We start from the raw sequence: 135728 nt of genomic DNA, 5'->3' as shown, positions 1-135728 counted from the left end.
GAGTGCTAGCAATCACCCAATAGGCTCGGCCACAGTAATACTTATCGTCAAAGGCTGGCAACCACTCTGACTGGTCAGTGCCCATGCCAAACAATTGCAAAAACTTTTCCTACTGAAACTACTATTTAGTCCCATCCTTTGCAACCCAGCTTCTCCCACTCTCTGCCCTTCAGTCTCCCTTCTCTGCAGGTCACGGCTTTGTAGATTTGAGGCTCTTCAACACCTCCCCCAACTCTTCTCATAACCTCTCCAGTGCCTCTTCTGCAGCAGGAAGTCTAGCAATCACACCACAATGAGGACGAAAACTCCTAAAAACTCTATTCCTTAATGGAATCCAGGATTTTGGCTAATGTCTGGCCACAGCTCTGGACTTAGGAAAATTCCTATATAGAATTAGAAAGGAGTAATGAGACTCAGGCTCCCTCAAACTCCTCCTTCAGTCAGTGAGTATGTAGGATGAAGAGTCTTCAGTGTCATGACCAGAGTGGTGGATATACAACTCTGGGCATTTTTCAAAACTCATAGAACTGTACAGAACAAAGAGTAGATTTTACTCTTTAAATTAACGCTTTTAATTTAATACGTAAATTTTTTAAATCCACCAGGATGTGGGGGAACTCAGAACGGAATACAAACTGCAACAATTAAACATACTGTATTACCAATTAATAACAAAAGCACACTAAAAAGGGTGGGATAAAAAAGAACTAATTGAAGTAACTTTTGAAAAGAGGAACCTGATTGTATATTGTATACCTAAAGACAAAAATAACTATGCACAAATACTGTACTCTGACATAATTTATTTCTCACGGGGTATGGGTTAGCAATTCTGAAACTATTTTATGTATATGTGAGGGTTGAACAAATAAGTGCTATAAGAACCATTATTGGGATAAATGGCAAAATTTAAATATTACCTGAGTATTAATGAATGATACTATGTCAATATTAAATTTTCTGATTTTGATAATAGTACTGTAATTATGTTAAAAAGTGTCCTTGCATGGCACCACTCATCAGGTCACGTTGAGGCTGCATCCCACATGCCAGAACTAGAAGGACCCACAACTAAAATATACAACTATGTACTTGGGGGGATTTGGGGAGAAAAAGCAGAAAGAAAAAAAAACTGTCCTTTTTCTTAGGAAATGCACACTGAGCAATTTAGAGGTAAAGGAGCATCAGGTCTACAACTTATCTCCAAGAGTTCATAGAGAAATAGAGGGAGAGAACTTGATAAATAAAGTGTGGCAAAATGTTAAAAATTGACGAGTCAGAGGAAATGGTACATAAAAGTTCCTTGTATTATTCTTGCAACTTTTCATTAATTTTGAAATTATATTGAAGTAAAAAGCCCACTAAAGATTCCCAAATAACTGCATCACAAAATAAAACTCGAGAATATTTATAGGAACACAAAAATATCCAGAGCACGACAAGGAAAAATTCACAATGTCTGACACCCAATCAAAAATTACCAGACATATGAGTAGAGAAGATCTGTCATTAAATGTCAACCATGTGCCAGGAACATTTGTGATATTATTCATTTGTTTTTTAACAAATTTTGAGTACTCACACTGGGCCAATCACTAAATTATGAGCTCAGACGTAAAGTCTTATTTCCACTTTACCTCTGAAGAAATTGAGGTATAGGGACATTCAGCAACTCAGTCAATGTCACACAGCTTTTAAGTGATAGAACCAAGATTTGAACCCATATCTACTGACTCCAAAGGCCACGCTCTTTCCATATGTCATACTGTAGGGGAAAGCAAAAGAATATAATTGGGAAACAAGTATAAAATAATCTAGCTTCATAAGATCCTAATTTTTTCCAAACAAAATTTTTCGTAATCATACTGCTACCTGCCATTTTTAAATATTGCTTTTTTATAAATTGACATTTTACAGATGATGTGGGTTAAATTCACATTAACAATTGGGTTTTGTTTCTTCCCAAAGCCCCAATACATAGCTGCACATCCAAGTTTTAAGTCATTCTAGTTCTTTTACGTATGATGCTGCCACAGCATGGCTTGATGAGCAGTGTGTAGGTCCACACTCAGGATCCGAACTGGTGAACTCCAGACTGCCAAAGTGGAGTGCACGAACTTAACCACTTGGCCACAGGGCCAGCCCCCACCAATCATTTTTTGACACAAATGATTAATTTTGTAAATGGGATATTCTCAATATTAGTGATCCCATACTAAGAAAGATTGTATGTGAAAATGGTACCAAAAAACATGGTTTTTTTGGTAAAAGAAAAAAAAAGGTTGGGGCCGGCCCAGTTGCACAGTGGTTAAGTTTGCACGTTCTGCTTCTCAACGGCCCAGGATTCACCAGTTCAGATCCTGGGTGCGGACATGGCACTGCTTGGCAAAAGCCATGCTGTGACAGGTGTCCCACATATAAAGTAGAGGAAGATGGGCATGGATGTTAGCTGAGAGCCAGTCTTCCTCAGCAAAAAGAGGAGGATTGGCAGTAGTTAGCTCAGGGTTAATCTTCCTCAAAAAACAAAAAGAGAGAGAGAAAAGGTTGAAAAAGCAATTATTTGACGAGTTCTCACTTGGAATATAACTGTATATCAACACATATTCATGGAGGTCATATTTTATGAAATATTACCCTATTTGAAAGCAGGGATTATGCCCCACTCTTCTTTTTCTGGTTCCAACCCCAAGTTCTTCATGCAGTGCTTTGTAAAAATTAGATATTTAACAGGGCTGGCCCCGTGGCCGAGTGGTTAAGTTCGCGCGCTCCGCTGCAGGCGGCCCAGTGTTTCGTTAGTTCGAATCCTGGGCGCGGACATGGCACTGCTCATCAGACCACGCTGAGGCAGCGTCCCACATGCCACAACTAGAAGAACCCACAACGAAGAATACACAACTATGTACCGGGGGGCTTTGGGGAGAAAAAGGAAAAAATAAAATCTTTAAAAAAAAAAATTAGATATTTAATAGACAATAGTGAATTGAATGAAAATCTTTTTCCTATCTACCAATGTCATGTAAATGTTTTTAACAACTCTCTTCTGTGAATTCATTTAATAATATTGGACTCCTAAAAAAAAATTACTACTGCCAGACATGAAAAGAAGCAGGAAAATACGATTCATAATGATTAGAAGAAAATCAGCCAATTGAAACAGACCCAGGACTGACACAGATACTAGAATTAACAGATAAGGACATTAAAATAGTTATCATGACTGTATTCTACATGCTTAAAGAGTTAAGTAGAGACATGAGAGATATAAAAAAGACTCAAAGCAAACTTCTTGAGATGAAACTACAACAGGTGAAATGGAAAAAACACTGCATTCATGGCATATTAGACATTTCAGAAGAAAAGATTAGTGAGCTTGAACCCATAGCTATAGAAACTATCCAAAATGAAAAAAGAATGAAATAAAGAAATACAAAATATGGAAGAAAGGAAAGATCAGTGAGCTGTAAGGCAATTTTAAACTTTACGTGTCTCCAAAGTTGAGAAGAAGAATAAAGATTATTTGAAGACACAATAGCCAAACTTTTTCTAAATTTGATGAAAACTATAAACATACAGATGCAAGAAACTGAATAAACCCCAAGCACAAGAAACATGAAGAAAACTACACCAAGGTGCATTACAGTAAAATTCCTCAAAACCATCAATAAAGAAAATCTTAAAAACAGCCAGAGGAAAAAAGATATATTACAACAAAGATAACAGAGACAAGGTTAACAGCAGCTTTCTCATCAGAAACAACATAAATGAGAAGCAGTGGTGCAAAAAGAAAACACTGTCACCCTAGAACTCCTTACTGAGTGAAAATATCTTTCATAATGAAGGTAAAATATTTTTTACAAATATGTGAAAATTGAAAGAATTAATCCCATGCAACAAGAAATATAAAGTGAAATCATTCAGAAAGAAAGAAAATTATATCAGATGAAAATATGGATCCAACACAAAGGAATGAAGAGAACTAGAAAAGGTAAATGCATGGATAAATATGTGTTTTTCTTATTATACATGTATACTTGTATAATTGATTATTTAGACAAAAATAATAAAAAATATTGTGTGTGTCTGTTGTCGCTTTTATTTTCTGAGTAAGATCATACGGTATTTGACTTTCTCCCTCTGACTTATTTCGCTTAATGTAATACCCTCAAGGTCCATCCATGTCGCAAACTTTCAATCCATTTTGAGTTTATGTTTGTAAACAGTGTAAGAAAGTGGCTTAGTTTCATTCTCTCGCGTGTAACTGTCCACTTTTCCCAACACCACTTATTGAAGAGACTGTCTTTTCCCCATTGTATATTCTTTCCTCTTTTGTTGTAGATTAATTGACCACGTAACTGTGGGTTTATTTCTGGGCTCTCTATTCTGTTCCATTGATCTGTGTGTCTGTTTTTGTGCCAGAACCAAACAGTTTTGATTATCATAGGCGATGACAGGTCCATGTGTATTATTGCCCTGAAGACCTTCCAGTGGGACGAGAGATGGAGGTGGAGGACAGTGATATTGATGATCCTGACCCTGTGTAGGCCTAGGCCAATGCATGTGTTTGTGTCTTAGTTTTTAACCAAAAAAAAAAAATTTTAAATAGAAAAAATCTTACAGACCAAAGAGATAAAGAGAGAAAATATTTTTGTACAGCCGTACAATGTGTTTGTGTTTTAAGCTGTTATTAGAAAAGAGTCTAAAAGTTTCTAAAAAAAAAACTTATAGTAAGTTAAAGTTATTTTATTATTGAAGAAAGAAAAATATTTTTTATAAATTTAGTGTATAGGGCCAGCCCGGTGGCACAGTGGTTAAGTGCACACATTCCACTTCAGCGGCCGGGGTTCGCCAGTTCGGATCCCAGGTCCGGACATGGCACCACTTGGCAAGCCATGCTGTGGTGGGGTCCCACATATAAAGTAGAGGACGATGGGCACGGATGTTAGCTCAGGGCCAGTCTTCCTCAGCAAAAAGAGGAGGATTGGCAGCGGATGTTAGCTCAGGGCTGATCTTCCTCAAAAGAAAATTGTAGTGTAGCCCAAGTGTCCAGTCTTTATAAAGTCTACAGGAGTGTACAATAACCTCCTAGGCCCTCACATTCACTCACCACTCACTCACTGACTCACCCAGAGCAACTTCCAGTCCTGCAGACTCCATTCATTGTAAGTGTCCTAAACAGATGTACCATTTTTTATCTTCTATACTGTATTTTCACTGTACCTTGTCTATGTTTAGATATGTTTAGATACCCAGATATTTATCATTGTGTTACAGTTGCCTAGAGTATTCAGCACAGTAACACACTGTTAAGGTTTATAGCCTAGAAACAATGGGTTATACCACAGAGCCTAGGTGTGCAGCAGGCTGTACCATCTAGCTTTGCATAAGTACACTCTATGATGTTCGCACAGCAACAAAAATCACCTGACGATGCATTTCTCAGAGTGTATCGCTGTCGTTAAGCAACGCATTACCATATCTTGGATATTAACCCCTTATCAGATATATCATTTGCAAATATTGTCTCTCACTCAGTAGGTTGCCTTTCTTTTTTGTCATTGATTTCTTTTGCTGTGCAAAAGCTTTTTAGTTTGATGTGGTCCCATTTATTTATTTTTGCTTCTGTTGCCTTTGCCTGAGGAGATAGATCCATAAAAATGCTGCAGAGACAGATGTCACAGAGTTGACTGCCTGTGTTTTCTTCTAGGAGTTTTATGGTTTTAGGTCTTATGTTTCAGTCATCCATGACTTCTTACTGCTCCTGTGGACACTGGCAGCGTGTGCTTACTGATCTGCTTGAAGGCCCTGGGGTTCTCACTGTGCCAGATCACAAAGGGTTTCCATTTGTAGCCTGCAACATTGCCCCCATGCAAACTGTTATCCTGTCCTTAAAAGCCTTGAAACCTGGCATTGACTTGGCCTCCTTCTGGTTGAAAGTCCTTTCAGGCATCATTTCTAGAATAGGGAGATTTCATCCATATTGAATATTTTCTCTGGTGAGTAATTTCCCTCCACAATCAGCTTATCCAGAGTTTCCAAAAATTCTTCAGCTGCCTTCACACACTCCTACTTACTTTCACACTATGTAATGAAGAATGATTCTGACGTCATTTAAACCATCCAGAGGTAGCAATAAATTCAACATCATTGTCAGGCTGAGCCTTTTCCTTCAACAAACTTTTTTGTTCAACAAGCCTTTTCTTTTTGCTTTGGCTGTAATCGTCATGGTGCTGATAGGGATACACTTCTGTGTCTGGTCTTCAAACCACATCATTAGAAGTCTCTCCACGTCTGATAGAGGGCCTTCTCAAACTTTTCTTAGTCTCACTGCCTTCAATGAAGCAGATCCCTTAGCAGATTCCATCACTTTGTTCTTGTTCTTCAAGATCATAGCTATGGTGAGATGGGACATGCCTGACAGGAGCAATAGTCATCACTGATTATGTAACTTCATAGCCCTTAATCACTTTTAATTTTGCTTCCAGATGTGTCACTAGGTGTGGCCTCTTACTGGCAACATTAGCTCTGGATTTTATAAGCTTAGGGGCCATGATGAGCAAAACAACACAAGATTAAATCAAGCACAAGAGAAAATAATGCAATCGAGAGATGTGGTAAACACGAGATGTATGAGGCTGCTGGTGGCGTAACAAAGCATACCGTTTTACAGTAAACATTTTTATATCAGTAGAAAGAGTACACTCTAAAGTAATGACAAAATGTACGGTATAGTAAATACATACACCAGTAATGTCATTTATTATCATTATCAAATATGTACTGTACCTAATTGTATGTGCTATACTTTAATATGACTAGTAGTGTAGTAGGCTTGTTTACACCAGCATCACCACAAACATGTGAGTAATGCACTGTGCTATGACATTACAATGGCTACCACATCAATAGGCCATAGGAATTTTTCTGCTCCATTATAGTCTTGGAACCAGCATCATATATGCAGTCCTCATTGACCAAAAGGTCATTATGTGGTACGTGACTGTATATAAAGAACTCATACAACTCAATATCAGAAAAAATATGTAATTTGATGAAAAAGTGAGCAGAGGACCTAGGATAAACATTTCTCCAAAGACATACAGATGGCCAACAGACATGTGAAAAGATGCTCAACATCACCAATCATCAGGGAAATGCAAATCAAAACCACAATGAGATATCAACTCACATCTATCAGAATAGCTATTATCAAAAAGACAACAAATAACAAGGATTGGCGAGGATGCAGAGAAAAGGGAACCCTCATACACTGTTGGTGGGAATGTAAATTGGTGCAGCCACTAAAGAAAACAACAGGGAGGTTCCTTCAAAAATTAAAAATGGAACTACCATACAATCCTGCAATTCCACTTCTGGGTATTTATCTGAAAAAAACAAAAACACTGATAAGAAAAGACATATGCTCCCCTGTGTTCATTGCAGCATTATTTACAATAGCCAAGATATAGAAGCAACCTAAGTGTCCATTGATACATGAATGGATAAAGAAAGTGTAGTACATATATACAAAGGAATATTACTCAGCCATAAAAAAGAATGAAATCTTGCCATTTGCGACAAGATGCATGGACCTAGAGGGTATTATGCTAAGTGAAATAAGTCAGACAGAGAAAGACAAACCCCTTATGATTTCACTCACGTGTGGAATCTAAAAAACAAAACAAATGAACAAACAAAACAAAACAGAAACAAATTCATAGGTACAAAGAACAAACTGGTTGTCACCAGAGAGGAGAGTGGTGGGGAATGGGCAAAAAAAGTTAAGGGGATTAAAAGGTACAAACTTCCGGTCAAAAAATAAATAAGACATGGGTATGTAATGTACAGCATAGGGAATATAATCAATAATATTGTGATAATTTTGTATGGTGACAGATGGTTACTAGTCTTGCTGTAGTAATCATTTCATAATGCATATAAATGTCGAATAACTATGTTGTACAGCTGAAACTAATATAATATTGTATGTCAACTACACTTCAACAAAGAAAAATAATAAGGGGACTGGGGGAGGGCAAAAGGAGTAAAGCAGCACTTTGCAGGGTGACAGATCACAACTAGAATTTGGTGGTGAACAGGATGTTGTCTATACAGAGGTCAAAATAGAATGATGTACACCTGAATTTATATAATGTTCTAAAATGATGTTACCTCAACAAAAAATAATACTACCCCAAATAAAGAAGAACAGGGACAATCTTTGGGAGGATATTGACTGGGAGACAGGACGATGTTCTACACCTTCGTCTTTGTAGTAATTACATGGGTGTGTGCACGTGTAAAACTCCATCAAAGTGTAGACATAAGTTGGTGCACTTTACCTTATGTAAGGTACCTATTGGTTTAAAAAAGAGAGGGGGTCTTTTAAAATTTTTTTAATGTGGTAAAATATACAGAACATAAAATTTACCATTTTTAAGTAGACAATCCAATGGCATCAAGTACATTCAGAATGTTGTGTAACCGTCATCACTATTCATTTTTAGAACTTTCTCGTCATCCCAAAGAGAATTGCTGTACTCACTAAACAATAACTCTGTATCTCCCCCTCCCCCAGCCTCTGGTAATCTCTATTCTACTTTCAATTTCTATGAATTTGCCTATTCTAGGCACCTCATGTAAGTGGAATCATACAATATTTGTCCTTTTGTGTCTAGCTTATTTCACTTAGCATCATGTCTTCAGTGTACATCCATATTGTAGATTGTATCAGATTTCCTTCCTTTATAAGGTTGACTAATATTCCGTTGTACATATATGCTACATTTAGTTTATCTGTTCATCTACTGATGGGCATTTGGGCTGTTGTAAATACAATAGCCTTTTGGCTATTGTAAATAATGCTGTTAAGAACATTGGTGTACAAGTATCCGTTTTAGTCTCTCCTGTCCATTTTGGGGGGTATATACCTAGGAGTGGAATTGCTGGGTCATATGATAATTCCATATTTCACTTTTAAGTAACTGGCATACTGTTTTCCATAGCATGTGCACCATTTTACATTGCCAGCAGCAATGCACAAGGGTTCCAATTTCTTTACATCTTCACCAAAACTGATTTTCCTTTTTTTGTAATAGGCATCCTATTAATGCACGTGAAGTAGTATTTCATTGTGGTTTTGACTTGCCATTCCCTCATGAATAGTGATGTTGAGTATCTTTTCATGAAAGGGTCTTTTCAAGATAGGAAAAATAAAGCATATTGTATGCTAATGAGAAAGATACAATAGAGGGAGGAAAACAGATGATACAAGAAGTGAAAAATGGCACCCACTTTGGAAACAGTTTGGCAATTTCTTGCCAACATATGCTTCTCATATGACTGAGCAATCACACTCTTAGCGATATATTCAGATAAACAAAACATATATCCCCACAAAGACAGAAACATACACACAAAGAATAATACATATTGCTGTTCAGAATAGCCAGACACTGGAAACGATCCACATGTCTGTCAACTGGCGAAGAGACCAGCAAATAGAATTAAGAAGTTCCCCTCCCTGCATTGAACATCACAATAACTCCACACCACCAGGTGAAAGTCTGTCAAAAAACGTAGGTTAGACACCTAAAGCACTGTGTAATCAAACAATTGTTATTACTGCTGATATGTGGCTGGGAAAACAAAACACCATAAGAGGAGCCTATGCCTCTCCGTGGGGGTGGTTGTGGGCTTGTAGTGCTACTGGCTGGCTTTATGTTCCTTGTAACTGGACGGGCGGATGTACAAGGGGACGTCCCTACATCCATGCATGTATCCTGTCTTCCCTTCAATAGCTTCCTTCTAACTGGGAGCCAGTCTGCACATACCATGGTGTGTGATGCACTGCAGGATGGTTTCACCCCCTCGCCATCTTTTCTCCACCAGTAGCAACAACTGCCGTAAAATGGCAAGCATCTGCCTTAGCCCAACACATGGCAGCAGCCCTCAATAATATCAGACCTGCCATCACACTGCTAAGTGAGGAAACATCCCAAGCGAGAAAAGCAATTTGACAAAACAGAATGGCCCTTGACATGCTCACTCCTGCTCAAGGGGGAACTTGTGCTGTGATACAGGTAGAATGTTGTGTCCACATCCTGGACAATGCCCATGACATTTCTTCCACAACGGCATCCTTATGCACCCACCTACAAGCCACTCAGGCATTGTCTACCAACCCGGTCTCTGCTTGCATTCAATCCCTTCCTTCACTGTGATGGAAAGTGTTCTTTGGTGTTATTGCCTTTTTGCTACTCCTACTGTGTTCTCTATTGCTGTTGTGGTATATGGTTACAGCGCTCCCCTATGTGTCTGGCCCAAGGGACTCCGAGAAGAATGGCTCGATAAGACTGTGAGGGCCACGCAGATACATGGGGGTTGGAGCATAGGGGTATCTAGTGGGTAGAGACCAGAAATACTGCTACACAGCCTACTACATACAGGACAGCCCCTTACACAAAGAATTATCCAGCCCAAAATGTCAACAATGCCGCGGTTGAGAAACCCTACAATACATCCCTCCCACCCCATGTTCCTCTGTAGCAGGAGGGCAAGTCAGACCACAAGAAGAACTCAAAGCCCCTTAAAACTCCCCTTCTTAAGAACCCCGAGTTCTCCAGTGAGGCAGTCCGATCAGGCCCCTCTCAATCCAGTTCCAGGGTCAGGGGAAAGTAACTTTTAGAGTGGATCCAGTACTGGGTGCCTGGGGTGGGGGCACTGGTAGATGCCAAGGGAAACCAGAGGTGTGTAATCCCATAATCAAGCCTTCACCCCTCTTCCAGAACCTGCCCTAACCAGTCTTTCTGGGACTTAAACAATGGCATGAGCCCCACTCCCCAAACCGCCATGTGCCTGGGACCTGGGGTATCAAATTCCCTAGGACCTCCAATCACTTCCTCCCCTACCCCCATGGGAATGGCAAACACGGTGTGCACCCACGGACCTGTGGGGGTACCTGCCTCCACCTGGCCTCCCAGACCCTTGGCCTCAGGGGACCTCTTTTCCATACAACACCCAGCCACTGGAGTCCTGGCCCAGCTCCAGGTTTTTGCAAGCTGCCCTTCTGATCTGGCCAGGATTTGAGTAACCGAGGTCAGTTCCTGGAGCAGGAGCCAAGAGCTGACAATGCCGGGGCTTAGGAAGGCAGAGAGAGGATTGTGTATGGCACTGGGTGGGGAGAACCTCATTCAAGCCTGAGGTCCTTTTCCCTGGGGTTTCCACCTGCCTCACCCATCTCCCAAGCTCTCCTTCAAATTCTGCCTGCCTTCAGTCCTGCCCACCACAGTCTAACTCATGGAGGCATGAGACACAGAAAGAAAAAGAGAGACACCCAGACGGGAGGAGGCGGTGATGGAGAAAGACTTACATAGAGAGAGAGACAGAAAGAAAGGGCACAGGGAGAATTAGAAAATGCAAGAGAGTGAGACGCAAAGACTCAGAGACACCGAGGGAGAGAGAGACTGAGAGAGAGAGAAGAAAATTCAGGGGCAGAAGCAAAGGGAGACACACAGAATTTCAGAGACAAACTGCGAGAGACAGACAGAAGGACGAGAAGAACTGTGAAAAGCAGTTTCCCAGAGAAGGAGAAAACGCCAGCCCAGGGTGGGAAAGGGACTTGCCCAAGGTCACACAGGGCCAGTCAGTGGCAGAAGCGGACTTAAACCCAGAGAAATAGAACCAAGTGCCCAAAACACCAAAGAAACTCAGCCCCCCTCCCTGGGCCATCATTTTGCGACAGCTCCACAACGCCAAACCAGCCTCAAAACCAGACCCAGGGACCCAAATGGCAAAAATGGAGAAGCCTTTGCCCCACCCCAGGGCAAAGGACCACCACTGACCACAGTGAGAGAGCTGAGGTCAGCCTGCAGGACATGCCAGTCCAGGAGGGTAAAAGTGGTTCCCAAGGCATGGCACCCAGCCAAGACATCAGTCTAGCTGGCTGGAGCACACAGCAGACCCATGTTAAGGCGGGGAAGTGGGAGGAGATTCAAGTTCAGTGGGGGAACAGGAAATGCGGGCCAAGGGGCATGGATAGAAATGATTTAAGAGCAGCCTTCAAACCCCAGGCATACCCAGAGCTGCATGACACACAGCTGAAGTGGCCACAGCCAACACACTGCAAAACACACCTGAGTTGCCTTTGTGGCTTGGCAGGTAAAGGGCGGAACGCAAGTCACAGAGGAGGAAGCGATGCTCTCAAGACAGGAGGTAGCTAGCTCCATCTCCCTGTCTCTAGGACTGGCTGGGGTCTCTCTTGTCATCTCCTCCGAGGCTTCTCACAGTCTCTGGCTCTGTCTTTATGGGGCTTTCTCTGGGACCTTGTTCATTCATTTGGCAAGTATTTTCAGAGCTCCCAGCCAGGGCTGGGCACTGGGTTCTCTGCACAGGTGCTTCATCCAGTGGCTGGCATCTATCTCTGGAATGTGAGCCCTGTGTTTAAAACATTTGATTCTTTCCTCTGTTTCTGGTTCTGCCCTTCTTCTCTGTCCCATCTGTCTTGGTCTCTGTCTCTGCATGACTCTGCCTAACATTCTCTGTTTCTCTCTCCCTCTCTCTCTGACTACATGTCTCTCTGTCTCCAGGTATCTCTCTTTCCTGTCTGTCGCACTCTCTTTCTTCCCTCAGTCTCTGTCTCTTTCTCACTCTCTCTCTCTCTTTCAGTGTCCATCTCTGTGTCTCTCAATAAGTGCATATCACTGTCTCGTCATCTCTCTCTCCTGGCTTTCTCTAGCTCTGTCTCTCTATTTGTCTCTTTCTTATTTGTGTCTCTCTCTGTAAGCCACTTTCTGTGATTTTTCTCTCTGTCTGGTTCTCTATCTCTGGCTCTCGATTTGTCTTTCTCTGTCCCGACATGTCTCCCTCTTTATTGCCACCTCTGCATGAGAGTCAGTCTCCTGATAGACAATGGATGAATGGAGGGATGAATAGACGGATAGATGGCAGACATCTACAGATATTTAGACATCTCACTATTTTTCTCTGTCCTTCATTATCTCCATGTGTACCTCTCTGTCTCTGTCTCTCTTACTGTCTGTCTCTCTTCTTCTGTTTCCTGATTGTCTCCTTGCCCTTTCTCTCTCTTTCTCTCCCCTGTCCTCTCTATTCCTTCTCCCCTCCCACCCCGGGGCCTTTCCCTGTCTCTGCCTCTATCTCCTTTCTTCTCTCCATCTGCCTCCACTTCTAGGGTCTGGGGAAGGCAAGTTCCAGAAGGAAATGAGGAGTGAAAGGATTCCACTTCCTCCCCAGCCCCGGCCTCTCTCACTTTTCTCCCCAGACACCTGCAGCTGCCTTCACCATGGACAGTATAAACACACCCGTCTTGCTCCTCCTCCTGGCTCTTGTCTGCCTGTTCCTGACCCTCAGCTCAAGGAGCAAGGGCCGGCTGCCTCCAGGCCCCAGGCCCCTCCCACTCCTCGGAAACCTGCTGCAGCTTCGCTCCCAAAACATGCTGACCTCCCTTACCAAGGTGCAAAGACCTAGGCTTGCGTGAGGAGGGAGGGACACAGGGGAGGGGTCCTCTGGCCCAAGACTCACCCCTCCCCCCATGACCTCTGTCTTGCTACCCCTAGCTGAGCAAGAAGTACGGCTCAGTGTTCACAGTACACTTGGGCCCCAGACGAGTGGTTGTCCTCAGCGGGTACCAAACCGTGAAGGAGGCCCTTGTGGACCAGGCGGAGGAGTTCAGCGGCCGCGGTGACTACCCCGTCTTTCTCAACTTCACTAAGGGCAATGGTAAGCCTGCTCCCCATCTCCTCCACCTCCAATCCTTTCCACACTGAGGGAGGGGATAAGGATAGGAGACTGCCCTCCCTCTTTTGGTGACATTCAGAGCCACTGATCTCGCTGATGACATCAGATGGGATGGAGCCAGGTAGTGCTAGTCTAGAGAGAAGTCTGTCCCAGCTTCCCCACCCCCAAACCCCACCACCATCTTGAATTTCACTTCCATACTAGTCCCCATCTCCATCCAACTCCAACACCATTCTCATCCCAATCCCTAACTCTAGCCCAACCACATCATCGGAATTCCATCTCAATCAAGTGGCCAAATTATCTGGCCCCAGCCCCCATTGTCCACCTCAACCCAATCCTCATCAACCCTACCTCTATATTCCGCATTTCAACCTCAACTCCATAGAGACCACTCACCTCTGTCTGCAACACTGACTACATGACACTCCAACCTTCATTCCCATTATGAATCTGCTTCCAATCTCCATTTTAAAAATCTATTATCAACCCCATCCTAATCCTTTTAGTCAAATTGAATTCCACTGTCATTTTTCTCCCCAGCCCCAGCCCTGTCTTCTATCCTAATCACCTATCGAAGTTGTCAGTCCCCAGTTTCCATTTTCAACCTTAATCCCATTCCCATCACCAAAACTAACCCCATCACATATCGACCCAACCCCAAGCTCAATCTCACCCCCAGTCTGCCAATCCTTCCCACTCTACCCAACTCCACCTCCATCACCAACCTCAAACCAATTTATCAACTCCCTAATTCCCCCTCATGTTCCATGGCCATCCCCAGCCCATCTCAAACCCAGCTCCACTCCCACCCATCTAGGAACTCACGTCACTCACTCCAAACCCATCCTCTCTCAATATCCTCTCCTCCTTTAGCTTGGAAATCACCTAGCCTTATGGTTTTCAATTATTTTTAAACATAAATCTCTTATTCACAGGCAGCCATATGACAAGCCCAATAAATGACAAAAGAAATAAAGCTGCTCTAATTGAAAAAGAGGCCCCAGAGATCTGCATCCTGGACTATTCTTCTCCCCCTAGAGAATCCTGAGGTCTCCTGCTGGCCCCTTCACTAGATGGGTCCCAGCTGCCCCAAGATTTGTAAGTGGAGAGCTGTGGTAAAAAACTTACCTATTGTGTATTGAGTACACCTTCTCTACCTTCATGTCCCCTTCCCTGGACTTGATCTTATGACCTCACCTGTCCAGGTGCACCAGATGCAAGGAAGTGGAGACAGGGCAGTTGAGAAAGTCACCTTGCTACTTTTGCAAAGAAAATGTCTGGATATTACATCCTCTGTTACTAAAAATAGCTTCCATCTAATTAGCTATTTTTAGTACACAGCAGAGAGGGTAAGGCAGGGTTCTGCCACTTACTAGCTATGTACCTCTGGGCAAGTGGCCTCTCCTCTCTGACCCTCTGTCTGCTATCATGAAAAGGTTCTTATGAGAAGTCAATGAGATAATGCACACAATGCAAGACAATACACTATAGCTTTTTCTTCTTTAGCATCTAGCTCTCTGCTAGTTCCAGAGGAATCAGAGATAAACACATCCTTATCTATCGCAGTTCTCAGTTCAGTGAGAGACACAGCCCCATCCCCAGACTTTGACCACCCAGGGCTGGGATGGGGAAAGCCGGGGAGCTGTGGGAGCCTAGAGGAAGCCTCTGGGCCAGCCAGGGAGGGCGGGCCAGGGAAGGCTTCCTGGAGGAAGGGACCTCTAAGTTGAGATCTAAAAGATGGAGATGACCAGTCAGGAGCAAACAGGAGGTGAAGACAAAGACCCTGAGTCCGGGGAGAGAAGAGAACAGGGTCTATCTTGTTCCTGGATGAGTTCCCAATGTCCCAGTGCCCATTGTTCTTGCTTCTCTCCCTTGTCTGTGCATTCACTAATCAATAATCAATCACCAGCACCTCCTGTGTGATGAGCCCTGCACTGGACAATGGAAGACAGGCCTCAGCTCTGCCCTCACAGTTTAGTGAAGGAGATAGCCCCATCACCACACAAGGATAGCCCAGAGTGATCAAGTCTGTGCTGGGGGAAACAGAGGCAGAGTGATCAGGACTGTGGTAAGGGAAGCCTAGGGCCCTTTGAAAGCTCAAAGGAGGCACCTGACCCAGCCTGGAGGGCTTACTGGAGGGGGGTGAGGGGAGATCCCAAACTCACAGTCTCTCCCAGCAAACATCAGGAAAGGGGACTCGGAGGGCAGTGCTCTCGGGGACAAGTCATCAGTTGAGCTGGTCCCCCTCTTTATCCCCAGGCATCGCCTTCTCCAATGGGGACCGGTGGAAGGTCCTGAGGAGATTCTCCATCCAGATTCTACGGAACTTCGGAATGGGGAAGAGGAGCATTGAGGAGCGGATCCTGGAGGAAGGCAGCTTCCTGCTGGCAGAGCTCCGGAACACTGATGGTTTGGGATCATTGCGAGTTAGGTGTTGTGTTGCTGTGTGTTATTGCTGGGTGAGGCTGTAGTGTTGCCAGGCACTGCACGTGGTATCGTATTGTGTTGTGTGCTGTCACGCCAATGTTGTTGTATTGCTGTACACTGCGTGTCAGTCTGTTCCGCTGCCTTGATCGTACGTGTTGTGACATCACATGTAGTGTGTTCTGTGCTCTCTGCTGGGTTGCTGTGCATTATTATTGTGTGTTGTGGTGCAGGGTGATATAGTTATATGCTGGTATTATCTGTCAGCGTCATTATGTTCCCGTGTCCAGGGACGTTGCTGGGCCCACTATTACGTCACTCTGTGTTGTTGTGTGTGTTGGCATGTACTGGGGTCATATATGCTGGGTATTTCATTGCCACACGTTATGTGTTCTGTGATGTCTGGTGATTGCCACGTGTTGCTGTGTTGTGTGCTGTGGCCAAGAACAGCCTGTTCCATTGTTGGGCATTATCGATGTTAACCTGCTGCAGGATGTTATGGTTCTGTGCTGCCTGTTGCATTGCCAAATACAATACAAACAGGGTGTTGTTATGATGCATGCTGGGCAGCCAGAGCCGTGCATTCAGCGCTGCAAGTCACGTTGAGTTGGATGTTGTACAAACTTGTGCTATCGCTGCCTGGGTTCTGGTGTGTTGCACATTGTGTCTACAGGACTGCGCTTCTTGACCCACTCCGCCCCTCACCCTCAGGCGAGCCCTTCGACCCCACGTTTTTCCTGAGCCGCTCCGTGTCCAACATCATCTGCTCCGTGCTCTTCGGCAGTCGCTTCGACTACGAGGACAAACGTCTGCTCACCATTATAAGCCTCATCAATGAAAACTTCCAAATCATGAGCAGCCCCTGGGGCGAGGTCAGGAGGCCTGGATCTGCGGAGGACAGGGAGAGGGGTCTGCACAGTCCAGGGACAAAGCGGAAACAGTGGGCAGGAAAGGGACTGCGATTGGCCCTTCCTGACCCCGCCCCTTCCCATCTGACCCCGCCCCCGAGTTACACGGCCACGACTAAAACACGCCCACACCCCCTCCACCGCACCTCCAAAACCCAGCCGCCCTTCAAGACCCCGTCCCTGCCTGCCCGATCTCCTCTGACCCCACTGGCATTCCCTTCACACACACACACACTCATACACAAACACACACGCACACACACACCCTGCCTGCCGCTCCAAATCCCTCCTACTCTCCTCTATCCCCAGTTGTACAACCTCTTTCCAAGCCTCCTGGATTGGGTGCCCGGGCCGCACAGACGCCTTTTCCAGAACTTCGGGTGCGTGAAGGACCTCATCGCCCACAGCGTGCGCGATCACCAGGCCTCCCTTGACCCCAACTCTCCTCGGGACTTCATTGATTGCTTCCTCACCAAGATGGCACAGGTAAGCCCCGCCTGGAAGTCCCACCTCTGCTCTGACCTGCTGCCCCTGCCTCAAACCAAAAAGGATCCCCGGCTGAGCAGGATTGCGTATGATCTCCCCACAACCAGCAAGTGAAGCTGGAACACTTGGCTCTGCTGGACTGGAGCCCGGAGCCACTCGGGGCCATCGCCAATTAACAGCTCATTAAGAAGTCCTTAAGGATCTGTTCACTGTGGCCCCTTCGGCTGAGATTTTCCCAACCCCGCCCTTGCGCGCTCCCCAGGTCCCCTAAGGAAATGTATTTAAACACAGGAGGGACTGAACTGGCACCCAGTAGCAATTGTTCAGGTCTGTAGGGAGCGGGTCGCACAGGCTTCGAGCCTACGGTCAGGGTCCGGGCAGGATGTCCCGGCCCTGGCTCATATTCCCACCCCCAACCCTCGCAGGAGAAGCAGGACCCCCTGAGCCACTTCAACATGGATACCCTGCTGATGACCACACATAACCTGCTGTTTGGCGGCACCGAGACCGTGGGCACCACGCTGCGCTTCACTTTCCTCGTGCTTATGAAGTACCAAGAAGTGCAAGGTGCGCACGCCCCAAGCCTGGCCGGGAGACCAGCCCCACAGCGCCATGGGGCACCCGGCTCCGCACCCGCTTGAGCCTCTCCCCGCCCCCTCTAGGCCCCGCCCACAATGAACCACGGCCCCGCCTCCGGCCCCCCGCTCAGCCTCCCTAATAAGCCCCGCCTCCTGTTTACACCTCCGTGGCACAGCCAAACCCACAAAGCCACACGGAGGCCGAGCCCACCCACGTGGCTCCCATAGCCCGCACGAGGTGCCTGGACCCGGACCCCGCCCTCGTGGTCTTGCTTTGTGGCCCATCTCTGACCCTGCCCACACAGCAGGTGTCCTGTCTCCGAGCTCAGCTCGCACCGCCCGCCCAAAGACTGGCCCCACAGCAGGGCCGGCCCAGGAACCCAATCCCTCCCAAGCAGTCTGACCCGCCCACACAGCACTGTCTGCTACCCCTCCTCCCCGAACCCCGCCTCCGGGTCTATCCCGGAACCCCTGCCTCCCGCACGGAGTCCAGCGGGGTCCATGCCACCTGCCCTGCCCCAGATCTCTCAGCCCTCGTGCACAGACCCTCTACTCGATCCACCCTCCGCGGGCCTGGTCCTCGAAGCTTGGCCCACACGACCCCACCCCTAGGAGCCCTTGCACAAATCCAACTTTCACCCTAACCTTTATCTCTGAACCCAACCTCCGAGCCTCTGGCTAACCCTGCAGCAGCGCCCCGACAGGGAAGTATTAACTGGACCCCTCCCACACACACGCACACGCCTCTTCCTAGCCCTGGGGAACCCGCTGATACCCTCCACAACGCTCCCCCCTCCACCTCCAGCCCGCATACAGGAGGAGATCGACAGAGTGGTGGGACGCGCGCGGCTGCCAGCGCTGGAGGACCGAACGGCCATGCCTTATACAGATGCAGTGATCCACGAGGTGCAGCGCTTCGCAGACATCATCCCCATGAACTTGCCGCACCGCGTCACTCAGGACACGGTCTTTCGCGGCTTCCTGCTGCCCAAGGTGCGCTAAGCACCTCGCAGACGTCATCTGGCACCCCAGGAAGAGGCATCCCAGACTCTTGCAAATAGCACCTGCAGCTCTAGCAAGGAGGATCCCAAGCCCTAGCAATCAGCACTCCGGGCCTTAGCAACTGGCATCTCAAGCCCTAGCAACAGACATCTGGGGCCCTTGAATCCAGAACCTCAGCCCTTTCCCAGGACCCCATCCTGTACCACAGTGGACTGGACCCTGTCCTGAACCCCAGGCCCCTTCCCCATGATAGATCCCCTTCCTAGGACCCCTTTCCAGAATCCCCAGGGTCTGGGACTTCATCTTGGTGATCCCCTGTACCTACACACTGTTCTAAGAGACCTCTCCCCGCCCCCCAAGACTCGAAATCTGCTCTCACAGAGGAGGTATATCCTAATCGCTGTCTCAGACCCCAACAACACAGCTTCCAACACCTGTCTCTCAAACCCCAGACAGCACAACACATTTCCCGGACCCCTGATGGAGTCCTATGGTCCGCCCCAAATCGCTAGGACCTCCAGCCCTGTAGAGTGGAAATCCTAGTTTGGGAGCCTCCCAGCCCTTCTACACCACTGATTCTGCCTCCCCACCCCCACAGGGCACGGATGTCATCACCCTCCTTAACACCGTCCATCACGACCCCACCCAGTTCCTGACGCCCCGGGAATTCAACCCTGAACACTTTCTGGATGCCAATCGGTGCTTCACGAAGAGCCCTGCCTTCATGCCCTTCTCTGCTGGTGAGAGCCGGGGCGGGGGGCGGGGGTCAAGAGTCAGAATCTTCCCGGCTCCATATTCCTACTTGCGTTCCCCGGCCCTAAGTCCACGCTCCAAACCCTCTCACTTCTTCATTCCACCCCATCCTCAGCTTTGGATGTGCAGAGACGTTCATTCTCATTCCCACCTCTGCTCCTAGAGGCAGATAATGCCTAAAATCCTTGCGGAGGGAGGTGGCGGGGCAGGCTGATAATTAACTTGGAAGTCGGCCCTGTCAGTCTCTCCACTGGGTGGCGCAGGTGAGGTGGTTCTAGGTTTTCCTGGCTTTGGCCTTTACCGGGCTAAAAAGATCTTTCCCGTTTAACTCAGTCTTGGGCGGGGAAAAAAAGGGGGGGGGGTGTTAGGGGGGACGGATAATAATAGGTAGCTTAGCATACTGCCCGCTGTGCGCCAGGTGCCGCCTCTGGAAGAGCTATAAGAGTGGTGGCTAAGAGCTGAGCTGTGCAGCCAGACCCCAGCTCTGTCATCTCCTAGCTGTATGGCCTTGGATCTGTTACTTCACCTCTCTTTGCCTCAATTCCCACATCTACAAAATGGAGATAACAATAAGGCCCACCTCTTGGGGTCGTTATGAAGATTAAACTAACTAATAGCAGTATAATGCTTAGAGTAATGCATGGCACATAGTAAGACCTACATAAGCACTATATTCTCATTGCTTTACCTGCATTTACCACTCACGGCAACCTAATAAGGCAGTATTATTATCCCCACTTTAAGTACCCAGAAATCGTGCTTTCCCAGACCTTTACATAGGTGGATCTGTGCCGTCCTCAACCGTTACCCTCATATGTTTTCCTCCGGAAATTTGGGGGTGGAGCCCCTCGCCCCATCTTATCTCCTGGCTTCTTCTCACCCTCCCACCCGCACAGGACGCCGACAGTGCCTGGGCGAGTCTCTGGCGCGCATGGAGCTCTTCCTCTTTCTCACCGCCATCCTGCAGAGCTTCTCGCTGCAGCCGCTGGGGGCGCCCGAGGACATCGACCTGACGCCGCTCAGCTCTGGTCTCGGCAATTTGCCGCGGCCGTTCCAGCTGCGCCTGCGCGCGCGCTGACGCCCCCGGCCTTCCAGATTCGCCTGCGAGCGAGCAGCCTGTCGTCGAGGGGTTGCTCCCCGCGCCCTGTCTTCTCGTTCCACTGAGCCCTCATCTCTCTCGCTGCCATACTCGCTTCCCCTCCTCTTGTGGCTGCCACGTGCCTATCCTCTATCTCCATCTTTACCGACTCCGCGTCCCCAGAGGCGAGACAGACCTGGGGATGGCGCAGTGCATGCCTTGCTTTACTTAGCCACCAAACTCGTCTGTTGCGCGTCCTTTTTGGGGCCTTTTGTATCATTTCCTAGTAAATTATCTTTACAATAGAGTCAAATCTGCCTTGGCTGAATTAAGGGGAGGAGGACAGTCCCCTAGGATGGGGAGAAGGGAGGTCTGGCTGCAGAGAAAGGAGACATCTCACAGTGACTAGTTCCACCCTCACCCTTAGGGCAGCTAGAAATTGGGAGAAATGGTTTCCTGGAGATAGGCTGGAAGTAAAGGCTGTGAGGCCCTGAAGACAGAGACGCAGAGAAAAAGACAGCAGCCCAGAGAGATACCAAACAGGTCTGTAAAAGATACAGGGCCACGTCCAAAGATGGAGATGTAAGCAGGAAAGTGAGAGACCACCAGATATAAACAGACACAGAGACTGAGAAATAGCAATTACACTTACATACTGCTTCCTGTTCACACGCTGTTCTCAATGCCACATTCAAATCTCCCCATGAGGCCCAACAATATTATTATACATTTTTGCAGATGAGCAAACTGAAGCTCAGAGAGGTGAAGTGACTTGACCAAGTTCACACAGCCAGAAACAGGCAGAGCTGAGATCAGAATGCAGAGCATCTGGCTCCAACCCTGCTCCTCTCAGGCTCACAAGTAAGAGACACAAAGGAAAGCAGAGAGATACGGAGACCACAAATGGGGAGACAGAAGAGAAGAGAGACAAGGAAAGAAACAGAAATAGCCAGAGAAAGACAGAGAGGAAGGGCAATGAATGGGAGCAGGGAGGCCCTGGAAGACTGAAACTCTCCTCTTTCTCACCCCTCTCCCAGGACCATTCCTCTGTGGTGCAAGTCCTCCATTCAGTAGGAATAGCAGCCCCAGGCATGGGGCCTCCCAACCTCGAAGTGGACTTGACTCCCTGACATCCTGCTGACAGCAGCTTTTCTCAATGAGCAGGCATCTCAAGCTTCCTTGAGCCAGAGTCAGGCAGGGTGGGTCTGGCCCCCCAGCCATGGGCAGAAGTGGCCTGGGAAGCCCTACCCGGAATGGGGGTTGCCCAGGGGCATCCAGAAGCTGGGACGTGCTGTGCTGAGCATAACCACTGTGGTGAGGCTCACAGGCGTTCCCCACATGGGGCGTTGGCTCCTTAATCCCCATGCTTGCTCGCTCGCTGTTCCCACCTCAGGCCAACTACAGAGTCAGCCCCAGAGCCCAGCCAGGGACGCAGAGGTGGAGGGAGAGAGGGAAAGACTCGGAGGTCCTGAGAAAGAAAGATAGACAGCAAAGAGAAACACATGGAAATACTGAAAAAGAGACAGAAAGATACATAGAGACAGCAGAGAGAGATTCTCAAAGCCAAAGATTGAGCAAGACAGAGGAGGAGAAAGAGGAGTATTGAGAAAAAGGGAGAGACAGAGATGACCAGAGAGAAGGAAAACAAGGAGATTCTAAAACAGAGATAGAAAGGAAGAGAGGAACAGAGATGAAGAGACAGAGATCTGGGAGAAAAAGAAAAAGAGAGCTAGAGAGACAGAAGCTTCAAGAGATGAGACAGAGACAGACAGGAAGAGAGGCTGTCAGAAGGATTGGCAAAAGAGAGAGTGAGAGAAATCAAGTCTGACTTAGAGAGAGACAGAGAAACAGAGAAATCGGGATGAAGAGAGTCATGCAGTCATTCAACAAACATTACTGAGTGCCCACCCTGTGCTGAGTACTATTTTAGGTGCTGGGGATACTGAAGTGAACAAGATAAAATGCCTACTCTTGAAGAGACCCTAATAAAGAGCATCCATCAGAGAGCCTGGCACAGGGGGATGGGGTGGGCCCGAGGAGCGCACGCTTGTTTGTGCCCTGCCGCACCCCTGCTGACTGTGGAGTCAGTGCCTCTGATGAGGGACGCGGCCCCACAGCCCTGCCAGTCACAGGTTCCTGGAAAGAGAAGGGCTGACAGGTAGGGGGAACTGCGACAGAGACACAGACAGAGGCAGCGAGAGGGGGAAGCACAGAGAAAGGAGATTAAGGTAAAGACAAAATGGAGGGAGAGAGAGAGAGAAAACAGACGAACAGAGGCAGACACTGAGAGTGAAACAGAGAGAGAAATGGGACTAGAGAGAGCGACAGAAAGAGAAACACGGTGTTTCCTAATGTCTGAGAGGGAGACGCTGAGAGATGAAACAAAGATAGAGAGAGAGACACTCCCAGAGACAAGCCCAGTGTCAGATTCTGCACAGGTCCTGGCCATCTCCCCAGGTCTGAGCCCTGTGCCAGGCACCCGGTAGAAGGCTGGATCCAGCAAGGCAGGGGCCTGCGGGAGAGTGGGCCCCTGAGCAGTCTGCTCCAGGTGCTGACTCAGCCACATCCCCTACCCCTGGCCCATCCAGGCCTGGGGCTGTCCCCTCCAGCCCACACCCCCAGGGTCAGCAGGAGTGAGGCATAAGTTTGTCCGCCATAATGGCCTGGCTTCAGATGGGCATGCCCACTGAGGGGTTTAGGGGACTGGAGCCCAGGGTGTGCAGCAGCATGGGCATAGGACATTTTGGGGCATCTAGGAGGCAGAGCATTGGGAATAGAGATGGCAAGAGTTCAGGGCAGGGCACAAGTATGGAGATACAAGGGGGTCAACACGTGGGAAGGCATCCAGGAGTCATAAGGATAGGCACTGAAATGCCAGGCTGATGGGCACCAGGAGGCTGGGGGACTCTAGTGAGCCTCTGGGACACAGGTACAGCACACAGGGCTCCAAGAGCAGTGGGCATGGAAGTGACAAGGAAGGGTTCAGGTGCGCGTCCCTAGGGATCACAGGCACAGGGCACAGGAGTACAGGCTAATGGGCACATCACCAGGGGTGTTTTAGAAGTGAGTTTAGGAGTCAGAAGTGTATTTAGGAGTCACAGGGACAGCGTTCAGGGGTCATGGGCCCGGAGGTGGCCAGGAGACTCAGGAATGCACACCTCCAGGCCAGGTAAGGTGGACCCAAAGGTGCCAGGGGCTCAGGACGGTACACCTGTTGGCTAGGTGTATTGACACAGAAATGCTGGTGCGTGAAAGGTGCCAAATAGGACAAGCTGAGGCAGGCACAAAAAAAGCCATGCGGAGCCAGGCCCAGGAGGATTAGGGCTGGGGACAGGGTGGAGGCGTTGGGTTGGGGAATCCAGGGAAGGAGCAGTCGAGGACGCCCACCCCTCCCACTTCCCATGTCCGCCCCTGCTCCACCCAAGACCCCAAGGGAATCAAATAGAGGCAAAGGGGCGCAGGTGTAGAGGATCGAAGGCATGTTGATCGCCGGCATCGCAACGCTGCTGTTGCTGTTCCTGCTCCTGGCGCTAGCCAGGCCGAGTTGGGGTGGGCGCGCCACTCCGATGCAGGGGGCCCTACCGCCCGGGCCCACGCCGCTCCCGCTGCTGGGAAACTTACTGCAGCTGGGGTCCGGCCGCCTGGACCACGCACTCATGGAGGTAGCCCCAACAGTGGGTGGGGGGACAGAATTCTGGATTCGTGGGAGGTGGGGCTGGAGGCTGGAACTCCTGGTTCTCTGAAAGGAGACAGAGCTGAGGGCTCGGACCCCGTGAGTCCTGAGGAAGGTTGAGGAGCCTACAGTCCTGCGTTCCGGGAAAGGAGATTTGCTGGACATCTGGTTGGGAGGGAAGAGAAGGCTGGGGTGGGAAGTCAGATCTCAAAGGAAGAGGGGCCGGAGCTGCTGGTTCACGGTGGAGTCGGTGGAGTCGCGCTGCCCCCCAACCCCCGCCCCCGGGTCCTGAGGGAGGAGGAGCCTGCAACCGGCAGTCAGGTCCAGGGGGAAGGACAGCGGAGGGGTCTGTTCTCCTGGTTCCACGCGGGAGTGGAGAGTACTGAGGGCCCAGACCCCTAGTTCTGAGACTGCTGGGGGCTGGGGACCTGGATTTCCAGATCCTGAGGGAAGAGGGAGCTGGAGGCCCGGACTCCTGGGTCTGAGGGAGGCAGGAGCTGGGGATCTGAACTCCTAGGCATGGAATGAGGGGCTGAGACGGGGACTCCTGGGTCTGTATGAAGGAGGAGGGATCTCTGGGGCGGGGCTCTGGGGTCTCGGCGGAGAAGGGGGTCAGCAGCCCCGACCGGGACCCGCTGAGCACCGGCTCCGTGTAGCTCTCTGGCCGCTGGGGCCCGGTGTTCACGGTGCGGCTGGGCCCGCGCCCTGCGGTGATACTGTGCGGCTACGCAGCGCTGCGGGACGCTTTGGTGCTGCAGGCGGATACCTTCTCCGGCCGCGGGGCCATGACAGTCTTCGAACGCTTCACACGCGGGAACGGTGAGGCTCCAGGACCCGCCACTTTGGGCGACTAAAGGGCGGGGCCCGGTAGAGAATCCCGGCTAATGAGCGCAAACTGCGAGGAGAGGGCGAGGCGGAGCTAAAGCGCAGGGCTCGAATCGGGGGGGCTGGTTCCTCGTGCAGCCAATAGAAAAGAGCCTGAGAGTGAAAGCCAAAGAGAGCAAGCGCTGGTCAGGGATGCGGACCAGCGGAGGTGGGGCCAATGTATGGGCAGGGCCGAGAAGGCTGGGGTGGCAACCAAGAGGTCTGGAAAAGAAGCAGAGCGAAGGGTTGCGAGGAAGTGGGCTCCCGGACGGAACGCTTCCGGGATGGGCGTGGCCAACTCCCCGGGCCGCCCCCTTCTCTGCCCCATCCCCAGGCATCTTGTTTTCTAATGGACAGCGCTGGCGGACGCTGCGCAATTTTGCAGTTGGAGCGCTTAAGGAGTTCGGGTTGGGTACGCGGACTGTCGAGGAGCGCGTCCTGGAGGAAACGGCTTGTCTGCTTGGCGAATTTCAAGCCCTCGCTGATGCGGCCTGGCGGGAAAGGAGAGGGGCCTGGTGTGGGTGTGATCAACGGATGAGAAGGGGACGTGGGAAGTCGCTTGGGTGGAAGGAAGCCAGTAAGCTCAAGAGCTAGCGAGGGGCTGGGCCAAGCGTTATGACCTCATCTATTCTAACTCCCAGGAGCCCCGTTCGACCCCCGGCGGCTACTAGATAATGCTGTATCTAATGTTATCTGTTTCGTGGTCTTCGGGAGCCGCTATGGCTATCAGGACCCGGAGTTCCTGAAGCTCCTGGACCTCTTCAGTGAGAACTTCCGTATCATGAGTTCCAGATGGGGCGAGGTGAGAGGACCGCCCGACCCCTCCGTCGTGTGCCCATCCTATGCCAAACCCCGAGTACACAGACCCACCTACACTGGATCATTAGAATGGGGCGATCTTAGAATCTTGGAATGTTAGAGCTCTGGAACTGATAACATCGCAGTCCTGGTCCAGTCTCACCGTATGGAAACTAGTGGTCTTGTTCAAGGTCCTATTGAGATCCCGTCCCCCGAGATGTACAACATTTTCCCCTCCATCCTGCACTGGCTCCCGGGCCCGCACCACCGAATCTTCCGAAACTTCGCGGAGCTTCGGGTCTTCATCTCCGAGCAAATCCAGCGGCACCGGCAGACGCGGCAGCCGGGGGAGCCCCGCGATTTCATTGATTGCTTTCTGGATCAGATGGATCAGGTGCACGCCCCCGCTGCCCTAAACTCCATCTATGCCTCCCACCAGCAGGCGCCTGGCACGCGGCAGCGCCCGTCTCCTCTGCCCACAGGAACAGAAGGACTCAGAGAGACATTTCCAGGAGGAGACGTTGGTGATGACGACGCACAACCTTTTCTTCGGTGGCACCGAGACCACGAGCAACACCCTGCGCTATGGGCTCCTCATTCTGCTCAAGTACCCAGAGGTGGCAGGTCTGCGAGCTGGAGGGCCAGGGATGAGGGGGCTAGGGTTGGGGCTGGCTGGGGTCCACGGCGGATGCAGCTCACAGCCTGAGCCGGCCCCAGCCAAGGTACAGGCTGAGCTAGACGCCGTGGTGGGTCGGATGCGCGCCCCAAGCCTGGAAGACCGTGGGCGCCTGCCCTACACCAACGCTGTGCTGCACGAGATCCAGCGCTTCATCAGTGTGGTGCCGCTGGGGCTGCCGCGTGCCCTCACCCCCGACACCCACCTGCATGGCCACTTCCTGCCCAAGGTACCCACCAAGCCTGGGGATTCTGTGTGTTGGCGCCGGGAGGGAGCGGCCTACCTATTAGCCGACATCTGCAGGCTTGGGCGTGCACACAGCGCTGACTGACTAGCCCTGGGAGCAAGAAGGGCGGCACTGGCTTTTAAATGGGGTCTTGGATGGATGAAGGATAGTGGCCTGCCAAGTCCCTGAGGAACTCTTGTGTATCCCTCCAGGGCACCTTCGTGATTCCTCTGCTGGTGTCCGCGCACCGGGACCCCACCCAATTCAAGGACCCAGACTCCTTCAACCCCAGGAACTTCTTGAACAATGAGGGCGAGTTCCAGAGCAATGATGCCTTCACGCCCTTTGCCCTAGGTCCGGGCCAGGCAGGGAGGGGAGCAGCCTGGACAGGCCCTGGGGCACATGGGGTTCTCACTCCACATCCCTGTGTCCCCAGGAAAGCGGATGTGCCTGGGCGCAGGCCTGGCCCGATCAGAGATCTTCCTCTTCTTCACTGCCATCCTGCAGCGGTTCTGCCTGCTCCCTGTGGGGAGCCCCACCAACCTCGACCTCACCCCACAGTGCACCAGCCTGGGCAACATGCCCCCAGCCTTCCAGCTCCGCCTGGTGACCCTCTGAGGTCAAGCCTGGCCACCCTCTGCACACTGGCTCTCAGACCTCCTTACCCGCCATGGTCAATAAAGGCCCCGAATGGCAGGCGAAGGGGTCTCCTCACCGAGAGTGGGAGTGGGAGGCAGGGGTGTGCAGCTCTGAGGTAAACTTTTATTTATTTCTTGGCTGACAGGACTTTCACACCCATGCTCCTCCCGGCACCTCTTATCCTGCCCAAGCAGCAGCAGCCTAGTCCAAATGGTGCCATGGCCAAAGGGGTTGGGGAGTCACTTCACATTCCAGGCTGGAGGAGTGGGGGGCTTCGGGATACTCCCCCCACAAACCTTGGCCAGCAAGAGGCCATGACTCAACCCAACCCCAAATCCTACACCTGGTGGGAGGTGGCAATGCCTCCTTCTAGCTCCCCACCCCTGGGACACAGGCCCCAGCTCCAGGAGTGGGAGCCCCCAACACTGGCCCCTGCCCAGGTCAACCCCAGGCCCCATCATGGGGCAGCAGGGGTCTCTCCTCCTCCTTGGTCCTCAGTGACAGACGGAACCCTCCACACCAGGCAGGACAGAGGCAAAGTCGGAAGCAGCAGCGGAGGCGGGGAAGGAGCAGGCACCGAGACTGGCGGGCTGCTGGCCCGGCAGCACAGGGCCTGCGCTCTCCCGAAGTCAGGGCAAGCTGTCTGTCCATGCAGCTCTGGAGCTGGCCACTAGGTGGGTGTAGTCGGCTGTGACACAGGGACTTGGACACCTTTCTGTCCTGATGCTGGGGAAGAGAGGGGGACCAGAGAGAGTGAGTCATCAGGGAAGGGACAAAGAGGCCAAGGAAAACCTGGGAAGATGGGGGAGAGGACCAGAAGAGAGGGCGCTCCTGCTGGAGGTGCAGGAGAGTGGGCTGTCTGGGGAAGGTGGGCAGAGATGAGGAAAAACAAGTGGACGATTTAATAAGAGACTGACGAGGTGGATGAGGTGGCTTGAGGCCTAGTGAGGTACATGGACTAGGAAGGACGTGAGGGAGCAGGACGCTGTTTGGGAAGCACGTACCTAGCAGATACTTGTCTTTGGCTGCTGCTCTCTCCTTGGCATCAAAATACCAGACAGTGATGGCGTACCTGGGGACCAGAGCATCCGCAGGGCGGTTACAGACCACTCTTCTTCATTCCAGGCACTGTATCCACAGTGACGCTAGAGTCCATCAACCCTTCTGAGCCTGGTTCTGTTCCTACCTAGGCTCCCTCTCAGCACTTCGTCACTCCCTAGTCACTCCCGGGGTCTAACAAGACTTTCTTGGCACGGGGGGAAGGGAGGGCACCTGGGCACAACCCCAGAAGTATAGATCGTACCTGGTGGCATAGGCTGGTTTCACCTCATGGGGGTTCCGCCGGTCAGACCAGAAAATGAGCAGGCGGTCAAAGAGGGGCTCGATGTTGGCTACCACGGGCCGGCCCTCAGGGAAGATCTGTAGCAAGCCGCCATGCACCTGAGGGCAGGCCAGAGGGTGAGACTCCTAGGAGGCTGGCTGGGCTCTCTGGAGCCTCCACCCTGCATCGCCTACCCCCAGGGAGCCCAGCAGGAGACACAGGACCCGCACACATCACACCCTCCCACCACTCAGGCTCTTAGGATGAATGACAGCCCAGAGTCCACATCACCATGGAGACAGGCAGGAAGCTACTCAAGAAGACAGAAAATGGAGGGGGGCAGGGAGGAGGGGGAAGGGGGAGCACTGGGTAGACAGCACCATTCCCTGAAGCTGTCACCACAGTCTGCTGGAGAGGAGGTGCCATTTCTCAGAAAGAGAATGCCGTGGACGGCACCGCCCCGCTGTGGGTTGAGAGGAGGAAGGGGAGAACCCTAAATGCTGAGCTGGGAGTGGAAAATGAAGTGGATACAAGCCTCCCCACGCCCACCCCCACCCCCTACCTTGATGTCCCAGTTCTGATTCAGGTAATAGATACAGGTGATGCAGCGCCCATCGCCGTGGGGATTGTCAACGTGCCTCACGTACCCCAGCCCATTGCCTGGGTAACACGCCACCATGGCCTGGCAGAGAGGGATGGAGGTGGGTCGACTGGGGTAGCCAAGGACGTTACCTGCTTTCTCACCCACCCCTGCCCCTCATCTCTCCTGACTCAAGTGCCCTGGGCTCCAAGGGCTCCAACCCCAGACCTTCTCCTTTTTCAGCCAAGCCCCCATCCACCAGAAACCTCAGCTCCTGGACCTCAATAGCCCACTCCCCCACCAACACACATGCCCAGGGCCTGGCACCCAGATGGACCTCAGTTTTTGAGGGTTTGCTTTTCTAAAGACAACCTGACCCCACCTCAGACATTTCAGTAGAATGAAGCCAATTTAAACGTCTTCTGGGGCGCAGGGATGTGCCCTCACAGCCTGCACTGCGGGTTCCGCCCTTGGCTGCAGAGTGGAATGCCCTGGGACACTGATGCCCAGGACCACCTTGGCGGTTGGTCTAGGGTGGAGCCTGAAATTTTTCCAGGTTCCCCAGGTCATTCTAACATGCAGCAGTGCTGAGAACCACTGCCCTTAACTACCAAGAATCCCCACTAAATAAATTCTGCCTCCTAAGCAAGTGAACAGGTACCAAAACCTAGAGTGTGGTTAATCTGAGATCTAATCCCAACTCTAGCCCTGGACAGTCCCATCAGCGGCACGGACCTCAACTGCCTCCTCTGTAAAATGGGGCTAAAAACACCTGCTCTGTGGACAGCTGTAGCATTAGCCCCTCTGACAACATAACCCACAGGTCTCACAGTACTCATTCCAGGTCCTGGCTCCTGTGGTTACAGATATGGTCACGGGGTTCTCGCCTCCTCTCCCTGATGGCGGCCCTGGCCCTGGCCCTGCCAGCCCTGCCCACACTGAGGCCTGGGCCCAGTGACTCCAGGTCCGTTTCGCATCAGGGAGCCGAGGGAAAGGTGGATGTGGTGTGAGGGAAAGGGCCCAGGCGTTCCTACAGACCTAACTCCCGGGGTCAAGTCTCAGTCCTGCCACATGAGCTGTGATGTCAGGCAGGCGACTTCACTCCCCTGTCTCAGTTCCTCACCCATGAAATGGAGCCGACAGGTACTTCACAGTTGTGGGAACTGAGCAAGATAAAAATTTCTGGAAAGGCACCCAGCATGGTGCCTGCCACATGATGGAGAGCCAAGCACAGGCTGAAATAACATTTTAAAAAAAAGGCCCTGTCCTACCCTGGGCCCAAAGCCACTGGGAGGACTGGATGAGACAAAGAGGGAAGCACCCGCATGAAGACCCTCCCGCTCCTCCCCAGCTGGGGACCATCTGTCTTGACCCCTTGACCCACACTGATGCCAGTCCAGGCTCTGCTGGCTGCTGCTCCCCTCTAATGCTCAGCTACACCTGTGGCCCGCAGCCTGGCAAGACAGCCCTGAGATAAATATTCCCAATCAAAATGATCAGCATCTGCTCCCAAATAGGCTTGCCTGGCACTCTGCGGAGGCCAGCTGACTCGGCCCCTCGGCCTCCTCCCAACACGGTATTCCCAGGGCTCACCCCAGCGTGGACAGCACACCACTCTGCATTAAACATGTGCACTCGACCCTCCACGGAACCTACCCTGGGAAAGGAGGCCAGGAGGGCTGCCACCAGGTAACGCCACCCAGCAGTGGAGAGCCACACTCCTCTCTGGCAGCACCAGGGCAAGACCCTGGCCCCCACCCTCCCAGTCCCGAAGAACCTTCTCTGCACTGCTCACTCCCTAAGGATGGGTCAGCCTCTGAGTAAGCACCTCAACAGGAGGAAAGACCGTGGCTGTGGGCCAGGGTGGGGGTCTGGAATCAGTGAGGCCTTGGTTAGGGACGGGCAAGCCCTCCCCAGTTGGAATCCAAGCAGAGATTCTGCTAGTTCTGCACAAGGACGGGGTGGGGAAAGGGTCCAGCGCTGCAACCTCTTCCCCCAAAATCTATCCCCACACAGCAGCCAGAGACCCTTTGCCCCAGCTCTCCATTGCTCCAATTCCTCAAGTTCCCCACTGCATCCCAAGAAAATACAAATTCCCAACCACAGCCTCCAAAGCCACCAACCTCATCTACTATCCCCATCACTCTGCTCCAGCCTTGAGGGCCTCCTGACTGCTCTCTGACCAGGCCAAGGCCATCCCCAAGCTTCTGCACCTGCCTGGAACTCTTCCCCTGGTCCTCCTGGTTATTCAGGTCTCAGGTCAAGGGGCACCTTGAGTACTCTGGCTGAAGGCACTTGGACTGATTTTCTACTCCACCTCCTCAATGTGAAATGAGCACAGGGACTTGTTTACCTAGTATTGGCCCTACAGGCGGTCCCATGCAATCCCCTGGGGCCAGGCCTGTCACCTTGGTGCCCAGGTGGCAGCTGCTGACTGCAAGCACTCCTCTGGGTCTCAGGGCCTCTGTTCCATCCTGCCCTGTGCACCCTCACACAGGGTCTCCCACCACACAGGGAGGGACACCCATGGAATGGGACTCATGCATGAAAGCTGGGCACAGAAACAAGCCCTTTAAGGCCCCATCCTTCCTCCTACATACACACACCCTGAGGCGGGGAGCATCCTCTGGCCCCAGAGAGGCATCTACTTCCTGCCCCAACATGGGAAAGGGACAACAAGCAGAGTGACATGGAAACTTGCTCTTCATCCCGCCATCTCAGGGAAGGGGCAGCTGGGATCAGACCCAGGAGACTAAAGAGTTAAAGGCTATTCGGTGACAAGGTGCCAAGAGCCCCATCACACACACAGCCCCAAGTCAGGAGACTGAGCCAATGACAGCAAGCTCCACCTCCACACTCCTCTTAAAAGGGCAAACCAAGCCAGCGAGACCCTCCCTGGGGTCCCCTATGGTAGTCCTTGACACCAGTGGGAGTCAACTCTTTCCCAGCTGCACGTCAACTGAGCAGAGGGACTAGGGAAAGGAGGGAAGACAGGACAACACAGGAGCTCCATTCAGGCTGGGGCCGACCCTAGCCACACTGGGGATCTGTGCCCCACCACCACTGTGGCCACCCACCTCAACGGCCCCCAGTCTTACTTCAGAGCCTGGGGAGGGAGCCCAGACGGCACTCTGTGAAGGTGGGGAAGCCTGGAGCTGCTGTCTCAGCAGGGCAGTGGAGGGTCTGTGAGGAACTCCAGGGACTGGGTTGGCTCCTCCCCGCCCTTCTCAGTCCAGCCTGGCTTGTTCTCACCTCGCAGGGCAATAAGAGTCACCCAGGGCTAAAAAGGTCCCAATACTCCCCCTATCCTAGCCAGGGCCCCATTCCAAGCACATCGAAGGCACCAAAGGGGAAGAGATCTGCTCCTTCTACTCTCCCCTTCCTCCCCTCCCCTCCTAATACGGCCACAGCCTAGCTAGGGACTTAACCTGGTTTCCCTGTCCTGTGGATGAGCACCCTGAGCCTCAGAGACATGGCCTGCCCTGGGCCACTCAGCTCTTGTAGTCTCCCCCCAACCTCCCTCCTGTGAGGACAGGTGACCCTAGGGTGAAGGTGCTCAGCACCTGTGGCCAAGGAAACTCCCACTGATTTCTCCCGCCTGTGCAGGAGCCGAGCCCAGGGAAGGGCCACCTCCAGCTCCCCAGCTATCAAGTGCTGCGAGCGAGAGGGAAGTAGGCCAAGTTCTAGCTGAGGTGGGGAGGACCCTGGCCTCAGCTGGGGGGAGCCCTGGTCCCTAGCCAGCTCCAGCCCGAAAGGGAAGCTGCACAGAGACAAAACCTGAAATGGAATCTGAGGGAGGAGGGAGGGGACATCAGAAGCACAACCTCATGCCCACAGGGCAGATGGCAGCCTGTGCCATCAGCCAGGCATCACTGGCGTGCAGTGGGCACACCTGTATGGCCTTGTCCCAATGACACCAAGGCTTGGACTCAAGGCCAGGACCCTCACACCCGTCAACGAAGAGAATTATCATGTCAGCAGGCGGGAAAGGCCCTGTGGACTATTGTCTTGTGCAGGGTTCCTGACCCCAGGTTCTTGAATGGGCAGCTGGAGGCCCAGGAGGCCCTGACAAGTGCACATAAACTCTAATCAAATGAGGTTTGCTTAAGAGAGGATCTGTGGGTTTTGGCAGATTCTCAAAAAGACCCAGATTCCAAAAAAAGATTAATTACTACTACTATAAAGTAAAAATAAGGGACCAAGAAGAGACACGAAGGCACAGGATCAAGGAAACAGACCAGCTCTGGACAGGAATGAAGTGATGGGCAGACAGGACAGAAAGGATGGAGGACAGAGACTAGGACAGGGAGGGGGAAGACGGAGACAGGACCTTCACCTGGACAGGTACACAGTCGCCCAGTGCAACCCCTAGAAAGCTGTCCTTGATGCAAGTGGCAGAGTATGGCACAATACAGTCCAGCACCAGGCACGGCAGGCAGCGCCTCCTCCCTCAGCCTGGCACTGGCCTCACCACTACCACCCTCCCCCAACCGTCTCCTGGTTCTCCTGCCTGGAAGACAGAATGGACAGACCAGAGACAGATGGCAGACAGGATGGACTAGACGGACAGGCCAGCACAAAGGGACAGATGAAGGGACAGGTGAACAACGAAGGATCAAGACAGGGACAGATAGGTGCAGATGACCAGAGCAGAAACGTGGGCCTGTCTACAAGGACCATTCTAGGTCTGGGGCCCATGAACTGCCATCAGGGAGCTGTGAACCCAGCAGGGCTCACACAGTTGTGGGGCTATGAATGTCGGCACCTTTTCTCAGGTTCTTCAAGATGAACCCTGGCAAAGTCAAGAACCACTGTTCCTACACGCCAAACCCCTGGTTTACAGGTGCACAAACTCAGGGCCACAGGGAGAAAGCACACAGACCCCCCCCCCCCCAGTCCCCAAGGGGAGCGAGAGCCCAAAGCGAACCCCAACACTCCTCCATTGGAGCTGCCTAAACCATTCGTGACCCCAGAAGCCCGCCTCCAAGCCCAATGATGCTCAGAGAACTAGGCAACCAACAAATGAGTGCGGGCAGCCCCTCCACCCAAGGCCCCGCAGCCTCACCTTGGTGCGCCCGTTGATGACGTAGCCGCCCAGCCGCCCGGCGCAGTGCCGGATGACGGCGTCCACGTGGGCCATGAGGGCGCCGATGCTGCGGCAGCCCGGCTCGTGGCCCTCCACCCAGGCGATCTGGTCCCCGCGGATGCTGCGTGGCGGGATAGCCCGCTGGCTCACTAGCTGCCCGTCACGCAGGCGCCCGCCCCGCTTCAGGGCCTCCACCTCGGCCAGCACGCGGCCACCCAGCGCCGCCCCCAGGAAGCTGTCCTTGACGCAGATGCCATAGTACCGCATGCAGGGCACAATATAGTCCAGGGCCAAGCGCTCAGGGGCAGCGGGCAGCACCTCCTCCCTCGGCCCGGCGCTGGCCTCGCCATTGCCACTGCTGCAGCCCACGCCACCCTGCCCCTCCCCCTCCGCCTCCTGGTTCTCCTGCTTTGCCCAGGGCCGCTTGCTGGGTGCGGGGGCATCCCCACCATCCTCTGCCCATTTCCGTTTGGGAGCCTCAGGCCGGGCGCCCTGGGCCGCCAGTCTCTGGCACCCCTTGGTGACCAGCGCTGCAGCGCCCTCACTCTGCAGCGGCCGCAGTTCGCCGCCATCCTGCCCGCCAAAGCCCTCCCGCAGGGGGCTGGCTGTGGTGGAAGAGGCTGTGGCTCTGGGGGTCCCACTCCCCGCCGAGGCCTCACCAGGCACTCCTGGACAGTGGTAGGAGGGTAGCAAGGAACAGGGCAGGTAACTTTCCACCCCCATCCTGGCCCGGCCAGGCTCCAAGGGCTCTGACACAGAATCCAGCAACTGAGGGAGAGCTTGATTCAGGGGCTGCGGCTGGCACGGGCTGTCCATGGCAGCAGCGTCTTCATCCCCCGGGCATGGAGGGCACGGCCCGGGCCCATGGTGCCACCCTCCTCCGCCTCCTCCTCCTCCACTTGATGCAGCCGGGGGCAGGGGCGACTGGGCCTGGCGTGGGGCAGAGTGAGACAGGGCAGGCAGCAGAGGCTCTTCTCGTGCCCTGGGGGTGCTCGCTGGTCCCCAAGTCCTCTGCTGTCCCTAGGGGCTTGGGAAGGGACCCGTCAGGGTGGCTGGATGGAGAGAGAGAAAAAGAGATGTGAGACGAGTTAGAGGCAGGCCTACTTGGGGAAGGAGTGAGGGATTTAGGGGCAGTAGAAAGGAAGACTGACTTGGCTACAGAGATCCCCAGAACCTAAATCAAGTGGGGGAGAAGACTGTAGGAATTTGGGGGGGAAGTCACTGACAAGAGGCAGAGAGGGGGGCAGCTGGAGGAGTGAGGCTGGGTAGATGACCCAAAGCCAAAGGACTGCATCGGGGGCTGTGGGAGAGAGCATCCTCAGACAGACAGAAGACAGAAAACAGAAAACGGAGAGGGGGCCCGTAGTGGAAAAGAAATGCAGGAAGAGTAGGGAGCAGGAGAGCTGGAAACAAATAGACAGGGGGGGATCTGCCTGGGGGTTCCAGAGACACAGAGGAGGAATGTGGGAGGTCCACAGACGGAGGAAGCTGGGGAGACCAGAGACAAAGAGAACCGGGAGCCCAGAGACAGAAAAACAGACCGGAGAGAAGCTGGGAGGGAGGGCCTGAGACAGCCGGACACAACACGGTGGAGGGGTCGACCTGAGCGCAACGGGAGGAAGCCTGCTGGGGGCTGACACACATCCAGACGGAAGGGAGGTCCTAAGACAGACAGACAGACGGAAGGAGCCGCGGGAGGAGGGTTCACAGCGACAGAGGGAAGGGCGGGGGAGGGTTCACGCACTTCGGGGAGAAGACGGAAGAAAAAGGAGCCCCCCTCCCAACTCCCTGCAGTGCCGGGCCTGAGGCCCCCTCGGGGCGCAGCAGGCGACGGAGGCAGGGCCTCGGGACCGCCCGGACCCCGCGCCTGCTCCCCTCCCCCAGCCGGCGCGCGCTCCCAGCTCCCACCCCCAGCCCCCAAACGGCCCGCACTCGACGTGCCGGCGCGCGCTCCCTCCCCCACGCCCCACCCCCCCCTCCCCGGGGCCGCCACGCGCCGCCACGGCGTGCCGGCGCGCGCCCCCAAGCCCCGCCGGCGTCGCGCCGGCACCCCGGCTCGAACGGCGTCTGCTCCTCGCTCCCTTCCCTCCCCGCGCTCCCCTCACCGAGCCTTTTCCTCCGGCCCCGGCGCCGCCGTTTGTGCCAGCCGCCCAGCGCCGCACAGCGCGCCATACCCCGCCCCCACCGCCCGCGACGCTCCGCCCCCGCCTCGCCCGGTGGGCACGTGACCGCACCCGGGCGGAGGGACATCCGTGCGCAGGCGCGAGCGGCGCGGGGCGGGGCGAGGAAGTTCAGAACGCCCCCCTCGAGAAAGGGGAAGTGGGTCGGGCGCCGATGCGAGGTTCATTTGCATTCTTCGCTCCGCCCGCTCCGCGCGAGAGGAGGACGGCGGTTAGGAAGGGCTGGATTGGGGAGGGGGAGCTTCTGCGCCTATTATGCCAAACACGCCGGAGGGGTATGCAAATAAGGCTATTTAGAAGGGCAGGCCCACCCGCTCAGAGCCCAGACCGCTGCGGAATAATAAGTAGCCGGCTCCGGGAGTGCCGTGCACATCATCGATGTCAATTGTACGGACAGCTCCGCCCTCTTACAGCCGAAGAATAGGGATGAGGCTTTGAGAAATGTCTGCGCAGTTAGTTGGGAAATTTATGTAAATTCGCACGTCAATAAGTAATTTACGTAAGGATTTTTTATAACGGAGGAAAGAAAGTGCAGAACGTCCTTGAGGAAGGGAGAACGGACTAGAAGCGATGTGCAAACCTACCGTGACCCGCTCCGCCCTGCCCCCTCGGGACAATTGTGGGGGTCGGAATAAAGCAACCTAGGAAAGCTACATTTGCACGGCAGCCTCTAGTCTTTACTAACATTTTGGGCACAGGCCTGGGGGGACTATGCAGATTAGGTTATTTACATGCCCCGCCCCCTCCGCCATCGCCCGTGCTGAGCAGGGGCTCAGGCCTGCCGAGGAGGTGGGTTAAGGCCGACTTGAGGGTGGCCGAGCAATTGGGAATGTCCTGAGGGGGCTGCACCTGTCCCTGGCAGAGCACGTGCAGGTCTCAGCGGTTCACCTGGACACAAGGTGGTAACACACCAGTCTCGACTATGCACCTGAGTCAGGGTTGCATAAAGCCCCACGTAGCGCTCTCGGGCAGACACAGGGTTCACACAAGTATATCAAAGGAGCCAAATTCACACCAAAACGCATGCAGACCTCAGGGGCATACGTTTCACAGTCACGTACGCAATTGTCTGACACCGCCTCAGACTTTCAGGAATTTTCAGGAATGTGCCGTGCGTGGGTGTCGCCCACCAGGCACCAGCCGCAGCTCACTAACAGGCCAGAATTCTCATTTCCTGGCCTTGGGGTCCCAACACCACCAGCCTCGAGGATACAATCACCAAGGACACAGAGTAGTCACAAGCAACAATGTCACACACACAAGCAGCACATTCCTACAGATCTCTTCACACACATCACAAACATAAGGACATCAGTGTTACATATGTGGGCCTCCAGCATGCATTGCCACAAAATGTGCACACAGTGCCGATTCCCTCCACAACAGACACCTGAGTCATGGAGTCATGGTGTACCCCCACACTACTACCAACCCAAAAACATGGACCCCAAACACCCTGACACATGAGTCTTCCATCAGGGACCTCTTCTGTCTCTCCTCCCTCCCCACCACCCCAAAATGATGGAGGCCAAGACACAGGTGTAAACAATGCTTTATGGGGGCGGGGTGGGGACGGGACAGGCCTCCAGGTAATAAATAACACGTACTCGCAATGGCAGGACCAGGCAGGGAGCTGGGGCCAAATGGCCCTGGTCTCAGGCTTTGGGAACTCTTCGAGTATGGCTGGGGTTTCAGGGGGAACAGGGGTTAGCCAAGACAGATGAAGCAGCAGCAGGTACGGATTCCCCCTTCCCCCGTGGCTCAGTCTTGCCCCTCAGCCAGGCCCCACCAGGCCAGGGAAGGGGGACAGGTGGCGGGGCAGCTTCTCCGGGGCCAGGACAGGTGAGGGGCTTGGCCTCCTGGGGCCTGGGACTGGGCCCCAGCCGGAAGGGCAGGGCTGGTCCTGGAGAACAGGTGAGCTGAAAGAAAAGTGTGTGGTGAACTTGAGGGATCCTGGCTCTGTCCAGCTGGTGTCTCTGTCTCGTTTCTGGGTATCTTCCTGCCCTCCTATCTGTGTCTGTCTGTCCATACCTATCTCTTTCTCCCAAAGTTTCTACATGGTCTGTCTGTCTGACTTTGTTTCTCGTCTGCAGGTAATTCGGGCTCTCTCTCGGAGTGTGCCAGCCCTGGTTAAGATTGAGTGTTTTCACTGCTGCTGCGGCCCAGGTCACCCAGGTTCCCCAGTCTGTCAGGTTGTTACACTGTGGCAGCTGCAAGCTGCTGGGATGCATGTCACCAGTATTTCCAATACCAGCAGGGTCCCCTATGGTGGACAGGTTTCAGCGGATCTTCCAGACTAAGACAGACTAGGAAAAAGGACATGGCCACCCTCTGGAAAAACTGGCCATGAAAACCCTACGAACAGCAGCGGAGCATTGTCTGATAGAGCACCAGAAGGTGAGAGGATGGCGCAAAAAGACCAGGCAGGGTTCCACTCTGCTGGACACAGGCTCGCCAGGAGTCGGAATCAACTCCAGGGCACTAACAACTCTGAGGGTTCTTGCATCTCCTGTTTCTCTGCCTCAGAGAGCTGTCTCCTTGAGTCTGTAGAAGGGCATCTCAATGTCTACATTTTCTATCTCTACGTCCTTCTATGTTCCAGGACCACCCTGGCTCTACATCCCGTTCCAGTGTTTTCCAAAATGCGGAGACTCATTTAGTTAGCGGTTCTTGATTTGGCTGCAGATAGCGTTACCTGCGAGCTTCTAGAAATCCCGAAACCACTTCAGAATCTCTGGGGTGAGGCCCGGGCTACAGCAGCCATTAAGGCTCTCCGGGTGATTCCAATGTGCAGCACATGAATGGGCTGGGAAATCAGTTTGGTGGGCCTGGACCGATTTTTTTATTGAAATGGAATAAAATAGAATAGAAAATATCAGAGCGCATCATATGTAATAAGAATATACTGGTCCATAGAGACAGAAAGCAAATTGGTGGGTGCCCAGAGCCTGGGTGGGATGGGGAGAGACTGCTGAGTGGGTGAGGGGTTTCCTTTCAGGGTGATGAAAATGTTGTGGAACTAGACAGAGGCAGTGGTTGCACAAGTTGTTGCACAAGTGAACGGCACGCTTTAAAAGGCCTAAATTTATGTTATGTGAATTACACATCCATTTTTTTAAAAAAACAGATTGGTGCTAGGAAACATGTGTTTCAGTTTTCTATTTGTGTGTAACTATGTTAGGTCAACAGAGAAAATATATTTCCTCCTGCAGATCGCAGTCAACAAAGTTTGAAAGAGCACTGTCTTAGGACATTGGATTCACTGAGGCCAATTCTGAAACAGATATACTAAGCCCTGACGTGAACAGTACACACCCACCCACTTCTGCACAGCCCAGAGGCTTTCCAATGGGGAGTGAGAAGAAAAATAACAAGTAGCCCTCCATCTACCAAGTCTTTACTAAGTGTCTGGCTCTGTTCTAAGCACTTTATGTGAACTAACTTAATCTTCTGAACACCCACCTGAGGGACGAACTATTATTAGCCCCATTTGACAGATGAGGAAACCAAGGCCCAGAGAGGTTAAGTAATTTGCCCAGAGTCACTCTGGCACCAGGTGAGAGAGCCGGAGTGTAACGCAGGCGGCCTGGCTCTGGAGCCTGGTCTAGCACCCCCTTCCCTTCTCAGATGGGGAAGACAAACGCCATACAGATAACAATGATCAAGTGTACAGAGCTGGATGCTTTCAAAAAGGAAAGGGCACTTGGGGGACCACCCAGCAAGAGGGAGTAACCCCAGCTGGGAAGCCCTTAAAGGTTTCCTGCTGCAGGAAGAGTCATTTGAGCAGAGAGCAGATGATGAGTGGCAGTTGGCGGGAGAAAGGAGGCAGGCGGAGGGGTGCGCCAGGCCGAGGCCCAGCGGACACAAAGGCCTGGAGGGAAGAGAGAGCGCTGCTGAAGCACTCACCCTTGACTCCTCTCTCTCAAATTCCAGATCCATTCCATCAGGAAACCACGGTGGCTCTGCCTTCGGAGTATGTCCAAAGGCTAACCACTTTCCCCACCGCCACCCTGGAGCAGCCGATGGCTGGGAGGAGGGTGGGCAGGAAGCACAGAGGGGAGAATTGGGAAGATATACACACCCCCGGAGAGGTGGGGAGAGGTGGGAGTTGGGGCAGGGGAGTTCGGCAGTGGCCAGTCCCTGCAGGGGGTCAAACACCAGGCTCAGGAGCCTTAGCTGTGTCCCCTGGGCCCCGGGAACCATGGATGGTCCAAACGGGGAGGACAGGATGAGATCTGTGCTTTAGGAAGACCTGGTGGCTACATCAAGAGGGGACAGGACTGGAGACAGAGGCCAGAAGGATACAAACCTATCCACTTCTCAGTCCCTCCTCTGCCCCCGGCCTGGTCCTGTCCACCATCGTCTCTCATCTTGACTTTGCAGTAGCCTCTTCGCTGGTCTCCTGCCCCCCACAGTCTCTCCTCTATATGCAGTCAGAGGGACCCTGAGTCAGATCCTGTCCCTCCTCTGCTTAGAGCGCTCCTGTGGCTCCCGTCCCACCCAGGGTATAAGCCAGAGGCCTCCGCATGGTCCACAAGGCCCTAACTGATCTGCTTCCCCCAACCCAAGGCCTCATCTCCTGCTCAACTCCCCCCTCAATACATACACACCACACACACTGCACTCCAGCCATGCTGGCCTCCCTGGACTTCCTCACCCAGGCCAGGCACAACCCTACCTCAGGGCCTTTGCACCAGCTGTTCTCTCTGCCTAGAGCACCTTCCCCTAGGGACCCACATGACCCCCTCCCTCACCTCCTTCAGGTCTTTGCTCAAATGTCACCTTCCCTGTGAGTCCTTTCCTCATCATCATGTCTAACATTCCACTCCGCCCCCTCTCCTCTCTTTGCCTGGCTTTATTTTTCTCTATATTCTTATCTTTCTAACTACTATGCCATTTACTCATGTATCTTGTTTACTGTTTGTCTCCTCCCAAGAACACGTGGGCTCCACCCGGGCAGGGATTTTTGTCTGTGTTCCCAGTGCATGAACAGGACCTGGCCCTCAGTGGGCACTCAATAAACATCTGGTGAATTATGCATGGGAGGGTCAGAGATCCAGGGCAGAGAGCCGGCAGTGGGATGAGAAGGACCGGTGAGTTCCCTGTGGCCAGGAAGATAGCTCCTTTAACTCAAGTGGTCTTGCGTCTTTCTCTCATTGTTTCTCGTCATCTCTCCTGTCCCGTGTCTCTGTCTCTGCCGCATACACCCCCTTGCCAGGAGACCACCCCTGCGGTCCCTGAGTCCCCAGTATCCCACCTGGCTCCGCAGGTCTCAGCAGCCACAGGGCTGAGGGGCCACGGCCTGGGCGCTCCGAGGCTGCCGCAGCTGGCGAAGGGAGGCGTCCCCGTACTGAATGCCTGAGCCCATCCTCTCGGGGTCGAGCTCGCCTAGGGAAGAGGGCAGAGGTCAGGACTGGTCCCTCGGAGGAGACCTCGGCGCCCCACCTTCCTCTCCGACTCTTGCTGGTCAGTCAGTCGGGGGCCTCACCTGAGTCGATCTTGTTCAGGATGGTGCGAGCACACTTCAGGAAAGCCTCCTCCACGTTCTCACCGGTGAGAGCGCTGGTTTCCAGGAACATCAGCTCTGGGGGCAGACGCTCCGGAAGGTCAGGGCCTCGGGCATCCCCATCCCCCAATCCCACTCTGACCTGCTGCCCCTCAGTCTGTTCCTCAAACGCTCCTCCTTTGCCCTCACTCCTTGTCTGTGCTGTTACCCTGCCATGAATGCCGCCCTCCCCAGGTACCCACCCAGCTCTTCCTTCAGAGCTCAGCCACACATCTCCTCCTCCAGAAAGTTCTCCTTGACCTCCCAGGATGGGTCAGGTGCCTCCTTTGGGCTCCCACAGCCCCTGTGCCTCCCCCATCCCAGCTCTGACCCCTCTGGGCAGTCACTATCTGCAAATGGGCCTGGCCCCCTCCCCCACCCACTAGACTGTGAGCCTATGAGAGCTGGGCCCAGACTGTCCTTGTCACTGTGTCCCCAGCACCATCTAGAACAGGCCTAGGCGCCCTGTGACAGGGCCACACAGTAAGTTAAGAGCCAGGATTCAAACCCACATCTCTCTAACGGCAAAACCTCCTCTCCAGTTTGGAGATTACAAACTGGAGGAACATGGGCAGACGCTAAAGCCAGCAGCTGCTTGGCCAATGTGATATTTTCGAATGAGATATCCCCTAGGGCCATGGGAGTTTGCGGTCTCCACCTTATACCAGTAGCCCCCTCACTGCCTCCCCATCCTGATGGAAACCTCCTTAGCAGCCAATGTTAATCAAGCACCCACCCAGCGCAGGAGGTGCTGAGGGCTTTCCATGTACCATCTCCCTTTAACCATCATGGATAATGGGAGGCGGAAACACTGTGATACCCACTTTCCAAATGAGGAAACTGACGATCACAGTGGTCACACAGCTCGCATGTGGCAGCACTCAAATTTGAACCCAGACCTCTAAATCTCCACATTCCCCTGCTGGGCACAGCCAGAGACACAGGAGGCCCAGAGAACTGTCCCCTCCTCCAATGAGCCCCCTGCCCCTGCCGGCCCATGGCTCGGCCCTCACCGTTCTCCTGGGCAAAGCGGGAGGCCTCCAGGAAGGTGACCTCACGCTCCGGGTCCAGGTCCTTCTTGTTGCCACAGAGGATGACCACGATGTTGGGGCTGGCCAGCGTGCGGGCGTCCGTCAGCCAGGCAGCCAGCGAGTTGTAAGTCTCCCGGCTGTGGAGGAAGGAGAGAGGAGGGAGGCCGGGCAGGAGAGGGGCAGCCCCGGCCCCGCCCGGCCCGCTCCGAGCACCCACCTGGTGATGTCGTACACCAGCAGGGCTCCAGCCGCCCCTCGGTAGTAACTCCGCGTCACCGACCTGTGGGGCCAGGGGGACCCAGTCACCCCTGAGGCTGGGGTCTGCCCCGAGACTGCCCCCCTCTGCGGAGAGAGACTGGTGGTTCGGAGGCCCCCCTTCACTGCTGGCCCATCCCCCAAAACCTGGCCATGGTCTGGTCTCACTACAGTTTCTCTGTCTCTGAGGCAGTCCCTCAATGTCTCTCTCTCTAGCTGCCTGTCTGAGTCTCCCCCATCTTTGACTCTCTCTGTGTCCCCATCTTTCTGTGGCTCTTCATTGGTCTCTGTCTTTCTGTCTGTCTCTCTTATGTGTGTATGTCTTTAATTCTCTATTTCTCTGGCTCTGCCTCTCTCTGATTCTGGCTCTCTCATCCTCACCCTTGCTTTCATTCATTCATTCATTCATCATTTTCTGTCATCTCCCCTTTGCCCAGTCCTGGCCAAGTGCTATGCAACAACATTCACTTGTCCCTTTCCGGCTGTGTCTCAGGGAGGCCCCTTTCCCAGTGTGGCCGACTGTCTGTATCTCCCTGTATCACCGTCTGGGTCCCTCTGGAACTCGTGCAATCATTCCACAAGCATGTAATGAGCACTTCCTGTAAACCCAGCCCATGCCACACACCTGTCTCTGTCTGTCTCTGGGCTCCATGCACCTCATCCAGGGAATTCACACATGAGTATTAACTTAGCAGCTACTAAGGGCTGCCCAGGGAGCACACTTCTCTGTGGACTGGATTCCCTGTTTTTCTCTCCTTCTCAGTCTCTGTTTCTATGTGTCTTATTTTTCTGCAGACATGTCCTGAAGACATACTGTGCTAAGCCCTATGTATTTCTCTCTTTTTCCCCAGAACACATCCATTTCTCCATCTCTCTGGTTCCACCTGTCCCCCTTCTCCATCTCTCTCTGTCTCTGCCTCTGGTTCTCTTCTGTCTCCTAATCTCCCTTATCTTTCTCTTCTTCTCAGTCTCTGTCTCTCTTTCTCTCTCCCTCTCTGAGTGTGTGTATCTCTCTTGCAAGCTTCCCTTTCTGTTTTAGTCATTCTCTCTCAACTTCGACCCCTCGCACCCACCCCTAAACATCTCTTTCTCTCCAGGCAGGCCCCATCTCTCCCTGGGCACAAGTCTCCATCCCTCCAGCCACATGGGTCTATCTATCATAGTCTCTCCAGGGCCTGTCGGTCCCTCCCTGCCTCTCTCTTCATTTCTTTCTCAATCTCTTTTCCTCTCACTGTCTCTGTCGTCCTCTCTCCAGGAATCCGTCTCTCTCTGGCTCTATGTACCTGCTAATCAGAGTCTCTCTCCCTCTGCCTTGCCTGCCCTCTCTGTGTCTCCCTGCTCCTATCGTCTCCAAGTGACTCTGCACACCTCTCTCTCTCTCATTTTCTCTCCTCTCTCCTCCCCCTTCCTCTCCCTCTTTCTGTCCTTGGGAGCCCAGCCCACCTACCGAAATCGCTCCTGGCCAGCTGTGTCCCAAATCTGCAGCTTCACAGTCTTCCCACCCACGTTGACCACCCGGGATCCAAACTCCACGCCGATCGTGTGGTTGGAGTCCTGTTTGACTGGGAGTGGGAGGGAGAGAAGAGGCAATGCAGGAGCTCCGAGGATTCCCTGTCCTCCAAGGCCGCCTCAGCCTGTACAAACCCATTCTCATTGCTGGGGTTACTGAGGCTCAAGGAGGACCTAGCAAAGGGCATACACCAAGGCAAGAAGCAGGCAGCCAGCACTGGAGTTGGACCTATGGCCAGCCCTGCCCCTGTCCACCCCATAGTGCCCACGCCATGCCCATGCCCACGGTTCAATGCTCCCAGGACCACCCCCAGAAACTCACACTTATTCTCAATGAACTGATGAAGGAGACATGATTTGCCAGTTCCTGCACTGCCAATCACCAGGAATTTGAAGAGGAAGTCTGGGCAGATGGAGCCAAAATCAGGGAAACCCATTCGGGGAGAGAGAGAGACAGGGGAAAAGACAGAAACCAAGAGACCATCACAGTTACAGGGAGAGAAATAGACACAGGCAGAAACCGAGCAATGGATAAACAACAGTAACAGATCGTTCTTATATAGTGCTTACCATGTACCAGGCACAGTTATAAAGTGCTTTACTTACACCAACAGCTCACTTAATCCTCAGGAAAACTCTATGAGCGGGGTATACTAATAATTATCCCCATTTTCCAGATGAGGAAACTGAGGCCAGAAAGGTTAACTGACTTGCCCAAGGTCCCCCAACTAGGCAGAGCTGGGATTGGAACCCAGGTCAAATGGCTCCAGAGTCCAAAACCTTAGCTAATTATTTGGCAATCGTCTCTTGAAAGCCATTTTATCAAGGTCTACAATCTTGTCCTTGCCCCTCACGACTTCACCTCCTATTACTCTCTGCCTCAGTCACTCCACTCCAGCCTCTGTCCTTCAGTTGATTCCCTGAAAATGACAAGCTGGTTCCCATTTGCTCCCTCTGCTTTTCTCTATTTGTTGAATGAATAGAGACTCCTAAACCAGTCCTAATAGGACTCTCTGACTCCTGAACCAGTGCTCTTTCCACTGCACCCTGTCGTCGCACCTCGTATCCATCCATCCTGATTTCCCAATTCTCAGTCCCTCCCCCCTCCCTCTGCCCAAGGCCCTGACCATATTCTCAAGCTTAAGCCCCACCCCTTGCCACTAGTCCCAGCCCCTACTTCAAGGCCAACTTATCCCCAACCCCACTCCAGACCTCTCAAACCAGAGCAGTCCAGGGTCCAGAGCATCCCTTCACGCTTCCCCCTAAACCATCAAGCTCGACCCCTGCCATTCACACAGTCAGCCCCGCCCCATCCTCTCAGGCTCCGCCCGACACACTAAGGCCCACCCTTTCCCTCAAGGTCTATCTCTGATCCATCGTGACTGGCTCCCACAAATCCCGCCCCAGATCTATTTAAACCACACACCAGACCCTCAGGCTCCGCCCAAATCGATGAAACTCAGCCTTAGACCCACTAAACCCCTCCCAGCATCCACTAGGCCCTGCCCCACAATACCAGACCCCGCCCCCGGATATGTAAAGCCCCGCCCCACTGCCCACAGGCCGCATCCTCCCCCAGCTCGGACCCCAGACCCCAGCTTCGGTCCATCACCCTCACCGTAGGTCTCGGCCATGACTCGGTCGCGGCCGCTGGGGGCCACAATATGGCGCCGCGGCCGCGCCTGCTCCTCGGCTGGCAGCCGCTCCACTCCGGCTGCAGCCCGGGCTCCTTCCTACTCCCGGGGCCCGGCGCCGCCACTTCCGCCTCCACCCCCCTCCGGCGCGACCCGCTAGGGTTGCGGGATACTGGGCCACGCTCCTCCAGGGCAGGGATTGGGGGACTCGGCGTCCGGGGGGCGGGACGAAAGGCGCGGATTGGCGGTGTGAGAGGGGACGAGCCGAGAGGGGCGGGACCAAAGCGAGTGATTGGCGGAGGAAGTGGGAAGGGGCGGTGCAGAGGATGCTCCGCCGAGCAGAGAAACGGATTTGGTCAGGAGTCCGACTCCGGATTGGGTAGGAGCAGACTGGGGCGGGGATACGGATGCAAAGAAGAGGCCACGGGCAGGATTGACAGAGCCTGGAAGAGGAGAGGATTTTGAGCTGGCGAACGCGGTTTCTGACCTCAAAGGCAAGAAGAATGAAAATTGGGGGGGGATACACGCAAGTTAACCTCCGCCTCCCTTTGCAGATAATCTGCCAAGAAAACCTCTGCTCTGCGATTTGTGTCTTGCTCATGGTCTGATTGGCTCATTCCCAATCTTTCAGCTCCCTCTCATTGGCCGAGAGGACACTACCATCCCCCAATTGGGCTGTTTTCTTATTTGCTTGTATGTGATACTTAAGCTTAGGAGCCCACCTCCAGTACCCAGTGCAGCAAAGAGCTTTGAGTCTGTGAAACTCTGCCCAGCAACCACTGACGTCACCACAGTCAGTGAGTTGATTGGCTAAATGCAGGAACGCGGGGGAAACATTTCCTTTATAGAGCCCCACCACAAAGACCACAGAGACCCGCAGTTTGCACTTGGCTGATGTATTTGCATAAAGCCGGGGAGAAAAAAACAGCAAGGACGGCGGTAGGCTGAGCTCACTGGCAGTAGAAATCCCATTTCTGAAAGAGAAAGGGGAAACCGTGGGGAGAAACCCAGCGATCACACCACAAAGGATCTAGTGGTTTTAGCAAAGCCTGTGGCGGCAGGCGCCGGTTTGGCTGCACAAGTGCTATGCAAATTAGCCCAGGGCCCTCTAATCTTTGCACCTCTCAACTTCACCGGGACTTAGAAATCACTCCCCATTTTACAAATGAGAAAACTGAGGCAGGGAATTTGTCCCAGCACGCAGAACTAGGCTGCCGGGAGCCAAGGGGAGGGGCATCTTTGCCCATCATCACAACCCAAGGATCCTCCCTCCAGATCCCTGCAGGCCACCGAAACACTCACATCTGTCTTCACTTCGATTTTGCCAGGTTTCAGAGTGGACTCCTCGCGTACAATGCTACTGGGGAAATAGCCCAGGCGAGCAGCCAGGTCTCCATAGTAATCTCCCTGAACCTGGAGAAGAGGGGTTACAAGGCAGGGTCTGGGAAGATGGCAAGCTCGTTCCTGCTGAAGACCTTTGCACTCTCTCTTCTCCCTGATCTCCACATGGCTGGCTCCATCTTTATGATGGAGACTCGGGTCTCAGCTTAAAAACCCTCCCTGACCGCCGGATGTAAAGTAGTCATCTGGTCACTCTGTATTAATTCTCAGAGCAGCGCGTATCTGCTGATATTTTTGAGGACTTGTCTCCTTCCATTAGAATAAAAGGGATCATTTGCTGTTCTATCTGCAGTGTCTGGAACAGAACTTGGCCCCACAGCAGGTACCCCAAAGTAAAAGTAAAGTAGATCACAGTAGCCCCCCAAAACTATTTCAGTTCACCCCCTCGAATTTCCCCTTCAAGAGCAAAATGAGGGTGCACTCCCACCCTAGCCCCACACCCTTTCCTCTTCTGTTCTCCCAAGACTCACGCTGCCTCCCCAGAAGAGCCGCCCTCGGCCCTTCAGCTTGGAGTAGACATACACGACTTGGCCCCTGTGTATGGTCAGGAAACGGCAGTCGGGGGCCATGTAGTCCTGAAGGGCCACAGCCATGGAGATGGGGTCTGGGGAAGGAATAGAAGGGAATGACAAGACCCTCCTCACAAGATAGCAAGCCAAGCCCCCACACCCGCCACCCCCCAACTCTTACGGCTGCATTCCTCATCAGCACACAGCTTCCGATCAGCCAGTTTGGGCATGGGGCCTCCGACACTAGGCCCTGGGAAGGCAGACAGCAAGATGATGACACCGAGGAATACCGGAGACCAAGCCATCGTGGATTATGAGTGAGAGTGCAACCAAGGGGAAATGGGGTCTCCGATTTCCTCCTGCCCCACCTCTCTCCAGCAGGACAAGGAAACCTGTGTTCTGCCTCTTGTCCCCGCCCTAAAACAGTCCCAAATTTCGCCCACACCACCTAGAGGCTGCTACCCAGCCAGAACCATTTCAAGGGCAGGGTGAGGGTTGCCTGCCCAAGGAAATGCCCAGTAGGCCCAAAGCAGCCCAGGCCACTCCAAGTGACAGCCACCCCCTCAACAATCAGAGAGGCCCAGACAGGCAGGTTGACATATGCAATTCTATCTTCTCCTGAGTCTGCTTGGGTACCTGGGCCCCTCTGCTGTCCCCTCCAGGGACAGAACCACAGGAGCCGGTATGGAAAACTACCTTGGAATTTCCTGTGCTGAGGGGCAGGAGAAAAAGGCAGCCCTTTGATGGCAGGAACAGCCCCAGCTCTCAAGTACTGAAAGATTACATGTTGGGCCCGAGGCTGGAGCGATGCCCTACCAAGATCACATTTATCCTCACAAGCCACTTCCTGACCCGGTGGCCTAGGCTAAGCTAGTTCTCCTCTCAGAGCCTCATCTGTAAAATATGGATAATAAGAGTAACGGTTATTTATACAGCATTCACCATGTGTATTTTCATTAACTCACATGGATACTCTGCATCTCCTCAAGAGGAGCTATCATAACCCCAGTTTACGTGGACATGGAAGTGTAGCTTTAAGGAACTTGTCCAGGATTACAGCCAGGAAGTAGGGGGGCTAGATTTGGCCCCAGGCCCACACCCACACCACCGAGCTTGGAGTTCAGGTGTCCAAGAGAATAAGAAAGCGCTGGAGGATCTGAACTCCAGTCTCACCTCTAACCGTGAGCCTCAGAGATCCCTGCTGAACTCACTCTCCTGAGCATCCAGTTCTTTCCCCAAGCATTCTCTCACCTCTGGGACGGCAAGTCCCACCCTTTTGTAGGGGGAAGAGGATGAACACACACAGGTTTAGAGAGGGGAGGACTTCATGAGGGGCAAAGACTGGCCCTAAGCCATCCCTACATACCCAACACCCACCACCAAGTCCCACGAGAGGGTAAAACAGCTCTACTCCAATGTCACCTCCTCTGAGGGGCTTTCCTGGATCCGTCCAGTCCCTGTGTGCCAGCCCCACCACCCCATCACTCCATTAAGTCAGTTCTGTTTTTATCAGAACACAATATTTGGAATTAGCTTATCTATTTTATTCACCACTGCCTAGCTTATGCCAAGAACAGTATTTAGCACTTAACAGGTACTCAGCAAGTATTGCTGAATTTATTGAGTGCTTACTAAGTGCCTGGCAGTGGGGGGTGTGTGTTGGGGGCAGTGACAAGTACAAACAATATAGAGAGATTCCTCTTTATGCAGGAAGACAATGAAGCTCAGAGTTCCAGCATCAATTGCTTATGGGAACAGCTAAGGGGTGCCCCAGGCAGACAGCAGAAGCCAGGATCTGCTGACCACGGAACCCGTGGTTGCCCGTGTGGGGGTGAGATGGTTCCACGCGTCGTCTGCAGTAACACTGTGCCTTTTGGTGAGGCCGGCAATCCCTCTCCATTCAGTCTTTCAGATCCTACAGGACGGTGTGCACTTGGTGCCAGAAGTCTCCATCACTCCGGACACTCATGTTCCTCTTTAAGGGAGAAAGCCGAGCAGGGGCAGACTTGGGCTCACAGCCTTGGCAGAAAGAAACATCCCAAGAGAATTTAACACTATGTCTTATGTATTTAGCTTCGTGGTTAATTTTCTACTTCTGGCAAATGATCTCATTTTCCTATCTATATGGGATGAGAAAGGGTCTTAACCAATATTTTGTTTTTGAGTCAATTTAAAATTTCCCAGGTTAGGTGTGGGACAGACTGCTAAGAAAGGTCCCCCATTCGATCTGCCTTTCTTATCCATAGCTTCAGCTGGGTACGTGGCTGTCCAGCCAGAAATGACATCTCCTAGACTCCCCTGCAGCTAGGGCACAGGAGGGGAATTTGGTTCAGCCACCGGTCCGGGCCTCCTGGCCGGCAGCTGGCCAGCAAGGGAGAGCAGCTGTGCTTGAAGCGGCCACACTCTTCACCCCAGCATCCGGTCAGTAGCTTCCCACGTGTGATCAGGTCAGCTGGGGACCCCCAGCAGCAGCAGCGGCATCTTCCTCAACTCTAGCCTGCAGCTCCATCAGGTGCTGCAGACTTGAACTTGAACTTGAACTCTCAAACCCAGACTGCCACTCCTACCATCCCTGCAACGATTTCACGAGCTCCCAATTCCCTCCCTTTTTCCTGAACGACCTAGAGTGGTTTCTGCAGGACTCTTGCCACAACAGAAGGCACTTTCGTGAAGGTTAGAAAAAAGTAAAGAAAAACCTCTTCCTTAACACTATCGCATTAGCAAATTGTTGGAACTGTCTACAAAGTGAATGGTGTGCCATCAAAGGTGGCATCCTTGTGCGGCACAGAACCTGCCCAGTGTACATGGCAGCCTGGTCTCAATTTCCTGCCCTGAATGCTGATTGAGACAAAACAGAAATCTCCCGGAGTAGTAAAGGTGGCTTAAGCTTGGACAATATTACTACACCACTCCGTGTGTCACCAAGGCTGTAACCCCCAATGTGCCGGGAGGTCCAAATACCCAGAATATTCTGATGTGCAGGGAAGGGAAACAGAGAAGACAAGAAAATAAAAACAACAAATGGTTGTGAAAAACCGAACCTCAAAAAACCACTTTAATTCCGGCCTAACAGCGCCAGGTGCAATGTCTGGGGACAGACTCTGGGTACAATGCTGTGTGGCGACCACTCACTCACACACGGCTCCAAGAAGGCCCCCAAGGGGGACTTACCTTCAGGGGGCTGAGCCAAGGGGGGAGGGGTGGCCCCAGAACAGGGGGCGGGGGCAGGCATGGGGAAAGGGTGCTACTTCTTGGCAAAGGAGATCTTCATGGCGTTGTTCTGGGTGATCTTAAAGCCCTGCAGGGCGTCACGAGCGGCCCCTGCCTGCACCTCATTGTCAAACTCCACGAAGGCGATGTCGTGCCGCCCGGGGACCAGCCGGACCTCTTTGAAGCCAGGGAACCTGAGAGAAGGGGACAGACCTCAGGGATCCAGAGTCAGCATTTCCCCCTAACATTGTGGCTTCTGGTGGGTAGAGGCCCGGGATGGTGCTGAACATCCTCCAATGCAGAGGACGGCCTCAATAACAAAGAATTACCCCGCCCCAATAAATATACTAGTGCTAAGTTGAGAAACCCTAATATAAACAAGTGCATACAGCGTAAACATATGATTTTAATAAGAAATTTTAACACGAACACCCATGTGACCATCACTTAGATCAAGAAACAACACTGCCCCACCCCCATCCTTCCCAAACCATAACCCACCCACCTCCGCTCCAGAAATAACCCCCACCCTGAACCCTATGATCTGCTCTTTCATTTCCCTCTTCTCTTTCCTACTTCCTTCCCCATTAAGCAATCACTCTCATGTTTACTGGGTATCCTTTTTTCCATCAGCATTCTTAGAAAACACATATTGTTTTGTTGACATGCTATCAACATGGTATTGTTTTTCTGTTTTATCCAGTTTCTCAGAATTTCCTCCCAGTGCTATCATGAAGAACCACCCACAGTGCTGGGGGGGAATCAGAACTGGCTACCTCAAGATGTGTCTCTAGCTTGCTTATTTTTAAGAACAAAAGACTCTGAAAGAAACCTTGACCTTCCCCCTAACTGCCTACAAGATAATTTCAGATAAAAGGCCTGTCCCCAGGACAGGCCATCACCACAGATAACTCTGGGTATCAGTAGACAGGGAGGGTCCTGGTTAAGCCCATTCTTATCTACCAAACAGTTGCTTTTCCATTTCCATGAGAATTGCCTTCCTCCCCTTTGAAGCCCCAAACCACTACCCCCAACACCCTCCTTTGTCTTTAGCTGAAGATAGGGCGATCAGAATTGGCCACCTCACTGCTCTTTCTGCATCTCCGGTGCTGCTCTCTCCCTTCTCCCAGGCTGCCTCCAACTCCCCATCTACACCCCTCGGACAGTGTTAAGAATTTCTTTAGGATATGCGATCAGAAGCAGAGCCGCCAGGTGAGCACACTGCCCAACTTTTGGTTACCCTCCGCAATGGCAATGGCCTCGGCGGTCTGCATCCCGTCAGCAGGTCAAGAGAGTTCAAACACCTCCTCCCACACTCGCAGTTTGACAGCCCTGATTTTGCCAGTCTAGCCAGCGTTCAATGACGTCTCGCTGCTGTTTTACATGCACCTTGCATGCCTCCACTTTAGAGACCGGCAAGATGAGGCCCAGAGCCTGGTCGCCCACCCCATGAAGGCTGGCATGCCCCGGCTATGGCTGAGCTCCAGCCTCATCACCACCACACCCCTGTCCTGCTTGCAAAGCATAAGCAGCCTCAGGGCTCCACCACCAGAATTCTGAGGCCTGTCCCCACAGTGACAACCTTCTGGCTATCGCCCTCCAGCCCCTGCCCAGACACAGGCCCCACTTACTGGTTGAAAAGCATGGACAGCATGAGCTCGTTGGTCTCCTCCGGCAGGTTGGTGAGGAACAAGATGTGATTTGGTGGATTTTCGGAAAGCTGCGGGCGAGAGGCAGGAGCCTGTGAGTCTAGCAGAGGATCTACGGCCCTCCTGCTCTCCATCCCCTACACTGCTTGAATTCTTGCTAGCCCTTCACCTGATACAGCCTCTGTTGCTGCTATCTACCCTTCTCTGCCCTCACTAACCGTAAGCCACCAGAGAGCACTGCCGTATCCATAAGCAGACGCTCAGCAGAAGTTCACTGAATGGATCTAGGTGCTGGCCTCTGCTCCAGCCTCACCAGAACCTTCCAAAGCTCCTCCCACGAGTATGCCACACCCTCTCCACTGCACACCCCCATCCTCATCCTCCAACAGCACCTCCTCAGGGAGGCGTGCCCAGACCACCCAACCCACAACAGCGCCCCTACCCATCCCCTCCTATTATCATGCTCTGATTCTGACTATTGACAGGAGACCCCAGAGGACTAGACACTTACAGGCTGGGCAGGCGGCATCTGCCCCGGCATAAGCTGCTGCGGGGGCATGGCACCCGGTGGGATCTGGCCGGGTGCCAGGCCTGGTGGTGGGATCATGCCAGGCGGCGGCATGTAGGGAGGCTGGCCCGGCATGTGGTGCATGATGCGGGGCGCCTGAGTCATGGGCGGCATGCCCTGCGGAGAGAGGGAGGACAGGACTGAGGGCGAGGCCCACAGGGGACAGGAGACGTGCTTTCAGTGTCAGCAGGAGGGGAGAGGAGAATAGGCTGTTAGAGGAAGCCCAGGGTGTGAGAGACACAGGGAGAAAGACCCAGACTCGGAAAGAGGCAAAAACGGCACCCAATGAGAGATGGAGCGAAACAGACCGAGGGCCACGGAGGGACATTAAATCAGAAGGAGTTAAAAAAAATTTTAACATAGAAAAACTAGTCAGTATGACCTAACTTTGTTTAGAGATATGTTAAAGAAAAAAAAAAAGGACTACAAAAGAAATCAAAACATTAACAATTAACTAAAAGCGGTGGAAATAAACACCATACTGAGCATGCCGTACTTTTGCTTCTAAAAAATAAACTTTAAGGAGAAAAAAAGAAACTCAGGGACGCACAGAGAAAAGTGACAGTGGACGACAGAGCTGGACGAGGATGGGCAGGGCAGGTGCAGAGAGAAATGGGAGGGGTGGTGGTGTGGGAAGGAGAGAGTCCAACGGCACACAGCACAGGCACCCAGGAGATGGGGGCTGCCAGAGCTGGAACCACAATCCGAAGTCATATATGGATAGAAAGCTGGGTGCAGGGAGGGGAGGGTGAGTGGGGAAGCTCGACACTAACCCAGACAGCGCTGCTGACCCAGAGAAAGTGTGAGTTGGACAAACAGAGCGTGACCATCAGAGAAGCCGACACGAAGACTCGGAGACCTGGGAGAGGGGTCCCAGCCATCCACCTTGTCTCCAGCACTTGGTGTTTTCTGTATCCTGTTTAGAAAACAGGATGCTTCCACTTGTCATGCCCTTACCAAGGTTGAAGACATTTTCCTGTTTTCTTCTAGAACCTTTATTGTTTTTGCTGCCACTTTCAGGTCTATGATTCATCTCATGTTAACTTAGATAGAGTTGAGGTAGGGCTAATTTTTCCCTTACAGACATCAAATTGGCCCAGAATCCTTTACGAGCAGAAAAAGTCCTTTGACCCCTGGATGGAGGGGTGCCTTGATCGCACGTGGAGTAACCATACATGTTCAGATCTGTTTCTAGACTCTATTCTGCCCCCTGGTCCACCTTTCTACCATTACGCCAACACCTCACCATCTTGACCACTATCACAGGTTCCCTGGCTTTCTAGGCCTCGTCTGCCTTGCTTTGCCCTTCCAGGCATTTAGAAACAGCCTGTCAGGGTTCCAAAAATTCCTGTTGGGATTTTGATTGGAATTGTGTTGAATCTTAGATCAATCTGGAGAAGTGACATCTTAACAACCGCGAGCCTTTCCAGCCGTTTGCTGACGTCGCCCCCAGCCTCTCTCGGCACCGTTCTGCAGCTTCGCTCGGGCCGTTATGCCCACCTCTCGTTGGATTTACTCCTCGGTGCTATTTTTCAGTTTGAAGTCTACTTGTTTGTTCCATGTTGACCTTCTATCCAGCGGCCTTGCTAAATTAGATTCACTTACTAATCCTAACTGTTGGTTAGTGGTTTCCTCTGCATTTGCTACACAGACACGGACTTAAAAGACACAGAATGCGGAATCAAGGTCAAGGAGAGAGAGGAAGCAAGAGACTGAGACACAGAGAAAGAGATCCTGAGGAACAGGCAGGAACAGGCATTTCCGAGTGGAGATATCATTATTCAGGTGCTCAACTGCCCCCCAGAAGACACCCCTCCCACCCTGCCCTAAGCCAAGCCATGTGGCTGAGGACGGCCCGGGGGTGAGAGGGCTGCGTCTCTGGGCCCTGGCTTACCGGGACAGGCCCCTGGACAGCGCCCACCACGGGGGCAGCTGCCCCACCCTGCACGGCCTTCTTGGCAGCTGGGGTCTCCTGGCTCTTGGGCTTCCTCTTCTCCCGCTTGCGGTCCCGCTCCACAAAGGTGCCCTTCATCTTGGCAATGATGTCCGAGTCGGTCTTGGCGTACTGGATGCGCTGCCAAACAGAGGAGACGGGTCAAGCGGAGTGGACCTCAAGCCAAATCACCCAGGTGCAAAAGCAGGCCTTCCCGGGAGCTCGGTGAGCAACGTCATGAAGACCACTTGTCCTCAGCGTCCTCATCTGTAAAACGGGGATTGTGACGTTCCCACTGCCAAGGGTGACTGAGGACTAAATGAGTCACATGCTTTGAACAGTACCTGGCACGTAGCAAGGGCTCAGTCAGGGGGCTGCTGGGATTCTGAAGGAAAGACGGGATGCCTGGCCCCCACAGCCACCTGAGGGTGTACCCTCGGAAAAGGAAGGTACTATCAGCCTATTTCCTGAAGAACACTGTGTATGGTTTCGTTCCCTAGGAACAAAGGAAAGTTAAAGTACAAAAAAAAAAGTGGCCGGCCGGGTGGCACAGCAGTTAAGTTTGCATGTTCCACTTCGGTGGCCCGGGATTCGCCAGTTTGGATCCCGGGTACAGACATGGCGCCACGTGGCAAGCCATGCTGTGGCAGGCATCCCACATATAAAGTAGAGGAAGACGGGCATGGATGTTAGCTCAGGGCCAGTCTTCCTCAGCAAAAAGAGGAGGATTGGCAGCAGATGTGAGCTCAGGGCTAATCTTCCCCCCCAAAAATAAAATAAAATAAAATAAAATTTAAATTAAAAAAAAAAGTGCATTGGAGAAGGGGATGTGAAGTGTTGAGAACTGAAATTTTCAGTGTGGCCGGCAAAGGCCGCTTGAAGGGACACTGGTGTAGACACACAGGGAGGGAGGGAGTCATGTAGACACCCAGGGAAAGAGCATTCTAGCAAAGGGAACAGCCATCCAAGAGGCCAGTGTGGATGAGGAGGGAGGAGACAAGGTCACAGAGGCAGCAGGGACCTTGGGGACCATGGTGAGACTTTGTCCTTTCCTGAGAAAGCCGGAAGCCGTGGAGTGTCTCAAAGGAGCACTATGGTTGTGGCATAGAGGAGCCTGAGAGGCGCAGAGGTCAAAGCAGGGGCACCAGCAGGCAGCTGCTGCCACACTCCTGACGAGGGACAGCGGTGCCCGGGACCAGCGGGCGGCAGGGGAGGGGTGAGAACCAGGCAGTCAGGGGATGTTTTGAAGGTGGAGCTAACAGGAGTCCCCAACAACTCACACATCCCCAGCCCTGATTTGGGCAAGAAAAGGTGCAGAGACTCAACACAAAAAGGTCGATGGTTGTTACACCTCAAAAGCTACTTAAGTTCTCTCACTCCGCTTTGGAGGCCCAGGGTTTCGCAGGTTCGGATCCTAGGCATGGACATGGCACTGCTCATCAGGCCTTACTGAGGCGGCGTCCCACATGCCACAACTAGAAGAACCCATGACTAAGAATATACAACTATGGACCGGGGCGGGGGGTGGGGGGGAGGATTTGGGGAGAAAAATCAGGGGGGGAAAAAAAAAGATTGCCAACAGGTGTTAGCTCAGGTGCCAATCTTAAGGAAAAAAAAAAAAAAGCTACTTCCTAGCTGCTCCCGAAAGGCACTGGAAGGTACGGCGACTCTGGGTCCACACACCCAGAGGCGACAACAGGCAGGAGCTAAAGGGCTGCCCTCTCCAGATGGAGGCGAGGGCCCCCGCCTACTGTCTTCCACACGAGCTGACCTGCCAGGGACCTGCACACACTGAGACTTGTCACCTCCGCAAGGGAGCTGGTCCAGGGTATTCCAATCAGGTGAAACGTGAAAACTTTGAGGCACAAGAGAAAAGGCCTGAAGAACCACAGATAGAGTCTGCTAGCAACAGGGCAGAATTCTAGTTCAGGGCAGGGACTTCAAACCTCTCCTCACCACCCAGACTGCCGCCCCAGGGCCGTCCACTCGGCCTCCTGAACATCTGCAGCCCACCCCTTCCTCCCATCCCATGGCCCCTGCCCTGCTCCTGGCCCAACCTCTCCTGCCCGGGAGCCCCACTCAGCCTCACCTTGGCAAGCGGGCCCTAACGTTCCTCCTCCAATCCACTCTGCGCAACAGCCACGGGCATCTCCCTAAACCCTCCCACGGCTCCCCAGCCCCCTGGGAATCCAGTGCACTTTCAGGACAAACCCCAGCTCCTTAGCCTGACTTCTGACACGCTCTCTAGGTCACACCCTCCCCATCACTTTCCACCCTTCACTCCAGCCAAATCAATCTGACTCACTTCCTCAATTACTTACTTCTTGCTTATCTCTGGGCCTTAGTCCACACAGTCCCTCTGCCTGATACTTTCTCCCTCTCCTCCCCCAGCTCTCTCTCCCTCTCCTTCAGTCTCACCTCCTCCAGAAAGCCTTCCCTGAGCCCTCTCACTAGGTGCCAGGCCTCCTCCAACCTCCCCCAGCTCTGTGCACTACCCCCAACCCAGCCCTGACCCCTCTGGGTCGCCACCCTCTGGTGACAGGCTTGTCTCTCCCACAGCATTGTGGGTCTGAGGGGGCAGGGCTGGGGGCTCCTTTGGTCACTGTGTGTCCCCACACCCCAGTACAGTGACAGTGAAAGCTGAGGGACAGGAAGAGAGACTCCTGTCCTTAAGAGACTGGACTACAGGTCCCAGAAGTCCAGGCCCACCCAGTGTCCTACAGCACTTGGCACATGTGTGCACACACAGGCACGCTCACACACACATCCTCCACACCCCCAGTGCTCACCATGGGCTTGTCGTAGAAGGGGAAACCTTGCATGGAGCGCAGGGCGTTGGTGGCGCTGCTGACCTCCTTGAAGATGACAAAAGCCTGGCCCCTCATCTTCAGGCTCCGAGACACCAGGATATCCAGGATCTGGCCAAACTGGGAGAAGATGGCGTACAGGGACTTCTTCAGCTCTGCAGAGGGGGAGGGAAAGATCCAGGGGTGACCAGAGGCCTTGGTACCACGTCCTGGGGCTTGAAGTCCCTTTTTCAGAAGCAAGTGCAGCCCAGAAGAGAAACCATCAGTCAACTGACAGCCTACCCAGAATGCCGTGGGTCAGCAATCCCTCAAGAGCCAGCAACACCAGCAGCAGCCAAGAATGGCCCCAGTGGTCATGTGCATCCGCTGTAAGAGGTGGGCAGTAACAATACCCACCCACAGGGCTGCTGTATGAGGAACGAGCCATACTTACAAGGGCACACAGCCACCGCCCCAGAAATGCACACTCTTTTCATTGTCCCTAGCACCTTGACACAGGCCTGGGTGATGTGGCCCTGGCTGACCTCTCCAACCTCATCTCTCCCCACACTCCATCTCACCCTGGTATCTCCAACCACACTAGTCTCCCGACCCTTTCTCGGGCCCGTCACACAGATTTCTGCCTCAGGACCTTTGCACCAGCTGCTCCCTCTCCAGGAACCTTTCTCCTGATGTGTACATGGCTACTTCCTTCTAGTCACCCAGGTCTCAGCAGAAACGTTGCCACCTTGGAGGCCTTCCCTGACCACTCTGTCTAAAGAAATGCCCCCTCGTGTCACTCTCCCCTGGCCTCGTACCCTACCTGCTTTTCCTTCAGGGCATTTTCCACCTCCTAACATGTTTACTTGTTGTCTAGCTCTCCTTCTGAAGACCTACAGCCCATCCAATTTGTTTTACACAGCATCCCCACGCTCAGCGCAGGCTCCAGCACACAAACTTCACAAACATTTCCAAGGAAAAAGACACCATGAAGCGCTTGATGGAAGTAACTTCATTAAATCTCACAACAGCCCCACGAGGGAGCAACTGAACCGTCTCCGTTTTACCAAGACGGAAGCAGGATCTGATGTTTATCATGGGCCTAGGAGGGGTGTCCCGAGGGTGCCGGGAAACCCCTGCAGAGCTGGGAAGAGCCAAGTCCACCTGAGTCCAGTGTCACCGCAGCTCACTAGCAAGATGCCTCCTCACTGGACAGCAAGCGGAAGTCAAACTAGACTCAGGAAGGACCTCTCCTACCGCCCGGGCTGGAAAAGGGGACCGATCTTACGCAAAGAAGGTATCTGAGCTCAAACGGCTGGTGAAAGACATTGTAGGGGAGGGAAGAAATGAAAATGTGTGTGTAGGCAGGGCAAGTGGGGTTCAGGGGGAAGCCAGATTTTCTTTTCTTAATGCTTTTTGGTGAGGAAGATTGGCCCTGAGCTAACACCTGTTGCCAATCTTCTTTTTTCTCTTTTTTTTCCCTCCCCAAAGCCCCAGTACCTAGTTGTCCATCCTAGTTGTAGGTCCTTCTAGTTCTTGTGTGGGATCTGCCAGCACGGCTGGATGAGCAGTGCTAGGTGTGCGCCCAGGATCTGAACTGGCGAACCCTGAGCTGCCGAAGCAGAGCACGCAAACGTAACCACTCAGCCACGGGGCCGGCCCCACAAGGGTGTTTTGAAGCAATTAACCAAAATTCTCCCGGTGATATTTCTGTTTGCTTTTTTTTTTAAAGGTGGGCACCTGCACTAACATCTGTTGTCAATCTTTTTTTTTCTCTTCTTCCGCAAAGACCCCCAGTACATAGCTGTAGATTCTAGTTGTGAGTGCCGCTGGTTATGCTATGTGGGACGCCGCCTCAGCGTGGCCTGATGAGCAGTGCCATGTCCATGCCCAGGATCTGAACCAGTGAAACCCTGGGCCACGGAAGTGGAGCACACGAACTTATCCACTCGGCCGTGGAGCCAGCCCCGAAATTTCTGGGTTTTGTCTCTCTCCTCCATCCCCATGACCCCAGCCGGGGCCTCAGTCATCCCACTGGACTCTGGGCCTCTCCCCAGTGTCCTCCCTCGCCCACCCAAGTTCACCTTCCGCAGTTGGGAAGAACTTTCACGACTGACTGCATCCCTTGCCTGGCTCCCGATGCCCTCAGGACGAAGTCCCATGCCGCACCCGGCTCACAGGGCCCCATGAGCCACCAGGGCACGGCTCCCTGGAAGCTGCTCCTCTAGGCCTCAGGGACACCAGATTACCTGTAGTTCCCAGAATGCCCCAGCTCTCCTTGGGCCCCAGCTATTTGCACATGCTGGTCCAGGTTAGGAACACTCTTCCAGAATGTCTCCTCCTCTACGAAACTGAATGAATCCCTCTTTCTATGAATGAATTTCATGAACGAATTCCTCCATGAAGGCAGGGCCAGGACTGTCTGAGCCACCAGTGCGTGCTCAGCCCTGCAGGGTGCTGGCTGGGCATGATGCTAGAAAGCACATAGGGGCTTTACGTGGCTTGTTGTTTTCAACAGCAACTTTACTGGTAACCTGAAACTTAATCCCAGCAAGCTCCTTCGGTTCTCCCGACAATTTTCTCGAGGTGATGACAGGAGCTAACCTTCATCCAGCCCCTGCTAACTGCCAGGTACCATAAAAACAAGGGCTGCACGGAGGTTTAGCTAATGTAATCCCCGTAACATCCACGCCAAGCAGGTATTATGATTTTGCCCAGTTTTCAAATACAGAAAGTGAGCTTCAATAAAGGTAAAAACTTGCTGGAAAAAATGTAACAGTATGTTGGATGTCAAGAATCAAGTCCTGGGGCCAGCCTGAGGGCGGAGTGAGTAAGTTCGCACATTCTGCTTTGGCAGCCCAGGGTTTGCAGGGTTGGATCCAGCGTCAGATCCTGGGCGCAGACCTACACACCGCTCATCAGGCCACACCGTGGCAGATCCCACATAGAAGAACTAGAATGACTTACAACTAGGATATATAACTAGGTACTGGGGCTTTGAGGAATAGAAAAAAAAAAGAAGAGGAAGATTGGCAACAGATGTTAACTCAGAGCCAATCTTCCTCACCAAAAAAATAAAAATAAAAAAGAATCAATTCTTTTAGCAGAATTCCACACTGGTGGCCTCAGTCACTTTTCCTTGCTGTGTGACCTTGGACAAGTCACATCACCCCTGAGTCTCAATTTCCTAATCTAAGAAATGGGAATAATAGCTCCTTCCTGCAGGATTGCTGTGAATATTAAATGTGATCAAGATTCCGATATCAGCACCCGGCAGAGTGCTGGCCATCACGATTATTCTTCGCATTTTTAAAAATTAAAGTATTAATAGTCATTTTCACTTTGGAACAAAACATTTTTTTCTTGGGCTGATCACTGAGGACACAACAGTGACCAGGGCAGTCCCAATTCTTACCCTCATGAAGCTCAGAGGCCAGTGGAGAGACAGCCCCATGACAGCCCAGAACGATCAGGGCGAGAGGGGGAATGTCCAGGGCCTGTGGGAAGTCAGAGGCAGGCACCTGAGGGGAAAGGGGGTGGGGAAGACTTCCTGGAGGAGGGGTCCTGTAAGCCGAAACCCTGAAGGATGAGCAACAGTGACCAGGTTACCGTGCCGTGCCGTGCCCGAGTGTGAGATGCGCGGAGGGAGTGGTGAAGACAGAGGAAGCAGCACGTGCAAAGGTCGAGGGATCAACTCTAACAGTCTGGCTGGAGAAGGCTGAGGAAGACAGGCGGATACCGGGGATGGAAGAGGGGGCCGGCTCCTGCGGGCCAGCCTGGAGTCTGGACTATTGCGAGAACTCACCATCCTTCTTGATCTTCTCGTTGAGGTTGTTGATATAAATAGTGTGGTTGGGGCGGGTCTCGGGAACTGCCATGGAGTGCGGTAGGGCTGAAAAAGTGGAAAAGGCAACCTCAGCCCTGGCTTTCTCCAAATCCTTTGCCCCAACGCGGGCTGCCTAGGGATCTTCCTCCCAGGAGGAAGTCAGGTAGGGCGTGGAGGAGGGAAGAGACAGGCGAAGCTCGGGAAACAAAGCGAACGCAAGACACCACTTCTCCTCCCCGCGTGCGAGGGAACTCTCGAAAGCGCTACTACGAGTCCCAGCATGCTATACGCGATCAGTAGGCGGAGCGTTCTAAGTGGCGATTCCCATTGGCCCAAGCGCTCAGAGGGCAGCCCAGGAGAAAAAGCCCGGATGTAGAGCCCGTTGGGGAAGGAGAGATGACTTTGCGGCGCCCTGGCCTCGCGCAGCGGGAAAATAGTTTCCCCACACGAGGCGCAGGAAGGCCCGGGAGCCAAGCGATACGCCCGCCCGGCGTCGAATACCTCCTGACCCATAGATTACTCACCGACAGAGCCGCAGCTCCCGCAAGCGGCGCCTGCTACGTTTCTGAGCGCCGGTCACTGAGCTTCCTCTCCTGGCCCCGCCTCTGTCTTTCTGCAAGCCAATCCCCGCGCGGACACTCGGTAGCTTGACCAATTAGAGTAAGTCTCGCCCCTGGGCCCAGATCTTGCCAATCAAAACGGCATTTGGGTTCCCGCCTCAGCAGGAAAGCCCCGCCCACTCCCCCGCAAACCCTCCGCCTTCTGCTGTGCCCGGGGCTACGGACCAATCAGTGACGGCTACGCCCCCTCACGCGCTTTTCGCCAATCGGGACGCGTCTTTTCCGGAGGCAGTCCTTTGGAAGCCCCACCTCTCCGCCCTCTCTGTCACGTGACCGCTGAAGGGGCGGGCCCGAGTTGCGAGTTCTACCACGTGACGTGGGAAAGGTTGTGTTCTGCTGCCGCCATTTTGCGGGAAGGCGGAGGCTCCTTTTTCTTCCATTCCCTGTGCCGGCGGTATCGCGGTTCCCAGCGCCCTCCGATTTCTGAGCCTTCCCCAGCCCACAAGACTTTTCCTGTGGCGCTCTGATTCCAGGACCTTCTCCACCACTAGGCTGGTTTTCCTGCCAGGTGTCCTTTTGACCTCTTGACCTCTGACTCAAAGGTCAGCCAAGGTTCTGAACTCGGGCCTGGGATGTGAGGGGTTACGGAGCCCGAACTCCCCAGGCTGCAGCCCTGGGTTTCTAAATCCCACCCTTTAGGTGCCTCACCCCAAATTTGAGCCTTCATATCCCAAAATTGACCCCCGAAGTTTCCATATCTAGCCCGGATAGTAAGTTAACCCCCACTCCCTTTCCCTCCCCGAGGCTTGCAGCCAGCTCTGTACCACAAATCTGGCTCCGGATGAAAGGACCCCACCCTGCTTAACCCTCAGATCCCTCCTGATTTGAGTCAGCCGCCATCCCGGCTCCCATGGTCCCAATTTTACCCTGATTCTTCCCATGACTGCTCAGCCCTCAAATTCGGGAACTCAGCTCTAAAATCTTCAGTCTCCATCCCTGAGACCAACTCATTTTGGAGGATCCTTCCCTCTCCCATTCTCGATTTTCCAACCCATGCCATAGACCCCAAAATGATTTCTCCATGCCCTCCTCCTCCAGAGCCCCCAGCCCCTCCTCCAAAGGCACCTGCACCCCAGACCCCCATCCTGCCACCTCCTCCCCTGCCCCCACATCTCCCCGACTTAGCTCTTCCACCCCCTTCCTCGAGTCTTGAGGCCCCCGTTCCCCCGCCACCCCCACTGCCACCTCCACCCACCGCCCCAGGGGTTGCTCCCCCTCACGTCTACGGCCTGGAGAAGAGCCGGCTCCTGAAGGAGGCCTTGGAGAAGGCCGGCCCAGTCCCCAGGGGCAGAGAGGACGTCAAGAGGCTCCTGAAGCTGCACAAGGACCGGTAGGGTCCCTGTGCCCCGCCCCACCCCACCCGCCCAGGGTCTCACCAACCCACCTGTGCCCAGATCACTTGAGCCCTCTCCTCTTGGGGGTTCCCATTCCCTCAAGGTCAAACAGTCTGGCTGCTCCAGCGCTGTCCTGAGACCCTTCAGCAAGCCAGTGAGAGACAGATCCCTCCCTCCACGGGACAGGGGCAGCCCAGCGTGGTCAGAGCTGTGATGAGGGCACCCGGAGGGACTGCCCGACCCAGGCTGGGGGTCCGTGGGGCCTGTCTGGAGAAGGGGAGCCCCGAGTGCTGTGGAGCAAGTCCTGCAGGGCTGTGTGATGAGAGTAAGCAGCCTGTGCAGAGACCCAGAGTGAGAGGAAGACTTGTTCTGTTGAGGAACCTGCAAACATGTTCTGTAACGGGACAGGGGAAGTGGTGAAGATGGGGTTTCACAGGTGGGCAGGGCAGGACGGGCACGTGAAGGAAGCTAGACTGTCCTGAGGGCCCTGGGGAGCCGTGGAGGGCCTCATACAGGAAGGGAGGCCACCTGCGGGGAGTGGAGGTGGTGACACTGGAATCTGGGGGCCCAGGTGGGAGGGGAGGGGGCTAGACCTGGGCTCAGGCTGTGGGGACCCCGTGTAACGATTGCCTGGCTGAGGGAAAGAGGGAGAAGTGACTTGCCCAGACTCCTCGAGGAAACTTCCAGCTCTCCAGACAAGTTATTAATCTGCCCTAAGTGCCCCAGCCATAGTGAGGCAAATTTGATGCAAATAACAGCATCCGCTGTGTGTGCCCTGCACACATCAGGCACTGTGCTGAGTGTTTTTAAGTTCTTATTTAATCTGCTCAGCAACTCCAAGGGGTAGGAACTATTAGCCCATTTTCCAGATGAGAAAACTGAGGCTCGTAGAAGTGAAGTCACTTAGCCACAGTGCCTAGAAGAGGAAGAGCCCAGTTTGAACTCTGGCAACAGGGGTCCACACTTTTAACCGTGTATGGTGATATGGCCTGCTCTCATCAGGAGGGTGGGGTGTCCGCACCAGCCTTGCCTTGGAATAGAAGTATAAGCACTTCACCCAGCCCCTCAGGAGCCCTGGAGGGGTGGGATGGGCATCCCCGGAGCAGTGGGCGTGGGCGTGGGCGGTGGGGGGGGGAGAGGCTGGGCAGGCCTGCAAGGGCTCCTTATGAAGGCGATCTTTAGGCCTGGAGCATGTTCTGGTTTTACTCAAGGCTGGATTAAGGGATTTGCAGCCCCTTTGCAGTCTGCTCTTTGCCCCTTCACTAACTGAAGAGCAGGGAGCAGCAGGTGGGAGGATGGTTCCCATTGAGCAGATGAGGAAACTGAGGCTCGGGGAGGGGAAGTGCCTCGTCAGGGGTGGAAGTGGTCAGCGACGGAGCCTGGAGCGGCCCTCGGGCCTCAGGACTGCCAGGCCTGTGTTCCTCCTCTTCAGCGTCCCTTGATGCCCCACTCCCAGCCAGACCTCCAGCGGGGGCTCTGGGAGCTGGTTCCCGCGTGACCCGAGTGTGGCTCTGATCCAGTTTCAGAAGTGACTTGCGGTGGATCCTCTTCTGTGCCGACCTGCCCTCCCTCATCCAAGAAGGCCCTCAGTACGTGCCCTGCGGCGGAACTCCAGCACCCTGGCCGCCGGTCTTGCGAGCCCCTGCCTTTGCTGTGCTTCTGAGGATTTACCCTGGGGGGTGGGAGGAGGCAGCCTGGGGAGGAGGAGGAGGGAAAGGGGGGAACTTACCAAGTCAGGGTCCTGGGTGCCTGCACCATAAACAGAACTGGAACCAATGAGCAGGTGAGTGGACAGATGGACCCAGAGCCTCATCTCTAACTCGACTTCAGCACCTGCTCCTCCTGGAAGCCCAGGTGACATTTCTGCCCACCCTCCCACCCCGCCTGCAGCCCTCCAGCCCTGGGCCCAGGCCTTGGCCATTCTCTTTCTCGTGAAGAGGGGTCAGGTGTCCCCACCTGGCCTGAGAGAGAGGAGGGGAGCTCCCCCAGGGCAGCAATCCTGTTCCCCACCTGCCAGCTTCCAGGGCAGAGGGGGCCCAGTAAAGACGTGACTTAGGGGTTGAGGGGCTGGGCCTGGCTCTCCCCAGGTGCGGACTGGTGGCCTTGTGGATGGCAGGCACTCTTCTGGTGCCCCCCAGCGGCATCCCCCTGGAGAGACTCGTGCAGATGGCCATGGAGAGAGGCTACACAGCCCAGGGGGAGATGTTCTCTGGTGAGTTGAGTGTAGAAGGGTCGCAAGCTGGGTGGAGAGGAAAGGGCTGGAGAGGCTGAGTGGGACACTGCCAGGCGCGTTAGGGGCCCTTATTCCATTCCTTAGGCTCTCCTCCCCACCCAGTAGAGCCAAGTGTTAGAAGGTAGACTCAAGTGAGGCTGCCCAGGTTCCCAGCTCAGCTCTGCCACCTCCTGCTGTGTGGCCCTGGACAAGCAGCTTACCCTCTCTGTACCTCATTTTCTGCATTTGTGCAAACAGGTGATGGTCATGGTGAGGGTTAGAGGTGTCAGTCCCTGGAGAGCCCTTGGCATGGTGCCAGGCACGCAGTGATTTCTCATTCTGTGTCTGCTTTTTGTCTGCAGTGGCCGACATGGGCAGGCTGGCCCAGGAGGCACTGGGTTGCCAGGCGGAGCTGCTCTGCGGTGGCCTGGGAGGTCCCAACCGAGACCATGTCCTGCGTCACCTTGTCGCCGGACATCCCTTGCTTATCCCGTATCCCAACGCCATGAAGAGAGCAGGGTGGGGAGAGCGAAGGGTGGGTCCCAGGGCCACACCACAGCTTTGACCTTGACCCCAGCGCCAGCTACGACGAGGACTTCAACCACGAGCCATGTCAGAGGAGGGGCTGCAAGGCCCACTGGGCAGTGAGTGCAGGTGAGTCCTCCACACCTGCACCCCAAGCCCTCACCTGCATCTCCCCAGCCCCTCTCCACCCCTCCTCACAGTCTCACCGTTGCACTGGCACTTCCCCAGTCCCTCGAGGCAGGGACCAAGGCTGGGTCATCCCTGTCCCCGCAGGGTCCTTAGCAGGGCCCTGGCGGACAGCAGGTGCCTCACTGTCTGCCAGTCGGGGTTTCCACAAACAAGCTCTGAGCACAGACTTTAGGATCAGACAGTCTGGGCTGCAGGCCCGGGCCAGCCACTTTCAGGCTCTGACTCTGGCCTTCCATTTCTCTATCTGGAAATCAAGGTGACAGTAGTAGCCACCTCACTGGCCTGCCTCCTAGGCAGAACATGTAAAACTTGTACAATGGTGCCTGGCACGTTACCCGTCTCAGCATTAGCTGTGATCAGCATTGTCGTCATTCCAGCTGCCTGAAAGAAGGACGGATTTGCATGTGTCCGGTGGCCTGTATCTTTGGCCTTGAGGGCTCCTCTCTGAGCATCTTTTTCTTGATGCAAACAGCTGTTTGCTCTGTTTGTTTTTGTTTGTTTGAGGAAGATTAGCCCTGAGCTAACTACTGCCAATCCCCCTCTTTTTGCTGAGGAAGACTGGCCGTGAGCTAACTTCCATGCCCATCTTCCTCTACTTTATATGTGGGACGCCTACCACAGCATGGCTTCTGCCAAGCGGTGCCATGTCCACACCCGGGATCCGAACCAGTGAACCCTGGGCTGCCAAGAAGCGGAACGTGTGAACTTAACCGCTGCGCCAATAGGCCGGCCCTGTTTGCTCTGTTTAATGCTGCCTGTTCACCTCCCTGTGCTAACAGGCTGTGGGAGGCAAGACTTAAAATGTCTACGGCTCTGGAGCCAGACACCTGGGTCCAATCTCAGCCCTGCCTGCTGGCCCCCATGACTTCTCTGTAACGTGGGCATCGAGGCAACACCTATTCTGAAGGGCTGTGGGGGGACTCAGTGAGCCCCAGCACCTGGTCAGGGTTCAGCTCCCACTCACAGCCTCCCCGTCTCCTCCCAGGGGTCCTGCTGGGCGTGCAGCATGTGCCAGGCCTGAGCTATGCTGAGGACCCTGAGCTGCCAGGCCTCTTCCACCCAGCACCTGGCATGCCCCACCAGCCACCATCTCTACCGGAGGAAGGCTCGCCAGGAGCTGTCTACCTTCTCTCCAAGCAGGGCAAGAGTTGGCACTACCAGCTGTGGGACTACGACCAAGTCCGGGATAGCAACCTGCAGCTGACGGACTTCTCGCCCACGAGGGCCGCCGATGGCCGGGAGTATGTGGTGCCTGCTGGTGGGGTGCGAGCCGGCCTCTGTGGCCAGGCCCTGCTCCTCAGACCACAGGACTCCAGCCCCAAGCCTGCTGCAGCCCTGAACCAGGGGACCGGGCCCCAGCCACAGCCTGGCTCTGTCACTGTTTGAAGAGCTCCCCAGGTTCTTGTTTTGTATGACAGCCCAAGGGTTTGGGTTGGATCTCTGAGGACCTCCAGCCAGAGATCCTTCATGCAGGGTCCCCCCCAGTCCATCTAGTCCCAATCCTGGCATTATCCCCACTCCCCCACCCCCAAGCCCATCCCCCCAGTATTGAGCACCTACTGTGTAGGCTGGGGTTACAGCCAGGAGCCTGACAAACCAGCTCCCTCTCTCCAGGAGAGACTGATGACAGCTCAGACCCCATGTCCTGTCCATCACACCTCGATGTTGCACCCATCCGTTTCTCACTGGTGACGCCCCCCCCCCCCCAGACCACTGTCCTCTCTCTGGTCATCTGCGGGAGCCCCCCCACTGGACCCCCTGCTGCCCCGTGGCTGTTCACATGGAGCCAGGGCTGAGGGAGCAAAAAAACACCAACCAGATCTTCCCACTTTCCACCAGAGAAGCTTCTAGCAGCTCCTTGTTGCTCACACGATAGGGACTGATCTCTCCCAGCCTCAGCTCGCTTCTCCTTGTCCTAGGCCGTTCTTCCTCACACTTTTGCCACCAGCCACACTGGCCTGTCAGGCCCCTGTCGTACCCCACTGCAGCCCTCTGCTAACTCCTTAACTGCCCCATCATGGCTGTCACTTCCTCAGGGAAGGTGCCCTCAGCCCCGGCTGGGCCCCTCTCCCATCTCTGTGTTCTCCTGATTTAAAAACAACAAGCAAATCCTTCTGAGAACACTTACTACGTGCCAACCCCGTACCTGTGTTAAGCCATGAAATCCTCCAGGCCTGTAAGGAAGGTGCTAGATCCTCTCCATCTTCCAGATGAGAGACTGAAGCCAGGAGAAGTGCAGCCACCGGCCTAAGGTCACGTGGCTCGGCAAGTCCCAGGGCCAAGATTCAAACCAGGGAGTTAGTACCCATACAGATATATACGTAGAGCGATTATCAGTTTAGTGAATACTTGTTGCCTTTACTCTGAAAGGGGAGGGAGAGGGAGAAATCTGTCTTGGTCACTGCTCTGTCCCCGGTGCCCAGCAAAGAGTCTTAGCCAGAGCAACGGTTCAGTGTAGTGTTTCTAACCAGAAGTGTGGTGTCCCCCATCCCAGCCCTGACATTGGTTGGCACTGTCAGGTGTACTGGCCTGGGAGCCGCTGAGGGCAGAGCTTGGAGCTGCCTAGTGATCACTGTGTCTCCTGCATCATCCAGCACAGAGCCAAGCACAAGAGTAACAGCTCAGTGACCACTGATGACCGGACAGCCCATGCCGAGCCTGCCTTTACCCCAGATGGATCATTGTCCCCTTACCCCACCTGGCACTAAGGCTCAGATCAGGAGCTTTGAGCCCGCACACCCCGATGCAAAAGGAAAAACGCCACAAAGTTGACTCTGAATGTCCTGTTTATTGGGGGGTCGTCACGGGGGAGAAGGCAGTGAGGCGGTTTTGCCTCCTGTTCCCGACGCTGCCCCATCTAACAACTACTGTCTCGTATAAATAAGTATAAAGGTCAGTAGAAAAGGAGCGCACCGCAGGCCTAGAAGACAGTGTGAGAGCCTTGGGGAGAAGGAGGTGCCTGTCCCCCACCCCCCACCCTGGCCCAGCCTTGTGGGCCAGGAAGCCAAAGTGACAGGGGCAGGAGGAGGGGACAGAAGGCCATCACCCACACCTCAGGGGGCTGGGATCTTGGGCTGGGACCAAGTTGCAAGCCTGCAGTCCTGGTCAGCGGCCCCACCCTGCACCCCTGGCCCGAGCTGGGCACTTTTCAGGGACGGGGGCCCTCCGGAGGAATGCAGCCCTGCTTCCTGACCTTGGAAAGCCGTGTGTGCCACTGCAGTCGGCCAGGAAGGAGAAAGTGAGGCTGCACTGTGCTCGAGGAAAGCTTGTGCTGGTCACACTGCTGGCGTGGGAGGTGGTTGTGGTTTTGGTCTGCAGAGGGTCAGCAGAATTCTCCCAGGAGGAAGGGAGGGCAGGACAGAGTGAGCCGGGCACCACCCAGCAGTGTCAGCTCTTGGACAGGTCCCGTGGTGTCAGCCCTTCCTCAGAGCCTCCCACAGCCCTGGAACAGCCCCCAGATGAAGAGATGGGGCTGTAATTCTAGGCGGACGAGCAGCTCCAGCATTGGTTCACAAATGTCTAGTTCTCTGGGACACCACAGACGAAGCTGACAGGTCCCTGGCCTCAGGGAGCCAGCTTCCAGCTGGGAGGGGGCTGACAAGGAGGCAGTGATTACAGTTCTTCATGCACTGACAGGCGCCAGGTCACACGTGTACCTGCAGCACCTGCATTGTGTTCTCTCGGGGCGCCTGGTTTAGCTGTGGCCTCCGGCAGCCCCTCAGGAGCCTTCCTGGCTGGTCAGCAGACCCAATCTGTCAGGCCCCCTCTCTGTTCTTTACAACCCCTGTGCCATGAAAGGGCCAGGTGCTGCCCAGCCTCCGAGGCCCTGCAGATCTTCCACTCCGGTCCTGTGAGGTGTACAACCACCTCTCCCATGCCTGGATGCCAGCTCCCCCGTGGCCAACCTCAGGCCCCCTGCATCTCAGGCTCTTCCAGCCAGACGGGCACCATCCAATAAATAAACATGGTGGGGGGCGAGCGGGTCAGCTCTGAGCCAGCCCCTGAAGGAGGCAGATCATGTTGTCCAGGCCCCAGAGGTAGCCGTCCTCACGGTTGCCCTCAGCCCAGGGTAGCCGGTGGCTGAGCGTCTGGTGGTCAGGCAGGGCCACTGTCTTGCCGAAGTCGATCATCCAGACCTTGGCCAGGCCGGTGTGGTCATGCACAAAGAGGAGGGAGCTGCCTACCACCTGCAGGGGAAGAGGCCGGAGGTTAGGGGGAGGCGCAGGCCCGGGTCAAGGTCCCTTCCCCACAGGCAGCTGAGGGGGGTGGCTGACAGCATGAACTTTGGAACTCAGTTGCCTGGGTTCAAGTCCTGGCTCTGCCATTTACTGGCTTTGTGGCCTTGGGTGGGTGACTTAACCTCTCCTTATCTCTGCACTGGAATAATAGCACCATCAACCTCAAAGGTTGCTGTGCATATTTTTATGTATGAATTAATCCATATAAAACTCTCAGAACAGTTGCCAGTATAACAAACTCACAACAAAGGTTAACACACATCCTTTTTCAGGCTGGGGTACAAATTCACATGCCTGCAGGATCCTGGGTGGGTCACAAGAGCCCTGGCAGGAGGTTGGGGGGGTAATACTAAGGAAGTGGATAATGCTTGCCCCACAGAAAGGGGCAGCAACTCCTCAGCCCCAGCAGATTGCTGCTGGTGACCCCAAGCAAAGTGGCTTCCTTTCTCCAGGCCTCAGTTTCCTCATCTGTAGAATGGGGTGACGGGAACAGCCCCAACCTCCTGGGGTCGTTGGCGGCATTCCACAATCCACACGCTCCTAAGTTGCCCTGTGGTGCTGGGCACACAGCCCTCAGTAGATGCTGTTTTTCTTTTTTTGATTAGCAATATGTTCCTTCCCTTCATCTAACTCCAGGTTTGTGAGCCCCTCGCTTATTCTAGTCAGGCTTCAATCACCACTGCTCCCAGAGAACCCAGATGACTGGGCAGACGGGCAGGTGAGAAGAGGCAGGCACCGCCCAGCTCTGGATGGCTGTGGGCACACGGCGAGGGGCCCCGGGTTGCCACGGGAAACTGGAAATCCCAATTTTGGTGTGAAATCTCACGTTTTAAATGTTTAAACTCTTTTTTTAAAGTACTAAGTCACCAGGCAGGTGAAACCAAACATGAAGACAGAAGAGATGCAGTCCCCTGGCCTCCTCTTTGTGACTTGCATACAAAGCCGGAAAGCAGTGACAAGGACTACGAGGGTGACGTTTGATAACAAACGTGGCAATAACAGCTGGCACACACTGAGGGTTTACTATGGGCTGGGCCTGCACTACATTCACCCTCATAACCTCCCCCATGCCCCGGAGGCAGGTGCTCCTGTCACCCCAGCATGCAGCTCAGCAGACAGGCCCGTGGGACCACTGCCCAGGCCCAGGCGACTGGGGAGGGCAAAGCTGGGGTTTGACCCCAAGCCGGCCTGAACCCCAGATCAGTGCTCTTTCAGAAGAGAGTGATATCAGGAAAGAGAGGAGAGAGGGGCTTGATGGCAGAGGAGCTTGGAGAGGACACAGGCGGTGACCTCACCACCTCACAGACTTTCTGAGACAGGCCCAGAGTGATGAATGTTTCCAAAGAGACGCAGCTGCAGAAGGGAGGGAGAAGGGAAAGGGAAGGGGCGAGCCACCAAACAAGGAAGGCAGATAACAGTAACTGGAACTAACTGAGATGATAAAGTAGCTGCAAGAGCTAGGAGGTAAAAGCACTTCTTCGCTCGTCTCACGCCTCAGCAGCCGCATGAAGAAGGCACTACTGTTCTTCCCCATGTCAGGAGGAAGCCGAGGCCCGAGAGGGTAGTTCACACGCCCAGGGTCAACCAGCCTTCATCCCAGGCCACCCGGCTCGAGTCCGTGCTCCTAACTGTCCCACCTCCCAGAAATCCCCTGTGCTGCCTACCCCAAAAAGGCAAACCCCCACACCTGGGGCCTCCTTTTTACAGCTGTGGCCTGTAACTCTGTCAGCAGTTTCCCCTCAGTGCCACCTGACCTGGACCCCGACAGTCCCCCCCACCCCGACAGGGCCGTCTGCTCCCATGGTGGCCGGGGCTCGCACCTCGTGGGTCTTGAAGAAGGGCGAGTTCTCCAGGGCCTCACGAAGGTGTTCCAGGCGAGCCACATACTTTCTCTGTGTGTGAGAGGGAGGGTTTCTTGGTTAGCACAGGGACCTTGTGGGTCCTTACTCACCTTGAGACCTGACCTCGTTCCATACCCCAAGAGGAGTGGGCAGACCCCAGCCAGGATGGGATAAGGGGAGCCATGGGGAAAATGGGATGGGGCTGGGGGGTCGGATGCATCAGGGTGGCACAGAAAAGAGTGTGGTTGGTAGGTTACTTGATACCCACAATTCCTAGCAGCTCCTCCCACCAAGAGGTGGAGTTTGCTCCCGTTTAATCTAGGCTTGGTCAGAGGACTTGCTTTGGCCAATAGAACATGGCAGAAATGATGGTGGCCATTCTGAGCCTAGCCATCAGGGGGCCTTGCGTTTTCACTTGTTCTCTTGGCCACCTGCTTCCACACTAAGAACAAGCCCAGGCTAGCCTGCTGGATCATGAGAGACATGTGGCCAAGTCATGAGCCGAGACAGCGAGCTAGCCACCAGACATGTGAGCAGGACTATCCTAGACCAGCCAGGCCTAGCCAAGCCCCTAGGTGACCAAAGATGGTGGGCAATACCAGCCAGTATCAGCCAACCTCAGCCCAAAGTAAAAGCCCATTGACTTGGGAGCAACCATGATGGTGGTGGTCCCAAGCTGCTAAGTTTGAGGCATGGGTGACCCACTCACCAGGAGTCCATGGTTCCCATCCACAAAGTCCTCCAGCACCTTTGTCACCTGCTCCACCTCCTGCGTCTTCTTGAAGTTGGTGTTGCAGGTCCCATTGGCTTTCTGCAGGGCAAGGGGTGAAGGCACAGTGTCATGCCTTCTCCTTCCCATGCCCAATGCCAGCAGCCACCAGCACCTCCTGGGGCCATCGCCCTGCCTCCACGCTTACTTGCTGTTCAGGGGAAGTCAGCCCAACTGCTCAGCCCAGCTCAACTGAGCCGAAGTCACACTTCTGAGCAACCAGTCCTTCCAGCTCTCACCTTGAACCCCCTGGTTGAGCCAGTCTAGCCAAGTGGGCTTTGAATCATGACTCTGCCACTTCCTAGTTGGGCAGCTTGAAACAAGTCACTTCACCTGTCTCAGCCTCAGTTTCCTCATCTGGAAAGTGGGAACTGTGCTGGTACCCACTTGCTAAAGCTGTGTAAGAATTAGAGGAGACCGGATGTGTAGGATGCATAGCACAGTGCCTGGCACATAGTAAGGAAGCACTTGATAAAGGAGACCAATGCTACTTTTTATATCTGAGAGGGGCACAGAGAAGCCACCTGAGTCATTCTGCCATTCTGTGCCAGGTACCGTGTGGGCATTGGTAACATGGAGGTAACAGGATAGACATAGTCAGATGAGGGAGGCAGATATTGAATAAGATCATCACAAAAGGAGATAAGCATAATGAAGCAGTGGCAGGCTCAGTGGCGCAGCAGTTAAGTACCCATGTTCCGCTTCGGAGGCCTGGGGTTCGCCAGTTCAAATCCTGGGTACAGACATGGCACCGCTTGCCAAGCCATGCTGTGGTAGGCATCCCACGTATAAAGTAGAGGAAGGTGGGCACGGATGTTAGCTCAGGGCCAGTCTTCCTCAGCAAAAAGAGGAGGATTGGCAGCAGTTAGCTTAGGGCTAATCTTCCTCCAAAAAAAAAAGAATGAAGGAGTATAGGGAGCTATGAGCCAGCCCCGGTGGTCTAGTGGTTAAGATTCGGCGCTCTCACCACTGTGGCCTGGGTTCATTTCCTGGTCAGGGAACCACACCACCCATCTGTCTGGCGGTTGTCAGACTGTGGCAGCTGTGTGTTGCTGTGATGCTGAAAGCTATGCCACCAGTATTTCAAATACCAGCAGGGTCACCGATGGTGGACAGGCTTCAGTGGAGCTCCCAGACTATGACAGGCTAGGAAAAGGACCTGGCCACCCACTTCCGAAAAAATTGGCCATGAAAACTCTATCAATAGCAGCAAAGCATTGACTGATACAATGCCAGAAGGTGAGAAGATGGTCCAAAAAGACCGGGCAGGGTTCCACTCTGCTGTCCACAGGATTGCCAGGAGTCAGAATTTACTCAACGGTACTAACAACAACAACAGGAAGCTATGAGGAGGTAGAGAGGGGGCCCTGATCTAGTAGGACGGAAATCAAAGAGGGCTTCCTGGAGGAAGTAAAATTTAAAAGGAGACAGGAAAATGACTGGGAGTCAATCAGGGGAACAGTAGAGGGAAGATAAGTCCAGACAGAGGGAACAGCATGTGCAGAGGCCAAGTGGCACGAGACAGTGGGACCCCTTCAAGGAAATGAAAGTGCATCACTGTGGCCTGAGGTAAACGGAGGAAGAGAGGGATGAGAGATGAGACTAGACCCCGGAGGGCCCTCGAGGCCAGGGAACTTCTCCTGAGGATACTAGGGGGTCATGGAAGGGTCTTGAACAGGAGAATGACACTGTCAGATTTGCAACCTGGAAGGATGGCTCAGGTGAGGCCGTGGGGAAAGAGGCACTCTCACTGGCGGCATGCACAGTGGTACGACACCCATGAAAGGAGTTTGGCAATCTCTAACCGAATTCCCAATGCGTTTAGTCTTTGACCCAGTAGTCCTGCTCTGGGAATCCAGTCTACAGCTAAACCCACACATTTACAATATGTCTTATGTACAAAGTGACTCACTGATGCATTGTTTGTAATGGCAAAAATGGGAACCACCCAGGTGGCCATCTATAGGGGACTGTGGCACATCCACAAAAGGCTATTCCGCAGCTATGGAAAAAAAAAAAAAAAGGAAAGAAAGAAAGAGGAAACTTTCTATGGAATGATGGGGGAAATTCTCCAGGACGTTGCCAGTGTGTGTAGTGCACCACCTTTGGTGTAAGAGAGGGAGGGAAAGTTAGGATATGCAATTGCATTTGTTGGTATCTGCAGGAAGAAATATAAGAAACTGATAAAGGGCTCCCCATGAGCAGGTGAGGGGTGCAGAGCTGGAATGAGAAGGACAGCTGCAGGGCTGGGAGAGAAAATTCTCCTGTATACCTTTTTATAATATCATTTGACTTTTGAACTGTGTGAACGCCTATTCAAACAATTAGACTTAATTTACCAAAGAAAAAGAAGAAAACTTTCTCCATAAGGTGGGAGGGGGGTAAAAGGACCCCTCCAACTGCTGTGTGGGACAGTGGATCAGAGGGGGTAGGACCACAGCCCGGGAGCTTAGGGAGGCTGGGGCAGGAGAAGGCAGGGCCAGACTAGGACAGGGCCACAGGGAGGGGAGAAGATGGAATCAAGAGATGCTCAGACACATGGATACACTAAACTTGGTCATGATGGGTGTGGGGGTGAGAGAGAAGCAGGACGCCACTCCCCATCCCCCCACCCCACCTCAGTCTTTTCATCGTCTGCAGTCTCCTGCTCTCTCTCCTGGTCTTGCTTTTTTCCAGCCTTCCCTGAAACCCACGTTCTCCCAGAAGCCCTGCCTCAGATCTAGTTCCCAGCCCTCTAGCGACAGGCCAGCAGCTCCTGGCTCTCACCTTGATGCCCTCGATCCGGAAGCCCAGGGTGGAGGTGGAGCTCACGGTCTCCCTCCACTGCATGTAGCGGGGCTTGGTGACTGCCCCCTGGGCGTGCTCCTCAGGGGTGGGGGCCCCGGGGTCCACGGCCACCATCTTCTCATACATGTCCTTCCGGGGCCGGGGCCTTTCTCGCGCCTTCACCAGCTCCTCCTCCAGGTAGGTCCTGGGACACAGAGGACATGACGAAGGAAATTATGGAGAACAAAGGTGGTGGACTTACACTCCCTGGTATCGAAGGATGTTATAAAACTACCGTGTGGCACAAGAACAGACAAATAGATCGATGGACCAGAACAGAGTCCACAGACAGACGCACACGTGTATATTCACCCAATTTATGACAAAGAAGCCACTGCAATTCAGCGGGGAAAGGCAAGTCTTTTCAATAAATGGTGCTGGGTATACAACTGTGTACTGGGGGGCTTTGGGGAGGAAAAAGGAAAAAAATAAAAAATCTTAAAAAAATAAAATAAAATAAATAAATGGTGCTGGGTCAATAGGATCTCCATATGGGAAAAAAAATGAACCTCAATCCCTACCTCAAATAAAAATTAATTCTAGATGGACTGCAGATCTAAATGGGAAAGTTAAAACAATAAAGCTTGAAGATGAAAACATAGGAGATCTTCATGATGTTGGAGTGCACAGATTTCTTAAACATAAAGCTCCTAACCATAATGAAAAAAATTGACAAACTAGACTAAATTCAAAGTACTTCAGGGGCCGGCCCAGTGGCACAGCAGTTAAGGGCGCACGTTCCCCTTCTCAGCAGCCTGGGGTTCACCGGTTCAGATCCTGGGTGCGGACATGGCACTGCCTGGCACGCCATGCTGTGGCAGGTGTCCCATGTAAAAAGTAGAGGAAGATGGGCATGGATGTTAGCTCAGGGCCAGTCTTCCTCAGCAAAAAGAGGATTGGCAGTAGTTAGCTCAGGACTAATCTTCCTCAAAAAAAAAAAGCACTTCTGTTTATCAAAAGACACTATTAAGAGAGTGAAATGGGAGAGTTGGACAATGTGTGTGTGTCTCCAACAAAGGATTATTATTAGGGGGGGGGGGGAAGATTGTCACTGAGCCAATATCTGTGCCAATCTTCCTCTATTTTGTATGTGGGATGCCACCACAGCATGGCTTGATGAGTGGTGTGTATGTCTGCACCTGGGATCTGAACCTATGCACTCTGGGCCGCCAAAGCAGACCACGCAAACTTAACCGCTACGCCACTGGGCCAGCCCCTCCAACAAAGGATTTGTATCTAGAATATATAAAGAATTACATATCAAAAAGAAAAAGAGAGACAGCACAATAGAAAAATGGGCAAAATATTCAAATAAGTACTTTTCCAAAGAGGATTTCCAAACGGTCAATCAACATTCAACTTCTTTGGTCATCAGAGAAATAGAAGTGAAAACCATAATGAGACACTCAGCAGAACGGTTAAAATTAATAAAACAGATAATACCCAGTGTTGCTGACAAGATAGAACAACCAGAATTCTTATACACTGCCGGTGGGAATGTACGCAGGTACCACTTTGAAGATTGACTTGGCACTGTCTTCAAAAATGCCCACCACCGCCCTCCACCTCTGCCTCCTGGCTATTCCTGACCCCACCTGCTGCCCATCTTGCAGTCCATGATGGAGGGGCCCTCGAAGTCTGCCAGGAGATCTTCCATCTGGTTGAAGGCCTGGCCGTCCCGCTGCACTGTGCCATAGTAGGCAGGCACGAAAGGCCGCAGGGGGTCGCTCATCAGCTGCTCCAGACTGTGCTGCTCACACTGACAGAAACGCTTTAGAATCCGACCGTCCTCTCCTGCCTGGAAGTTCCCTATGAGCAGCACAGTCAATGAGAGGGTCAGAAACTGGATCAGCAAGAGAATCCCCCCATCTCCCATATGCATCAGATCTTGGCCACCATCGTCTTGCCTAACCCTTCTGCCATGTTTTCTCTCTCTCCCTGCAACTATCAAGATCTGGGCCAGGGGTGGTGAGGGAAGGGCCTATTTCTGCTCTTTGTTGAAACAAAGTCCTCTTCACAACAGACTGTGTCCTCATTTGTTTTCTAATTTTGGATTGTGAGCTCAGGATCAACTGTGGGAATTTTCGTGAGATCTGAGTTGAGAGCCTGACTCTCCAGAGCAGATGTGCATTTGCCTCTGCCTGGAGCCCCAAAGTGCTGACCGCTGAAGCCTATTTAGGTTCATTTACAAATCTGGCATTTCCTAGCCCAAGCAGATAGCTAATATAGATTAGACTTACAAATTCTTATTGAAGCAGATTGTATTTTCAGATTATATTTTCCCAAGATGGCTGCAACAATAGCTCCTGTCCCACACACACTTCTAGAATTTCCCCACTCCATCAAGAAGTACAGTGTAATTCTGCCCTTGACTCTGGCAGGGCTTATGGCAGAAGCAACACTGTGTGACTTCGGAGCCTACGTCATAAACAGACATGCAGGTTCCACTTTATTAGCAGAGGTGCTAGCCCTTGCAGTCCTGAGCTGCCACATAAGAAATCTGGCTACTCGAGGCCACCATACTGTGAGGAAGCCCAAGCAACTATGCAGAGAAGCCACATATAGGCTTTCCAGCCAGCTGCCCCCAGTGAGACCCAGCCAACAGCCAGTATCAATCACCAGGTGTGTGAGCGAATGAACCTCCAAAATTTCCAGATTGCAGCCTTCGAGCTGTCCTAGCTGAGTTCCCAGATATCACGGAGCAGGAACAAGCCATCCTTGCCATGCCCTGCCTGAATTCCCGACCCAAAACCTGTCAGTGTAATAAAATGGTTGTTTTATTCCATTGCGTTTTTTTTTTCTTTTTCCTCCCAAAGCCCCCCAGTACATAGTTGTATATTCTAGCTGCGGGTCCTTCTAGTTCTGCTGTGTGGGACGCCGCCTCAGCATGGCTTGATGAATGCTGCAGGTCCGCAACCGGAATCTGAACTGGCGAAACCCTGGGCTGCTGAAGCGGAATGCGCGAACTTAACCGCTTGGCCATGGGGCCGGCCCCCATGAAGTCTTTTTTTCAACCACTTTTTTTTTAAGTTTCAAGTTTTCTATTTTTTGTTTTTGTAAACTCAGCCATAGTAACTAGAACACATATAGACGACAGGCCTGAGTTTACAGTTTCAGGGGGCCCTGCCTTTCCTCTGACTCAGATCTAAGGATGAACAAGGCAGATAAGTTCCCTTCTTGTCTCCCTTTGGTGGTGGGATCAGTTTGTCTAGTCCAGCCCATTGCCCATTTTTGTAAATAAAGTTTTATTGGGACACAGACACCCTCATATGTTTACGTATCACCTATGGCTGCTTTCACGCTGCAACAGCAGAGTTGACTAGCTGATTTATCATCTAGCCCTTTACAAAAAGTGCTATATGCTGGGTGTGGTGCTACTATGTGCTGGAGACACTGTGCTGGATCCTGGGAAAAACCATTACAGCTGCTGTTTACTGGGGGCCCACCCTGCTCTGGACACAGGGCGAGGACAAGGAATGATAATTTCCATTTATGAGGGGCCTGTCTCTCAATCTTGATGTACGTTTTGATTTTTTTAACCCTTCAGTTAACCCTGCCGGGGAGACACAATTATCTCCATATTACAGATGAGGAAACTGAGGCCCAGCGAGGGAAAGTAACTTGCCCAGGGTCACCCACAAATAAAGAGCAGACCTAGGATTTGAGCCCAGGCCCATTTGTCCCCAAAGTTGAGGACTTTCTCCCCGACACCAGGATAACAGGAAACAGCCCTCAGCCCTGATGTATGAATGGGCCAGCCCAGGTCTAAGCACTTCCCATAGGAGCCCCACGAGGTGCACCCTGTCACCAAGCCCACTGTACAGATGGGGAAACTAAACTCCAGAGAGCAGCTCTGTAGCTCTTTCCTCAGCCCAGGCGTCTGCCCAGCGCTGTGTGCCCCCCGCCCCGCCCCCCGGCTCTCACCAGCGTGTCCGGACAGCTGGACCCAAGGGTAGTGTTTTCGAAAGGAGACCACGAAGGGTGAATACTTCAGGACCGTCTTCAGCTTCTTCCACGGTTTGTTCTGTGTGGGGCAGAGCAGGGTGGGGTCAAGGCCAAGGAGGGAAGGGGATGGGGGTGCTGCCATGAGAGGGAACCAAGGTGGACCTGGGGTCCTGCCAGGGCCAGGGGACTTCCTGGGATCAGTGCTCCCAAACTCGTGGGGGTGAGCGAAGCCCACTTACTTCAGCAATCACAGGATCCCCTAAAGGTGTCAGCAAAGGTGGGGAAGAATCTGTTCACGTCTGTCTGTCTCTGTCATCACTTTCTCCGTATCTGTGTCTCTCTGTCCTTCTCGATTGAGTAAAGATAGGCTAGATTTGTTCCAGTGACCAGCAACCCCCAAATCTTCCCCCAACACACACACACCAAAAACCTGGAAGCCTCATCTCTGTCCCCGAACCAAGTCAGACCTTCTGTGGAAAACGATCGAGACAGAGGTTGACGGATGGAGCCGAACCAGAGACAGAAATAGAGGCAGAGGACAAAGTGACGACAGAGACAGAGAGACAGGGACAAAGAGGGACGACAGCAGTCATGAGAGCTGCTCACCAAATCCCTCCAGCCCTGCCTCCTACGGGAACATCCCTGCCCTCCTGAACTTTGGTTACTGACTTGCTCTGGCCAATGAAATGTGAGCACGAGTGTCCCTTCTGGGTGGAAGCCTTAAAGCCAGTGCACAACTCCCCATGTTCTTTTCCGTCCAGTAGAAAGGGGTAGAAAGAGAAATGGAGGCTTCCTCAGCCTGGGCCCTGAGTGAAGACAGCCTGGAGCAGAGGCCCCCACCCACCACTGACCCACAGTCGACGTGAAACATGAACAAAAACAATCCTTCGTTGTTCCAAGTCACTAAGATGGGGCTTGTTTGTTACTACAGCAAACCCTGGCCTATCCTAACTAATACAAAGACAGCTAGTTACCAAAAGACAAAGAAAGAAGTATAGGAAGACAGGTAGACACAGATACAAAGGAATGACAGAGAAAGAAAAAGACAGAAGCAGAGAAAGACAGAGAGAGAGCTCGACAGAAAACAATGACATAGTTGTATCATGTTGACTCAAACAAGAGCTTCCTGAGACCAGGTTAGTCTCTGACTCACAAGTACGTTCACATGCGTACACACACACACACATACAAATACATTCTCTGCTCCAAGCACATAGCAGGCCCTTAGCAAGTACTGGCAGAATGAGCTGTCTCCAGAGAAGGAATCTGTGAGGCTCGTGCCCACCCCCCGACTACCTTGGGTCCAAGGCCATGTTCTCTCCCAGCCCCTCAGAACCCAGCTACCTAGCAGACACCTAACTGACGGTGGGAAGGTCAAACAGAGTCAGGAGGCTGGACTACAGGATTCAGGAAGGGCTCTTCTCTACCCCCTCCAGCTGCCAGCTATGGGGAGGAGGTGATTAATAAAGGTTCCTGTTTACTAAGCACCTGGAACATTCCAGGCACAATGACAAAGACTTAGTGTGACATAACCTACTTAATCCTCAAAACACAACCCCAGGAGGATGGTTGACTATGTTACAGAGGAGGAAATAGAGGTTCAGAGGGGTGAAGTCACTTGCCTAAATCACACAGCACAGTGCTGGGGTTCTACCACTGGTCTGACCCCACTGCCCTGGGCTCACCCACTACGGCGTTGCTGGACTGCAAGCTCCTGAGGGCAGGGACTGGGGATGTTATGGTTACGACTGGGTCTCCAGCTCACAGCCTGGCACACAATGGGTGCTCCAAAAATGTTGCTTGGATTGAAGGAGGATAGTTGAAATTGTCTTTTTTTAATCCTAAGCAGATTCAATATCTTCTCTCCCTTTTTTCTTAGATCTGATGGTTAACATGGGCTTTCTCAGATGGTTTCATGATGGACTCAGCTCACACGTCCCCTCCTCCAGGGAACCCTCTCTGATACCCAAGGTCTGGCCAGTCACCTCTGGACTCCCATAACCCTTTGGGCTTCCTGCATCCCAGCCCTGACCACTCTGAGCTGTCGCTGCCTGGTGATGGGTCTGCCTCCTCCACTGGCCTGGAAGCTCCATGAGGGCAGTGTCTCGGTCGCTGCTGTGTCCCCAGCAAAGCCAACAAATAGTAGGGGCTCAGGGACTGTCTGTGGTCTGATTAGGAGAACAGGATGGATGTGAGAAGGAAGGAAGTGGGGAGGAAAGGAACAAAGTAGCTGGGCCTTCAATGTCAGATGGGATTTCAAAATGAAGCGAGAAGGAAGCAGGGGTATTCTGGGCAGCAGGAACAGCTTAAGCAACAAGAGGAGGCAGGATGGTGGCAGCGTGTTCGAGGAACAGTGTGTACTTCGCTTTGTTGCGGCAGAGGGGGTCAGGAGGGGAGAAGGGAAGCTGAACGTGGGAAGGAGCCCGGAGACAGGAAGCCCTGAACACAGGACTGAACTCCTGATGGCTATCGGGAAGGCCCTTGGGAGCCATGGAAGGCACTGGAGCGGGGAAGTTCAAAAGTTGATCAGAGCTGGGCCATGGAGGCAGATTCCCACATTCCAGAAGGATGAGGAGAAACGGGAGACAGGGAGGCCTGGGAGGAAAGCAAGTTAGGGACCAATTCACCCACCGCAGGCATTAATATGACTGGGTTTTAAACTCAGCCAGAATTGAGTTAGGATCCTGGCTCTGACCAGATACGGCCAACCCTGAGCAAGTACCCTCGCCTCTCTATCCCTCATTTTCCCCTCTGTAAAATGGAGATAATAATAATCCCAAACTCATAGTCTTGTTCTAAGGCTTCAAAGAGTTAACACACAGAAAGCACTTAGAAAAGTGCCTGGTCAGGACCGGCCCGGTGCAGCAGTTAAGTTCGTACATTCCGCTTCTGCGGCCCAGGGTTCACCAGTTCAGATCCCAGGTGTGGACATGGCACCGCTTGGCAAAAGCCATGCTGTGGTAGGGTCCCACATATAAAGTAGAGGAAGATGGGCATGGATGTTAGCTCAGGGCCAGTCTTCCTCAGCAAAAAGAGGAGGATCGGCAGCAGTTAGCTGAGGGCTAATCTTCCTCACAAAAAAGAAAAGAAAAGTGCCTGGTATTCATTAAGGGTTTGAATCTCAGCTCTGTGTCTTGCAAGGTGTGTGACCTTGGACAAGCATCTTGACCTCTATGGGCCTCAGATTCCTCATCTGTAAAATGGGGATAATGACAGTATCTGCCTCTGTGAGGACGTAATGCATTAAGACAAGCAAAGAGCTTAGCACAGGCTGAGTGCTAACTGCTATTATTATTAGATCTCTATTTCTTTCACCCACTTCCAGCTCAGCTGTGCTGAGATGCCAAGGAGGTGAGAGAGGAGGCTGAGGGAACGGCAATGGCAGAAAGCCCCAGAGGGTCAGCTCCTTTGCTGGGGCGCAGGCAGGCTGAGGCACGTCTGTCTCTCATAGCTGTGGCCACATGTGTGAGCATGTTCCTAAGGCATGTGGGGTGAGGGGGGCTCAGGGCAGACTCCAGCCAGGGGCCCCAGACTCTGGGAGGACCCAGCGGGCAGACGCGCATGAGCCTCTCTCACCTGGTCCTCCCTCCCTGAACCTGCCCTGCCGGCCCTCCTGATTCACCGGGGAGAACCGCACCCAAGCTGGGGGTGAGGGCAGAGGATGTAAACAAGTCTGCAGGGGGCCCCCTGGGAGCTGGGGGACAGCGGGGAGACCAGAGCATCCCTGGCTAGCCTGGGGATCCCTTAGCGTTTGGGGTTCACACAGCCCTTTGCGAATCGGATACAGCCTGGGGGCTCGCTCTCTACAAAAGTGCATGGGTTCTAAGGAGGGCTGAAGGTTGACAACCTCTTAAAGCAGCCACAGGCCCCAGACTAAGAAATCTGGGGTGGAAAGTGCACCCTTTCCGACTCCCTATACTGGTGCTCTTCCGATTTGGGGGTCACAGACTCTCCAGAGGATCTGACAGAAGTCACAGACCCTTGCTGCAAAAATCTCTGGGTATACACACAGAATCACACAAGCGTACAATTTCAGGGGGTCCTGGGCGCCATGAAGTCGGCCAGTGGCCGTCCATTTTAGACCCCAGGACTGGAGGCAGTGGGTGAGAGGGAAGGAGAGAATTAGGAGGAGGGTGCCTGGAGTGGATTAGTAACCCCATCTGTCAGAGGGAGGAGGTCTGTGGATGAAAGAGGTACCTGGAGATGAAATTGCTGGTAGGTGCTAGAAAACTTCTCAAAGCAAAGGCAGGGGCATTAGGGGTCCGAGGGGATGTGGCTCAAGGGCAGGATGGGTCCCACTCACCCCAGACCTGTCCTCGGGGTCGCTGGCATCTCCGCCCCCAGCCACCACGTCATCCTCAGATTCGTCGAAAGAGGAGGCAGAGGAGAAGCCGCCACTGCCCCCCTCCAGCCGGGTGGGGGGTCCCACGGGCTGAGCCTCAGGCTCAGGGGTTTCAGGAGTGATGATGAGGCGGGGCACAGGGGTCAGGGAGCTACTCTCCAGGTGAGAGTACAGGTGAGTCACCAACTCCCCATGCTCTGGTTCCTCTAATGAGTCATCTTGGTTGGGCTCCCCCAAAAGGCAATCTGTCCAAGACTCTGTCTGGGGTCCATGAGTATCTTGCATCTGGGGACCATGAGCGCCAGGCTGTGTCCAGGCTGTTTCAGTATCTTGTTGTATCTGGGAGCCATCAGTGTGAGGTTCCGTCCAGGGGCCTTCAGTATCCTGTTGTGTCCTGGAGCCATCAGTGTACAATTCTTTCCAGGAGCCATCAGCGCTTGGCTCTGTTGAGGGACAGCCCCTCTCTGGCTGAGTCCATAGGCTGGACCTGTTCTGGTGGGTCCAGAGATTGGTGCAAGGCTTGGCCCTCTCTAGCTGGGTCGGTGACCCGTGTATTTGTAGCTCTGTCCAGGGCCCGTCAACCCCTGGCTCTGTCCAGAGGCGAGCCCGCTCTGGCTGAGGCTGGAGGCCGGACCTGTGTGGATTAGTCCAAAAGCCATCTGTCCTAGTCTCAGTCCAAGGACCAGCTGTCTCCAGCTCTGACCCGCGGCTGCTCCTTTCTAGATGTGTCCGGAGGCTGGACCTGTCTGGCTCCGTCTTTCGACTGGGCCGCTCCGTCTCTGCTCCGAAGCCAGCTGCTTTAGGCTCAGCCTGTCCGTCGGTCCCCGGCTCAGGCCCGAGGCCGGCCCTCTCGGGCTCGATGTGAAGGCTGGACTCCTCGGTCCGGGTCCGGGGCCCGCCCCCCTCCGGCCGCCCCGCCGGGCCCCCTGCGCCGGGCCCAGGTCGCTGCTGCCCCGGCTGCCGCCGCCGCCCCCCTCGCGGCGCCTCCAGCCCCATGCGGGCCGCCCCCGGCAGCGCCCCGGCCTCCGCCTCGCTCAGGCTCCCTCGGCACGGGCAGCGCCGCATGCCCGCTCCCTTGGTTCGGGCTTCGGCCTGACCCGGCGCCTCCTGCCCCTTTAAACCCCGCGAGGGGTGTGGCTGGGGAGCCCCGACTCCCGGGTTCCGGCCCGCGGAGCTCCAGCCCGCCCGGCCACGCAGGGGTTAACCGATACTCCTCCTCCCGAGGAAAGCCCCGAAGCCCCGCCCCGCCGGACGTGACGTAAGGGGGACGGGCCTCGCCTGGCCACGCCCTCCCACGTTGGAGGGGGTGGGCTCGGAGCGCCGGTCGCTGCTGCAGGCTGGGTCTGTGGCGCCGGGCTCCGGGTCGCGGGCTGGTAAGGCCGTTTCCTAGCCTCCCGCAACCAATCCATCCTTCCTCTACACCTTCGAGTGACCAGTTTAGCCTCTCTACAGCCTTCGGTGACCAGTCCAGCAGCGCGCCCATTCTTCTCCCAGGGCAGGGACTGACTTTCAAAGACTCGGGAATTCCAAGGACGTGGTTCGAGACCCGCCTCTGCCACTTCCTAGCTGTGTTACCTTCAGCGAATGATTTATGCTCCCTACCCCCTTGCCCCAGGCTGAATGTTCTCACCTGTAAAATGAGGAAACACAATATTTTGTTTCGAGAAAATGTGTTCAATGCCACAAAAGCCAAGCCCTTTTACTAAGAGGGAAATGGCCTAGAACAACGAAAGAATTTCTCTCAAGGTCAAAGGGAGGTTAGATGAAAGGCAAAGCCAGGGCCTTAATTCTGAGGCTAAGATGCTTGGTTTCAAATCCTGGCTCCAACACTCACTTCTGGGATGATCTTTCCCAACAGACTGTTTCCTCTTGGCCTCAGTTTCCTCATGTGTAAAAGGGGGATAGCGATGATAAATTTTTCACAGGGTTGTTATGGGAATTTTTATTTATTTATAGCATTGACATTAGTGCACTTGCTTTGTGCCAGCGCTATACTTGCCACTTTATACCCCAAATGTTGTAAAGTAGGGATCACCATCCCCATTGCACAGAAAGGCAAAGCAGTGAGGTCAAGGTCACGCATCTAAGTTGTATACATTTGAACCCAGGCCCACCCAACCCATCGTCTGGGCTTTTGGGGTGGTCTAACTTGCTTTTGAGGCTGGGGGTATTGGAGGAAGAGCCGGAAGTAGGAGTATTTTCTCTAAATCAGATCATGTCCCTCCTCTGCTCAGAACCCTCCATGCTTCCTGATGGGGGCTGGGTGAGTCAAGGAGTCGAAAGAAAGATTTCTTGGACTCTCAAGGTTTGGCAGTAGTGCTCTTTTATTCAGAGAATAGTATGGAATTGCATGGGGACAGGACCCATGGGCAGTAAGAGCTGCAATGTGTTGAGGGTTAGAGCTAAATTTATAAGGCATAGGTATGTGAGTTATTTCTGTACAAGACAAAGGAAAGATCATGAAAAAAATCATTAAAATGGTATCAGTGCAGGTGGGGTCTGGTAACTTTAGATAAGAATCAGATCGGATTAAGTCAGGACGTCCTATGCTTCCTGGAAGATGATACAGATCAGTATGTAGGGCAGGACACCTTGGGCTTCTCTCCCTGGAGCAGCCTTGATCCTCATCAGTTCCCGTCCCACTCAGGGCAAAAGCCACAGTCTTCACCATGACTCACTCTACCCTCTGTGATCTGGCTCCAGTTAACTCTCAACCTCTTCTCCTCTCTCTTTTCCCCTCATTCACTCTGCCCATTGGCTTCTCTCCTGTTTCTCTGAGCTATCTTCCACCACAGGGCCTTTGTACTGGTTATTCCCTCTGCCTGGAACATTCTTCCCTCAGATATTCCAATAGCTCTCTCCTTCACCTCCTTCAAGTCTTTACTCAAACATCACCTCCTCAGTAAGGCCTTCTCTGACCACACTATTTCAACTCACAAACTTCACTCCACTTCCTGCCCCCCTTCCCTGGTTTTTCTATTTAACACATGTCACCTTATTAAATAGAGTTATTTTATTTTGTATATTGTGCCCCTCACAAGAAGCCAGCACCAAGAGGACGAAGATTTTTGCCTGTGTTGTTCCTTGCTGTGTCCCCAGTGTCTAGAAAAGCACATGGTAAGTGGTTAATAGGAATTTTGACAAGAATGACTTTTTTTCGGTAAGCAATTTCTCCCATGTATAGAGCTCTTGTTCTGAACCAGGCCCTGTGCCAGTCTCTTTACAGACACTGTTTAACTGCATCTCTCTCTCACCAACACTGAGCAAGAGGCAATGCCACTGTCCCCCTTTTACAGATGGAGACACTGAGGCTCAGAAGTCTGTCAGCCTTTAGCCACCAGGCTATCTGATATGACCTCCTGTTTGTGAAGCAGTGGCGCTAGGTTTGGCACCATCAGCCACAGTCCGGTAGAGTTAGTTATTGTCATAGGTGCTTTTTATATAGATTTGCCCCCAAGGGTGAGCTGTCACGCAGCTCCTGAGTCAGACCTTTATGTCTGGAGGGAGACAGGGGGTGGTTTCTGTCTTGAAATTGAGTCACCTGGGAGAGGGGCATTGGGCACAGGCCCAGGGCTCTAAAATGAGTCATCTTTTCACAGACCAATGAGAGGCATAGCAGGGACCCCGTAATGTATCATACAGGTTGGGAAGCTGAGGTCCAAAAAGGGTTGAGGCTTTTCTGAGGTCACACAGCACAGGGACAGAGACAGGGAGGTCTGACTCCTGACAAAGGGGGTTAGAGAGGGGTGGGGGAAGCGTCACATCCCTCCCTCTCCCAGGGGTGGGAGAGATGCCCCAGCCAGCTGCTTCTGTTCCAGACTGTGAGAAGAGGGGTGAGTCAGCCTGCTGTGGGGGGAGCAGGCTTTAAGCCTATCCCCCACTATACACACACACCCAGATGGGCTGGAAGCTGTTTTTCTGGGATGCCAAGGCTCCTGACTCAGCATTGGGAATCTTGGCTGAGTGTGTTCTGGGAAATGTCAGGCCAACAGGAAACAGAGGGCTCCCACTCACACCATCCTGCAGGTGGGCGGGGAGCAGAGAGAGCAGAGTGTACGACGGAACAGGGGCCCAGTGTGCGAGGGGCTGAGTGCGAGGGGGGTTAGGTACACGGGAGAGTCGAGGGTGTGGGAGCGACAGTTGGAGAGCAAGGCAGGGGGTCGATGTGTGCAAGGGGAGAGGCTGGGTGCCCGGCTGTGGGTGTTTGAAGCAGAGGATGGCTGTGTAAAGTGGAGGGGTTCCATGTGCAAGGGAAATGTTTGCTGGGAAGATGTGTGTTCCAAGGAGGGATGTTGAGCCTGTTGGGGGTAAAAATAAGAAGGGAGGTTGGTGGGGGACCTGCCGGCCAGTGGCCTAGTGGTTAAGTTGTCGCGCCCCGCTTCCGTGGCCTGGGTTCATCGGTTCGGATCCTGGGGACAGACATGGCATAGCCCATCAGGCCAGGCTGAGGCGGCATTCCACATGCCACAACGAGAAGGACCCACAACTAAAAATACACAACTATGTACCCAGGGGCTTTGGGGAGAAAAAGGAAAAAAATAAAAGCTTTAAAAAAAAAAAAAAGAAGGGAGGTTAGCAAGATGTTCGCGCAAGGAGAGGTGTGAACTTCGTTAGGGGCGGGGGCGGGGGGGGGGTTTGTAAAAAAGACAGTGTGCGGAACAGAAAGGTCCCCCAGCGTACAAAGACCCCTGAGCCGAGGGGAAGGGCGTAAAAAGGCACGTGAGCGCTCCCGCCTGCCCCGGCAAAATCCCCAGCAGGCCTCAAAGCCCACCCTTAGACCCCGCCCCCGGCCCCGTCCCCTCGCGCACGGCTGGGCGTGCTTCGTGCCAGTCAGAGAGCTGCTGCTCCGCCATTGGCTGGCTGACCGGAGGGGGCGGGCTTGCGGGAACTCCCGGAAGCGCAAGAGGCCTTCGAGCGTAGCGGATCCGGAGCCCGGGAGCAGTGGGTGCTTAGCAACGGGGGGAGGTGCCCAGTAACCGGGTCGGGGGGGACACGGGAGGAATTGTGGGTGCCTAGCAACAGAGGGGAAGGCGGTGCCTAGCAATGAGGGGGGGCTCCCAGAGAAGCGAAGAGGTAGCCCTGGAGGATCTGTGGGTGTCTAGGCACGGGGGAGGCGCGGGACAGGGGGAAAGTGGGTTTAGGGAGGCGCGCAGGAAGAGCTGTGGGTTTCTAGCAACGAGAGAGGGAACCAGGAGAAACTGGGGGCCTATTAACCGAGGGGGACGTCTGATGGGTGGGGGTCTTAGTTTAGGGTGTACGCGGAGGAATGTGAGGGCTTGGCAAAGACTGGGGCAAAGCCTGGAGGGGAAATCCCACAACTCCCACCGGAAAAATCCCTCCTCTTCTCCCCCAGGCGATGTGGCTGGAGGTGGGGGGCCTCCTGCGGGGGACCTGTGGACAGCTGGGTCGGACTGTTGGTCTGCCTTGTGGGGCCCCGAGGCCTGGGCCCCACTGGTGGGTAAGAGGCTGGGGAGTGGTCTCCCAGGGCAAGAGGCTGAGGGAGCCTTCAGGGAGTAAAATGAGAGGGAGGGTCCAAAAGGGTCAGGCACACTCGTGTCCTCCACTCCTTACCAGTGTCCATGTCTCTTGCAGGGGCCATGTGGGGGTTCTTGGGCCCAAAAGCTTCATCAGGATGGGCCAGGCAGAGGTCTGGGTGAGGAAGACATTCGCCGGGCACGGGAGGCCCGGATCAGGAAGACACCCCGGCCCCAGGTATCATTGCCCCCCACTCACCCAGCAACACTGCCTGAAGGCAGCTGGCCTCCTGAGCTTGGGGAATGGTGTGGAGGCACGTTGGTTGGACTCCCTGGGCGCTATGCCCACCTTCCCGCCCTCACACCTTTTCCCCATTTCCCAGCTGAGTGATCGCTCTCGAGAACGCAAGGTGCCCGCCTCCCGCATCAGCCGCTTGGCCAACTTTGGGGGTAGGTGTGCGCCGGGGAGATGTGACCCAGATCAGAGGAGGCAACATTTACCGAATGAAGCAAGGGAGAGGGTGAATCAGAGACAGAGAAGGGAGGGAGAGATGGAAAGAGAAGGAAGGCAAAGGCCTGCAAAACCAAGAGGAACAGAGAGGAACTTAACATTTTTTGAGAACGTGGAATGTACAAGGCCTCAAGCACATGTGATCTCTGCACTGACTCGATGAGTGTTTATTTCCATTCTGTAGATGAGGAGATAGAGGCTAAGGGAGGTGAAGGGACTTGACGCCAGGTCACGCAACAGGAATGATCAAACTTCAGGTCACAATCTGCATGAAATAATTTAGTGGGTTGCAACCAGCATGAAAAAGAATAAAATGGAAAATATGAGTGCCCCTGCAGAGTAAGGGAAAGTCTTATTTCATGAAATATTGTACGTACATTGGTCTCTACCGGTTATAATGCAAATGACTTCTTTACTGTGGGTCACGGTTCAAGTTTTAAACATACCATTTCACAGTATAAAGAAGGAGTGGAATGCCCTGGTTAGATCTGTGATACCAGGCTGCCCAAGTTTCAAGGAATGATTCTGCTGTGTCCTCACTTTGTGACTCTGGACGAGTTATTCTCTGAGCCTCAATTTCCTTTTCTGTAAAACGGAAGTTTTCCTGTAAAACTTTTCTCATGAGGGTGTGAGGACAAAATGAGTTAATGCATATGAGGCACTAGGAATGGTTCCTGCCAGGTAGGAAGTGCTCAGAAAATGCCAGCTACGGTAATTTACGGAGGTGGTAACAGTGAAAACGACAGAGAGACTCTAGATGTCTTTGGAGACAAGGAGACAGAGGGGGCAGAGGGAATCAGAGCTGGAGAGATAACATCAAAAGGGAGAACAGAGAGAAAGAGGCCTAGACAGACGTGCCAAGTGGAGCGAAGGGGAGAGAGAGAGAAGTAACTGATTTAGAAAGGGAGAGGAGAGCATGAAGAGGAGGAGGTGTGGACAGAGAAACAGGAGTCCTAGGATGACGGGGAGACCCAGGGGGATTATTTTGAGGCCTTCTTACCCTTGGCTACACACTAGAATCATCTGGGATGCTTAAAAATAACAGCGAATTCCAAGGCCTCATCTCATGCCATTTGAATCAGAAGCTCTGTAGCAGGGCCTGACCATCGTATTTACCAAAACACCTCACATGACTCAGATGTGCAGCCAGGGGTGAGAACTGCTGACATGGGAGACAGAGACGTGGAGAGACGGATCGAGAAATAGGTGGCCTCACCTTGGAGGGAAGCCCAAGCAGGGAGGGAGGGAGTCAGAGGTTGAGCGGAGGACAGAGAGCTGGCAACAAAGAGGTGGGAGACAAGGGTGCTTAGAAAGAGACTGAGAGAGCAGAGAGGGTCTGGGGAACGCTCGGGCAAGCGGGCACTCAGGCTGCTCTCTCACTCCCCAGGACTGGCTGTGGGCTTGGGACTTGGAGCGCTGGCTGAGGTGGCTAAGAAGTCCCTGCCAGGAGGACATCGACAATCAGGTGAGTGAGCCACAGTGGCCTTGCTGTGTGACCTGGGGCAAGTGGCTTCACCTCTTGGAGCCCCAGTTTCCTCGTCTGGAAAATGGAGGTGATGATAATATATCCACCCCTTGGGTCATTGCGAAATGCTCAGAACAGGGTGAAGCCACCATCAGGGCTGTGATGGGTAGAAGCGTATCACGTGAGAAAAAGATTTAAGCCATGGGGCGTTTAGTTCCTAACTCGGAGCAGGAGAGGGAAGCTGAAAACAGGAGTGCCACTGGGTTCTGTGTACAACAGGGATGGAAGGAGATGAGTAGAGATCAGCGTTTGTGGGCAGAATTCCCCAACAAGTCAGAGTCTTGAAACAAAACTGGGGGTGGAGAGTCGAGATTAAAAAGAGATCATAACTGACAAATGGAATGTGTGAACCATGATTGGATGTTAGTTTGAAAAAAATAAGTATAAAAAACTCTCAGGGACAACTGGCAAAATCTGAATACGGACCGGATAGTAGATATTAGAGATTCAGTGTGAATTTTCTTTCTTTTTTTTTTTTTAAAGATTTTATTTTTCCTTTTTTCTCCCCAAAGCCCCCCGGTACATAGTTGTATATTTTTAGTTGTGGGTCCTTCTAGTTGTGGCATGTGGGATGCCGCCTCAGCATGGCCTGATGAGCAGTGCCGTGTCCGCGCCCAGGATCTGAGCTGGCGTAACCCTGGGCCACCGAAGCAGAGCGCTCGAACTTAACCACTTGGCCACGGGGCCCGCCCCGTAGTGTTAATTTTCTTAGGTGTGATTACGGCCCTGGGATTGTGTAGAGAATAGCCTTATTAGCACAGGTCAAGTACAACTACATGCAAATGGATGAGCAAAAAATAGTGGTAAGTGTTTGGGTTCACAAACAGAAAAAGAAGATGAGACTGTTAAAATGATGAGTCAAACGTGCGGGTGTTCATGATACTATGTGTGCAAGTTTTCTGTCTGTTTTCATTTTTTTCAAAATAAAAAGTTAAGGGTAAGGCTGGCCCGGTGGGGCAGCAGTTAAGTTCGCACATTCCGCTTCAGCGACCCGGGGTTCGCCGGTTCGGATCCCGGGTGCAGACATGGCACTGCTTGGCAAGCCATGCTGTGGTAGGCATCCCACAAATAAAGTAGAGGAAGATAGGCACGAATGTTAGCTCAGGGCCAGTCTTCCTCAGCAAAAAGAGGAGGATTGCCGGCAGATGTTAGCTCAGGGCTAATCTTCCTCAAAAAAAAAAGAAAAACAAGTTAAGGGTAGGTGGAAGATTAAGCTGAGTCCACAACCTGAGTCTCCACCCTGCTCCACCTGTGCTGTGTGACCCAGGGCCAGGCACTGTACCTCTCTGAATCTCTTGCTTCCTCACCTCAAAAATTAAGGCATTGGTAGTTCTCACATCTTGGGATGATTGTGAGGATTCAGCCAGAGAATCCACAGAGACACTTACAATTCTGCCTGGCACAGGGTGAGCCCTCAGTAAAGAGCTCAGTAAGTTTTTTATAAAATAAATAAGAGCTTAATAAACGATTTACCGAATAAGAATATAATTTGCATATAGAACTGTGCACATAACATAAGCATTCAGCTTGGTTCATTTTCACAAAGTGGACACGTCTGTGCACCCAGATCAAGAAACCCTAGAACAGCAGTTCTCAAACGTTTTGGCCTCAGGATCCCTGCACACTGTTAAAACTGAGGACTCGATAAACAAAATGTGTGATATCCATACAATGGGACATCGTTCGGCCATCAAAAGGGATGAAGTACTGATCCTAGCTACAATGTGGATGACGCTTGAAAACATTGTCCTAAGTGAAAGAAGCCAGACACAGGAGGCCACATACTGTGTGATTCCATTTATATGAAATGTCCAGAAGAGGGAAATCTATAGAGACAGGAAGTAGATTAATGGTTTCCAGGAGCTCACGGGGAGGGAGTTGGGAGAAATGGGGGGGTGACTGCTAATAGGTATGGGGTTTATTTTTGGGGTGATGAAAATCTTCCAAAATTGGTTGTAGCAATAGCTGGAAAACTGAATATACTAGAAGCCATTGAACTGTACAGCTTAAATGGGTGAATTAAATGGTATGTGAATTATAGCTCAAGAAAGCTGTTAAAACATAGAATGAGGGCTCGCAAGAGCTTGTTTATGTGGGTTATAGTTTACGGATATTTACTATATTAGAGATTAAAACTGAGAAATTTTTAAAACACAGGAATATACACACATATTCCCTCGGCCGTCAGCAATGACATCATCACAGGTCATGGAGCTTCGGGGAAACTCCACTGAACGTGTGTGGGAGAATGAGAGTCAAAAAGGGCAAATAACGTATTAATATTATTATGAAAATAGTTTTGACCTCACAGACCCTCCTGAAGGGTCTCGGGGACCCTCAGGGGACCGCGGTCCACATTTTGAGAATCACTGCCCTGGGTCTCCAGAAGCCCCCCTCACGCCCCGTCCTGGCCACTCCCCTCACCAAGGGTAACCACTATCCCGGCTTCTGACCCGCGAGATTTGTTTTTCCTGTTCTTCTCTTTACACCAATGTAATCAGGCATTGTATTCTCGTCTGTGTCTGGCTTCTTCTGCCCAACATCCTGTTGAGAGATGCATCCACGTTGCTCTGAGTAGACGTGGGTTGTTTATTCATTACTGTAGTCGTCACTCTGTGACTGTTCCACAATTCCTTTGTTCATTCTGTTGATGGTCATTTGGGTTATTTCCAGTTTGGGACTGTTACAAATAGTGCTGCCAGGAACCTTCCTGGAAGATCTGTCCGTGGACACATTTATATGTTTCTCTTGGGTATAGACCTAGGGCAGAATTGCCTCAGGTGTAGGTGTGTGCTTTACTAGAAACTTCCCAACTGTCTTCCAAAGGGCCTGTGCCATGACTGGCTCTCTCATCAGCAGTGTTGGCATTCAGGCTGCTCCATATCTCTGCCCACACTTGGTATTGTCTTTTTCATTTTAGCCATTCGAGTGGGTGTGCAGTGGCGCTATGGTGTCATAATGATTATTTTTGTGGTTGTCATACGAATGATCATTCTCTCCACCCCAGAAGGCAGCTCCCGGCCAGGCTCCAGCCCTTTGCTGACGGAGGCCAACGCCGAGCGGGTTGTGCAGACCTTGTGTACAGTTCGAGGGGCCGCCCTCAAGATTGGCCAAATGCTCAGCATCCAGGGTACAGCATGACCCTCGACTCCTGACCCCTGGCCTCACTTCTCCCCGACCCCACCCATCAACAAGCCCCGACTTCAGATACTCCCACAGGGGCCCCTCCTTGGCTCCTCGCTCACTGCTTCCCTTGTCCTGCTGTCTCCCAAGACAACAGCTTCATCAGCCCCCAGCTGCAGCGCATCTTTGAGCGGGTCCGCCAGAGCGCCGACTTCATGCCCCGCTGGCAGATGCTGGTGAGTGCCCGCCGGGTCGAGGCTGGCCGGGGAGGCGTGCTCCACCTGCCTGAGCCTCCTGGCTTCATTGCTCGACTCCTCGTCTGACTCTAGTCTCAGTTTCCCCATCTATAAAATGGGGATCACTAAAGCTCACATCTCAGAGGAGTGTTGTGTTGATTAACTGAGAGAATGGTGCAGGGTGCTCAGTCCAGTCCCTGGCAGGCTCAGGGCTCTGTCACGGCTGATAAAGAGGCAGTGATGTGCAGTGGTTAGGGGCCAGACTCCGTGAGTTCAAACCCTGGCTCTGCTGCTTACTCCCTGTGTGATCTCAGACATGTGGCCTGACCTCTCTGTGCCTCAGTTACCTCATCTGTGAAGTGGCAATGGTGATTGCATCACCGACATCCTAGGGTCACGTAAATTAGTATATGGAAAGCACTTAGAAGGGTTTCTGACACACCATGAGTGACGTGCGAGTTTTTGCTATTATTATTACTGGTTTTGTAATTAAAGGACATCATGTCTGTAAATAGGTTGGCACAGCGCCTGGCACTGAGTAAGTGCCCAAGACATGAGCTGTTCTTCTAATAACTGGGTGAGGGTGTAGAATCCAGAGTCCAGCCGCCTGCCTGCCTTCTTTTTATTTTTTAATTTTTAATTTTTTTTGAGGAAGATTAGCCCTGAGCTAACATCTGCCACCAATTCTCCTCTTTTTGCTGAGGAAGGTTGGCCCTGAGCTAACACCCGTGCCCATCTTCCTCTGCTTTATATGTGGGATGCCTACCACAGCATGGCTTGCCAAGCAGTGCCATGTCTGCACCCGGGATCTGAACCGGCGAACCCCGGGTGGCCAAAGTGGAACGTGCGCACTTAACCGCTGCGCCACCGGGCCAGCCCCTGCCTTTCTTCTGATCTCTGTTCTGCTTACTCACCATGCGACTCTGGGTAATTACTGCCCCTTGCTGAGCCACTCTGGAACGGACCCAGCCCACAGGAGGCCCTCTGTAATCGTCAGCTCTTCTTTATCACATTAACTTTGAGTTAATAATACAATATATGAGTATAATGAAGGATTATTATCAGTCTTCACTATACATGATAGCAGTCCCCACAACAGCCCGCAGAGCCTCAGGAGTACAGGCTCACGCTGGGCCTCCCAGTTTGCCAGCGCCTGGCTCGTCACCTTGGCCAAGAGACTTCTCTCTGAGCCTCAGTTTCCTCGTCTGTAAAGTGGGATAGTAGCCAAGAGCTTAGCCCAGGGCCCAGTGTGTGGTGAGTGGGGTTATTAATACGCAAAGCGCTCAGCCCAGGGAGTAAACTCAGCTGCCCTTCACCATGATGACAGTTGTCACAATCACCCTCCACAGAGAGTTCTCGAGGAGGAGCTCGGCACAGACTGGCAGGCCAAGGTGGCCTCTTTGGAGGAGGTGCCTTTTGCCGCTGCGTCAATCGGGCAGGTGCACCAGGGCCTGCTGAGGGACGGGACAGAGGTCGCCGTGAAGATCCAGGTGAGAGGGGAGGCGGGGCAGGAGCAGGGGTGGGCACCCTGCTGTTTCAGAGGAGTGACTCCCACCCTCCGGCCCTTCCTCCCTCGCAGTACCCAGGTGTTGCCCAGAGCATTCAGAGCGACGTGCAGAACCTGCTGGCGGTGCTCAAGATGAGCGTGGCCCTGCCGGAGGGTGAGGCGCCCGCTCCACCCCTGAGTGTGGGCGGGATATCCCGAAGAGAGGGGCTGGACCGGAGGGAGGGCAGCCGGCTCGGGGCAGGGTGTGCCGTGTGTGTGAGCGAATGTGTAGGTCTGTGCGTTTGAGACAGAAAGAAGGGACACCAAGCAGGGAGAGCCCAGAGAGTAGGAACGTGTGAGAAAAAGACAAACTAGAGATTGCAACAGAGAGACGGACGCCCAGACCAAAATCGAGAAACAGACACACAGAGGATGTGCAAAGGGGGACAGCAGGTGCAAAAAAGAGCCACAGACACAGGAAGGCAGGGTAAGCGAGCCCTCGTGTTTGTGCTACAGCATGTGAGAAAGCGCCTGGAGACGATGGAGCAGGGTGTGTGTGTGAGCGAGAGGGAGAGACAGAGAGGCAGGCCTAGAAGTAAGATTAAGAGGCAGAGAGCAGTGTGCGAGAGACAGTAGGGAAAAGAGACCGAGGAGGTGGCATGTGTGACTATGAAAGAGATGCCTCGCGGGACTGTTGTATGTGCCTGTGAGAGAGACAGACCCCAGGAGAGGGGCTTCAGAAGAGCAGAAGTGTGTGGACAGACGATGCAGGTAAAAGGCACATAGCAGAAGCTGTGAGGGACAGCAAGACGGAGAGGAGGAGACACCAGTAACACAATCGTCATGACTAGGAGCCTGAGGGGTTGGGCAGGAGGTGGAGGGGACAGGCTGTGGCGTTCCCTGGCTGATGTGGCTGCCTCCACCGCCCCCTCAGGCCTGTTTGCTGAACAGAGCCTGCAGGTCTTGCAGCAGGAGCTGGCTTGGGAGTGTGACTACCGTCGGGAAGCGGCTTGTGCCCAGAACTTCAGGTGAGCTGAGCCCCCTGCAGGCCCCTCAAGGACCTGGTCCCTCCAGCTCCCCTCCCTGGATGAACGGGAGGTGGATGCCCCCACAGCCTCTGGCAGCTGGAGCCCTGGGGTGGGGCTGGCAAACTCTTGTCTCTTCTTTCATTTGTTCATCCATCCGTCCCTTCACTCATTACTTCATTTACCCCCTGGGTCCTCTGGGAACTTGGGCAGGTCACGTCCTCTCCGTGTCAGTTTCCTCCTCTTTCGAATGGGGCACATAAGCCCTGCCATCTGATGGGGGAGACGGACTTGTCAACAGGCACTTAACTGCACAAGGAGATACTGACAAAGATGAAGCGGTGTCACTGTCAGGAGTTGGAGAGAAGAGGGTTCCAGGGCCTCCCTGTGCACCACGGGCAGAAGGAGAAATTGATCGAAGCATTTTGGAGAACAGTCTGGCATCATCAAGGCTTGATATTCACCTACATCCCAACAGTCATCCTTGCTAACTCCTCTAGGGACCCTGACACCAGTAGACACCATCAGACTGTTCCAGGATGCTCAGCCCCAGCAATGGCCCCAAACTGGAAACAACTCAGATCTATCAAATTCAGCCCACAGGGTGGATAAATAAATGATGGCATATTCATCAGTGGACTGTCATACAGCAGTGAAAAGGAATGAATGACAGATACGGAGAACAATGCGGCTGTATCTTAGAAGCATCGTGATGGGCAGCAATTCATTAGACCACAGCATGGAGTGCGGCCCACACATTTATTGAGCCAAGCTCTGTAGACAATGGAGCGAGAGAAAGGGCAGTAGAAGCAGTGGTTAGGGGCATGGGCCCTGGCCTCAGATGTGGGATCCAGTCTCGGGTCAGCCCCTCACAGGCTGGGTGGCCTCACTCTGCACAGTGGCCTCGGAAGGGTAACCTCCTTCTAGGAGAGTGAGGATAAAAGGGAATTGTGCTGGTTAAATGCTTAGCACAGGGCCTGGCCCATGAGGAGTGGTTCAAAATCAGAGATTTATAAACGAGGACAAAAATACGAGTCCCGAAGGAAGCAAGATGTTGAGGAAGAGGGTGCGAGGTGGGCTGGGCCAGAGCACTCCCTGGGGGTCTCTGAGACACCCCCCCAACACACACACAGGATTTCCTAGTGCCCTTAGGATAAAGCCCAGATCATTCCCCTGGCCCCTCCCCGTCTCCCTGCTCCCCACTGCTCTGCTCCACCCATCCCACAGATCGCCAGCCACAGGCCACGCTCATACTCTTTGCCTCCCCAATCTTACCCTGACACACTCATCTCAATCTCTGATCGGTCTGTTTGTTTGTGAGAGTGTGGTCTCCCGTGTGTGTGGTGGGCAGACCCACACTCCTCTGCTGCTCTGCCCATTGTCCAGCACAGGGACCAAGACCGAGAGGGACGCTTTCCCCTTATGAACCAGTGACTCCACGGAGTGACCAATGAGTACCACTATGGACTCAGATTTTTATATCAGTGACTGTTTTTTGGATGGATTGATTAATGAGTTGATGAATAAGTAATGATCAGCAAGCTAAATACATTGAGCTCACACTGGGACAACCGGAAGTCATACCAGTGTTTCTAGTGGGAAAGTGGCAGCTGGGTCTCCAGTAGCACCCCGCTTAGGGGCAGGCAGAGTGGGTGCTGTGGAGATATTTGCGGAATGAGTGAGTGACATGTCTGAGTGCATGTCAGTCCAGCCAGGTCTTGGCCATCACTCAGGGCAGACAGAAGCAAGAGGAGGGCAGGAGGGAAGGCAAGACATCGGCCGTTCATGGAGGACTTCTCAGAGGGGGAGGCCTCGAGCTGGGCCACAGGGGCCTGAAGTACAAAGTCTCCTCCCCTCCCCTCTCTTGTCTCTTGTCTCAGGCAGCTGTTGGCGGATGACCCCTTCTTCCGGGTGCCGGCTGTGATTAAGGAGCTGTGCACGACGCGGGTGCTGGGCATGGAGCTGGCCGGAGGGGTGCCCCTGGACCAGTGCCAGGGCCTGAGCCAGGACATCCGGAACCAGGTACATGGTCTTGTGGGACAGTAGGTAGGGTGCTGCCCAGGGCAGGGCTGGCCATACCCACGGTCCTTCTCCAGGCCAGAGAGAGCTTTACAGGGGCGGGTCACTCTAAGGTGTCTGTTCCTCCTTCTCCCTGCCCCAGATTTGCTTCCAGCTCCTGAGGCTGTGTCTGCGGGAGCTGTTTGAGTTCCGATTCATGCAGACGGACCCCAACTGGGCCAACTTCCTGTATGATGCCTCCAGCCACCAGGTCGGTTCCTTGTGATGTATGTCAGGGTACATTAGCTATTGTAAGAAATATTTCCTGATAGTTCAGTAGCTCAATGCAATAGTAGTTTATTACCCTCGCAACAGGCTGGGGTGGTCCTTCTGCACATGGTGATTCAGGGACCCAGGCTCCTTCCCTTCTCTGATTGTGTCAGCCCCTAGGCCTGGCAATGCTCTGCTTCCAGTGGGAGGGGAAAGAGAGGCTGAGAAGGTAACCCCCTGCCTAACTGCCTTGGCCATTCCCTTTACCATTCTGTTGGTGAGAACTGGTCACATGGCCTGTCTAGGGGCAAGGGATGCTGGGAAATGGAGTCCTTGGCTAGGCAGTGGCTTCCTACTGGCAGTGTGACAGTATAGAAGACGGAGCACAACTTTTGGAAGGCAGTCAGTCACCACTACCACACTTGTCCTTCCTTTAGAGCACACCAAGCACCCACTGTCTGCCTCTTGACAGCGATGACAAGACATCTCTGATCCTCGCCTTCTGAGTTCCCTGTCCAACAGGGGGACCCGTGACCAGACAGTGATGACCTAGAGGCGTTAGGCCCATGATGGGGAGGCCCAGGCCAGAGTGGGCAGTGATCGGGGAGGTGGAGGGGGTTGTGGGGAGCCAGGGAAAGTGGCCCACCCAGCCCAGGTGGCAGAGGGGGATCAAGGAAGGCTTCTTAAAGGAAGTGCCATTAGAGCTGAAACCAGAAGTGTGAGAAGGGACAGCCATCCAAAGAGCAGGGAAGAGTGTTCCCAGCCAAGGACACAGGGTGTCCACAGGCCTGGGGCGAAACTTTGGACGGCAAGACTCTCAGTGTGCATGGTTGCCAAATGGCTCTCAAAGTGGTACGTACCCAGTCTGTCCCCATCACAGCTCCCCAGCACCCTCGGGATCAAGTCTGAGCCCTTTGCCGAGTATGCTGTGGCCCATCTGAGTCTCCAGCCTCAGTCCCTTGTCATCCCCTCCCCCCAAGTACACATACCCCCTGCATCCTCTCCTAGGCTCATTCCCCAGGGAGGTAGGTGTTTTTCTGACTCTGGGGGTGATAGGAGTCCTGACATCGATTTATTGGGTCTCAACAGTATTTTTGTTTTAACGGCATAGAATAGAAAATAGCAGGGTGTCGCAGATGGGAGGGATCCGTATTATTTCGGGACACTTTTGTTTGACATTTACATTTACATGTGCATGAGCACTGGCACCCAGCGTGGTCTGTATTTCTTACTGTGGGTTGTGATCGAGAGTTTGAACTCACTGCCCTAGAGAAATTCGTACACGTGTGTTCATCGAGCACTGTTTCTAACAGCAAAACCCAGAAACACCCAGCATGCCCATCCACCAATGAATGCATTGTGATATAGTCACACAGCAGAGTCTTCACACAGCAGTGAAAAATGAATGAACGAGCTGGAACTGCACGTGGCAATGGAATAAATCGCAAAACCATGTCGGGCACAGATAACAAGTTGCAGGATAACCGTTATAAATACCATTTATATGAAGTTTTAAAATAGGCAAAAAGATTACTGTGTATTGTACAATATGTATGCCCATGTTGTTCATGCGTATACATATATGTATAAAATATAGAAATGCACACCTGGGAATTTCAGGATATCATAATTTAATAATAATAATTTCAGGAAAGTGGGGACCATGGAAGAGAGGATGGGGACATGGGGCAGGGAGGATCAGGCTGGGGTACACGGGAGGCCCCACCTGGACTAGCAGTGTTTTATATTTTAAGCTGAGGGGTGGGATTGGTGGCTGTTCATTTTACTTTTCCATATATTATTCTCTGGATTTTCTTCCGTGCTTAAAACATGTTATTATAAAAATAATTAGGACCAAAATAATAAAAGCCGGGTCCTTTCAGGTTCATGTGAGGGTGGATTGGAAGTGTGGAGACTGGAGGCAGCTGGGTGGGGACTCTGGCAGCGGGGGAGGGGGACAGGGAGGGACCCTAGCCACCCCTGTAGACGGTGAGGAGCATGGGTGGACTCCTAGCATCCCTTTCCCCATCCCTCATTTCCAGGTGACCCTGCTGGACTTCGGTGCAAGCCGGGAATTTGGAACTGAATTCACAGATCATTACATCGAGGTGAGTCCCTCCAACCCTGGGGTCTCAGAGGCCGAGCTTCAAGCCAGACACTGAGACAAGGGTGAGAAGGAGAAATACAGTATCTGGAATTAAGAAATCATACGTAATAATAATATCAATAGCCAAGAAATACCAAGCACTTAATATTATGTCAGGCACTGTTCTAACTGCTGTCCCTGTGCTGTGTGATCTAAGCCACACAGCAACTCTATGGGGTAAGGACCATTTTTAGCCCCATTTTACAGATGAAGTAACTGGGGCTCAGAGAGGTTAATTCACTTGCCCAAGGTCACAGCAGACCTGGGATTCGAACTCAGGCAGTCTGGGTCCAGAGCCCATGCTCCCAACCCCTGACCAGCCCTTTCCTCACAGAAAGGCCCACGACGGCCATCCTGTCACCTCCACACACCCACATTGTCCAGGGCCTTGGTGTCCAGCCTTATGCTCACATCCTCCCCGGCAGGCTGCTCCATAGGGGCCTCGCTCTCCTCAGGAAGTGTTTCCTTACTGATGTTGCCCGTCCCTCCCACTGTCCATCCTGCCCACCGGGCTTGATTGGTCTCAGAGGCCACAGACAACACCGTCTCATTAACTTGTTGAGATTGGACATTTGACCTGGTCTTCCAATCATTTAGTTAAGTCAAACCTTCTCTGACAGCCCTCTGTTCCCACCTATTCTAGGCAACACTGGGGTTAACAGTGACCCATCCAACCCAGGTCCCCGCTGTCACAGAGCTCACAGGCCAGTAAGAGGACAGACAAGAAGGACCCAGAGTGGTCAGGGCGGGGATGGGGAAGCCCAGGGGACTGTGGGGGCCCAGAGGAGGAGCCTGGCCCAGCCTAGAGGGTGAGGGAGAGCTTCCTGGAGGAGGAGACATCAGAGTGGAGACCTGAGGGATGAGGAGACCAATCAGGAAGAGGCTGGGAGGGCAGACAGATGACATGTGCAAGGGCCCAGAGGTGAGGAGGCAGATGTATTCCATTAGAGCAGCACTTCTCAAACTGTAATGTACACGACGAACACCCCACTCCATGATGCTGTCAAAATGCAGCTTTTGCCTAGAGTCAGGCATAACATGCTGCGTTTCTCACACACCCCCAGGTGACGCCAAAGCTACTTGTACAGGGACAGCCCCTGGAGTACAGTCCCATGTTGCTTAACGACAGGACACATTCTGAGAAATGCAACGTTAGGCGATTTTGTCGTGAAACACCGTAGAGTGCACTTACACAAACCCAGACGGTACAATGTACTGCACACCTAGGCTCTGTGGTACTAACCTCACCGGCGCCTGTCGAACATGCGGTCCATCGTTGACTGAATGTCTGAAATGTCCTTGTGTGGCACACGGCTTTAGTAAGGTTCTAGAGGACCAACAACAAGTTCATGTTCTGACTGGGCCCGTGGAGCTGGAGCCAGCGATGAGGCTGGAGCCAAATCACTGTGGGTCTTAGAAGCCATTCTTTGCAGCTTGTCCTTCCTCCGGGTGCCGTGGGGAGCCACGGAGGGATCTGAGCAGAGGAGGGACACAGTTGGAATTAGAAAACTCCCTCTGAATACTGGTCTTTAAGACTGGGAGCTGAGGGGCTGGCCCGGTGGCGCAGCGGTTAAGTTTGCACATTCTGCTTCGGCGGCCGGGGGTTCACTGGTTCGGATCCCAGGTGCAGACATGGCACCGCTTGGCAAGCCATGCTGTGGTAGGCGTCCCACGTATAAAGTTGAGGAAGATGGGCACGGATGTTAGCTCAGGGCCAGTCTTCCTCAGCGAAAAGAGGAAGATTGGCAGCAGTTAGCGCAGGGCTAATCTTCCTCAAAAAAAAAGAAAAAAAAAGACTGGGAGCTGGAAGGCTGTGGAGAGGGGAGGGGAGGGACAAGGCCCAGGGCTCTGGCCTGGGGACTGGAGGATGGTGGGGCCACCCCTGGGATCGGGACTGGAAGGAGGAGCTGGTAATCCTCCCCCCAACACACACAGGCCCCTTGCGGCCTCTCTGCAGGCTACTTGAGACACAAAGCCGAGTCCTGTCTTTCTGAGTAGCTGGGACATCTTGTGCCGCCCTCCCGCCCCCAGGCCCTCCTCCCGTCTCCCCAGCCTTTTCCAGTTTAAAACAGCCCTGTCACACAGGCCCCCGAGGACCACAGGCCTGACAGATGGCCGGACAGGCTCGGGCAGGGGCAGCTGAGACAGAAGAGAGCTGCCAGAGTTAATCCTGTATTCCCCTTCCTCCCACGGAAGGGCACCCCAGCGGCTAAGGGCTCGCCCCGCTCTACTTCTTGCCATTCTCTGCCCTGAGCCTTCTCCCTCTTCTGTGACGTGGGGACCCTCATAGCCACCTCTTGAGAAGAACAGCAGCTCCTAATATTCACGACGCTTCCTACACGCAGACACAGTGCTAAATACTCCACAGGTATCACCTCCTTTGTCTTCCCAGCAACCCCATGAGGAGGAGACTTTCCTTGTTCCTACTTCACAGAGGAGAAAGCAGAGGCCTGAGACAAGGCGACTTGCCCAGAGTCTCCCAGCCAGCAAGTGGCAGAGCTGGGATCAAGCCCAGGCAGGCTGGCTCCCACTTCTGTCTGTCTGTCCGTGTGCCCTCCCCATGGGCACTCATGGCTGGTGCTCAGCTCTGCACACTGATTTGCTAAACAAAGGTTCACCAAGGGCCTCCTGGGTGCCACGGCCCGTGCCACACGGGACTACACCCAACCAGAACCCCCGCTCTCTCTGGGCTCCCCATCCAGTGCAGGAGACAGACATTGACGGACGTCACAGAGATGGCCCGGAGCAACCTCGCCCACAGTTGTGGGTCGCAGTCACATCCTCATCCAGTTGAGGGTTTGGACCCATGACAGCCCCTCACATTTATCTTCCTCTGCTGTTTCCCTGTGGTAGTTTCCAGGCAGGCGCTGTGTTCCCAGCGAGGTGGGCAGAACCTCTGACCAGCTGCACCCCCAGGCTCTGGGACAGTTTCCAGGGAGACATGGGGGCAAGGGGAGGAGGGGGAGGCTGCTAGCGAGAGGACTTAGGGAGCTGAGAAGGAAAGTGGGTATGGGGAGGGCCAGGCTTCTAGCTCCGGCTGCAGACCCCTCCTTGAACCCCGGCTTGCTTGCCCTGGGCCTTTGACCCTCTGCCCATCCCCCCAGGTGGTGATGGCTGCAGCCAACGGAGACCGAGACCAGGTCCTGCAGAAATCCCGGGACCTCAGATTCCTCACAGGCTTTGAAACCAAGGTCAGGAGACACTGGAGGAGTAGGGGCAGGTGTCCACTGGGAGGAGCGCGGAGCTGTCTGTCTCTACTGGGGGAACTCTCAGGGTGTGGGGAAGTCTAGGGGGCTGCTTGTCTATTGGGGGGGGACGCCCTCTGGGGAGAGTGGGGGGAACGGGGGGCTGCTTGGCTACTCAGGAACCCTGGGAAAATGGGAGCCACTTTTCTAGGGGAGGGAGTAGGGGGCTGCTAGTGGGTACTGGGGGTCCGGATTGGAGGCTGCTTCTCTGTTCTAAAGTGAGGGCTACTTGTCTGTCAGAGGTTCTGAGAGGAAGTGAAGGGCCATTTCTTTTGCGAGTAGGGGACTGCTTGTCTCCTAGGGGATCTGGAGGGAGTGGAGGCTGCTTATTACTCTTTGGGGAGTCGGGGGGTGGCACTTGTGTTCATACTTGAGACCCTGAGGGATTGAGGTCTGTGCGTCCTTTCCTGGTAAGTGGAGGACTGTACTGGGGGCCTCTGCTCTCCTTCGCTCCTAGGCATTCTCTGACGCCCACGTGGAGGCGGTGATGATCCTGGGGGAGCCCTTCGCCACTCCCGGCCCCTACGACTTCGGGGCAGGTGACACTGCCCGCCGGGTGCAGGCTCTCATCCCTGTGCTGCTGCGGCACCGGCTCCGCCCCCCGCCTGAGGAGACCTATGCCCTGCACCGCAAGCTGGCAGGGGCTTTCCTAGCCTGTGCCCGCCTCCGCGCCCACATCGCCTGCCGGGACCTCTTCCAGGACACCTACCACCGCTACTGGGCCAGTCGCCAGGCATAGCCACTGCCCGCAGCCTCCTGACCAGAGCGACGTCTGGTCAGACCCCTCAGAGAGACTCCATCCTGTGATTCCGGCCCCAGAGCGGGCCATCCCCTGGTCTGATGCCTCCTTCCCACTCTGCTCCAGGTCTGGGGACCCCCTCCAACTTGGGCATCCCCATTTTGCCTAGCTCCCTTCCCTGGGGGCTGAGGAACCCTGGGGCTAGGGAACTCCCTTTCACGCCCCCATCTTCTGCCGTCTTCACTCCAAAGTGGGCACCCAGGAACCCTACACCAGGGATTAATTTATTTCTGCCAACCTTCGAGAGAGCCTTAACCCCTGCAGCCATCATGGAGATCCAGACTCATCTAGAGGGGAAGCCCCTCCCCTCTGCCTCAGGTCTCCCGCTGACCTGGCCAGTGAAAGGGGCGAGGGGCGGGGGGTGGGCGGAGGCAGCCTCACCTTTGCCTCCCTCGCCCCTCCGCCAGCTGCCTTCTCCCCGGTCCATCTTTTCTGTGTTGGGGAGGGGGAAGGCGGGTGTTTCAACCTTCAGTCCGAATAAAAGCGGCCCTCCCCTTCCCCCAGCTCTTTTCTCTGCGCTGGGGGGGAGGGGGAGGAGCTCGCGGGCTGCCTCCAGGTGCAGATGGCCAGCCCCCTCCCATCCTCTTGTCTGAAAGCCCCAGGCCTGCCTGGGCCATCTGTTGCCGGGAACTTCCTTCTCCCCTTTCCCTCCCACCCCCTCACCCGCCCCTCCCGCACGTGCTGACCACCTGCTCGAAAGGCTGCAGCAGCTGAGAAGGCCTCCCCGACAACACACACCACCTCCCAGGCTCCGGGCCCTTCCCTTCGCCTCCCAGCAACCTCGCCTTTGCTAATGGGCCTTAATGCCCCTGCCAGCTGCTTTGCCAAACCCACAGGATTGGGCGGGGGCGCAGCGGCGGCCAGAACCGCGCCCTCGTCCCAGCCTGGCGCCTCCGCCCCCCAAGCCGAACCGTTCGCGCACCAGGACGCCGGGGTCTGTTCATTCCCCCTCCCCTTCCTTGCAAAAAGTGCCTCGTCACCGCTTCTGCCCGCCCCCGCTGGGCTGGGAGAACCGTGGGGTTAGCGGGAACATTTGGGGATGTGGGGCGGCATGGCGCCTCCCGAAGCAACTCTGTCGGATGCGGGACAGAGGGGGCTCTGAGGTCAAGGGTCACGGAGGAGAACGGAGCCTAAGCCTGGGGACAGGTCTCAGCGAGGCTCTTGTACCTGCCCTGTCAGGGACCGGCCAATGGGCGTGGCGGGGCGGTGGCCGCACCGGGGAAGGCGGGATCGTGTTTTGCGTGTGGGCGTGGCCTACGGCCAAGGGGCGGGGCTTGAGCGGCGAGGCGCCGGGCAGGGGCGGGGCCTCTTTGCATATCCAGCAGGCGGCGGACCAATGGGCGGGGCTGGGGCGGGGAGCTGAGGCGGGAGGGGCGCGCCCCCGCCCCCGGAACGGAATCCTCCGGGGAGCGGAGCAGGCTCGCGCGCGTGCATCCCGCGCCAGCCCCCGGCCCCCGGCCCCGGCCCGCGTCAGACTGAGCTGCCGCCGCCGCCGCCACAGCAGCAGCAGCGCTCGGGGATCCGGGCCCAGCCGGGGCCGCGGGAGGCGGGGGCGCCCGGGCCCTGGATGTCCCGCACCGCGGCGGCCAGCGTGAGAAGGGCGGGAGAGGGGGGCTCGGGTGGGGGGCGGCGCCGCTGCTGATGTGGCGGAGGGTGGGAGGCAGCCGCAGCGCCCGGATGGAGAGAGGGTGCGAGGGCTGGGGAGGGTAGTCCTGGGTGGGGGTCCAGGAACAGGCCCCCACCAAGCCAAAGATTGGGAGATAGGGGTCTTGCGCACAGGCCCTCTCTTGCCAAGGCCCTAGAGGTAGACCTACCCCATCAAAAAGATCAAGGACAGGGGGATAGATTCTAGGTACAACCCCCCAGGCAAGGTTTTGGCGATGGGTCCGGGACACAACCCCCATATGAAGCCAAGGCCTCCGGGAGGCGATTCCAGACCAGACGCAGTCCCAACGCCTCCCTGCCTGAGGGGATCTCGAAGCACAACAACCGTCTAGGCAAGGTCTTGGGAATGGGGTCCCTGGGCACAGCGTCCCCACCAAGCCAAGGCCTGGGGGCATTCCAGACACAGTCTGTCCCCAGGCTTCAGGGCGTCCTGAGCACAGCATCCCCCCAATCCTTGGGCGGCGTCCCAGAATAGACCCTTTTCAAAACAAGCTCCCTGTGCCTGGGACTCCACCCCCTCCCTAGCCTGAATAAAATAAGGGAAATTTTAGCCCCCCCCCCCAAGGCTTGATCAAGGGTCCCAGGGTACAGGTCCCCTGGGCCACCCCTTTTGTCCCTGGGGCTGCCCAGCTGTCTGGGAGCAGCCCCACCCGCAGACAATGCGCCGCCTTCCTCTCCCAGTTCTGACCCCCCAGATTCATGCTGGGGGGGGGGGCGGCTCCCCAGGGACCGGGTACAGCCCTGTCTGTCTGCAGCGTCTGCGTTACGGTGGCTTTGTGTGTGGTACCTGGGGGGACAAGGGAAAGCAACGGATGGGGAGGTGGCTAACTGTGACCCCATGTTTGTGTTACTGTAGCTGTGTTGTGTGTCTGTTTTGTGGTTGTGTCTGGCAGTGTTTGTGATTGTGTCTGTGTGTGAGCTCAGCATTTGTGTGAGTGTGTGATAGCTGCTCACTGTGCAGAACACTGTACTATTTAGTCTTTCTGTGTTTGAGTGTGTATGTGGTTGTGACTGTGTGGTTGAGTCTGTGGTTACATCTTTTGTGACCCTATGTTTGTGTGCCTTGGTGACTATCACTGGGTATGTGACAATGTATGCGTTGAGTCTGGTTTGGGGCATGTGTGTGGCTAACTAAAGATGTGGGTGGAGTTGTGACCGTGTGTAAGTAGAATTGTGTCTATGACTGTCCATGTACGACTCTCCCAATGACTGTGTTTGTGGTTGTGTCTGTAACTGATTTTATATGTGTCACGCATGTGGCTGTGTGTTACACAATGTCCCTGCAACTCTGGGTGTGTGACTGCCATTGTATACGAAGTCACATTGTGCCTATGTGACTGGGGTGGTGTGGTGGCACTGTGACTTGTATGTTTGTATGACAGTGGTTGTGTGTTCATGGCCACATCTGTGTGTGTGACCAGGTTGTATAAATGACTGCAACTAGCTCTGTGTGTTGATACTGAGTGACCGTGTGCATTTATAGTTGTGTATGTGTGATTTGGGTTGTGTATTTGAGTTGAGGTCTGAAACCCTGGCTGACTATTAATAGTGGGTTATTTCATTGTGTGTGACTGAAACTGTAGGTGTGTCTGTGTGTGGTGGCACCAGGTAACTTGTGTGTGTTTGTGCGGATGTGTGTATGTGACTGTGGCTTCTATATTTTTATGTGACCTGCATGTCTGTGACCCTGGGTAACTATATGTACTTGTGTCTGTGTCATGTCTGTGAGAGTGTGTGTGTCTGTAGCTGTGTGACTGTTTGGTGTGTGTGTGTCTGCATGCATGCTGGACTGCTTGTGTTTGAATCTGTGTGATTTGGTGACAGGGCCACTGCGTACATGGCTCTGTCAGGAACCGTGTCTTCTGTGTAAACGCAGCTATCAAGCTACGTCTGGGTCACTGCCTTTCTGAGCATACACCTGCCGGTGCGCTTTTGATGTGTAAAATGGAAATTATGTGCTAATGTCTCTATGTGTGTGATATTATGCGTCAGTCCACATGGGGCTGTGGTTGTGTGTGACTACATACTTGTGTGTGTGACTTGTGTGTTTGCATGAAAAGAGACTATGTGTTTTTCTATGGTGGTATGCCATGGCACGTTGGGTGACGGAATTATGACTGTGATATATGGCTGGGTACTACGGACACTGATGCTATGTGACTTTGCATACATGACCATTTCTGAAATGTGTATGGCTGTGACTCTCACCACCGACTTTGTGACTGTGTCTGAGTGTGGCCATCCTTAGGGATGGTTGTCTCTGGGTGGTTGTATGTGTGTCTTGAGTGTTTTGGGGGGCGCGGGGGTATGTGTTTATAACACCTGGGCCGTGGCCATCAGTGTCTCTGTGTGATTGGGTATGGAGGACTGTCCACATAAGTGTGGCTGATACTATGACCAAATGTGTGCCCCTACAACTGGGTGTGTGTGACCAAGAAGTTGTGTTGGTGTGACTGATAGAAGGGGTTGAGTGTCCATGCGCAGCTGTGTGCTGTAGATGATCACACACATGGCTGTGATGGGGTGTGGCCGTGTGTGACCAAATTCGTGTCAGTATGTCCACAGGCATCCATGACCAGATGTCAACATGCAGGAGTGAGCTATGTATGACAAGTGTGTGTGCTGTGATTGTGTCTGTGTGGCTTAGTGCTAGCGGATGACCTCTGACTGGGTATGATTCTCTGTGGGTGGGTATGTGACATGAGGATCTTGGGTGGGTGCCTGAGGAAACATAACTGTCATTGGTGTGGCTGTGCCTGTGCCACTCTGGTGGGTGTGCCTGGCCCCAGCTGTTTGTGTGTGGCTGAGAAAATAGAAGTGACCGAATGCCAGCAGCTGATGTGAGCAGACGTTTGTGGCAGTGCCTAGGCAGGCTGGGACTCCCTGTGGGCAGGTGGACCAGTGTCCGTAATGGAGACTGTGTATGCCTGTGAACACAGGTATGTGACCAGATGTTTACAGTGGTTGTGACCATTTATGGGTATCTGTGTCATCTGGTGTGTGTGGCTGTGGTTGTGCCTGTGTGTAAGTAAAAGCACAGAGCTGTCACTAGGTGCTAGGGACAACCGTGGCCATGAGTTGCATGTATACATATGGCTGTATGTTTGTGTGTATCCCTGGACGTGTGTCTAGATAGCAAGGTTACTCCCTCCTGACACCATCTCCTTGGGTACTGAGGGCCTCCTGAGGCTGGGACATCCCCAACAAATGCCCCCCAAACACACCTACTCATTCCTGGGCCCTTGCAACCAGGTGGCTCATCTCTCTAGTAACAGTTGCTATGACAACCAGGGCTCTCATCAGGGAGCCTGAGATGGAGGGGTGTTGGCTGATGTCCAAAGAGGGGGTGAGGGAGAGGACTGAACCCCATCCCAAGCCAGCTTCTTACCTTCTTCTCCCTTCCTTGGGCAGGGCGGACCCAGGAGGCCTGAGCAGCATCTGCCCCCAGCCCCCTGTGGGGCCCTGGGGCCCCCTGAAACCTCCAGGACGGAGCCAGGTGAGTGACCAGCTGGGGACAGGGCAGGGGCTGAGTGGCTGGGTGGGTCTGCCTAGCACCATCAGAGGAACTGCCCCTGCGGTCACAGAGGCCTAATCACCCTCATGAGTGGACACCCTCAGACCTCTTCCCTGCACACTCAGTAACCGTCACACCCCGACTTATTCACACACACACACACACACACCTAGACTATGTCACACACACACTCGGACATTCAGACACACACCGACATCCCCACACCCACAGGTGCAGGGTCACAGAAACAGACAGACACATTCTGAGACAACACCCAGGCTCCCTCACACAGGCGACTACGGACACTAACCAGATACAGACTCAGATACACACTCCCAAGGGACACACTCTGACACACAGATAGTCTCCCAGACAACACGCACATACCCACACTTTTATAGACAACAGCTGTACTTTCACAAGCAGACACAGCCTTCCAGACAGTACCCATGGAGCCATGCTCTCACAAAGAGCCACACTTTTGCCCACAGACGCAGTCTCACATAGAATACTCAGCACTCTCATAGACAGGAGCTACCTTCTCACACAGTCACCTCCTCACAAATAAGCCTCATGAACACACTCTCAAAGACGACAGCCTCATTGGACTGTTCTCACACACCCTCATGGACGTGCAGTTGCCTACTGACACCCCCTCAGAACAACACCCATGGACCCAACTCACTTTGATAGTGGCCACATGCTCTGACGCAGACACACCCTCACAAACAACAGCCTCCCCACCAACAGCTGCACTCTTGGACAGCGACATGGTCTCTGGGGCAACTCTCACAGACACAACGTCACAGGCAACAGTCCTAAAGACAACAGCCACACTCTCACAGAGACACAGCTTCAAAGACAACAGTCATGGACATGCCCTTGCAAAGACAACAGCCTCATGCTCAAACAGACATCCTCACAGGCAACATTCCATGACACACACGCACAGCCACTCTCACACATGGATACCCTTCAGCAACAACCTTCAGGGACCTGCACTCACAGACCACAGCTACACTCCTGGACACAGACCCCCTCAGGGACAGCATTCACAGACACACACTCATAAACAGCCGTTCTCAGACCTGCGTCCTTCCATACAGCCTTCAGAAATACACTCATAGGCACCATTCAGGAACACACCAGCTGCACACCAGCTTGCACACAGACACAGTCGCCCCCTGCTGTTGGTGCTCTGTCCTGGGTGTCCCTTCACCCTCCTCTTGGGACTGTCAGTATGGCTTATCAGTCAGTGAAGACTGTCCTAGTCAATGAAGACCGTCTTTGTGGCTGGCCACGCCCCCTCCCCTCCCCCTACCTCTGATGGTCACAGGTGCACACCGCCCCCGGGGCCCCTGCCTTACCCTAGACCTACTTGTCAGAGGGGCGGTATCTCAGAGGCACAGAGACAAGCTCCCGTTCCCCACCCGCCTCTGGCCTGGGCTCTGGACCTCAATCCCTGGACCTTCTGAGTCACCCCACATTTGACCCATGCAACTCCCAACCCCTTTGCCCTCTGACCACTTCATCCCCTGACCTTGTGACCCCTGACGCCTATGCCCTCTAACCCCGTGCCTTTCCATTACTTTGGATGTTCATGCCTCTTGACTCAGATCCCTAATCTCCAGACCCCGAAAAGCTGTGAGCGCTCCATCCCCAACCGCCATGCCCCTTAGTCCATGTCTCCTGAACCCCCACTGCTGACTCTCACACTCCCCTGCCTCTGTTGCCCCCTTTCCGGGCGTCCCCTGACCGCTGCTGATCCATGTTCCCTGAATGTCATGTCCTCTGCCCAGTGACCCCTAACCCGGTAACCCTACTCCCATGCTAGCTGACCCCGTGCTCCCTGAACACTGTCTCCCTCCGCCTTGAGCCCCATGCCTCTGACCCCGCCCTTGACCCGCACCCCTGTCCTGTGTCACCAGACGGGGCGGGCACCATGAACAAGTTACGGCAGAGCCTGCGCCGGCGGAAGCCAGCCTACGTGCCCGAAGCGTCGCGCCCACACCAGTGGCAGGCGGACGAGGACGCGGTGCGCAAGGGCACGTGCAGCTTCCTGGTCAGGGTGAGTGGGGGCGGCGGGCGGAGCTGTCCGCATGTGTCTGAGGGCTGGGCCCTATGGTGAGACCCTGTCATGTGCGGAAGAAACGCCCGTCCCCAGAGAACTGTGGACCATGCCGCAGCAGGACTGCACAGCCCAAGCCCTTCAAAGGAGGGATTAAAAACCAACACGTGGACAGGCCTAGGGGTGTGGTGGTTCAGTTCGTGCCCTCCACTGTGCTGCGCCCAGGGTTCAGGAGTTCCAATCTCCAGGGGTGGACCTGCACGCTGTTCATCAAGCCATGCTATGGTGGCATCCCCATGCAAAATAGAGGAAGGTTGGCACAGATGTTAGCTCAGGGCCAATCTTCCTCACCCAAAAAAACAAAAAACAAAAAACACCAACACACGTTCTCTTATACCAAGAAAATATTACCTGGGGGACATCCTGCCTGAAGTCGCCCTATTCTGTGGGAGCTCACAATTTCCAGAGGGCAGTGGAAGGTCACAGAAATTCTGTAGCATTTGCAAAGCTTTCTACTGTTAAGTGCTTTCTGGTTTAGACCACCATGACCCTTTACAACACACGTTACACTTTTATAAGCGAGACAGCAGGATTCAGATCCAAATCCCAACTCAGTCCCTTCCCGGCTGGGTGATGACACACCGTGGTCACAGCCCCTCCACCTTATTTTCCCTTCCCCTGGAAGTAGCCCTTAAGTCCGAGGGGTCCATTTGGGAGGTGCAGAAAATGCTGGTGGGGGTGAGGAAGAAAAGGCAGCCAGTGGAGGATGTGTCACTAAACTACGGCTGTGGGCAACTGAGCTTGATGCCACGGGGGGATCTGGGAGACAGAGCCATCCCACTCATAGGTGAGGGAGCTGGGCCGTGTGTACCCCAGCTCCCGTCAGTCATTGCGTGGGGCCAGTCCCCAGAGATGCAGACATTCGCACTCGGAAGGACAACAGGGACTTGTTAAGGCCCGGGGATAGAGGCAGGCTGGGAATCACTCCTACATGCCATGTTTCAGTTTTGTCATCTCTGTGTCTGGGCCGGGAGTGGGTACCTACCTTGTAGAGTTGAGGTGCCAAGTAAATGAGTTAACGCCTACGATGTGCTCAGGACACTGTGCGATGCGTTGCAGCTGCTCAGTGAACGCTAGGAGTCATTGCTTACTGTGCTGATGGCATGTCCTCCCCTCCCCCCTCCTTCCCCCCAAGTACCTGGGCCACGTGGAGGTGGAGGAGTCTCGGGGTATGCACGTGTGCGAAGACGCTGTGAAGAAGCTGAAGGCGGTGAGTGAGGGGCTGGAGCAGTGAGGGGGCAAGGTCAGACCGGAAGAGGCAGCCCTGAGCAGGCCCTTTATCTTCCTCCCCCACCCCAGATGGGCCGGAAGTCTGTGAAGTCTGTCCTTTGGGTGTCAGCCGATGGCCTCCGAGTGGTGGATGACAAGACCAAGGTAGGAGGCTGGTGGGGGTGGGAGTGGGTGCCACTGGGCGCCTTTCCTCATCCCGCTCAGATCGAGGCTGAGAATGCGTCCCTGCCCACCTGTAGGATGTTCCTCCCTCAGGGCCCTTCTAGACTATGCCATGTGCTCCTATAACGTCTTGGCACACCTTACAGTCATAATTCAGAGTTGAGTCCTGCTGTTACTTGTGAGCTGGCATAGATAGTGGGTGAGAGCACAGACTGGGGAGCAGCCGCCTCAGCTCACGTCCCAGCTCACCCGCTTCCCAGCTGGGTGACCCCAGCTAGGAGATTTAACCCTTCTGTGCCTCAGTTGCGTCCTCTGTAAAATGGGGATATAAATGGACCCTGTCATTGAAGGAGAAAGGATATGCAAAGGGTTTAAAACGGTGCCTGGAACAGCGTAAGCGTTCAGATCCATAAATGTTAGCTGTTGTGTGTTTATCGTCAGTCTACCCAGCCAGACGGGAGCACCGTAGGGCCAGATCCGCGTGTCCAGTTGCTCACCATTGAACTCCCTGCCCCTGGACCAGAGACAGCCAGCACATGATGAAAGTTAGGTTAATGACTGAACAGAACTGACAGCTTTGCGCAGTCAGTTCCCTCTGTCTGAAATGCTGTTCCCTGCCTTTTTGCCTAGTTAATACCTCCTCAAGGAAGTTTTGCCTGACTCCCCCGACAAGTTGGGACATGCACCTCCTCTTGGCTCCTGCAGGCCCCTGGGCCTCCCCCTGACTCCCGGCCCTGCCTCTTCTGCCTGTGCCTCCCTCGTTGCAGCCTGGCTGTGACTTGGGGCTGTCTCCATCTGGTGATGGCTCTGATCCCCGCACTAAACTGGGAGCCCCGTGCAAGCAGGGCGCACAGCTGTTTCAAGCCGTGCTGGGTCCCCACCTGGTTCAGGACAGACCATAGAGCAGACACTAAGGGAATGTTGAATGAATACGTGCAAGACAGTTCACGTCCCTCTCCTGGCCTCCCCGGCCCCTCCCAGGACCTGCTGGTAGACCAGACCATCGAAAAGGTCTCCTTTTGTGCCCCTGACCGCAACCTGGACAAGGCCTTCTCCTACATCTGCCGCGACGGCACCACCCGCCGCTGGATCTGCCACTGTTTCCTGGCGCTCAAGGACTCCGTGAGTATCGCCCAAGCCCGGGGCCGGCTGACTTCTCTCGCATGCCCTGGCGTCCCAGCCCCGGCCCCGACCGGCCTGGTGGAGTCAGCGGGTCACTCACCTCTCCTCTCCCTGCCCTGTGTCCTCATCTGGAAAACAGGGTGTACTCGGAGCTCCTGACTTAGGGATTCTTATGAGACCTGAGGGGGTTAATACAAAGTATTTAGAACAACGCCTGGCACGTAGGAAGGGCTCAGGAAGACGTCAGTTCTCATCGTCCTCCTCATGACCAGTCATGCGCCGCATAACGATGTTTGCGTCAACGACGGACCGCATCTACGACAGTGGTCCCTTAAGATTAGGACCATAAAGCCTAGGGGTGTAGGAGGCTGTACCATCTAGGTTTGTGTAAGTGCACTCTAGTGGTTCGCACAAGAACAAAATCGCCTAATGATGCATCTCCCAGAACGTGTCCCCGTCGTTAAGCGACCCATAGTTCTTCGTGTTTCTCTGACTTTTCTCCTGAGGGTCATGTCCACACAGTCATGTGCACTGATGGTCCGGATACAGCTCCACGAATTTTTGCTTAGGCATAAACCCCACCCAGGTCAAGGTGTAGAGCGTTTCCTGCCCCCAGCGGGCTCCCTCGGGCCCTTCTGAAACAGTACCACCCGGGGTGCCTGCTCTTCCTTCAGCCTCCATTCATTTTGCCTGTGGTTCTTAATATTTGGGGGTTCAAGGCCCCCTCTGAGAATCTGATGAAGGCAACAAATGGACTGTCTTCTCAGAAGCATTCTCACAGTTGGGATTCTGAGGCTTGTGACAGATACCAGTCATTTCAGCAAGGTAGAAGTTTGTTTCTGTTTCGTGTGAAAGACATCCAGAGGCTGGCAGTGCGGCATTGGTGTGACTCCTCCCCTCTCATCAGGGGCCGTGGCTCCTTTTATCTTGTTGCAATGCTGGAATATGGCTTCCACTCCATGATCCAAGATGGATGCTCATGCTCCAGCCTTCACGTCTTCATTCCAGCTGCATAAAGGAAGGAGGCACGAAGAGGGGAACACCTTCTTCTTTTGGAGAGCCACGTAACACTTCTGATTACATCGCATTGGTCAGAACCTTCTTACATGAACATCCCTGCAAAAGATGCAAACATCAGCTGCAAAAGATGGTGGAAAATATAGTCTTTATTCTGCGCTGGCCTGTGGCCCCTGACTTCAGACCCCACCTGACTTGGTAGGAAGCCACTGTCTCAGCCCTTTACATTAGCCAGCATTCTTTGGTTGCTGGCAGCAAAACTAATCTGGCTAATTTAAATCCAAAATAAAATTAATGGCAGGATATGAGGAATCTCACAAGATCAAAGGCAGTCAGAGCATTAAGCATCAGCAAGAGTAGAGAGCAGGGCAGCCTGGGGACACTGCCAAGATGAATCCACTGCTGAGGCTCTGGGTTCAAATTCTGGTGAGAGGGCGTGGATTGGTCTGACTCTTGGCCGGGGGAGGGTGGAGCATCAGATTGACTTAGAATGTTGAAGAGGAGTTCTCCAAAGGCATTTGGCGTGCTGGTATCAAAAGCAGGGCGAATGGTTGGGGGCCACCCAGTGCCGCAGCAGTTCAGTTCGCACGTTCTGCTTCGGCAGCCCGGGATTTGCTGGTTCAGATCCCGGGTGCTGACATGGCACCACTTGGCAAGCCGTGGTGTGGTAGGCGTCCCATGTATAAAGTAGAGGAAGATAGGCACGGATGTTAGCTCAGGGCCAGTCTTCCTCAGCAAAAAGAGGAGGATTGGCCGCAGGTGTTAGCTCAAGGCCAATCTTTCTCAAAAAAAAAACAAAAAAAGCAGGATGAATGGATCCTGAGCAAGTACAACCATGCCTTTGTCTGCAGACACTACCAGTCTCCACTCAGGGATTCCTTCCTGTTACAGAAACCCCGCTCCAAAGAGCGCTGAGCCCCCGAAGTGAGTCAACGCCCCCAATTTCCTCACTCACACACATACTTTCAGACTAGGGCTGCAAAACGAATTTGCGAGTGTCAGTCCTGACTAGTGCCTGCCAGGGGCTGGTGTGGAAATATTGGCAACCCAGAGCCAGGAGCAGCTGCTGTTGCCCGAGCCCAGCGCAGTGGTTGCATCAGTTCTCCATCACTGAGGAACGAGTGGCTCCAACACTTAGTGACTGAAAATTGCAGTGATCTCTTCCCTCTCGTGGTTTGTGTAGGTGAGGAATCTGGGGAAGGCTCGGCTGGGCGCATCTGGCTTCAGGGTCTCTCATGCTGTTGCAATCAGATGGTGTCTGGAGCTGTAACACCAGGAGAACGGCCAGACATGTCTCTGTCTTCGTGGAGTCTCGGCACCTCCCCAGTAGGGTCTCTCCCGCGTGGAGAGCTGGGCTTCCTATGTGGTGGCTCAGGGCTCCAGAGCGAGGAGAGAGAGAATGAGCAAGGGAGCCAGCTAGGAGGAAGCTGAGTTGCCTTGCTGGGCTTGGTCTTAGAAACCACAGCATTGCTTCTGCAGTCTTCTGTCTGTCTGTCCAGGTGGTCACAGAGGTCTTCCCAGGCTGAGGGAAGAGGACATAGGCTCCGCCTCTGAAGGAGGAGCGGCCAGGTTCTGGAGAGCATGCGGGGCCAGAAATTTCTTGCAGCTGTTTTTGGAAAATAAAATGCTACCTGCTTAGTGTGGATTTGGGTCAGACCACCTGGCTATGGGACCTTAGGGACGAGTGACTTCTCTCCGGGACTCAGTTTCTTCTTCTATGAAATGGGGAGCATAGCAGCGGCTGCTCAGAGATTTCCTGGGGAAGCATTCGTTATGGTCACACACACAAAGTTCTAAACAGAGTCCCACAGTAAGTGTTCCATAAGTAGGAACCGTTGCTGTCATTGGGGAAGTATTTGGGGATGAGAATCAGAGCAAGGAAAGAGCAGGGCCATCTCCTCTGGGTACAGAGTGTGGCGTTGGCTGAATTCTTTCCCTCTTTTTCTTTTCTTTTTTTTTTTTTTTTGAGGAAGATTAGCTCTGAACTAACTGCTGCCAGTCCTCCTCTTTTTTTGCAGAGGAAGACTGGCCCTGAGCTAACATCCATGCCCATCTTCCTCTACTTTATATGTGGGACACCTACCACAGCATGGTTTTTGCCAAGCAGTGCCATGTCCTCATCCGGGATCCGAATTGGCGAACCCCAGGCTGCCAAAGCGAAACGTGCACACTTAACAGCTGCACCACCGGGCCAGCCCCTCCTTCCCTCTTCTGAGCTTCAGGTTTTAAACATTAAGCAGTAGAGTTCTCGGATTCCCTAATTTAAGGATTTTTTTAGGTGAAATTCACATAAAATCCATCATTTTAGGGTGTACAGTTCAATGGCATTTAGTGCCTTTACAATATTGTTTAACCATCACCTCTATCTAGTTCCAGACATTTCCATCACTCCTACAAGAGGCCTCATCCCATTAAGCAGCCACTCCCAGGCCCCTACACATACATCCCAAGCCCCTGGCAACCACTAATCTGCTTTCTGTCTCATAGATTTCTCTCTTTTGGATATTTCATACAAATTGAATCATACAGCACGTGGTTTTTTTGTGACTGGCTTCCTTCGCTTAGCATGATGTTTTCAGGGTTCATCCATGTGGTGGCATGTTCATTCATTCCTTTTTGTGGCTGAATAATATTCCACTGTATGGAGGTACCACATTTTGTTTCTCTCTTCATCTGCTGATGGACATTTGGGTTGTTTACATCTTTTAGCTACTGTGAACAGTGCTGTTCTGGACATTTGTGTGCAGGTATTTATTTGAATACCTGTTTTTGATTCTTTTGGGTGTATGCCTAGGAGTAGAATTGCTGAGTCACATAGTAACTTTTTGAGGAATTGCCAAATTGTTTCCCACAGCGGCTGTACCATTTACATTCCCAGTAACAATGTTCCAGTTTCTCCACATCCTCATCAATGCTTACTATTTTCCATTTTTTTATTGTAGCCATCCTAATAGGTATAAAGTGGTTCTCTTATTGTGGTTTTGATTTGCATTTCCTAAATGACTAATGATGTTGAGCATCTTTTCTTATGCTTATTGGCCGTTTGTATATGTTCTTTGAAGAAATATCTATTCAAATCCTTTACCCATTTTTTTAATTGGGTTGTTTGTCTTTTTATTGTTGAGTTGGAGGAGTTCTTTATATTTTCTGCATACTAGACTCTTAGCAGTTGTATGATTAGCAAAAACTTTTCCCCCTTCTGTGAGTTGTCTTTTCACTTTCTTGATGATGTCCTTTGATATACAAACACTTTTAATTTTGATGAAGTTCAACTTATCTATTTTTCTTTTGTTGTCATACCTAAGAATGCACTGCCAAATCCAGGGTCATAAGGATTTACCCCATGTTCTGTTCTAAGAATTTTAAGATTTTATTTTTTTTCCGTTTTCTCCCCAAAGCCCCCCAGTACATAGTCATATATTCTTGTTGTAGGTCCTTCTAGTTGTGGCATGTGGGATGCCGCCTCAGCGTGGTTTGATGAGCAGTGCCATGTCTGCGTCCAGGATTTGAACCAACGAAACACCGGGCTGCCTGCAGCAGAGTGCGCGAACTTAACCACTTGGCCACGGGGCCAGCCCCAAGTTCTAAGAATTTTATAGTTTTAGCTCTTACAGTTAGGTCTTTGATCCATTTTGAGTTAGTTTTTGTAAATGGTGTGAGGTAGGGGTCCAACTTCCTTTTTTTTCCATGTGAATAGCCACTTGTCTCAGGACCATTTATTAGACTGTTCTTTCTCCATTGAATAACCTTGGCACCGTTACTGAAAATCAATTGAGTGTAGATGTCTGGGTCTATATCTTGGCTCTCAATTGTATTTCATTGGGTCTATATGTCTGTCCTTAAGCCAGTATCACACTGTTTTGATTACTGGAGCTTTGGAGTAAGTTTTTAAATAAAAAATGTAAGTTCTTCTATTTTGTTCTCTCTCAAAACTGTTCTGGCTGATCTGGGTCCTTTGCAATTCCATATGGATTTTAGGATCGGCTTTTCCATTTCTGCAAGAGTCCATTGGGATTTTGACGGGACTGTGTTAAAGCTGTAGATCACTCAGGGAAATATTGCCACCTTGACAATGTTAAGTATTCCAGTCCACGAACACAGGATGTATTTCCTTTTACTGAGGTCGTCTTTATTTCTTTCAGCAGTGTTCTGTAGTTGTTAGTGTACGTGTCTTTCATTTCCTTGCTTAAATTTATTCCTAACCATTTTATCCTTTTAGATACTATTATAAATGGAATTATTATTTTAATTTCATTTTTGCATTAATCACTGCCAGTGTATATAGATATAACTAATTTTTGTTGATCTTATATCCTGAAATTTTGCTGAATTCACTTATTAGCACTAATAGTTTGTGGATTCTTTGGGATTTTCTACATGTAAGATCATGCCATCTGCAAATAGAGATCATTTTACTTCTCTCTTTCCAGTTTGGATGCCTTTTATTTCTTTTTCTTGTCTAGTTACTATGGCTAGAACTTCCAATACAGTGTTGAATATAAGTGTTGGAAATGGGCATCATTGTCTTGTTCCTGGTCTTAGGGGAACGCTTGCAGTCTTTCATCATTGAGTATGACATTAACTGTGAGTTTTTCATAAATGTCCTTCATTAGGTTGAGGAAGTTCACGTCTATTCCAACTTTGTTGAGTGTTTTTATCATGAAAGGGTGTTGGATTTTGTCAAATGTTTTCTGCATCAATTGAGATGATCATGTGGTTTTTTTCCTTCATTCTATTAATGTGGTGTATTATGTTCATTGATTTTCATATATTGAACCAACCTTGCATTCCTGGAATAAATCTCACTTGATAATCATGCATAATCTTTTAAAAATGCTGTTGGGTTCCGTTTGCCAGTATTTTGTTGAGGATTTCTATGTCCAAGTTTAACTTTAAGAATGACTGAGCATCTTGGTTAGGAAACAGAAGTCAGACAGATCTTATGAGAATCCCAACTCTGCCACTTGTTATCATGGGTGTGTTGACTGAGCCTCAGTTTCTTCATCTGTAAAATGGGTTCATAAGAGTGTCCACCTCTGGTACTGTTGTGAGGATTCTGTAAAAGGATGCAAGTCAGGGCTCAGCCCAGAGCTGGACAGATTTACGCTGGCACGTATGTGGTATTTCCCTGTGCCTCACTCTGTGCTGCATGCCTTGCGTATATAAATTCACCTAATTCTTGCAACAACCCTGTGAAGTAGGTGCTATGAGGGCCTTCATTTTACAGATGAGGAGCCTCAGGTACTGAGAAGTGAAGTGATTTTCTTGAGAACACACAGCTGGAAAGTGGGAAGCCAGCATCCATCCCAGGCTGTCTGGTCTTGGAGCCTCTCAAGTAGGCACTCAAGAAACAGCAACTGTCATTTTTACTCCCAGCATTTTATTAGAAAATGTTTTCAAGCACGCAGCAAAAGCAAAAACAAAGGCTTGGACGGTGACCGTCACCTGGACGCCCACCACTCAGATCCTGTCATTCACATCTGTCTGTCTTACTTTATCGCTTATTTATCCATCTCATTTTTGATGCATTTCAAAGTTGTAAGCGTCAGAATACTTCCCCTAAACACGCCGGCATGCATACCATGGAGCAGAATTCATATGTGTTTCCAGCTCTTTTTCTTTGGAAGTAAAACACATGCTGTGCACAAACCTTAAGTATACATTTGTTGAGTTTTAACAACTGCATACACCTGTGTAGCCCAAACCCCCATCAAGATCTAGAACGTCATCACCACCCCAGGCTGTCCCCTCCTGCCCCTTCTCAGTCAGTTCCCACCCTGCTCCCTAAGAAACAGCCACTGTTCTGACTTTTTTCACCACAGTTTAATTTCGCCCATTCTAGAACTTCATATAAATGGAGCCATACAGTGTTTCACTGTTTCTGGCTTTTTTCACTTGGGGCTGTCATTTATTTCCCTCATGGTGCAAATACACCCTGAGGCTCAGAGAGGTGAAGGGACTTGTCTGGGGTCAGCCAGCACCTAGCTGCTGGAACCCCGGGCTCCTGGCATCCAGTCTGCACAACACGGTGTCTCTAACCCCCACCCCAACCTCTTCCCCTAGGGCGAGAGGCTGAGCCACGCTGTGGGCTGTGCTTTTGCGGCCTGCCTGGAGCGGAAACAGCGGCGGGAGAAGGAATGCGGGGTCACGGCCGCCTTCGATGCCAGCCGCACCAGCTTCGCCCGCGAGGGCTCCTTCCGCCTGTCTGGGGGCGGGCGGCCTGCTGAGCGAGAGGCCGCCGACAAAAAGAAAGGTGGGTGCTGCCCAGAGGGCAGGGCTGGGCACAGAGTGGGCCCCGGGTGGGGGTCGGGCCAGGGGATCCAGTTTGCAGGGAGCGCTGCAGAAGGCACAGGGACTCTACAGTTTACCAAGCACGGCACCAACCACAAAGTTGGGTTACAGCTGATAGAGCATCCTTCAGTTTAAGGAGTTCTTGGGCCGTATTCTGTGGGCCACAAATCACGGGAGAGTGCCCCAAGCCAGAGCTGTATTCTCTGCTAACTCAGGGAGGCTCCTGGGCTTTTCAGACTGTGTGTCAAGACCTGTTCATGGGTGTGAAGTTAGCTCGCTGGACTGAGGCTGGCGTTTGGAGAAGTGAAAGAGAGAAGAATAGAAAAGACCAGAGTAATCGAATGTAGTAAGAGTCAGGATAGTTTAGGGATCATTCCCTTTCAGTAGGTGTATTTGCACGCACGGGGTGTGTGTGTGTGTGTGTGTGTGTGTGTGTGGAACGGTTTCCCATGTAAAACGCATTTCTTACTCTGGGTTGCCATCAAGAAAGTTTGAAAAATACCTGGTAAACTCTAACATTCTAGGTGAATGGCACATAGTCTATAAATTGTGAAACAGTTGTTTTTTTTAAAATGTAAATGTGTTATGCGCTGAGTCACAGTGTAATTCATTTTATTTTATTTGTTTATTTATTTATCTTACTGTGGATTCTGGTTTTAAGATTTTTGGAAAATGCCGCTTCTGTTAGAATTTATAAAGAATTTACCATTGGGAACTGTTGCAGATTAAAGGAGACTAAAGAGATTTGACAGGTTTTAATAAATGCAATGTGCGATCTTGAATTGGATCTTGGATTATATGTATATATATATATATATATATATATATATATGTAAAGAACGTCTATAAAGGATGTGATTGGAATCACGTGATTGGAATTGGATAATTGGGGGAATTGGAATATGGGCTGTAGATTAGCTAATGGCATCATATCCATGTTATGTTTCCCAAGTGAGAAATTGTTCTGTGGTTTAGCAGGAGTCTGTCCTTGTTCTTAGGAAGTACGTACTGAAGGTTTTAGAAAGGTTGAGTTGTCTGCAGCTTACTCTTAAATGGTACAGAAAAATAATGATGGAAGGAGAGAGAGAGCGAATACGGTAACATATTAACACTGGAGACCATAGGTTCAGAGAAACTGTGCGCTCATTGTTCCATTATTCCATCTTTTCTGTAAGTTTAAAATATTTCTAACTACAAAGTTAGGAAAACAGAAGTTTTCATCACTTACTGTTATATTAGCATTGACAAAGTATGCTTTTATTTGTAAATTACGTGGTTATTTACAAGCCTCTTTACAAATTTACAAAGTTCTTCACAGCTTATAAAGTATTTCACTGTTTACATCATCCATTAGAATTTGTAAAGAATTTTATCCTCGGCAAAGCAGATTGCAAAGTGAAGTTAACAGAGGGCCTGATAGCGTATGTGATATTTTACTGTTTACAAAAGAACACTGGGTCCACCGCCCTTCACAGTTTACAAATATTTCTTTACTATTTATATAGGATATTAGAATTTACAAAGAATGTTGTCACATGCTTTAGAGATTGCAAAGGGTTTTGCTGTTTCCGAAGGGTATTATACTTTCCACTCTGCAGTGTGGAAAGCCCTTTACAGCTTGCACAGCAAAGTGAGAATTTACAGAGTGTGTTTTGATCAGCCAAACACCTCACACAACCATTGCTATGCGCTGATTCACAGTCTCAAGGCCCCACACTTGTAGGCAGAGCCCTTTCCATTTAGGAGTACTGAGCAGTGCGCTCTCCACAAAGTTGTTTACCGAGCTTTCGTCAGATTCCAAAAGACTGGCCATTCACTGCTTCACCTCACCCTCCCAGGAGGCCTGGGGAGGCGGCGTAGGGATGTGCATCCCAGGTTTATAGTCCAGAAAGGAGCCCAGAGAAGGGAGGGGCCTTCCTGAGGTCACACGTGAGGTGGGCGCAGAGGTGGTTCCCTGGTTCAGCCTGTTTCCATGGCCCCAGGCCAGGCCTGGGTGAGAACCTCCCCACCTCCACCTGGAAGATGGGAGAAGAAACGCTGGGTGACCTCCCTGCCCTCTCTGGGCCTGAGTTTAATCTCACCGGTATTCAGGCTGGGGCCAAGGTGAGGCCCTGATTGGAGGATGGGGATGGGTTTGTGTATTGGCAGGGGTGGGGAGACCCTGCCATTGAAGAGCTCACCTCTCTGCTGAGTGGGGAGACCAGGTACCCCCAGAGGAGGGAGAACAGTCCCAGAGTGGAGGGAGCCCAGTCTGAGGGGCTGGAACAATCTGGAAATCTCCCCAGAGGAAGAAGTGTGCCAAGCTGGGTCTGGAACGATGGGTCGCAACTGGAGGAAGAAAGGAGGTGCTTGAGGTGGGAAGTGGAGAAACAGAGAGAAGAGCAGACAGAATGACAGGAAGACAGCATGGTGTGGAAAGACCAGCTGGAAGGAGGGTCAGGGTAGGGCTGTCATTCGGAGCACAGACACTGGAGTCAGCCGGCCCCTTGACTAGCATGTGCCTTGGGCAAGTCACTTACCATTGCTGGGTCTCAGTTTCCACATCTGTAAAATGGGGATAATGGTAGTATCCACCTCATTGGATGGCTGTGAGGATCGAATGAGTTAGTACTTGCAAGGCCTTGGAACAATGCCTGATACATTGGTCGTGCACCAAAGGTTAGTTAAACTAATCAGAAAGGGAGACAGAAGGTCTCAGAGGCAAAAACAGCAGGAGCAGCAGAGGAAGATAGATCAGAGGCAGAAAGCTGGAGAGACACAGAGCTCAGGTTCAGGGACAATTCCCCAAGGGCCTCCTGGGGGAGGTGGTCTTGGCTTGGGTAGGAATGAGGGACATTTCAGGGCTCTGACCAGCCTGTCTTGAGGGCAGGACACATGCAGTGAGGAAGAAAGCCCTGGAAAATGATCAGGGGACTGGGCAGGACAGGCCTAAATGCCAAGGTGAGGAATCTAACCACTTGTCTCCCCCATGTCTCCAGCAGAGGCAGCAGCTGCCCCCACTGCGGCTCCCGGCCCTGCCCAGCCTGGGCACGTGTCCCCGACACCGGCCACCACATCCCCTGGTGAGAAGGGTGAGGCAGGCACCCCAGTGGCTGCAGGCACCACTGCGGCCGCCATCCCCCGGCGCCATGCCCCCCTGGAGCAGCTGGTCCGCCAGGGCTCCTTCCGTGGGTTCCCGGCACTCAGCCAGAAGAACTCGCCTTTCAAACGGCAGCTGAGCCTACGGCTGAATGAGCTGCCATCCACGCTGCAGCGCCGCACTGACTTCCAGGTGAAGGGCACAGGTGAGCTCCAGGCTCAGTGGAAGGAACATCAGGATCGATACTACTGTCTGTTGTATGCAAGAGATAGAGAAGAGGTGGTACACACCATGATTGATTAGCACTGTCTGCCATGGGCAAAGGAGAGAGAGGTGGAACACATGGTGATCAATTAGTAGTATCTGCCACTGGCAAGGAATAGGAGAGAGGTAGTATAAATCATGATTGATTAGCAATGTCTGCTATGGGCAAAGGATAGCAAATATGTAGCACAAGAATTATCAATTAGTAATGTCTGCTGTAGTTAGGGAAATGAGAGAGGTAGCATATGTCATTATTGATTAGCAAAATCTGCCACAGGCAAGGGAGAGGAGAGAAGCTGCCCAGGTGCCATGTTTTTGCTCAGGAGGAGGCTGAAGCACGAGGCTAATGCTCCCTCCAAGCATTTGGCCAGTAGAGCCATGAGATCTGGCCAGGTGAAGGGTACAGCCTCAGAGGAAAGGAGGATTGTGATGGATTAACAGCGTGTGCCTCGGGCAGGGAGAATAGAGTGATGGCCTTCGTCGTGATCTCCTTACAGAGTCTGCCATGAGCGAGAAAAAGGAGCGGGGTGGCATACCACATGGTGAATTAGCGAAGTTTGCCGTGGGCAAGGGAGGAGAGAGAGCAGTAGGAGCGTTAGAGTTTTGCCCAAGGGGAGACTCCCAGAACTTGGCCCATGGAAACATGAGGTGAAGGGCACAAGTGAGCACGGGGATCACGGGGTCAGGTCATCCACAGTGATGGATTCACGATGTCTCTTGTGGGCAAAGGATGGGGCAGAGGCAGCATCCATCCTCATTGATTAGCCATGTCTTCCAGGGACAGTAATGAACGGGGTAGCACATCCTCATTGATTAGCAATGTCTGCCGTGGGCAGTGATAGGAGAGAGGCAGTAGAAATGTCCTGTTTTGCATGGAACGAAGATGCAGTTACAAGGACCAGTCTTGTCTTCCAGCATTTGGCCAGTAGAGCCGTGAGATCTGGCCAGGCGAGGAGTGAGATGAGCAGAGTTCAGTGGGAAAAAAGCATTGTGTTTAATTCCTAATGTCTGCCACGGGCCAGGAAAAGGAGAGAGGTGGCATATGTCATGATCTAAAAGCAACGTCTGCCGGGGGAAAGGGAGAAGAGAGAGGTTGGCACGGGACCATGTCTTGCCCGAGGGAGACAGGCAGGAGGGTTGTCTCTCCTCCCAGCTGTCAGTGAAGTCATGCGGTCTGGCCTGCCCTCCATATGCCAGATCTGAAACACCTACCTCTTCTGGCCTCGGGCATTGGCGTGGGAGGTGTTGAGCTGTCTCCAGGAGGCTGGGCTACTCCAAAAGGTGACTGCTGAGCCGACGCCAACGCTTATTGAGAATGACGCACACTCACTCCGTGTCCCGCAGGACCTCTTGGCCATCATACACCCTCAGATGTGCTGTCCTCATGCAGCCTGACGTTAAGTACACCCCCAGGGCTGTCACACGTGCTCCCTGAGAAGCGGCAGGCTCCCCAGGCTTTTGGGGGAAGCTTCACACTACTGTAACCAGTTCCACACTTGCCTGAATGAGACTCGCCACACAGAAGTTTCACGGACTCACACAGGTGTCACACTCTGCCGCAGGTGTCACACACACTCAGAAGTCACACACTTAGAGTCACCTGCACTCAAAAGTCACACACACTTGGAAGTCGCACATGCAGATTCGTGTACACTCACCAACCCACTCATACATCACACAGGCGGATTGGCTCACACTGGGGAATCAGAACCAGAACATCACACACCTGGATTTCAGTCACACTCAGACGCCACACCCTCAGAAGCCGCACACCTGTTTGGACTAACACACACAGTCATCATCGAATTGACCTGGAAACCACCTAGCCTCCCACCTGGGCACCCCCACGTCACACCTGCTGGCTCCTACCGCCAGTTGCTTTCTGATGCTCCTTGAAACACCGTGCATGCTCCCTTGGAGACAGCCACTTGCTGCAATGTCACAGGCACTTGTCACACACCACACTTGGTGGTCCTCTGTTGTTTATTCGGATGTGCCTTTGCTCAAGCCCTCACGAGGCCACCACACCTGTTCAGGGTCTCCTGTCTTGCTGGCACATGTGCGTCTCTGCCCTCATGATGTATGTTACGGGCTGGGCCGGGTGGGGCGAGCAGGAGCCCAGTCCTCTACCCAAAGCAGGACAAATGATCGCCAGCCAGTGAATACCAGCATGGCCGAGATCCATTCTGACCAGTCGATGCTCTTGCCATACACGTGGTTGAACATATTTTTTAATTCATGAATGTGGTTAAACATTTTAAATATTTTTTCTGGTTTGTGGCTATGCACAGGTCTTCAGGTCCTCCTCGGTTTGGGCTCCCTGTAACTGTCAGCCAACCAACGTCACACACTACTTGGCTGCTATACCACTCAGATGTCACACAGACATAGGCACAGTGTTATCATTTTTGTGGCCACGGCCACTTGGTTACTGCAGAGTGGACCCTCTGACCCACACACCTTGCGAGGGAAAGGTCCACAGGTCATAAGAGAGGGACACCTGAGGGCATGGGGTCAAGGGCACGGCCTGGGCCTGTTCACTGACCTCCACCCTTCCCTGACTTCCCAGTGCCTGAGATGGAGCCCCCTGGTGCCAGTGACAGCGATGGCATCAATGCTCTGTGCACACAGATCAGCTCGTCCTTCGCCAGTGCTGGCGCACCAGCGGCAGGGCCACCGCCAGCCTCAGCAGGTAAACTCAGCCCCTCTATTGGGGCAGACACCCTGCGGTGTCCTCTCAGAGCTATGGGCTCATTCTAGAACCAGGGAGTCACTTTAGAACCGTGGCTCATCTCAGAGTCAGGGGTTACCGTAGCACGATCTTAGGACCACGGGGTCATCTCGGAGCCGGGCTTCATCCTAGAACCAGAGAGAACATTAGAACCATGGGGTCAATTTTAACCTTTCCTGTCTTAGAACCATAAAATCTAGAAAACTACAGCCTTAGAATCAAAGGAGATTAACAGATTTGGAACCCTGAAACCTTGGGACCTCACAGCTTTAGAAGAACTGAGAACCAGCACCATGGAACCCTAGACCGTGAGCTTATCCTGGAACCAAGAAGCACCTTGGAATCGCAAAGAACGTAAATTTAGAACTGTAGAATCCTAGACAACACAAACGGAAAGCCGTTGAACCTTACCCAGTATGTGAGAATAGTACGCTCCGGGAACAATCCATGCAGTCAGAATCTTGGCCTCCTAAGACAGCACGTCAGCAAAATGTCAGAACCAAGGGTGATATTAACAGTGTTTACTCACAGGTTCAGCATTGACCAATCAGAAGGGAAGCCAGGCCGGGTGATTGTCAGTCTTCCCTGTGCTTTTCCATCTCAGGATAACCCTGACATCTCAGAAGTGTATTTCCTCAGCACTGCAGACCCCTCACGTGGTCCAGGATGGTTAAGCCATTTGCCCAGCATCAACACAGCTGGCGAGGAACAGAGCTGGACTCAAGGCAGGCAGCCTGGCTGCAGGGTCTGATGCCCAGCCCGGGGTTCTTTCCACCGCAGCCCATGCCCCTCACCCGCCTCTCTCCTCTCTCCAGGGACTTCTGCTTGGGGCGAGCCCTCCGTGCCCCCTGCAGCTGCCTTCCAGCCCGGGCACAAGCGGACCCCTTCGGAGGCTGAGAGGTGGCTAGAGGAGGTGTCGCAGGCAGCCAAAGCGCAGCAGCAGCAGCAGCAGCAGCAGCAGCAAGTGGCCCCGGTGCCCGCCGTGCCCCCCGCCCTGCAGCCCTTCCCCGCCCCCATGGGGCCCTTCGATGCCGCCCCCACCCAGGTGGCCGTGTTCCTGCCGCCCCCACACATGCAGCCCCCTTTTGTGCCCGCCTACCCGGGCTTGGGCTACCCGCCCATGCCCCGGGTGCCCGTGGTGGGCATCACACCCTCACAGATGGTGGCCAACGCCTTCTGCTCAGCTGCCCAGCTGCAGCCCCAGCCGGCCACCCTGCTCGGGAAAGCTGGGGCCTTCCCGCCCCCCACTGTGCCCAGTGCCCCTGGGGGCCAGGCCCGCCCACGCCCCAATGGGGCACCCTGGCCCCCGGAGCCCGCGCCGGCCCCGGCCCCTGAGTTGGACCCCTTTGAGGCCCAGTGGGCAGCGTTAGAAGGCAAACCCGCTGTGGAAAAGCCTTCCAACCCCTTCTCGGGCGACCTGCAGAAGACCTTCGAGATTGAACTGTAGCCCGAGCCACGCTGCCCGCCCCCTCATCTCCAGGTGCCCCACGCCTGGGAGTGGGGGGCATCCTCTCCCCTAGCCCTGCTCCCTGGGGCTGGGCCCCCAACACCCCCTCTAACCCCTTCTCTTGACCACCCCCTCCCCCCCAGCCACTACAGAACCAACATTGTGACGCCCAGGTTGCGACAGGATGGAATTCAGGGACGGATGCAGCCTGGCGAAGGGACCTATTTCACTGCCGGACTCAGGCTGGCAATGCCCCTCTCCCCCCACCCCAGACGCAGGGGGATGGCCACAGTCCCACTGAGCGCCCTCCGTTCAAGTTACATTTCCTAGTTTCTGTTGTTGACCTTCCACCTTCCAGTATTGGGTGGGATGCAGGAGGGGTGCCCACTTAGGGGCTCTCCAGGGCGCCCCCCGAGTGCCCACCCCAAGTCTGGTCGTCCCCTCCACCCACACACAGCACAAGCAAAGGGCTTCCCTTGGCCCACCCGCTGCGTTCACTGCCAATGCTGTGCTCACCCCTGTCGCCCCTGCCCCCAACATGGGGCCCACCTCTTCTTTGGGCCAAGGTCTCATGGGGGCAGGAACCAAGTTGGGGGTCCAGGAGGCGGGGTAGGGGGAAGGGGGAGGAGATCCTCAGTTACCTCACGTCGGTGCCCGCTGGGGAGGGGTCCGGGGAGATGGGGGGGTGCCTGGCGGGTACTTTTCTATCTTTTGTTTCCAGATTTTTTTGTATCTAAACTTGCAGATTTGTATTATACAAGGACAGCCAATAAAGGAAGAATATAACGGTGCCCCTCGGGAAAGCAGGGTGTGTGTCCAGGGGGGTGGCATGGTCACAGCCCTTCCTCCTGAGTCATCTCCTAAAACAAGAGGGAGTAAAAAGGGTCTCCCTGTCTGACGTCTGGGTCCCAACAGGGGAGCAGGTAACGCGGACCCAGCACCTGAGAGGTGGGTGTTAAAGGGCACCCAAAATTACTCACCCCATTTTTGATTCTTACAAATTTTGAACCAAGGAATTAAAAAAATTATAACCCAGGAGCTGGCCCCATAGCCTAGTGGTTAAGTTTGGCACGATCTGCTTCGGCTGCCCGGGTTCAGTTTCCGGGTGCTGACCTACACTCGTCAGCCATGCTGTAGCAGCATCCTACACACAAAATAGAGAAAGATTGGCACAGATGTTAGCTCACGGCCAATCTTCCTCAAGCAAAAAAAAAAAAAAAAATCTGCTGCTAATCACTATTAAAATTTTAAATAATCAAGTTTGGAATACTATATCTTTGAGCTGGCAATTCCTGTTCTGTCAATTGCACTTTCTGTAACTTAGGTACAGACACAGTGCCATCTGACGTGGCAGCATGTTGTTTTTATGTCTCCCTATTGTTTCTTGGGTCCTTGATTTAATCTACAAATTCTATATTTTTAAATATGTAATATATAAATTATATGTTTAAATTATTATAGCTGTTTAAAATGTGGTGATTGATTTTGTGAAACCCGGTATTATATCCCTATTTGATGGATGGGGAAATTGAGTCACTTGCTCAAGGTCACACATCTGATTAGGCGGGGAGCTGAGATTCAGACCCAGCTTCTGGCTGACCTCAAGGCCAGTCATTAAACTACCAGGCTGTGATGACCAAGGCAAGGGTCTGCCCTCAAGAGTTTACATTACAGCCATCAACCAGCTATGGATCCTGAACCCGGAGATCTGGGACAGATGGCCCTGCCAGGGCACCCAGGGGATCCCCAGGGAGGGAACAAAGAATTTTGGTAGAAATGAGCCACACTCACCTCCAAGCCTTTGCAGACGGCATTCCCTCTGCCTAGAAAACTCTTTCCTGATACTGCACCTTCTGAAGAATGCTACTCATTCTTCAAGCTTCAAACACCTCTTTTTAGAAGTGGAGCCTCTTCTAAGGCCCGCCCCGCATCCAGTCCTTCCAAAGTTTAGGCTGCCCCTTCACCCCCTTCAGGCTGAGTCAGGAGCGCCGGCTCTCCAGATCCTAGAGGGCCCTTTGATTCCCCCATCCTGGCCCTAACTCTTCTGCCTGTTTCCCCCATCTCAGCGCTGACCCATTCTGGGCTGTCACTATCTGGTCCCCACTGGACTGTGAATGAAGGGTGGGTGTGGGGCTGTCTCCGTCACTTCCGTGTCCCAGCACAGGGCCAGCCACAGAAAAGGCAATCCCAGTAACTGACCTCTGCAAACCGCGGGCAAGTGAGCAGGGCAGAAGGGGCCTAGCACTTCCACAGGGATGATTCGACCTACTGGACTAATGGGGAAACTGAGGCCACAAAGTGCGCAGGAAATTGGGGACAGAGTCAAGGTCCACTTCCCTGCCAGAGGCTGCTCTTTGCCCGGAACCATTCTTCCCTGTGCCGGAGCGATCTTCCTCAGAGCTCCCCCATCAACAGTCCCCAGAGAGGCAGACTTCTGGTCCCGCGGAGCTGCACAGACCCGTTATCTCCGAGGACCTCCCACGGGCTCCTCTAAGCCGATTTCCCATCTTCTCTCCCACGCCTGATGGAGACTCGCTCTTCACGCTACTTCTCTCTGCCTCCCACCCTCCACTTCCCCCAAGCTTCGTCTCTTTCACAGCAGACCGGGAGGGACGTGCAGTTAACGCCCTCGCCCTGCCTGGTGACCTCGTCCCACCTAAGGCCACGTGCTGCACCCACCACCCCACCTCACCCCCATCTAGGTTGTTGCGGGGGGGCATGCAGCTCAGGCAGTCTCAGCACCCCCTTTCCAGTTGTCTTTGGAGAGCCCCGCCCACCCCGAGAGCAGCGCCCCGCGCCCCCTGCGCCCACATCATGCCAGTTGGCGCAGGCCGGCGTGCAGTGCCCCCCTTCCCGCGCTCTTTGAAAGCCCCGCCCCCCGCTGGAGCCCCGCCCCTTTAGGCGCCTCGTCTCCAGCATCCATGCGGACAGCGAGGGCTGTTTCGCAACATTCCACGCAGGACAGTGCCTAGCGCCGCGCCCCCTTTCCCGGCTCCTTGGAAAGCTCCGCCCTGCGCTGCAGCCAAGGGGCGCCCCGACCCTGGAGGCGGGGGTCTCCCGGGACGGGCCCACGCGGGACCGGACAGCCCCCGCCGCGCCGGCGTCCTCCTCCTCCCCGGGGCACCGCCGCCTTCGCTGTGCGCAGGGCCACACGCCGGCCCTGTTGGCGCGGTCTCCTCTGGACCGTTTACCCCACAAACACCCCCACCCCCGACACATCGCGCAGACCTCCGGCTCCTGCCGGGCCACGTGGATCGCCGGAGACACCCCGCGCGCTTGGGCGAACAGCGCCCCCTTGTGGCCCCGGCCTCGGGAACGCGCGGAAGAGCTGGATGCGAGGCTCTGAAGGAGGGACCCGCCAGACGGATGCTGAGGCAGAAAAAGTGTAAAAAAAGAAAAAAATTGGCGTCGCAGTCATGAGCCACATTATCCTTCAGGCTCTGTCTCAGCCGTTCGCCCCTCTAGGAAACTCTCCCTGACTCCTCGCATCTGGATCGGGAGCCTCCCCTGGGCTCC

General features: G+C 53.3%; 10 protein-coding genes and 1 long non-coding RNA gene across 45 annotated transcripts; 5 read left to right on the top strand and 6 right to left on the bottom strand.

Annotated features, from left to right (window-relative positions):
* Positions 1-11918: 11918 nt before the first annotated feature.
* On the top strand, positions 11919-21291 carry CYP2F1 (cytochrome P450 family 2 subfamily F member 1). Of its 2 annotated transcripts, none has more exons than XM_001498170.4 (10): positions 11919-12210; positions 13277-13468; positions 13572-13734; positions 16015-16164; positions 16891-17051; positions 17397-17573; positions 17999-18140; positions 18957-19144; positions 19752-19893; positions 20803-21291. In XM_001498170.4, exons 1-10 carry the CDS (start codon positions 12193-12195, stop codon positions 20982-20984), a joined length of 1515 nt encoding a protein of 504 aa, XP_001498220.2. In that variant the 5' UTR covers positions 11919-12192; the 3' UTR covers positions 20985-21291. The 2 variants fall into 2 exon arrangements, with proteins under 2 accessions (XP_001498220.2, XP_023505543.1); XM_023649775.2 differs by having other exon boundaries at positions 12017-12156.
* A 2691-nt stretch (positions 21292-23982) lies between these two features.
* LOC100068295 (cytochrome P450 2F2-like) lies at positions 23983-27979 on the top strand. 7 transcript variants are annotated; one of them, XM_070224486.1, is made up of 6 exons: positions 23983-26323; positions 26511-26713; positions 26802-26943; positions 27037-27224; positions 27434-27575; positions 27658-27923. In XM_070224486.1, the coding sequence occupies exons 1-6, from the start codon at positions 26314-26316 to the stop codon at positions 27837-27839; spliced, it is 867 nt and encodes a 288-aa protein (XP_070080587.1). In that variant the 5' UTR covers positions 23983-26313; the 3' UTR covers positions 27840-27923. The 7 variants fall into 7 exon arrangements, with proteins under 7 accessions (XP_070080587.1, XP_070080586.1, XP_070080582.1 ...); XM_070224485.1 differs by having other exon boundaries at positions 26188-26323; positions 26802-27224; XM_023651252.2 differs by lacking the exon at positions 23983-26323 and having other exon boundaries at positions 26343-26713.
* EGLN2 (egl-9 family hypoxia inducible factor 2) lies at positions 27964-37087 on the bottom strand. 4 transcript variants are annotated; one of them, XM_023649776.2, is made up of 6 exons: positions 36953-37087; positions 34827-35899; positions 29744-29863; positions 29164-29300; positions 28865-28932; positions 27964-28586 (listed from the first exon to the last, which is right to left on the bottom strand). In XM_023649776.2, the coding sequence occupies exons 2-6, from the start codon at positions 35661-35663 to the stop codon at positions 28531-28533; spliced, it is 1218 nt and encodes a 405-aa protein (XP_023505544.1). In that variant the 5' UTR covers positions 35664-35899; positions 36953-37087; the 3' UTR covers positions 27964-28530. The 4 variants fall into 4 exon arrangements, with proteins under 4 accessions (XP_023505544.1, XP_023505545.1, XP_070080579.1 ...); XM_023649777.2 differs by lacking the exon at positions 36953-37087 and adding an exon at positions 36592-36753; XM_070224478.1 differs by lacking the exon at positions 36953-37087 and adding an exon at positions 36389-36540.
* A 1476-nt stretch (positions 37088-38563) lies between these two features.
* Positions 38564-47617, bottom strand: RAB4B (RAB4B, member RAS oncogene family). Of its 8 annotated transcripts, none has more exons than XR_002810694.2 (9): positions 46986-47182; positions 45690-45770; positions 45306-45420; positions 43821-43883; positions 43586-43740; positions 42516-42611; positions 42285-42415; positions 41337-41450; positions 38564-38946 (listed from the first exon to the last, which is right to left on the bottom strand). XR_002810694.2 is itself a non-coding variant. In XM_001499411.7 (8 exons), the coding sequence occupies exons 1-7, from the start codon at positions 46999-47001 to the stop codon at positions 42300-42302; spliced, it is 642 nt and encodes a 213-aa protein (XP_001499461.2). In that variant the 5' UTR covers positions 47002-47218; the 3' UTR covers positions 38564-38946; positions 42285-42299. The 8 variants fall into 8 exon arrangements, 4 of the variants coding, with proteins under 4 accessions (XP_001499461.2, XP_070080577.1, XP_070080576.1 ...); XR_011422385.1 differs by lacking the exon at positions 46986-47182 and adding an exon at positions 46580-46680; XR_011422384.1 differs by lacking the exon at positions 45690-45770 and having other exon boundaries at positions 43821-43945; positions 46986-47617.
* A 334-nt stretch (positions 47618-47951) lies between these two features.
* Positions 47952-49216, bottom strand: MIA (MIA SH3 domain containing). Its single transcript, NM_001122656.1, is given in 4 exon segments — positions 47952-47975; positions 48304-48414; positions 48873-49006; positions 49093-49216. Coding segments are annotated over 4 exon segments (393 nt in total).
* A 2720-nt stretch (positions 49217-51936) lies between these two features.
* On the bottom strand, positions 51937-64988 carry SNRPA (small nuclear ribonucleoprotein polypeptide A). Its single transcript, XM_001499336.7, has 8 exons — positions 64888-64988; positions 63408-63496; positions 62863-62949; positions 59061-59233; positions 56233-56412; positions 54282-54455; positions 53753-53841; positions 51937-52315 (listed from the first exon to the last, which is right to left on the bottom strand). The coding sequence occupies exons 3-8, from the start codon at positions 62933-62935 to the stop codon at positions 52156-52158; spliced, it is 849 nt and encodes a 282-aa protein (XP_001499386.1). The 5' UTR covers positions 62936-62949; positions 63408-63496; positions 64888-64988; the 3' UTR covers positions 51937-52155.
* Positions 63210-70535, top strand: ACTMAP (actin maturation protease). Of its 5 annotated transcripts, none has more exons than XM_001498105.6 (7): positions 63252-64833; positions 66358-66426; positions 66925-67049; positions 67412-67541; positions 67633-67703; positions 68749-69161; positions 70358-70535. In XM_001498105.6, exons 1-6 carry the CDS (start codon positions 64514-64516, stop codon positions 69147-69149), a joined length of 1116 nt encoding a protein of 371 aa, XP_001498155.2. In that variant the 5' UTR covers positions 63252-64513; the 3' UTR covers positions 69150-69161; positions 70358-70535. The 5 variants fall into 5 exon arrangements, with proteins under 5 accessions (XP_014591988.1, XP_001498155.2, XP_070080589.1 ...); XM_070224488.1 differs by having other exon boundaries at positions 63832-64045; XM_014736502.3 differs by having other exon boundaries at positions 63210-64833; positions 68749-70535.
* Positions 70532-86933, bottom strand: ITPKC (inositol-trisphosphate 3-kinase C). 2 transcript variants are annotated; one of them, XM_001499303.7, is made up of 7 exons: positions 85686-86932; positions 81362-81461; positions 79033-79246; positions 77378-77582; positions 74552-74653; positions 73822-73893; positions 70532-71950 (listed from the first exon to the last, which is right to left on the bottom strand). In XM_001499303.7, the coding sequence occupies exons 1-7, from the start codon at positions 86787-86789 to the stop codon at positions 71747-71749; spliced, it is 2001 nt and encodes a 666-aa protein (XP_001499353.4). In that variant the 5' UTR covers positions 86790-86932; the 3' UTR covers positions 70532-71746. The 2 variants fall into 2 exon arrangements, with proteins under 2 accessions (XP_001499353.4, XP_070080567.1); XM_070224466.1 differs by lacking the exon at positions 73822-73893 and having other exon boundaries at positions 85686-86933.
* A 105-nt stretch (positions 86934-87038) lies between these two features.
* COQ8B (coenzyme Q8B) lies at positions 87039-108060 on the top strand. Of its 11 annotated transcripts, none has more exons than XM_070224468.1 (16): positions 87039-87097; positions 88766-88841; positions 91078-91182; positions 91317-91436; positions 91582-91648; positions 93097-93174; positions 96242-96364; positions 96508-96593; positions 97943-98083; positions 98173-98254; positions 99014-99107; positions 100985-101126; positions 101266-101373; positions 103415-103480; positions 106623-106709; positions 107221-108060. In XM_070224468.1, the coding sequence occupies exons 2-16, from the start codon at positions 88839-88841 to the stop codon at positions 107500-107502; spliced, it is 1584 nt and encodes a 527-aa protein (XP_070080569.1). In that variant the 5' UTR covers positions 87039-87097; positions 88766-88838; the 3' UTR covers positions 107503-108060. The 11 variants fall into 11 exon arrangements, with proteins under 11 accessions (XP_070080569.1, XP_070080575.1, XP_070080571.1 ...); XM_070224474.1 differs by having other exon boundaries at positions 87044-87097; positions 88769-88841; XM_070224470.1 differs by lacking the exons at positions 87039-87097; positions 88766-88841 and adding an exon at positions 89536-89750.
* An 880-nt stretch (positions 108061-108940) lies between these two features.
* On the top strand, positions 108941-133667 carry NUMBL (NUMB like endocytic adaptor protein). 3 transcript variants are annotated; one of them, XM_023649772.2, is made up of 10 exons: positions 108941-109153; positions 112639-112723; positions 114670-114809; positions 116005-116079; positions 116169-116243; positions 117243-117383; positions 124464-124653; positions 127670-127975; positions 130604-130726; positions 131581-133667. In XM_023649772.2, the coding sequence occupies exons 1-10, from the start codon at positions 109130-109132 to the stop codon at positions 132210-132212; spliced, it is 1791 nt and encodes a 596-aa protein (XP_023505540.2). In that variant the 5' UTR covers positions 108941-109129; the 3' UTR covers positions 132213-133667. The 3 variants fall into 3 exon arrangements, with proteins under 3 accessions (XP_023505540.2, XP_023505542.2, XP_070080568.1); XM_023649774.2 differs by having other exon boundaries at positions 108973-109153; positions 127673-127975; XM_070224467.1 differs by lacking the exon at positions 108941-109153 and adding an exon at positions 112142-112166.
* On the bottom strand, positions 125922-127674 carry LOC138915920 (uncharacterized). Its single transcript, XR_011422387.1, has 2 exons — positions 126872-127674; positions 125922-126706 (listed from the first exon to the last, which is right to left on the bottom strand). It is a non-coding gene; the product is annotated as an uncharacterized lncRNA (long non-coding RNA).
* Positions 133668-135728: the final 2061 nt, after the last annotated feature.

Source organism: Equus caballus, chromosome 10 (genome assembly GCF_041296265.1).
Source record: "Equus caballus isolate H_3958 breed thoroughbred chromosome 10, TB-T2T, whole genome shotgun sequence".
NCBI lineage: Eukaryota > Metazoa > Chordata > Mammalia > Perissodactyla > Equidae > Equus > Equus caballus.
Note: the sequence above shows the minus strand (reverse complement) of the source record. Positions and strands in the feature narration are given on the sequence as shown.

Excerpts from the sequence above, each read along its gene's own strand:
- CYP2F1 (XM_001498170.4), top strand. Across the intron at positions 17,052-17,396 it reads TGAGCAGCCCCTGGGGCGAG|TTGTACAACCTCTTTCCAAG; the intron begins GTCAGGAGGCCT and ends CTCTATCCCCAG. Across the intron at positions 17,574-17,998 it reads TCCTCACCAAGATGGCACAG|GAGAAGCAGGACCCCCTGAG; the intron begins GTAAGCCCCGCC and ends CAACCCTCGCAG.
- EGLN2 (XM_023649776.2), bottom strand. The coding sequence starts at position 35,663 with ATGGACAGCCCGTGCCAGCCGCAGCCCCTGAATCAAGCTCTCCCTCAG. Across the intron at positions 29,301-29,743 it reads ATCAGAACTGGGACATCAAG|GTGCATGGCGGCTTGCTACA; the intron begins GTAGGGGGTGGG and ends GCCTGCCCTCAG. Across the intron at positions 28,933-29,163 it reads AAACCAGCCTATGCCACCAG|GTACGCCATCACTGTCTGGT; the intron begins GTACGATCTATA and ends TCTGGTCCCCAG.
- ACTMAP (XM_014736502.3), top strand. The coding sequence starts at position 64,514 with ATGATTTCTCCATGCCCTCCTCCTCCAGAGCCCCCAGCCCCTCCTCCA. Across the intron at positions 67,050-67,411 it reads CCAGGGGGAGATGTTCTCTG|TGGCCGACATGGGCAGGCTG; the intron begins GTGAGTTGAGTG and ends TTTTGTCTGCAG. Across the intron at positions 67,542-67,632 it reads GGACATCCCTTGCTTATCCC|CTACGACGAGGACTTCAACC; the intron begins GTATCCCAACGC and ends CCCCAGCGCCAG.
- NUMBL (XM_023649772.2), top strand. The coding sequence starts at position 109,130 with ATGTCCCGCACCGCGGCGGCCAGC. Across the intron at positions 114,810-116,004 it reads CGTGCAGCTTCCTGGTCAGG|TACCTGGGCCACGTGGAGGT; the intron begins GTGAGTGGGGGC and ends CTTCCCCCCAAG. Across the intron at positions 116,080-116,168 it reads CTGTGAAGAAGCTGAAGGCG|ATGGGCCGGAAGTCTGTGAA; the intron begins GTGAGTGAGGGG and ends CCCCCACCCCAG.
- SNRPA (XM_001499336.7), bottom strand. The coding sequence starts at position 62,935 with ATGGCAGTTCCCGAGACCCGCCCCAACCACACTATTTATATCAACAAC. Across the intron at positions 59,234-62,862 it reads CGAGAAGATCAAGAAGGATG|AGCTGAAGAAGTCCCTGTAC; the intron begins GTGAGTTCTCGC and ends CCCCCTCTGCAG. Across the intron at positions 56,413-59,060 it reads CCTTCTACGACAAGCCCATG|CGCATCCAGTACGCCAAGAC; the intron begins GTGAGCACTGGG and ends TCTGTTTGGCAG.
- LOC100068295 (XM_070224480.1), top strand. The coding sequence starts at position 26,486 with ATGGAAACTAGTGGTCTTGTTCAAGGTCCTATTGAGATCCCGTCCCCC. Across the intron at positions 26,714-26,801 it reads TTCTGGATCAGATGGATCAG|GAACAGAAGGACTCAGAGAG; the intron begins GTGCACGCCCCC and ends CTCTGCCCACAG. Across the intron at positions 27,225-27,433 it reads ATGGCCACTTCCTGCCCAAG|GGCACCTTCGTGATTCCTCT; the intron begins GTACCCACCAAG and ends GTATCCCTCCAG.
- COQ8B (XM_001499251.7), top strand. The coding sequence starts at position 90,768 with ATGAGGGGGGGCTCCCAGAGAAGCGAAGAG. Across the intron at positions 96,594-97,942 it reads TGCCCCGCTGGCAGATGCTG|AGAGTTCTCGAGGAGGAGCT; the intron begins GTGAGTGCCCGC and ends CACCCTCCACAG. Across the intron at positions 106,710-107,220 it reads TCACAGGCTTTGAAACCAAG|GCATTCTCTGACGCCCACGT; the intron begins GTCAGGAGACAC and ends CTTCGCTCCTAG.
- RAB4B (XM_070224475.1), bottom strand. The coding sequence starts at position 47,602 with ATGAGCAAGACACAAATCGCAGAGCAGAGGTTTTCTTGGCAGATTATC. Across the intron at positions 43,741-43,820 it reads CTGGTGTACGACATCACCAG|CCGGGAGACTTACAACTCGC; the intron begins GTGGGTGCTCGG and ends CTTCCTCCACAG. Across the intron at positions 42,416-42,515 it reads CCTGAACAAGATCGACTCAG|GCGAGCTCGACCCCGAGAGG; the intron begins GTGAGGCCCCCG and ends CCTCTTCCCTAG.
- ITPKC (XM_001499303.7), bottom strand. The coding sequence starts at position 86,789 with ATGCGGCGCTGCCCGTGCCGAGGGAGCCTGAGCGAGGCGGAGGCCGGG. Across the intron at positions 79,247-81,361 it reads CCAGCTGTCCGGACACGCTG|GGAACTTCCAGGCAGGAGAG; the intron begins GTGAGAGCCGGG and ends TGCTGCTCATAG. Across the intron at positions 77,583-79,032 it reads GACTGCAAGATGGGCAGCAG|GACCTACCTGGAGGAGGAGC; the intron begins GTGGGGTCAGGA and ends TCTGTGTCCCAG.